Here is a 144,179-nt window from a genome sequence, read left to right on the forward strand (position 1 = left end):
TTAGAGAAGGAAACATTAATTTGGTTCATGGTTTCAAAGATTCAGTCCATGGTCAGCAGACTCCATTGCTCTGGGCCTAAGGGGAGGCAGAACCTCATGATGGAAGGGTGGGCAGAGGACAGCTGCTCTGCTCATGGCCCCCAGGAAGCAGAGAGTGACGGAGAGGGGCAGTAGAGAAAACACACTTTTCCAGGATGTGCCCTCAGTGACACTGCTCTTCCAGCCACACCCACCTGCCTGTAGTTACTGCCCAGTTAGTCCATTCCAACTGCAATGAACCAATATAATTATCATCATCTTATAATTTCACTTCTATTACTGCACGAACACAGGAGCTTTGGGTGAACACTTCCTATCCAAACCATAACAGCTCCCTGTGTTTCTCTTCAGATGTCATTAATTTGTCTCCTTTTAGGAAGATCATATGGACTGCAGAGAGGGAAGGGTCTGGGGAGATCCACAGGGTGCAGGGAGACCCATCAGGAAGCCTCAGATGTGTCCCATCCTCATCTCCTCGGTGTCATCAGTCCTGACATGTCTGATGAGGAGGAGACACAGAACTTAAAGATGATGGACAAAGAAGCAAAGATGTTACTTTCTACATGGGCCTACCAAGAGGGGTCACTTTGGGACTGGAAATCTGCCTTCAGTGATCTAAGTAACATCAGCAATGTTAATAATGGATAAGGTGACAGTATCACGTAAGCAGTGTATCCAGTTCAAATGTCACTCAATATGCAGCGAAGTTCAATAATCGTTTGTGGTTCTTTCCACAAACTGCAGATTTTGGATTTTAGTCACCATATTCAAAAGTTTCACTGGGAATCATGGATATTGACGACAAAAGAATGTATTGCTTCACCACTAGAATTTATTAGCAGTAAGGTTCAATGGCATATGTCAACCTCCTCCTAACACGGGGTGAGGGTGAGCAGAACATCCTCCCTCACAGTGTCGGAACTGCAGAAGTTGAACCTGTGGAGAGAAAACAATAGGTCAGGTCTTCCTGGCACCAGCTGGAGTGCTGAGCGTGAGGACAGCCACTATTCTCCCCCTGCGTCTGGGTGGGGGGCACACCCTGTGCCCGAGGGTGGACATGGAGGGAAGACTTTTCTTGAAGGACTGAATTCTCCTTTCTGATTTTGTTATGCCTTTGTACAAGCAGCAGAGAAAGGAGCTGTCAAGGAATATTCCAAAGAACAGGAAGAGCTCCTTTGTCCTGTCATGCAGCTGCTGAACAGCTGGTACTTATCAACCAAGGCAACTAAGCAAGAGCAGAGCCAACAGTACAAGAAATCAGCCCTGCCTGAAACTCTGAAGGTCCTCGCGCTGGCTCGCGGTTCTTATTTTAATTCAACAATTGAAGTGAAATGATCCATTTTTCTCATTAGACTAAACAATGTTTAAGATATTTGGAGCTAATTTTCTCTAATAAAATACATTAGCATATGCAAAGTAAAAAGTGTTCAGAAAAATTTTTTCTCTTTATTGTAATTTCCCTCCCTGTGGTGTGATGGCTACTCTTGTGTTTGGAGGTTTTAAGTAAAATAAGAAGAACTTAAAACCAAGCACAGTAATATATCAACAGTCAGTTTGATAACTCAAAGAGCTACCTAGTGGCTAATGGTGGTGTTTCCTTCATTTTTTGATTCATTGGCTTATAGTTTTCACAAGTTTGATAATTATGGAGCCTTTATTACTTAAAGTGTATTTTTTTCTGTCCCTTCTCCTTTGTGGTCTTCAAAGATAAATACATAGTGTCATTGAAATTTCCCATAGGTCATTGATGTTCTCTGCATATATTTTCTTTCTGTGTTTGGTTTTTGATGCTTTCTTTATATTTTCAACTTGACTCATCTTTACTTCTTCAATGTCTAATTCTTGTTAATTGTCTTCAGGGTATTTTTCCAGTGAAATATTATTTGTCATCCCTAGAAGTTCAATTTAGATCTTTTTCTATATATACAATGTTTCCTTTGATTTTTTTTAATAAAATGGAATAGATGTTTACTAACTGCTTTACTTTTGCCTGCTGATCCTAACATTCTAACTGTGTCAATGCTGGCTTGGTACCAATTCATTGATTACTTTCCTCATTATAGGTGTCTTGTTCTGCTTTTTTAACTGGAATCTTTGAATTAATTTCATATAGTGTGACTTTTATCTTGCTAGTGCTGGATAATTATGTATCTCTATAAATCCTCTGTTCTGAGATGCAGTTATTTGGAAACAGTTTGATCACGTCAAGTGCTGCTGAATCTAGACCAACCATTTTCCATAGGAAAGAAGACTGTCCGACATATTCTACCCATGACTCTTGCATTATAACTTTTCCCAGGCTGGGTGGAAACAAGCACTATTAACCCTGAAGGTCACTGGCTCTGTTCTCTCTAATCCTTTCAAATGACTATTTCCCTGGCCATGGCAACTTTGCCAATACACATGAGCTGACCAGTACAGTGCTGAATACTCAAGGGATTTTTCTAGAACTCGAGGATTTTCTCTCTCAAGTTCTCTACTGTCTGGTAGGCTGTGCCATAATGTCCGGTTGCCTGAGATTCACTGATTCTTAACATTGTCTTTTTGATGTAGAGGGTCCACTGAACTTTGCCTGTACTACTCCTGCCTATTTCACATCCTGGAAATTCAAGACAGAGGCAGTTTTAACCAGTTTTAAGGTTTCATCTTTGTTGTTTATTTGTTTTTTTCTATCAGGCATCACTCCCTCTTATTGATTAAAATTCAGTGTCTCAACTATTGTCATATCTTTTGCCTGAATTCTTGGTTGCTTCATTTGTGAAGGTGAACGTGGGGCCTTTACTCCACCTTTGCCAGAAGCAGAAGTCCCTTCATTGGGTTTTTATGAAGACAATGGCCTGATTACAGAAGCACCAGAGTTTGGCTGAAACTCACATCCTCTTGAGTTTAAATTGGTACTACTGTGACCATCATCAGTTCACCCTTCCTGGTAGTTCCCTTGGTAAACACCCTCTGTCTCGCACACAGTCCAGTCATGGTCAGGGTGAAGGACTCATCTCCTGGATGTCTGTCTTCACCTACGGGACCAGTGATATGGAGCACATACCTCTGTTCCCTGATAAGTTTAATGAGTTCCTAACAATTTAAATGACAGTTTACTGAACCCATGAAGTTTCGGGGAGACACACACATTGATGACAAATACAGCAAAAGGTTCATTTGCCCAACATATTTTTTTCTCCATAGGAAAGCCAGATTCTCATTGTAACACTTAATTTGTATCATATAACAACTCTGACTACAAATCTATCAAAGTTGATTTTCCTTAAGTACTGTACTTTCTCCTAAAGACACAGAAGATATTAGAAAGCAGGTGTGGCTGGAATACAGGTGAATCACGGTAGGAAGTTTAACTTAAAGGAGAATTTTAGTGGGGATAGAATTGTGAACAATAATACTCAATCCTTCTCAGCCCTTTGGATTTTATTACTTACACTCTTCCATCGTTTCTTTCCACTCTGATGCTAGATGCTCCTACTTTGGGTAGTGTTGGGTTGATCACATTGTTATACCAAATAAATTTAACCTTCTGCACATCTCCAACATCCACATCGGAATCAAACTCACTAGTATGAGTCTTTCCTGGTTGGAGGTAGCCCCTGGGGAGTTAAGAAAAGAACAAAAATATACTGAAACACACCAAAACATATACATAAAAACATACATTAAATACATAAATACACATATATATTTCTAGAGCCAGTGTACAATGCAAGCCAAGATGATTAATAGAATACTTATCATCATAATGCATTAAATAAATTTACACATACACATTAACTCAGTGTTATGTATTGACCCGTGTTTCTTTTAGGTTATCTTTATTATTAAAACTGCACACCTAATACAGTTATCTCATACTAGGCAAAGTCACCAAAAACACATGTTGGAGAAATGATAGCCTTTTCAACAAATGGTACTGGGAAAACTGGAAATTTATATGCAGAAAGATGAAATTAAGCCCTTATCTCTCATCATGCACAAAACTCAAAGTAGATCAAGGACGTAGGAATTAGACTAGAGACCCTGCACTTAATAGAAGAAAAAGTAATCCTTAATCTTCATCATGTCAGATTAGGCCCCAATTTCCTTAACAAGACTCCTAAAGTGCAAGATAAAATCAAGAATCAATAAATGGGATGGATTCAAACTACAAAGCTTCTTCTCAGCAAAAGAAATAATCAATGAGGTGAAGAGAGAGCCTATATTTTGGGAGCAAATTTTTACCAGATGCACATCAGATAGAGCACTAATCTCCAGGATATATAAAAAACTCAAAAAACTTAACACCAAAAACCAAATAACCCAATCAATAAATGGACTAAAGAACTGAACAGACATTTCTCAGAATAAGATATACAATAAATCAACAAATACATGAAAAAATGTTCAACATCTCTAGTAATTAGAGAAATGCAAATCAAAACTACTCTTAAGATTTCCTCTCACTTCAGTCAGAATGGAATATAAGAATACAATCAACAATAAGTGTTGTTGAGGATGTGGGGGAAAAGGCACATTCTTACATTGCTAGTGGGACTGCAAAGTGGTGCAGCCAATATGGAAAGCAGTATGGAGATTCCTTGGAAAACTGGGAATAGAACCACCATTTGACCCAGCTATCCCCCACTCCTCAGCCTATACCCAAGGACTTAAAATCAGCATAGTATAGTGATGCATCCACAACAATGTTTATAGCAGCACAATTCATAATACTAATGTGACAGATGCCCTTCAACAGATGAATGTATAAAGAAACTGTGGTATGTATACACAATGGAATATTACTCAGCTTTAAAAGAGAAAAAAAATCATGGCATTTTCAGGTAAATGGATGGAGCTGGAGAATATCATGCTAAGTGAAGTAAGCCAATCCCAAAAATCCAAAGGCTGAATGTTTTCACTGATAAGTGGATACTGATTCATAATTGGGTGACGGTGCGGGGGCATGGAAGGAATGGAGAAATTTTGGATAGGGCAAGGGGGAGGCAGAGGATGGGAAGGGGCATGGGGGTAGGAAAGATGGTGGAATGAGACAGACATCATTACTTGGGTACATGTATGAAGACATGAAGAGTATGACTCTACTTCATGTACAACCAGAGAAATAAAAAATTGTTCTCCATTTGTGTACTATGAATTGAAATGCATTCTGCTGTCATATATAACTAATTAGAACAAATAAATAAATAATTTTTAAAAAACCTACAAACATGTTTTAGTTACTATCTTCTCACAATTATGGTGAGATCATTATATTACCATTCTCACATTTTTGCAGGGAGAATAATTATTTACTGTTGACAATTCAGATATCTGACATCAAAGCAAACATTAATGATTTTCTCAGGAAATAGAGAAAAAATTTAGAAACATAATTCTGAAATGTATTAAGGTACCAATGTGAAAGAATATATTTCTTTTTATTATATGTGACAGCACTCTACTCCCACAGAGTAAAGAATTAACAAACTCTTCTGCCAATAGCATACGTTATACAGACACAGTATTTCAACACTTAAGATTGAAGCTTAAAGTGATATTTTACTCACTTGTAAACTTCATACTGCTTAGAGTTTCCTCCACTTCCATACAAGGAAACTAAGACATGTCCTGTAACTTTCTTTCCAGAAAGTGTGACAGCTACCTGGTACCGCCAACCTTGATGGGGGAGAAATTTGGCAAAATGTCAACTTGTAGAGAAGACTCACTTAAAACAGGTTAATAAGGACCCCACTACCACAGAATTTGGAGTAATTTATATATGGCATTGGTAATTTTATGTAATAGTTATACACATTCCTTTATGTAAGTGCTCAGAGGATAGGTATTGAGGAGTGGGGCAGGGGAGTGGTGGCCAAAACCAACAAGGTTAAATTCTTTTAAGCCAAAGAACCAAGTAGTATATTTTACTTTCAACTTATTAACATAATAACTTGCTCTTAAATATTCTAAGAACTTAAAGTTAAAAGATCGTGGAAAAATAACAGAATGTAACATTTTCATTAATTTTATTTTCATCCATCACCAAATTTTAGAGTATTGTCATGCTTTTGTCTAAACACTCTATATCTATTTTTAAAATTCTATATTTCAGTTTTTCATTGACCTTGGAAATGAACCAATTTAGGCAGCCAAAAGATTGCCTTGGTATGATCAACAGTAAACTAAAAGGTTTTGCTCTTTAGTGCTAATATAGGAGATGGGAAAACATTTGTCTTGATTTTACAATATTCCTAACTCCACTCATTTCAATTTAAGTATTTTTCTTCCTCTTTACCCAGAAAGAAACCCAGGAGTCTGACCTCAAGTATCACTATTCCTGCACCCTCCACTTCCCCTCCCCCCATGACGTTCTCGATCCTAAATATCTCTTGAATCTATCAAACTGTCAATTTTTCTCTGGAATTACTTTTTTGTCTGTACAAAACCTCATAATTCTGCTGAATGAATTTTTGACTGAATTCAAAGTGATTGGAACATAGGAAGCCTTCTGAATTCAGCCAGAATCAACTGTGAAGAAATTCAATCTTGTCCCATTGAAGCCCCACACTGTGTTCTGCTACCCAAATGAGCCGTCATTACCTGGAGCACAGCACTGTGCATTTTCCCACACTGTGTAGAACATCAATTTCACACGTTACCAACGGAAATGATAAAATACATATACTTAGGATTTAAGGTAAATAAAATGGAAACTTACGTGCAAAATTACTGGCATCCCCAGTGTTCAGATAAAATGTGCGGCCCACTCCACTTGTTTTCCCAGCAAATCTATCAGCAAAGTGACCCATCTGTGGACATCCTCCACTTGGACAGGGGAAGCACTTGTTCTAGTAAAAACAAATGATGAATGAGAATGCTTTTTCTTTTAATAGTGCACTATCTTTCCCTCTAGGTGACAGATTCAAATATTCTAAAGTGAATACTATTATGATGGTAAAAGGAATTCCAAACTATGTCTCAGCAAAGGTTAACAGTGCATCTCGAGATCTGCAAGGATAAATCAACAATTTCACTATTGGATAACATAATAATAATAACCAGACAAGTGGGAGAATTTATGTGCATGTAGTTTCATTTCTCTTTTGCCTTTCTCAGTTGTCCTATTTGCCTGAAGGCATCCATCTGTCTGCAAGGTGTTTAGAATTTTCTTGCTTATTGATTGATCAATTGATTGTGATCCTTCGGCTAGAACCCAAAGCTTCAGGAATGCTAGGCAAGTCCTTTATCATTAAGTTACATTCCAACTCTTGGATTTATTTTGGAAAAATTGCATAAGAAAGAATATCAGAGCCAGTTATGGTGGTGCATGCTTGTAATCCCAGCAGCTTGGGAGACTGAAGCAGGAGGATCATGAGTTCAAAGCCAGCCTCAGCAAAATCGAGGCGCTAAGCTAGTGAGACCCTGTCTCTAAAATAAAATACAAAATAGGACTAGGAATGTGGCTCAGTGGTCGGGTAGTCGAGTTCAATACCTGGTACCCACCCAACTCACCCCCCCCAAAAAAAAGAAAGAATATCAGAATATTAGCTTCTGATGCCCACAGGACTATTAAGAGAACAATGGACCCCAAAGTCAGGCTTTTCTCAAAAAACAGAACATTTTCCATTTTTTAAAGCTTCTGTTTAGCATATCAAGAACTGCATGTTCACATCTCTGAATCTCCCCACCTGAAGAGAGAACACTCCAGTTGGCCATTAAGGCTAACCATGAGGCCCGAGTCTCAAGAACACAGATATTATGGGAAAATATCCTCTCTTCCTGGGCCAAGGGTTGGTTTTAGAAGGGATGAAGAGGGAGGAATAGAGTTGGGAAGACAAGCAATCCCCATGCCAGACGGGAAAGCTGCTGCCACATAAGGGCAGGTGGTGGATTCCTGAATCAGTGGACCAGATGACCCACGGTAGGCCTCAGACCCAGCATCCTGCAAAAGCCAAGGAGAGACTGAGCTGCAAGGAAGAAGGCCAAAGCTGAGTGGGGAAAAAAAGGTGATAGAAGTGTGGCCTAGACTCCATGGGGTTGTGGTGATTACTTTCTGAACTTGCTGACATGACAAAAGAAAGTTATTTGCTGAGAAGGAATAACTGGGGATTGTAGGAACTGAAAAAGAACCGTGTTCTTTTTTCTAGAACTATGGTTTGAACTAAGTTAGTCCACATTAGTACAATGAATTATAGAAGTTAATTTATTCTCCAATCAACCTATGTAACTCACTTAGACTTCCTTTTTCCCCAGCTTTAAAAGGACCCTTGAAACCCGTCCCTCTAGTGGACACATTTTGGTTTCTACTGGATTCTGTGTTCCTCAAATTGCAGTTTAATACCCCAAATAAATGCCCACCCCATTTCTTAACAGATCATCTGTGTCTCTTTGGGTGACATTTTTTGGAGGGCTTTGCCTAACCCAGACTTCATCTCTATGCCATGAGTGTGCCCATCAATAAGGCAGACGAGGACATGGGTCAGAATCCAAAGGAGCCAAGAGACATGCGCCAGTGGACCCCCACATCATTTCCTCTGTGATACACAGGTTGACCACTAGCACCACCACTACCAGGATTAGCTGCCCACTGCCTCTCGGAGAGAATTTTAGGAAGGGAGTCCAAAGGCAGAGAGATCTATAAGACTGAGAACTTATTTTTACTAAAGTGTTGAGTATTACCTAAAAGAATTGTTGATAGTCTTGAAAATGACTTTGTTTTAACTGAATGAGTCCTAAAGGTTTTTTGTTTGCTTCTTTGTGTTCTTTATTATCCATATTTGGACATTGAGAGGGACAGAAATAAGAAGTTAAAACAAAGAAAGACAGGGAGTTCCTTGTCAAACTGTGTGCACATTATTATTAATAAAACATGTGATCCCTTTCTCATCATATGCTTCCCATTTCAGAATGACAATTAGTATGTTTTTCAGCTCTGGGTTAAGTAATTAGCATACGTTAGAGTGTTAACTCCTCCTACCGAATATGTTGAGTCTATCATTATTATTTACATTTATAGATGAAGAAACTGCTTTAAAGAAGTGAAGTATTTTGTGTAGAATCATTCAGTTATTACTGGTGAAACCTGGGTTTTGGTCCTCTCTTAATTGCTAGGTTTGTCTCCTTGGTAATGAGGATGCCACTTGAAATTTTCTTTATTGAATGGCATATGTTAGAAATACTATTTTGGAAAAAAAATTGTAGTGAGAAGAAAATCCAAGTTTATGAAAAAAATGCACAATAGATATGTCATTTTCAAGAACACACATGAGAATCCAAGTTAGAGATCAAGAGAATCCCAAACATGTTGAAAACTCAAAGAAATAATGAATATTATGAGAATGCACAGAAATAGTCACATGCTAATAACTATAATTTAAAAGGTCAGCATTTAAGCAAAATTTCCACATAAGGAGAATGTATAGTTCAACAGTTTCCTATAAACACAACTCAGCTGTCCATAGCCTAGATTTTTGTTGTTGCTATAGTTGTTTAGGATTACTTTCATAACAAATTGGAGCATATTTCAGATACATAGGGAAGTGATAGGCAACAGGGTTACTGTGATTAAAATAAATTTCTATGATTAAAGGAATTAAGGATTAGAGTATAAACATTCATTGAATGCTGTCATGTATGGTGAACCATGTCAGTCATGAGAAGGACAGTCACAAATTTCTTTAATAGAAATGTGGGTACTTACTGCATTGAAATCACTGTAAGAGGCACAAGAAAATCCAGCAAAGCCGGTGGGGTTGACAATACTATCAGCATAGTACTTGTAGCTTCTTAAGTGATTACAGGCCACAAAGTCACGACTTCCTGTGAAATCAGACATGATTACACATCAGTGACAGATTTTATTTTTCCACGTAAATGTCCTGAGTAGAACATAATTGTTGAATAGGTTTCTCTAATTAGTGTGAACTCATGGAGGTCATCACACAAAATCATTTATGAAGTGTATTTATGATTTGTGAAGCATTCGGAAATTAAATACTGTTTAAGGTTATAATAGTTAGTGCCTCATTGTTAAATGAAATGGAAAAAATTGCTTGAGAAGAAAAAGATTGGTCCACTCAGTAATATATTCCCTGAATTAGATCCTTACAAATTTGACTGCAAATGTACTTTCTTTCCCACAGTCTCCTCATGCCCATGTGTCCAAATGTGAGCCTGTACCTTGGGGATGCAGTTCAAAACCCTTTGTCATATAAAATGTACGACCTGTACAATTCCAAAGCAAGACAAAATGTAAACTTTCCCCAATGAAAACCCCCCTGAACACTTAATGGTTTACCTTCCCAGATCCCATCTATGTCAACAATCTGAGAGATAACATTCTTCTGACATCCGGGCATTTCTTTTCCTCCGTTTGGAAAGAAATCGAGGTGACCCACGGTTTGGCTCATTCCTAATCCTGAAGAATTTTAAAATTAGGGAATATTTAGTTTACCGTATAGAAACTATAACATGCTCTAATGTGTAGACTTAAAACCTTCTAGAAGAACAAGTGGCACTCACCCATGTTGGGAACCATGGGAGCAGAATCTGTGTGAATTACATCTACAAATTGGGCATCACTGGGGTCCAATCGAACTACTTCAGGTGTATCCTGAAAATAAGGTTCTGCTGGATCCAGCCCTAAAGCAAATAAAATATGTTATTAATTATGACATTATTCATGTGTATTATTCACTTTTCTTCACTAGTTACAGACCATGAGTCATGCATGGAAAGAGATAAATAAATTCTTTGTTTTTATTTTGTTTGTTTTTCCCTACATTTTTATTGGTGCATTATAGTTGTACATAATGATGGAATTTGCTGTTACATATCCTTACATGCATATAATACAACAGTATAATAAACAAGTTCTTTCTTGCCTTAGTATTTTTAGAAGGGAATCTTGCTTCTAGTTTGCTATTTATGTTAAAGAGAATTTCCCCAAACTATAGACATTGCCACTACTTATGGGTGCTTAGTCCCTGGGAGAATCTTGGTCACTAGCACAGTTACCATAAAAGAGGCAGACCTGGGAGACATGGAACTAAAAGCTGTTCAGGCTGAGTTGCCACTAGATTGTTTCTCCCATAGGGCAAGGATCATTTTTGTGGTCATGGGACCCATAATCTGCCATGGCACAGTGCCTGGCTGAGTAGGCTGTGGTAAGCATTTACAAATGATGGGAAAGACTATTCTGGAAGATCCTCTTTTCAGAAAATTAACAGATAGAAATTCCAAACACCCTCATTAACCCAAATGTAACCAACTTATCCACAGTATTAAAAAGAGAATCAGCAGGTCAACACAGAAGTTGGGAGGTTAAGAGGAAAGTGGCCTTTCCTCAGGGAATTTCAGAATAATCATATCCTGGTTGTTTTAGGACTTGGGTATCCGACATGAGACCCACTGGCTAAGTGCAGCCAGTCTGGGGTTTGCAAAATAGTATTTGAAATATGTTAGCAGCACCAGAACTGGAAGCTCAGGACAGCTTGACCCCGTGTCCCAGTTCCCCCAGCTCTGTAGTTGATGAGATTTGGGCTTATTAACTATTGGTATTGAAATGGAATACAATTAATTTTATACATTTGAATTCTGTGGCTCTTATTTCCATATTGTTTAATATTTTATGGTATCTATATAATTCAAGAGACTTGTCTTGGGTAAACACAGGTGAATAAGGTTTCTAGATGTTCTCAATACTCATTTTAGGCATATAAAATGTATTTACATTTTAAAGAGGGTACTATAGATCAAGAGTTGATAACAAATTGCAAGGCCTAATTTCTGATCATGTGGGCCAATTCAGAAAGTATGACAAGGTAAAAAGCAAGCTGCACCAGATTTCCCTCCTGTATTTCCTTTTAAATCCCAATAGACTACATAATCTCATTTAGAAGCTTTTGCTTTTATGACCAACCTGTGATTCGTGCAATTGCTCCATTGGTCCTCCTTCCAGCCTCCCCAGCAGCGTGGGAACCCAGACTATGGCCAATAACGTGGACATCGGAAAGGGAGTATCCAAACTGAGACTGTTGGAAAGTGGAGGAAACCAGACTATGTCATCCCAAAATATGTCTCTTTGACATAAAGATTTTTAAGCTAAAGGCATCTGAGAATCAACAGTTGCAGAAAGGACTATACGAACTGTCTTGTCTTACCTGTAGCAAGTCATAAAAGTCCCTATAAAAAGATGCTTTTCCTGTACCAACACAAGATGACCCTTGTCACCAGTAAGTGAGAATTGGTGCTACAATAGAAGTGTGTAAATAAACTTATGAAAATAAACCACAATCTCTACTAGTTTGGCACTGCTTTACCTACCTCTTAGTGACTCCTCTGGATCTTACCATCCCTAGCCCATACTCTCTTATGTGTCATTTTTTTCTCAAAATTTATCTTTTTCTGTGTGTCTAAAGTATAAAGAGTTTCTGTTTTGCCCATTTCTTTCAGTCTTCACTCTCTTGTCTCACCAAGGATATGTAAAAGTTAACAAACATTGTATTATTGTATTATTTTCTCCTGTTAACCATTCTTTTGTTAATTATTCTCCTAGGTCTAGACAAAATTCAAAAATTCCAAATGATAGCTAAGATGGGAAGAGATGATCGACAACTTCTATAATTTTTGGTGAGCCAGCCAGGAGGTTCTGGGACTCTTCACTCATTCCAGAGTCTGTAGATGGGATCCTGGGGGGTTAGCAAAAGTATCAGAAAAAGATAAGAATTCTTACTGAGTCAGCTCTCCCTGACATCTGTAGGTAGTGCCTGGCCAAGAAAGGATACTAAATTTTTATTTGTTCCTTGCTTTCAAAGTTCAGATTGGCAGAAGAACACATGTGAGAACACACTATTTTATAGAGGTTGTTTTTGTGGAGGGAGGGAGGACGTAGAATAAGAATCTTATTGATTTTAGTTGCTTTTTTAATAAACTGGCTATATTTAAAAAGAAATATGTACACCTGTAGGAAAATCAAATTAAAAATGGAAACAAAGGAGTACAATGGACAGCCTTAGGGTTTCCCTTAGCAAGATTAAAAAGGAGAAATCAGTTTAAAGCAAAGTTAAAGAATTTTAAATCCACCATAAATTCCTTTCCTCCATGAATTCTTTTAGCTCAGGAGAGAAATTTTTCTAAGAAATTGATTGCTTTAAATTTATATTGGTATGGCTATTGATTTTTTAATGATTACTTTCCTCCTATGGACAGCTTGTTTTTCTTACTTTGATTTGCCTTTCTGTGTATAGGGGAAACACCAGTAAGACAGCCTTAGTTTGGAATATGGCCAGAAAGAAATGTGAGTTGCATCCCATTTGCAGCTAAGTATACTAATTGTGTTTACATTTTCTAGTCTTTTTTGCTTGTCTTTTGGGAATCCCTGAACCTTAGAAGGACTGCATCTTTTTGTTCTTCTTCTAGAGATCCTAATTATAGCCACAAAGTACTTATTAGTTTTCACCTTGAGTCACTTGTGAAATATACCATTGATTTAAGATTTTGATTTATATTCAGAGTGTGATAGAAATTTTTTAAAAGTTTAAACTTTCTCTCCTGAGCCAAAATATACTCAGAAAGACAGATGCTGTCTTACTAAAACATTCTAAAGATAAACAACTCTAAATTTGGAACAAGAAATCTTTTGCTTTCTACCTTAGTTGGAAATTTGCTATGGATAGAAAGGAACAGACTGAAGATAATGCAATTAGGTGAATAAACAATCCCTGATGTCCCTCAGACTGTAACACAAATTTTTGAGGAATTAAAAACAATTGACCTTATCTTGTAAATTAATAAGTCTTCAAAAAATTAGGAATGTATTTCTAGAAAAAGTGATTCTAGTTTTACCATTGCTCAAACCTCATCTGTTCATCTCAGGCTGCTTGCTGATATTGTGAAAAGTCAGGACATTGGAAATGGGGCTGTCCTGCATTAAAAGAGGGCAAAAATTTAAATAGTTGTTCCCTTGGACTTCTAATAGGCAAATATAGAGAAGAAAAGGGATATTTCAAAAGAGCTCCATAGTCAGAAGTCAATTGAAAGTTGATTTTCTGGCTGTAATTTTCTTTATTAAATCCTGCTTCTCTCATGGAAACTTCAGGGGACTGAAACTCCTCTTCTCCAGTTGCTGCTAACTCTATGTTCTGCCTCCTCTACTTGCTTCTTTTCCTGTTGGCCTGAATCTTGACTATTTGAATAACAGGCAAATGAAAGATCTTGTATTTTCATTAATATTAGTTAAAGCCTTAGCCATGTCAACAGGTAAGCTTAACTTGTCCCATTTTCAAAAAGAAAAAAAATTAACATAAAGGAAAGAAAAAATTAAAAACATGGTTTGGATCCAACATTCCTTTTCACAAAACAGTGAGGTTTATATTATTATACCTGTTGCATGGCTAAAAATGTTAAATGAAAGTTATGATGTCTTCATTTTGCCTGTAGATTTATGTTTGTGCATGTTTATGGTTGTTTACATGATATGAAATCCTCCAAAGAAACTATATTCAAATGGGTTTACAGATAAATGAATGCTCATAAATTAAATATACCTAAAACTGCCAGATATAGGAATTTACCCAAATATTTTTTCAAGCTCATGTGACTTTAGTAATATTGGATAAATAAAGCTAGTTTAATGTTGTTTGAAAACAGAGTGACTTCTGAGGTGTTAGCAAAGTACCCATGTATTTAATTTCAGGGCTCTCAATTTTGTGATACTCACCTGATATGTCCTTGTGATAAAAATGGTTGATGAAAAATAGCTTGAGGGTATAACTCACTTTATGTAATGCCTCACTTAATTTCCAGGAGCTAATTGTTGAATAAAATTAAATTAAATTAAATATCAGTAGGATAAAAGTTTAAAAATGATCTTTTAAACAATATATTCAGTGACCATACCCTTAAAGTTTTGTTAAATTAAATATGGATGTTCATTAAATATTTAGATTATTTTTGACAAAGATGAAATATTAAAACATTAGTTACTGATTATGTGGTTTAATTTTATCTACTTTTGGCTTATTATTACAAAGAAATTAAAGATATTTGGTTCTGTTAAGCTTAAAAATTGCACTTGGAGGAAGCACAATATCTAGAAATTATAAAATAGTGGCAGTCTACAGCAGTTGTTTCAAAACTGCTAGGAATTAAAATTCTATCTACTAATAAAAGCTACAAAAAGGAAATATCTGTATGCAAAGCTTACATGTAAAAGAAGATGTGTGTTCCTTATAGGAATATTATAGATAGAACTGAATGACTATAAAAAATTGAGAAAAGAGGGAGAGAGAATCTTGTGTGGCCAGACTGACTAAACTTGAGTGAATTTATCCTAAAGATTTTTGAAACAAGCCTTAATATCAAAAATACATCAATACAAAACTGAGAATTTAACCAAAACTTTCTTGTTGTAGTAATATGAGACAATAGTAAAAAAATTTCTTAAACTCATCTGAGGGACGAAGAAGAGAAAGATTCTATATTTTATCAAAATAATTTCCTGTGCTTTTTTTTTCATTAGTAGATCTTTGATTACTTAAGAAAACTGAAAAAAGGTAAAGTTTTTTTTTTTCTATAACAATGTACCTTCTTGTATTTGCCTTCTAAGTATTTTGTTATCATTTTGGTTAAATGAATGGCTATTGTTTCATAATGACTTCTGATCCCGTTTTTTTTTTCAAGTATTATCAGACTTTTGAAAGTTTTTGCAAACTTCTCCAAATAAAACTCTAAATCAAGTCTTTTTGACCTGAAACTAACTTTGGGATGTTCCAGAGTCCTCTGCAATACCCAAAGAGAGATAGTAAGTAACCCAACTAGGTTTATTTGGCATTAAATTACCAGAGAAACATTGGCATATAAGAAATAATGTTTACCTTTCTTTGAGTTAAATATGTATGGATATATATATATATATATATATATATCCATACATATATATAATACACATATATTATATATATGTGTGTATAAAAAATATATATATATATATATATATATATATATATATATATATATATGGGTCTGGGGTTGTGGCTCAGTGGTAGAGCTATTTCCAAGCACCTATGAGGCACTGAGTTCAATCCTCAGCACCACATAAAAATAAATAAATAAAATAAAGGTATCATGTCCATCTACAACTAAAAATATTTTTAAAAATATGTATGGATATATTATTGATATGTGCCCCAGAAGCTGTATGAAATGCCTAGAATCTGATATGTTTTGGTGTAATGTTATCAATCACAATGTTGTTATTAAGTTAAAATGTCACATATCACAACACTAGGAAATAACCAGATTTACATGTGAATTATTACTATGAACTATCACCAGATTTTTAAACCATGGATCATTTTAAGTATTTGGTTGTCCACAGACAGTTGCTTTTTAGAATGGTTCTTCTCTAAAGGCATTTGCAATCAGCAACAATCTCAAATATATTTTCTTCAAAAAAATTCATGAAAGATTCTGAAAATTACTCTTGACAAAGAACACAGCTTAAAGAACCATTAGGATGGGTAAAAATTCCAAAAACTCTAATGAAGAAATTAATAGGTTCATGAAACCAGTAGGCTAATTCAACACTAAGCAGAACAACAATTAATCATGTGGGACTAAACTTATGAAGGATTATGATTTTTCAATGAATTTTTTTGTTTAAAACATTACTGATTCTTTTTATATTTTGTTTTTCAAATTGATAAAAGAGAATAAAACCTCAAAAAGAGAAAAAATATTTTAAGCTATCTAAAGCTTACAGTAATTTGGTAAGATATACTTATATGAACAATTGAAAGATTTACTTTTGCTCCCTACCTGATCTCTCCATGATTCAGAGGCTATTCATGTATTTTTGTATTCTCATGGCAACATGGTTCTTGGCACAAGTCCACTAAGAATCTCTTCACTGTAGTGGGGCACACTTGGAAACTCTAGTTACATTACCAAGGCTTTGACTGGAATGTCATATTTTCTAATATGACCAAACAGCTTTAAGTGACTGAGGTTGACTTTATGGAGCTAATAAAAAAACCCTGGAAATACTGCACTGGTTCCTTACACAGTTCCTTTACAGTGTTTCTAGCTGAGTGATGAGTAAAAACCACCTCTTCCTAGCCAGCCCAGGCACTTCTAGCTATTTGGGGGAACTTGAGAAGAAAAGAATCCATCCGTCACAGTATGGATGGCTTGGATTGGCTTTGTAGACTCAAGAGACTTTTAAGTGCCTGATCTGAGATTCTTTATCAGATTTTAAGTGTCAACAGATCAAACTTAACAGAGTCAATCACTATTCTTGTTGCACTTAGGTAAATAATCAGGCCAAGTTCAAGGAGACTAAACTTATTTTGCAAACAAATCATTGTAATTATCTTTGGTAAACATGATAAATATGATTATATAGAGAAATTAAAACCCTATAGTACATATGTTATTAGATTCTGGCTCATTGTTCTGTTTTGTTTTTAAGATTTTATTATTTGCCTGCAAATTGGACTAAATCCTGATTGTTTTAGTTTCCTCCAGCATCTGGCTACAAATCTCCAAACTAACATTTCCAATTTTCTCCTGCCTTTCTGATTTGGAATCACTAAGATCAAAACAAAACAAAACAAAAAAAATGGTTTTTTTTGTTTGTCTTCCTGAAGAAGAAACTGGTTGACATTCAAACTTTAAACAAATAAAAAAATTGTCATATTGCTACTATCTGCCTTGTTCTATCGAAGACAATTCAAGCTCAATATCTAAAAACATCCTCATCTGGCTTTCCTCCAAGCTCAGAAACCAGTTGATAGACTACTCTAATCACTAGCCTTTATTTTTGTTCTGTTTTTGTAGAAATGCCTCTTATTCATGACCTTGTATGATTGTACCACATGGAGAACTAATGTTAAAAAGATCCTACCTTCAACCCCACCTCCTAAAAATGAAATACAAGTCTTTCATATTTAATCGAACTGGTCTGTTTTTTTAGGACTAAGAGACTGATTCAGTTAGATATGGGATGATGTACTCAAATTTGGTCTTTTCTGCTTATTCCAAACTATAAAAAATAACAACAACTTTGCTGATCTTTGATACAAGAACCTCTCATCCAAATCTCTGAAGAGCTGCCAAGTTGGCTCTTACTATGGGAAACCTTCTGAAAATGAAGCCTCAAATGGGGGACTAGGAAAAACCAGAATGGTACCCCAGAACAAGCCTCCTGGGCATAAATATTTTTGAGCTGAAGGTACTAGAGGAGCAGTTGCAGGAAGTGCTATCTGAACTGCTTCGTCTTACCTTTAGGAAACCATAAAAGTTTCTGGAAGAGAGATGCCTTCCCTGTACCCACATAAGAAGTTCTCTTGTCACAGTGTCTGGGAATTGATGCTGCAATGGATGGGTACAAACACACTTACAGAAAGAACCCTGTCCTCCACTGGTTTGGGCTCCTTCGTGTACCTCATACTGACTCCGCTGGAATTCACCAGCCCTCACCCACACGCCTTTGTCTTGTCATTTCTTTCAAAAACATTGTCACTCTCTGTCCAAAACATATAAATATTTCTACTTTGTCCATTTCCCTGGGTTGTCACCATTTTGTGAATGTCCAGAGATACATATTAAAAATTAACAAAAATTGTTTGCTTTTCTCCTGTTAATCTTTTTTCATGTTAACTTGGTTCCTAGACCCAACCTAAGATCCCAAATAAGAGCAAAGATGGGCAGAGCTGGTCCTCAGTCTCAAAAAAAAAAAAAAAAAAAAGAAAGAAAAAGAAAAAGAAAAAAATGTATGAATGTTCTGAAGTATTGCAGAATTTGAGGTAGGTACCAAAGGAGCAAACTCCAAAGTCTAGAGGGTTTTTGTTTTGTTTTGTTTTGTTTTTGATACCAGGAATTGAACTCAGGAGCACTTGACCACTGAGCCACATCCCCAGCCCTATTTTGTATTTTATTTAGAGACAGGGTCTCACTGAGTTGCTTAGTGCCTCGCTGTTGCTGAGGCTGGCTTTGAACTCATGATCCTCCTGTCTCAGCCTCTGGAGCCGCTGGGATTATAGGCATGCACCACTGTGCCCAGCTCAAAGTCCGGGGTTTTAATAAGAAGTAATGCTCCTTCAGAGTAAAAGATTTTATGGATTTTGCCCACAACTATATGAAATATAAAAATGATTTTAAACTTTTAAGCTAATGGGAAAAGGCCTCTATTCATTCTATTGGTATGTAGACAGAACCTTGAAAGGAATGGATTGTTACCCGAGGTGATGAAGCAAGGATTTAAAACAGAAAATCATGAAAGCAGCTACTTAAATATATTCACATTTAACATTTTATATGCTTTAGGCTACCTAATCAGGTTAGGTTGTTACCATATTATACCTCTCTTTTAAAAAACAAGCAAACTAGTTTAATATTAAAGGTAACATTATCATGTATATTTAGTAATGACCAATAAAACTAAAACAAATACTGGTAGAATTCATTAGAAATAATCTGCATAATTGCCTAAATAAGTTTGCTAAAAATAAAAAAAAAACTAGTTTATGGACCTAAAAAGGTTTTTTGATAGATCCAAATCTAGATTTCTTTGCATTTTTCATCAACGGGAAGGCCATATTTCAACAATAAATGTCTGTCAATTATCATATTTGATTTAGATTGGAATGAGAAAGGGCTTTTTGGACATGTCCCCAGAAGCACAGGAATCAAAAGCAGAAATGTCCAAATGGGATTGCATCAAACTACAATAGCAGAATGAAGAGACAGCCTAAGTAGTAGGAGAAAATGTTTGCAAAGCATATATCTGACAAAGGTTCACTATCCAGAAGGACTCAAGCAACTCAACAGACAAAAAAAGGAAAAAAATCTTATTTAAAAATGGGCAATAGACTTAAAATAGACATTTCTCAAAAGAAGACACACAAATGGTCAAGAAGAATATTTTTGAAAAATGCTCAACATCATTAATCATCAGGGTGATGCAAATCAAAGCAACAATGGGATTCCAGTAAGAATGGACAGTACCAGGAAAACAAGAGATAACAAATGCCTGCAAGGATGTGGAGAAAAGGGTGCCCCTGCATGCTGTGGGTGGAAAGGTAAATTAGTACAGCCATCATGGAAAACAGCAAAGAGGCTTCATATGATCCAGTAACCCCGTCCCTCAGCACATACGCAAAGGAGATGACACTGAAATTGGTATAATTAAGAGATATCTGCACTACCTGTTCATTCCAGCACTATTCACAATAGCCAAAAAATGAAAGCAACCCTAGTGTCCATCAACTGATGAATGGATTAAGAGACAATCACAATGGAATATTATTCAGTAATAAAATGATGAGATCCTGTCATTTGCAGTAACATGGATGAAACTATTAAATGAAATAAACCAGGCACAGAAAAACCAGTATCACATGACTTCACTCAGATGTGGAATATAGAGAAGTTGGTCTCAGAAGTTGAAAGGAGAATGGTGATTACTAAAGGACAGAGTAATGGTGGAGAGAGAGGGAAATGATGATCAACAGGCTCTAAGCAATAGAAAGGTCTCAGACATTCTGGTGCTATTGCACAGTAGGGTGAATATGCATAATAGTGTGCTCATAAATTTTAAAAAGCTAGAAGAAATTATTTAGAACCATAAAAGAATGAAATACTTGATGAGATATATGTTTGCTCTGGTTTGAACACAACATAATGTATACATATATCAAAACATCACATGATGATCTGTAGATACTGTACAATTTTTTTTAATGTATCACTTAAAAAATAAATTTAAAGTATGGAACCATCCTAGGTGTCCTTCAGTAGATGATCGGATAAAGAAATGTGGTATATATATTTAATGAAATATTACTCAGCTTTAAAGAAGAATGAAATTACGGTATTTGCTAGTAAATGGATGGAGTTGGAGAATATTATGCTAAGTGAAATAAGCCAATCCCCCCAAACCAAAGACCAAATATTTTTTCTAATATGCAGATACTAATTTATAATAAGGTGGGGAGTCACTAGGGAAGAAGAGAGTTACCTTAGATTAGGTAGAGAGAGTACAGGAAGGAGAGGGGATGGTATTGGGGATAGGAAGGACAGTAGAAGGAAACAGACATTATATATATATATGACCAAGGTGATTCTACAACATGTACAATCAGAAAAATGAGAAATTTTACCCCATCTGTGTAGGATATATCAAAGTGCATAAAGGCATTCTACTGTCATGTATAACTAATTAAAACAAAACAAAAAATTAAAAAAAAAATTTAAACAAGAAAATTAGAATATCAACAACTTTCTTTTGGAAGGAGAACCCAGAAAGCAATAGGTATGAGTGTTTTCAATAACCTGGATGTAGTTACCTGAAGGGTATTGATGAAGTAGGCCACTTCTGCCCCCACAACCCGGATGTTCTGGGTGGCCTGGGTGTATCCGGTCCGGGAGCCACCTTTCCAGTCCACACAGATGCAGTTCACACTTTCTACTTGGATCATGTTCTGATGCAAGAGGTACAAGAAACAGGCACATAATTCAAGACCATTATTAATTGCTTATTAACACATTTGAGCACAGGACAAATCCTCTCCCTGATCTGTACATTTTTTATCATGTCACTTTTAACCTTAAAGTTAAGAGCAAAAGGTCAAGTCTGTAATGGATAAATAATCCCTCCTAAAGTTTAAAATTGACTCCAGCCTGGAAGTGTGGCCATCTCAGGAACTGGGTTCTTGGGATTTCTACTATAACAGATGTATAGGTTGACAACTGATTCAGACAATAGTATCAGACAAGGCAGATTGGGTGGTCTCATTAGAACATCTTGAATGCCATAATATTACATTGTCCCTTGCCCCCGAGGACATTGTCTGTCTCTCACTGCTGCATTCTCAGGGTCTAGAACAGTTCCTGGCACAGAGCAGGTGCTCAATTAGTAAACAGTGAATGAGTGGGAGTCAGCCAGGACCTCCCTACCCCTTAAATACATAAATACACTGAAGGTAAGGGAGTAGGCTTTTTCATAATGAAAATGCTAATCAGAGTTTTGGATGAGACGATTTCTTTGCACATCACTGAAGTTACCTCCCCTAAAACATAGCCTGCCAGGTATCTATTGGAGAATCCGATAGAGCATAATTATGGTTTCATGAAAAGTAGTTCTGGTAGAAATCGTTTGAATGTTTGTACATAATCCCAACTTCCCCTCTGCCGAAGTCTGGCTTGGCACAAATCAGGAGCCACTTGTCAAAAAGAAACTAACTTTATTTTTAGAACTACAAACGCCAAACAAAACAGCTCCAGGGAAAAACCCTCAGAGCCCAACTGCCACCACCGGCTTCCACCAGCCTCTCTCTCCCACACCACCCTTTCAACCTCCCACAATCCTCCTCTCTTGAGGCCGATTGGCTGGGTTGCGTGGGCAGAGCCAAAGAAGTCACCCAATGAGCAGCTCCGTGGAGGAGCCAATCAGCTAGATGTTGCTGGGGCCGCTGTGAGCCAATCATCAGCTGGCAGTCTGAAGGGCAGGGAAACAGCCCAATGAACATCACCGCAGAGGAGCCAATCAGCTAGATGTTGCTGGGGCAGTCTGAAGCTTGCTGGCAGCTGGAAGTTTGCTGGGGCCCCTTTGGCTGTGGCTCTCAACATCTCCCCCTCTCTGTTTAAACAACAAGCATGTGGCTTAGGGACCGTGCCTGCCTTAGGTTGTCCAATACATATGGTCCTTACCCGTCTTCGGATGAGCTGACCTCAGGGCGTCAGCCTCCTGTCTTAGGTTGGTACCATTGTAATTGGATCTTACCCGTCATTGACTACCGGTCCAGTATACAGCCACACCTGTGGAGAGGTCTCAGCGGGGGGGGGGGTGTGAGGTTCTTTGCCTCACCTCTGTTGACCCCCAAATTTTAGCTGAATGATCATGACAAGCAGAAGGGAGGAAGATATACCAAGTCAATTGACGGCTCCTTTTGGGAAAATTGTACCACCGATGATATCATCAGCAAAAATACCCCAACACTACCACAAGTCGCTGCACCAACAGATAGTTCACAATGCATACAAGTGACACATAGTTCTGTAAGCAGTTCAGTGAAAGTTCTGTAAGCAGTTCAGTGATGGCTATTGCAGAAACTGTAGATTAGTTTTATCTTTGTCTTCACCGGTACAGGGATGAAGATAGGAATTCTGGCAATAATGACTAAAGAAAAAATTAGGTAACATTCCAGAAGACACTAAAAGAAAACAATTTTCTTAACAATTTATATTATCTTCATTGGCACTGGGATGAAGATAGAAATTCTGGCAATAATGGCTAAAGAAAAAATTAGGTAACATTCCAGAAGATACTAAAAGAAAACAATTTTCTTAACATTATTCTGGCAATAATGGCTAAAGAAAAAATTAGGTAACATTCCAGAAGGCACTAAAAGAAAACAATTTTCTTAACAATTTACATTATAGTGAAGAGAATTATTAAATATAATGAAAATGAAAGGTGACAGTAAACAAACAGATCTGTTAACCTCCTTTTTTGTTTACATATTAAAACAATTCTTAACAGTTATTTACCCAATTTAAATTAAACCATTTAAATCACGTGAATAAAAAAAAAAATATTTGGATCCATCTTTTCATGAGCGCTCATCATATATGATATATGGAAATACGTACATTGGACATACGTACATTCAAACATATAACACAAAACACAAGTGTGCACACATAATATAATACATACAACACATAACATAATAGTAAAGGCCTTATAACTTTTTACAGGTAAAATCTCTATTGCAATGTTTAAAAACTCTATAGTCAAAAAAAAATAGAACTGATCAGCAAAACATTAACCTAGGTCTGTATGAGCTCAAAAAAATAAAATAGAACTTCATGATATGGGAAAGGGCAATAATAAAATAGATATTGAAAAAAGCATCCTGGTTCTGTCGCAGATGTAAGGATAGCCAAATTGGAGTTTTGGATATCAGCTATTATGGATTTGAGCTAAATCATCTTCTTTTTGGTCTGCAGAAATCGCTTTAGTTAATCTCTCTGGAATCCAAATCGGCTGCTGTTCTCCCTGTGGAAACACAAAAACAGGCCCCCGACTCCAGACAATCACTGGGTCAGAACCTTGGTTAATCTCTCTGAAATCCAAATCGGCTGCTGTTCTGGGTCAGAACCTTGGTTAATCTCTCTGGAATCCAAATCGGCTGCTGTTCTTCCTGTGGAAACACACAAACAGACCCCCGATTCCAGACAATTACTGGGTCAGGACCTTTCCATTGTCCTGTTAGAATATCTTTCCAAAGTACCTTGGGCTTATGTACATTTTTTGGACACATATGCCTTTCTGCAGCACTAAGTCCTGATGAATCCAAATTTAAAAAGTTTAGAGTAAAAAGGGTTATTTTAAGTTTATCTTTGGGGAATATATACCCCTTCCCAATTCCATCTTTTTGCTTTAATAAGTACATTTTAATAGTTTGATGAGCTCTTTCAACTATGCCTTGACCCTGTGGATTGTATGGGATTCCTGTTATATGAGTAATGCCAAATGATGAGCAAAATTGTTTAAAAGAAGTAGACGTATAACCAGGGGCATTATCTGTTTTTAACTGTTTTGGAATGCCCACAGTGGCAAAATTTTGTAAGCAATGAGCTATAACATCTTTAGTTTTTTCGCCGGCATGAAGGGAGCCCATCAAAAATCCAGAAGAAGTATCAACTGTAACATGCAAATATTTTAATTTTCCAAATTCTGGCAAGTGTGTGACGTCCATCTGCCAAATATGGTTAGGCATCAATCCTCTAGGATTGACTCCAAGATTAACTTGTGGTAAAAAGGTCACACAATTTTGACATTGTTTTATTATTTGTCTAGCTTGTTCCTTAGTTATTTTAAAACGCTTTTGTAAAGTATTAGCATTGACATGGAATCTTTCATGAAAATTTATAGCTTCTTCTAGTACAGAGAAAATATGTATGTCACGTGTAGTTTTATCTGCTAAATCATTGCCTAAACTAAGGGCTCCAGGCAATCCTGTATGTGCCCTGATATGTCCTATAAAGAATGGATCTTTTCTGTCCCAGATTAAACTTTGTATAGTGGAAAACAAAGAGAAAACAGTAGAAGAAGGGGAAATTCTACCAGCATCTTCAAGGGATACTATAGCATTAACTATATACTGGCTATCAGAAAATAAATTAAATACAGAATCTTTAAACATCACAAAAGTTTGTAATACTGCATTAAGCTCTACCTTTTGAGCTGATTGTTTGGGTACTAAAAATGTAAAAGTTTGATCAGGTGTAACTATTGCTGCTGTACCATTATTTGACCCATCAGTGAATATATTTGGAGCATTCATGATAGGTGTTTTTCTTGTCATTTTTGGAAAAATTACAGGATGCAATGACCAAAAAGACAATAAAGGATTAGATGGTAAGTGGTTATCAAATGAAACATTAGATTTGCACATTATTATTGCCCAAGTATTTAACTCATTAGCTAATTCATCAATTTGATTCATAGTATATGGAGTAATAATTTTATGGGGAGAAATTCCAAACACTGCCTTTGCTGTTTTTATTCCTTTGAGTATTAATTGTCCTACAGCCTCAGGATATCTAGTAAGAATAGTGTTAGGAGAATAAGATAAATGTATCCATAATAATGGACCTTCTTGCCAAAATACTCCTGTAGGAATATTTTTTGTTGGTAATACAATAAATAATAAAGGCAAACTTATATCAATTCTATCCAAATGCATATTTTCCATATATGTTTCAATGATTTTTAATGCCTTTCTTGCTTCAGGCGTTAACATTCGGGGTGAATTTGGATCTGATGGACCTTTTAGGATATCAAATAAAGGTCCCAATTCTCCTGTTGGAATACCTAGATAAGGCCTTATCCAATTTATGTCTCCTAATAACTTTTGAAAGTCATTAAGTGATTTGAGTTGATCTACTCGTATTTGAATTTTTGGTGGACGGACCATGGTTGAGGATAATAGAACTCCTAAATAATTAATTGGAAAATTTAATTGTACTTTATCTATTGCTATCTCTAGATTATAATTTTTTAATAAGTTTGTAAGTGTGGCATAACATTCTAGCAATGTGTTTTTAGCTTTGTGTGCTAATAATACATCATCCATATAATGAAATATTTGTAGTTCAGGATTTTGATTTCTAAGTGGCTGGATTACTTTGTTAACATAAATTTGACACATAGTTGGACTGTTAGCCATCCCTTGAGGGAGTACTTTCCATTCATATCTCTGATCAGGACCTTCATGATTTAGTGCAGGGATAGTAAATGCAAAACGTGGACTATCCTCAGGATGAATTGGAATTGAAAAAAAACAATCTTTAATATCTATAACTAAAACATACCAGGTTTTTGGCAAAGCAGACAATTGAGGAATCCCCGATTGAGCAGGTCCCATAATGACCATTTCATTGTTAATGGCTCTTAAATCTTGCAGTAATCTCCATTTACCAGATTTCTTTTTGATGACAAAAATGGGAGTATTATGGGGAGATACAGAAGGTTGTATATGTCCTTCCGCTAATTGTTGTTTGACCAGATCATGGGCTACTTGTGTCTTTTCTTTAGTCAAGGGCCACTGAGGAACCCATACTGGCCTTTCTGATTTCCATGTAATTTTTATTGTCTCAGTGGCCCTTTGTGAAAATCCAACCCATGTCTGTCTGTTCCTTGATCTATTTGTATTGGTGCTGCTATACATTGTTCTTGTCTTTCTAATCTTTTTCCTTTCCTAAAACCTTGTTTAGCCATAATAGTGGGTGCATTTTGATTGATATTATTTGTTAATGTCAAACCTAATTGATCTAAGACATCTCGTCCCCATAAATTTACGGGAAGATGATCCAATACATATGGCTGTATAGTTCCTTCACATCCTTCAGGATCCTTCCAATCTAATAGCATTGCACTTCTATCGGGATTAGTCGCCACTCCTAGGCCTCGAAGCGATTGAGTGGCTTGTTGTAATGGCCAATGTTTTGGCCATTCTTGACGAGAGATGATGCTAAGATCTGCACCTGTATCCAGTAGCCCATTAAATTCATGTCCTTGAATATTTAGTTTTAGCATGGGGCGAGAATCTAAATTTAAAGAAAGCATAGCCCAATCTACACCTGTGGAGCCTAATCCCTTGGAACCTCTTTCTACAACATGACTGGAAAATTTATCATGTAGGCTTGGTATTATTAGTAACTGTGCTATTCTATCTCCTGGTGAAATTACTGATATACCCTTTGGAGAACTGGCTATAATTTTTATTTCACCTTCATAATTGGAATCAATTACCCCAGGACTTATCAAAAGTCCTTTTAGAGTAGAAGAGCTGCGTCCCAATAATAAGCCTACTGTTCCTTTGGGAAGAGGTCCTTTTACCCCTGTGGGAATGATTTGAACTCCCATCTCTGGAGTTAGTACTGATTTGGTGGAGGCGCAGATGTCCAACCCTGCGCTCCCTCTGGTTTGTCTGATGAGGGATCTGATGTGCTGGGCACTACCCTGATGGGGTTGCTGGGGTTGCTGGGTTCCTCCAGTGCTCCGTATATTTGTGGTTTGGGGCCCCGGAGCATTGGGGCCCCCTGTCCATTTTTTGGCAACGGAGCCCGATGCCTTTGTCCACGATATTGTGGATAAACACCTTGTCCTTGTTCGTTTTTTGATAATGGAGTACCCTCTATGGTGGTTTGAGGACGGTATTCATTAGCCCAATATAATGGAGTACCCTCTATGGTGGTTTGAGAACGGCATTCATTAGCCCAATGTCTCCCTCTACGGCATCGTGGGCAAATACCCGGTATTCTACTTGTTTGATACCTAGTTTTGTTAAACCCTCCTCCTATGGGGCAATTCCTTTTAAAATGTCCTGTTTGTTGACAATTGTAGCATGTTCTTGGCCTGGCATCTAAAGCCTGTTTTACTGCAGCTGCCACAATTTGCCCTTGTTCATTAATGTCTCTGGCATCTAAAACCTGTTTTACTGCAGCTGCCACAATTTGCCCTTGTTCATTAATGTCTCTGGCATCTAAAGCCTGTTTTACTGCAGCTGCCACAATTTGCCCTTGTTCATTAATGTCTCTGGCATCTAAAGCTTGTTTTACTGCAGCTGCCACAATTTGCCCTTGTTCATTAATGTCTCTACATAATTTAATATATGTGTTTAAATCTTCATGTTTCCATGGTCTAATGATATCTCTACACCAACGATTCGCTTGGTCATAAGCCAGTTGTTTTATAAATGGCATTGCTTGTTCTGTATTCCCAAAAACTCTGGTAGCTGTTTGAATAAGCCTATCTACAAATTCAGCGTAAGGTTCATTAGCTCCTTGTATTATCTTAGATAATTGACCTTGTAAACCTCCAGGTTCTTGTAAAGACTTCCATGCCCTAACTGCATCTACAGCAATTTGTAAATATACACCAGGATCATATGCAAGTTGTTGCTGCCGATCCTCATAAGGTCCCTTTCCTAACAACATATCTAGATTTCTCTGAGGATAACCAGCTGCTGCATTTCGACTAGCCGTCTCCTTGCAAAATTCCTCATTGGCAACCTTCCATAACAGGTATTGTCCTCCATTTAGCACAGCTTTACACAAACTAGCCCAATCTGCTGGCGTCATGCTTAAGTTGGTAATGGATTCGACCAAGCTTACAGTGAAGGGTGCTTGAGGACCATAGGTTGCTACAGCCTCTTTTAGCTCCTTCACTGATTTGAAATTTAAACCCTGGTAAGTTCGCTGCCCTCCTACCTCAAATACAGGGCATACTTGAGATCCTGTCTCAGGATCCAAACTATCAACTGCGGGGGTTGGGAGTCTCTTAGCATATGGAGGTGGTGCTGTTGATTGGACACTTATGCCCTCTGGTGATAGAGTGCTGTTAGTAGCAGTCTCCTGTAGAGGCGGTGCTGTTGGTTGGACACTTACGCTCTCTAACAAAAGGGTCTTATTAGCAGTCACCTGTTTTAACTTTTCCCCTGATAGATTTTTCTGCTCTAAACTTCCTTCCTCTGTCTCACTATCTCGAAAGACCTTCTCTTTTACTTGAATCTTTTCCTCTTTCTGACTAGCTCGAGCTTTTACTTGAATCTTTTCCTCTGTCTGACTAACTTGAGAGACTTCCTCTTCTACTTGAATCAATATGTCTTCTTCTTCCTCTACCTCTGTCTGAACTGAAGGCTTTGGACTAAGCAAACTAGATACCAACGTCCACAATGACAATGTGCCAACTGGCAGAGTCCCTGGGTTGTTCTTTTCTATTCTTTTTAAATCTTCACCATGATGGTTCCATTGTGATATATCTAACAACTCCTCCTTAAAAAGCCATGGGCTATATTCTTGTATTATATCAACGTATGCCCTGACTGCTCTTGATTTTACTGGGAAGCTTCCTTCCTTTAACAATTTACTTAACAGTCTTTCGGTTTGTTTTTTACTAATTGCTGATCCCGTATTTCTACTATAATACAACCCAGCAAGATAACAGCAAATAAAACCGAGACAGAATCCAATAAAAATGGAACCACACAAAATCATTATATCAGCCTTTCTATCCTCCTGACGTGTGCATCCGTCCTTTCTCCCTATCTGTTCCTCAGACGCAAATAGTTTTTCCTCAGATGTGAGTGGTTTTTCTTCCCTCTTACTCATCTCCAGGGACAGGAAAGTTAAAACAAAAACGAAGCAAAACAAAAGAGGAGACTTAGAATGGCTCCCCATCCTCTCGCCCTGCCCTCAGGGGCGAGCAGTTTACTTACCCTCAGTTGCTCCCCGTGCGAGCCACCAAATGCCGAAGTCTGGCTTGGCACAAATCAGGAGCCACTTGTCAAAAAGAAACTAACTTTATTTTTAGAACTACAAACGCCAAACAAAACAGCTCCAGGGAAAAACCCTCAGAGCCCAACTGCCACCACCGGCTTCCACCAGCCTCTCTCTCCCACACCACCCTTTCAACCTCCCACAATCCTCCTCTCTTGAGGCCGATTGGCTGGGTTGCGTGGGCAGAGCCAAAGAAGTCACCCAATGAGCAGCTCCGTGGAGGAGCCAATCAGCTAGATGTTGCTGGGGCCGCTGTGAGCCAATCATCAGCTGGCAGTCTGAAGGGCAGGGAAACAGCCCAATGAACATCACCGCAGAGGAGCCAATCAGCTAGATGTTGCTGGGGCAGTCTGAAGCTTGCTGGCAGCTGGAAGTTTGCTGGGGCCCCTTTGGCTGTGGCTCTCAACACCCCTCCAAAAGAATTTAAGAATAGGGGCTGGTAGCTCAGTGGTAGAGCACCTGACTTGCATGTGTGAAGCACTGAGTTCGATCCTCAGCACCACAATAAATAAATAAATATATTGTATCTATCTACAACTAAAAAAAAACTATTAAAAAAGAATTTAAGAATAATGAAGCAATTTTTGAAATCATCCCCCAACTCTTGTGTTGCAGAAGGAAAAAAAAATCTAAAGAAGGAAACTGGTTTACTAATGCCATGGTAAAGTAGGATAGAGTCAGGGCTGGAATCCAGGGCCTTTACCATCAATTTTAATCCACTAATTTTTTTATCATAATGCAGCGTTATTGCCAAATACAAAGCAAATGAAAGAAAACAATAATTTGCTCTTGGAATCTTAGAAAAAAATGTATTGCAATATCTTAAATTATATTCCCTGCAGTTAAGAATCACATATTTTGTCCTATACTGTTTAAAGTGTTTTAGAAAGTAGGCTGTGGTTTTACAGATTATTTCTAAGTGAATGGACTCCAGTGTGCTCATCTAAACAGACTAGCTAAATGCTCTGAGTGAACTCTGTTCTGCCTTCGGCTGGGGTCAGAGACAGGTGGGAAATCAAATGGGCTTAGGAAGGCCTTTGAGTCTTCTTGACACTTTGGAGGAAATGACGACAGCTTTGTGTCATTGCTGCAATAGATACTTGGTAAAGAAAAAGAATAAATATGCAAATAAATGCATCAATGTTTCTCAGACACTAGCCATTAATAGGAAAGCTTTTTCTATTTGTCTTTAAAATCTTCATTAACACAGCCAAAGGCAAAGTAAAGGAAACAGGATCACTTCTGCTGAAATAACAGAAGCCAAAAATGAAAACTCACTGTGCTTTTCCTAAGTACTGCTGCCAGAGATGAGAGGAACCAGTGAAAATGGAAGGGAAAGTGTTAGTTTGGGTAAAAACGAGTTCTTTAGCTCTTCATGTGAAGGTTAAAAGCCAGTGAGCACACAGCAGGGATGCATCTGCTAGGCAGCTCTGTAGCTTGAGTTCTGAAGCCCCCCTGGAATTGATATTAAATAATCACTTCCTGGAGCCACCAAATGCCTGCCCACCTCACTGCCCTGACTGTCCCAGGTGCCTCCACCCCACCTTCTCCTGCACCTCCCCTGGGAACTCAGGGTCTGCAAGAGTCACAGGATCCTCCAGGGTGGTGGGGACCAGCATTTGTCCTCCACGGATGGGGCCAGTGCCTTACTTGCCCCTGAGACAAGGTTCCTGTACAAGTTCACCAGGCCTCACCTTGCACATGTTGGCCAGCCAGTTTTCATCTCCCTTGTCTGTGAATCCATGAATGATGAAGCGGGTTTTTCTATTTGTTTTGAAATTGGAACTTCTGATGCTTGATGAATCTGCAGTGATTTGCTGTTTGGGGAAGAAAAGTGTTTCAGGTCAAGTTTCTTATAGCCCCCTCTAGCACCATTCAGATGAGGGATCCTTGTGAGTATAGGTTATCCAATGCAGCCACACTATTCACAGTCATCTCCAAGTTGTTACTGTAAAGGCATCATAAATTTTTTTGGTTGTTTAATTGGGATAAAATGTCTGCTATAATGTCAGTGCTAAGGTTTATCTCCACATAATGGAGGGTCTTTTCTATGTGCATGAGTGTCAATGTGTGTGTGTGTGTGTGCTTTTGTATGAATATACATGTGTACATACATACATATGTGATATATATAATCTTCCTATTTGTATATATATCGTGTATATATGTGCATTATATATAATATACTTGGAAATTTCATAGATAAATGCAATAATACGATATTATATATATGTGTAATATGAGATTTTTAATCATATATAATGATTTGTATATATGGTATATATGTAAGATATATATGATATTTATGTATATATGTGCACATATATATACATATATATTATATGTAAATAATATATATGTATTTTTTGTCCATTGTTTTTGTCCGTTTCTTGGTGCTATGATAATTTGATAAAAAAGAAATTTATTTGTCTCATGGTTATATAGACCAGGATTTTCCAGGAGCATGACATGGGACTTGGTATTGTCTTCCCTTGTTGGAATTTGAATTGGCAAGTGAACACATAAGACAGAGAGTCAGTCTGCTTTACCTGGAATCTACTACCAGATAACTATATTAATCCATTTTTGCAGATAAAGCTTTCATGGTCTAATCACTTCTTAATGGTCCCTCTTCTTGATGGCAAACAAATTTTGACATGAGTTTTGGTGGGACCATTCAAACCATAGTATCCTCCATTACTTAGAATATGTGTTAAGGTGTCCTAGAAGTAATACAAAGCCATGATGAAGTTAATGGGCCATTTATAAAATTAAATAAAATAATACTTATGCTTATCTTCCCCAAAATCAACAGAGATGCAAATTCCACTATCTGATTAATTCTCCTTAGGGGGCTTGAATATTTAGTATCTGTTGTGGTTTGGATATCCCCTTCAAAATGTTGATATTTAATTGCCATTGTGATGATGGTAACAAGTGGGACTTTTAAGAGATGTCATGAGGGTTCTACTCTTAGAAATAGATTAATGCCATTATTGTGGAAATGGTTATTGTGGGAGTAGGCTCCTCATAAAAGGGGAAGTTCAGCCTGCACCATTCTGTCTCTCTTTAAACATGTGATACTCTAGCCATGTGATACCTTCTTCTATCTCATGATGCAACAATAGTAACTTCTCAAGATGTAAATCCAAGGGAGGGGATCTGGGTAATTAATGATGGTGGGATGAGATGATCATTGTTATCCAAAGTACAGGTATGAAGATATGAATTGGTGTGAATATACTATGTATACAACCAGAGATATGAAAAGTTGTGCTCTATATATGTAATAAGAATTGTAATGTATTCTGCTGTCATATATAAGTAAAAAAAATGTAGATCCTTTATCTGGGAATTCCTTCTATTTTGTAATTTTTACCCATTCTGTGGTATCCTGTTACAGTACCAGGAATTGAACTAAAACAGGAAATTGGCCCCAGGAGTAGGGCTGTTGCTATAAAAATGCCTGAAAATGTGTAGGATGGTTTGGAAGTTAGTAATGGGTAGAGGCTGAAATAATTGGAAGGAACAGTCTAGAAAAATCTTGTTCTAGATTAATGGAGCATTAGAATGGTACAGGTGAAAGGTCTTCAGAAGAGAACAGCTACAGGGGAAGTCAGAGTCTTAGCTATTATGTGGTCATGACCAGACTATTGAGAGAAATATGGACAGTAAAGCTCATTCTGATCAAGTCTCAGGTAGAAATGAGGGTCATGCATTAGAAACTGGTGTTAAGGCCATCCTCATTATATAGCTCAAAAAAACTTGTCGGAATTGTATCCATATCCTAAGACTTTATGGAATACAGAACTTAAGACCAGTAAATGGCATATTTGGCAGATGAGATATCTAAGAAGGAAAACCATCAGGCTGCTACATGACTGCTATTAACTGCTATATAGGATGAAGAGCAAGATGAAATAAATGACTTAAAGATGAAATTCATAGTTAAAAAGGAAGTTGAACAGACAGATTTAGAAAATTTGCATCCTGGGTACCAGAGAGTGAAAAGGGGTCATTATGAAGAGCAAAACAAGTATGTAATCAAGTGACCTTTTGTTTTTTTCCTAAGAAGATTATGGATAGAGGAAAGCCAGGTGGGATTCTTTGGGACAATGGGAAATGATGCCCAAGGCATTTCTTCAAACATTTGAAGCTGTTTCTACCACCGTAATTCTATAGGGGCAAAATGGTTTAGGGTGGGCCAGGGGTGCCCTCCATGGGCTGGCTGCCCAGTGCTGCCTCAGTCTCTGTCCCCGCATTCTACCCCATGCTCCTCAGCCTTCCCAGCTATGGTTCAAGCAGGCCTAGGTGTGGTTCAAGCCACCTCTATGGAGGGCACACGCAATAAAACGATGGCGGTGTCCATGTGGTATTGAGTCTTCAGACTTATAGAACACAAGTTCTGGGAGCGATGTGCCTCCACCTAGCATTGGGTGGCCTGGGGGCCCATGCAAAGATGGTGACGTGGGGTGGAACCACCACAGAGAAACCCCACGAGGCAATGCCCAGTGGAGCTGTGGGAGTGGGGAAGTCCCAGAGACCTCAGCACTGCAGAGCTCCCAGAATGCATCACCAGCTTGTAAGGATAGTAGTCCGAAGACTCCAACCTCTGAGAGCTACCAGGTGAATGGAGCTCTGAAAAGTCGTGGGGTGGAAGTCCAAGGCTTTGGAGGCCCAACTCATATACCTGTGTCCAGGAGGAGGCACTCAGAGTGAAAGGCTAGAGTTTCAAGACAATGTTATTATCACTATAGGGTTTGGGACTTATCTGGGGGCCTTTCGCTCCTTTTTCTTGCATATTTTTCTGACTTGGAATGGGGATGTCTCTCTTAGGCCTGTCTTACAATGTATTTTGGAAATAGATAAGTTTGGATTTCACAGGCTCATAGCTTAAGGGATGAATCATGCCTTGAGTCTTACCCGTATTTATTTAGTCTGAACTTTGGAGGTTTGAGTTGAATCAGGAACAAGCTAAGACATTTAGGACTACTGGGATGGAATGAATGTATTTTGCATGGGAGAAGAACATGAACTTGGGAGGAACCAGGGCAGAGCAGTATGGTTTGAATGTCCCTTCTAAAATGTATGTTGAAATTTAATTCTGCTTGTGATTATACTGAGAGGTGGATAGGACAGGAGGACTCCGCTGTCATGAAGGCATTACTGTTGTTGTGGCAAGAGTGGGAAACTGCAGGAGCGCCCTTCGCAAAAAAGCACAACTGCATCCCACACTCGTCCTCCGTTCTAACCTCTTCCCACTCTCTCACCAGGTGATGCCTTTTGCTACCTTATGATGCACCAAGAAAGCCTTCTGCAGTTTCCACGCTCCACCTGACTTCCCTGCCTCTAATACTGAAGTAGACCCCCACCAAAAGACCCTTACCATAATTAAGCCGAAACCCCCACCATATTTGTAACATATAAGTTCCTCTTCTTGTCAGAAAGCTTTTTACACAGAATAACAGGAAACAAAAACAAAAACAAAAACTCCTGCAGAGGGCATTGTGTTTTGTAAATGCCAGGTTGGGAGAGAAAACAAACAAACTTGTAAAATCTCTGTCTAGTCTAAAAGAAAGAAAAAAAAGTAAGAAAAAGAAAGAAAGAAAGAAAGAGAAAGAGAGAAAGAAAGAAAGAAAGAAAGAAAGAAAGAAAGAAAGAAAGAAAGAAAGAAAATGGAACAAAAAGCATTTGTAATATAAATCTTTAAGCTCCTCCTCCCATTGGGTATAAAGTTCAAAGAATTTCCATGTTCTTGGTCCAGAGAATGTTTTAGGCAATAGCCCTCTGGACCTTGCAGTCAACAAACCTGCTTTCTGACTTCCTTGGATACCCAGCTTCTTCTATCCTACATCAGTACTGGGAATCAAATAAATACTGATTTTGTAACACAGTTTACCCAACCTGTTAACCTGTTCTGTCACAGAAGCATGAAATAGATGAAGAGATAGCCTCATAACATTAAAAAATGGAAGAGAGTGCTGCAAATAAGAGGATTCTTACTTGATAGCTGTTTGGATTCTCGTTTGTGTAGAGGAGGAAGCGGGTGTTGACAGTTCTCGGAGCCCAGGGCAACATTTTCAGGGGTCTTATCAAGGTCCCTCCCCATGGGGAGTCATCACTGAAGCAGCCGAGTCTGTCATAGCAGACTTCTCTTCCTGAAACCACCCAGAAGAGTTTCAAGGATATTAGTTTAACCAGAATGCTCTTTAATGGCGTCGCAGGCAAAATACGTGTCAAATTGCATTTCATGGCAGATCTCCTTCCTCACTCTCCCAAGCACCCTCTCACTCATACTCTCACAAAGCAGCTTCAAAGGACTGTGCCTCTGTGGCAGAAAAGCTGTCGCTCCTCCTGTACCCCAGGGGACCCCCTCACTGCCCTGTGTCTCTGCTCAGTCCCAAGCAGGGACTCACTTTAGCTTCTCCACCCAGATGTCATCCTCAGGCCACTGGTGCCCAGGAATGGAGCGGCCCGTGTCCTAACTGTGGTGGGGGTGGGCATGTGTTGAGGCTCCTGGCTCCCAGGGGTAGCCCTGTGGCTTTGCACTTTGGGTGGAGAGGTCAAGTTTCATGCAAGGGCCAGAACTCCACATCTCCACCTTGACTCTGCATGTAGGTTTCTGACCTAAATTTGAGCCCCATTGTGGATTCCTGTGATGAAGAAGGTAGGCAGAAACAATCAAACACGTGGGATTTGACACACTGTGGGCTGGCATGCTCCTGCATAGAGGGACAACTCCAGGAGGGCTCTGGGGAGAAGGCCACATTAATAGCACTAGTAAGAGTAGTAGCTGTCTCAGGGCTGCATCCCTCCACATCTTTTATGTGCCAGCTGCTGGCCACCATGAGCCACTCCTCTTACCTAAGAGTCTCAGTTAGCCCAGGAGATGGGTGATGTCATTTCCCCACTTCACAGACAAGGCCCTGAAGCAAGGAGGGGCCTGGGATTTTGCTCAGGGTCATGGAGTTGTAGGTGACTCAACCAAGGTTCAAACCCTTCCCTTGACTCCATGCTAGGGCTGCTAGACTCAGAAATTACATTTACAAGTCAAGGGGCTGGGGTTGTGGTTCAGCAGTAGAGCACTTGCCTAGCATGTGTGACGCCCTAGGTTCGATTCTTGGCACCACATACAAATAAGTTAAAAAAATTCATCAACAACTAATAAAAATATTTTTTTAAAAAAATTACAAGTCAACTTTGAGCTTCAGTTAAACAGGGAATTTTTTTTGTCTAAATATGTCACCTGTTTGCTCTTTGAATTATTTCCTGCTTATCTCAAATTCAGCATTAACTGGGCATTGTAGATTTTACCCGGCAATCCTGCTTAGATCTTGAGCTCTCCATCCTGCACCTCTCTGTTTTCCTCCTGACCCCCCTCGTGGCTTGAATCCAGCCCCCAAGGCCTTCTGGAGCAGACCGAGCAGTGAGACTCTCAAGTCCAGCTCAGCGCCTCTTCTTACCTGCTACTGCTCCCAGCAGCAGTGCCAGCGACCAGACCAGCAGCATCTGCATGAAGACAAAAACAAGGCTGAGTGTGGCCTAGCGAGGCTTGGAAAGTCGGCTTGCCCCCCACCACTGAGGTCTGTGGAGAAAACGGGTGAAGTCTAACAAGTCAGCCTGGGAAGCTCGTGCCCCACTCACCATGGCAGATCCGTCAGGCTCCACGGACAGCTGGACAACACCGAAAGGCCCTTTTATAGGCAGCCTTATCTTTTCGAGCCATGGCATGGAAAAGTGGCATGAAAAGAGAGAAGGCTCCAAGGTCATATTTCTAATTTTAATCGCAGATAAGCCTGTATTGACAGGGGAGCTGGTAGCCACAGTGCCCATGGGAAGACGAGGAAGTGGCAGGTAGGAAAGTTCTCTTCCGATGTGGCGAGGTGGTGCTCAGAATCACTGTCCTGTCATTTTGGGGAAGGATCTGAGTGCTCCTTATCTTGGTGTGTGCTTCTCTGTGCAGACAGGGGAGGGCTGGGATGAGCGTGAAGCCTGACTCTTTGCAGGGACTGGACAGTAGCCTCCTGGAAAGCCAACCCTGAGACTCCCCAGCTCCTGCAGCTTTCCTGTCCCCTCACCTTCCTCTCAAACAGCTTAATAAGAGAGTCCTGCAAGAGAGTGTCCCTTCTAGAAAGGCACTTGGTGACCCATGTTAATACTCCATAAAACTACTGAAGACAGGAGGAAGAGATAAGGCAGGGAAGATAGGGAAATGGACCCCTGGAGAACTTTCTGGGCTGGGCAGCAGAGCAGCAGCATAAGTGACTTGGAGTCCATCGCCTCTTCAAAAAAGGAAAGATGCCTGGTCAATATTTTGATTGGAGTAAAGGCTACATAAATACCTTGTGGACCCGAGTGCCTTACCCAGGATTGGGCAGGGGCCTGACTTTCTTAAACCTGTACATCCAACAGCCGGGCACGGTGGTGGTACACGCCTGTAATCCCAGCGGTTCAGGAGGCTGAGGCAGGAAGATCATGAGTTCAAAGGCAGCCCCAGCAACAGCGAGGCACTAAGCAACACAGTGAGACCCTGTCTCTAAATAAAGTACAAAATAGGGCTGGAGATGTGATTCAGTGGTTAAGTGCCCCTGAGTTCAATCCTGCGTACAAAAACAAAACAAAACAAAACAAACAAAAAAACCTATACATCCATATAAACCCTTAGGCAATAGCCATCCATGGGCATATGGGCATCCCTCTCTTGGGACCCCCTCCCTCCTTTTCAGGACCTCTGCTTTCTTTCCATTACTCTAATAAATCCTGTTACTTTGCTCTCCTCACCCTTGTTTTCGTGGATTTTATTCTTTGAATTCATGAGACAAAGAACCTATCTGATATCCATGTTACACTACTTTATTTCTCAAAAGCATGTAGGAAAGGTAACAAAAGGAGTTGGGGCCATTGCTGAGAGAACAGAGGTCTGGTCAGTGACCCCAACATTAGATGAAACTATGAGCAAGAGAGGAAAATAGAAATTAACCTGGAAAACAAAGCGATCTGGGAAAATTACTCTGAAAGAACGGTGTTTGATAGAAAAGAACTGAGACTTTTTAGTTAGTGATAGATTGGTTAAACGGCATTTTTTTTTTTTTTGAGACTGCCTGGGACATCGTAATGTTAAGATACAGAATCATTCAGCCTTAGGCAGTCCCAGATTTAGATTCAGACATATGAAATTGCCCCTTGTGTAGGTCCAAGGTGAGCAGATAATAATTCAGTCTTCTGTCCAAATTTATAGGTACAAAAAAAGCAACAATTTTTTTTTTTTACAAGGATAGTTCAAGAATGTTTGGTAAAGAAAATGTTAAACTAGGAGCAGAAGATGGGGAAGGAATGCATGGCTGGGTGCCCTGGGAAATTCCTGCAAAGTCCTCCCAATGCCATGAGAGTTCTTCAGGAAGTGCTGTCTAGCCCTTCTTTTGATATGAAAGCTTGGTCCTTGTTCCCATGCAATAACAAGGAAGAGGTTTTGAGAAAGAAGAAAGGAGCTAGTGGTGGGTCGTAAACTGAGGGGGGCTGAAATTCTCTGGGCCCTGCTGTCATGGCTGAGCACTCAGCCCAGGGCTTGTTTCACGGCAGGCCACCAGCACTCTCTTGTTGAATGAATGAACAAATAAAAAGGAAATGAAATTGGAAAGCCATTTATTTTCTACAATTGCAACAATCAAATCTGCCAACACAATCTCACAGTAAAGGACTTTGAAGCCTCCTTTACTCAATTAAGCAAAAACTAACCAACCAACCCCAAAACAAAACACAACAAACAAAATTGAAACATCTCTCCACAAACTTCCAAGAACCAAAGTCTTGCATCTCTGCAGTATTCATGCATGGTATTGCTACACTGATGTTACAGTCATATCTGTGTCATTCAAGTGTATCATGAAGGATTTTATACTTGGGGAGAATTACTATGTCATACGATATTTGTAAAGTGCCATTTTAAATAAAGCAAAATTTAACCCATATGGAGGGTGACCTTTCTTTATATATGACAACAGATTTAAGACCAAATTCACCAAATTTTAATCACAGTTAAGCCCATACCGATAGAGGAGGTGAAGTTTTCCACAGTGCTCCTGAGATGAGAAAACAGCAGGTGTGAAAAGTTCTCTTTCGTGTTGTTATACAATGCTCAGGAGCACCGCCACTGTACAGACTAGCGGCTATGGGGAGTCATTCTGTAAACTGAAATAGGTTCCTATTTTAGAACATTTGGAAAAGATTCAATTTTCTACATCCACAAAAGCTGGGAAGGGAATGGGACACGAGCAGCAGTCGGTCATGTCAGCTGCACATGAGTGACTTCCCCTCAATCCGGTCCTGCTGAACTCAGTGAGTCATGAAATGTTATCAGCCATGCTGTTGTATGCAGACCTCCGTGCCGCTGTCTTGGGGTGTCCATGTAGGTAGTCTGGGGGTGTCTGTGTAGGTAGTCTGGGGTGTCTGTGTAGGTAGTCTGGGGTGTCTGGGTAGGTAGTCTGGGGGTGTCTGGGTAGGTAGTCTGGGGGTGTCTGTGTAGGTAGTCTGGGGTGTCTGGGTAGGTAGTCTGGGGGTGTCTGTGTAGGTAGTCTGGTGGTGTCCGTGTAGGTAGTCTGGGGGTGTCCGTGTAGGTAGTCTGGGGGTGTCTGTGTAGGTAATCTGAGGGTGTCTGTGTAGGTAGTCTGGGAGTATCCATGTAGGTAGTCTGGGGTGTCTGTGTAGGTAGTCTGGGGTGTCTGTGTAGGTAGTCTGGGGTGTCTGGGTAGGTAGTCTGGGGATGTCTGGGTAGGTAGTCTGGGGGTGTCTGTGTAGGTAGTCTGGGGGTGTCTGTGTAGGTAGTCTGGGGTGTCCGTGTAGGTAGTCTGGGGTGTCTGGATAGGTAGTCTGGGGTGTCTGTGTAGGTAGTCTAGGGGTGTCTGTGTAGGTAGTCTGGGGGTGTCTGTGTAGGTATCTGAGGGATGTCTGTGTAGGTAGTGTGGGGTGTCTGGGTAGGTAGTCTGGGGTGTCTGGGTAGGTAGTCTGAGGCAGAGCCTGCTGACAGCTTCCTACTGGGAGCAGAACTAGACGCTCCTTCCCCGCCCACCTTGCAGGGAGATGGGGCCACGTGGCCACTTCTGGTGAGTCATGGGAGTGCATGGATGCCCCCCAGTTCCAGTTCTACTCCTAAAATCCCACACATGGTCCTCCGTGCTTTGACGTCTTGAGGCAGACAAGTACCACTACCCTGCAGACCATGTTGAAGCTAGCAGAACCCCAAGATGGAAGGGGCCTGCTAGAGGAAAGCCTCTCACCAACTAAAACACAAATTTTGGATTTTATCAGAGCAAGAAATAAACTTTAATTATTTTAATCCACTGAGATTCAAGGCCATAACAGTTAGTATTGTTAACAAATAGAGATTACTTACTGCATCTCTTAAAGTCATCGTGGTTCTCTGACTTCCATGAACTATTTGGGTACCAAACATCCCATCCTTGACTAAAATTTCAACATGAGATTTGGATGTTATTTATATACAAGAGTCACACTTGGAAATAATTTTTCCTGTAACACTTGGTTTTCAAAATCCCCTTTCCTGCCACTTGCCAAATTTAAAAAATCTGGCTCCTCCCACCATATTACTAGAATTTTAATTATAATATTCATTTTCTAGTTCATCACTTGATGGGGACCATTTGCCTCACAGGCTGCCTGAGGTCATAGGATAGCACAGAATTTAGTGAAAACTCACCCCCTGTTGCCTGGTGCCTTTGCAGCGATTGACAGGAAGGTGCAGCAGCTCGGTGCTCTGGATGCACAGGAGGCTCTCAAATACCAGAGGGTGCTGAAGGTACCTCCTAAACCTTGCTTTCCACCAGCCTCAGACACTCACCCTAAAGGTCTTGGGGTTGCAGATTCAAAGGTCAGACTAGAGTAGGGCGACAGACTGGGGCGGCGCCCCCTCAGACACCCACCCCATGGCATTGCAAGCTGAAAGAGCTCCCACTGAAAAAGAATTCCGTGTTTCCTGGGTTCAATAACACAGACTCAACTTTGACACAGAGACCCTAGACACCTAAAAATAATAATGCCAGACTTGGAAGTTCCTAGTCAAATTTGCCTCGCAGAGGAGGTAAACTTGCAGAGGAGGTAAATTTTCATTTAAGTAATATTCTGATTCTGGCAACATTGTGATAGCAATCTCCAGAGGGAAAGAAAGGCCCTGGAACACCTGTGTGGCCAGATAACCACACGTTACACAAACTGGGTCTCATTTACTTAGCCTTCAAGGGCCTGTCCTGTCCTCCCCTTATCTAGCTCAGCTGCTGCCAGGGCTCTCCATGGGAAGGAGGACATGTTTTCCTGAAGATCCCAAGGTTCCCTGAGCAGAAAAATGCTGTGATGACAGGGATTGGTATTGCTTCACACCTTCCAGAACAACCATGTTGCCAAATGTGAGGGTCTAGCTCACTCAGACCTGAGGAGTACAACAGAATTATAATGAGCCCTCCAAAATTTACTTACATTTTTTTGCATCTAATCTGTCCTCAAACTTGTGGAAGGTTTAGCTACTTTTCTTATGAAGACAGTGAAACTCAAAAGAGAGTGTAAGCAATGTGCCTGGGGACACACAACTGGTAAGAAGCGAGCTCATTTGGAAGCACAAATTTTTTTCACCGGCTCTGAATGACTTGTTTTTGTCAAGACATAGAAAGTCACATTCTCCCAGGGTGTTAGTCTAGAGTTGATCTAACAAGTGGTCAAGAATGAGTGCAGTGGAAGGTGTTCATATGGGTGTGTGGACATCTGTTCAAGACTCAGTATCTGATTTGTAAAATAAATTGACACTCATAATTTATTATTATTATTATTACTTTTAATTAATTTATTAATTAATTTTTTGAGACAGGTGCTCACTAAGTTGTTTAGGGCCTCACTAAGTTGCTGAGGCTGGTCTTGAACTTGCAATCTTCCTGCCTTTACCTCCCAAATCTCTGGGATTACAGGCATGGGCCATAATGTTCAGCACCCACAAATATTTTGGATAATCTATTTTTAGATTTAGTTGTGTTTCCTTCCCTGCCACTAACATAGTAAATGGAAATTTCATCAGTAAAAATTAAACTTTTGAGATTTTGAATATGACAATCATTTCTTACCTGGGCCATCACAGTAGTCTCCTACCTGTTCTTCTTGTCCTCAGATAGTTCTCTCTGTGTCTACCCTGTATACACACTGCCAGACAGTTCTAAGATCCTTCTTCCCTGCCCTCCTCCCCACTCCCTACCTTCCTCCTTTCCTCCCTCCCTCCCTTCCTTCCTTCTTTCCCACCACCTCACCCCTTTATCTCTACTCATCTGGTATCAGGCTAATGCTCATCTTATAGGATGAAATTGAAAGTCGTCTCCCCTCTTAAATTTTCTTTAACAGTTTGAGAAGAATTAATGTAAGTTCTTATTTAAATAGGTGGTAGAATTCAACAGTGAAACTATGAAGCCATGGTTTTTCTTTGTTGGAAAGGTTTTAATACTGATTCGTTTTCCTCATTCATGGATATTTAGATGTTCTGTTTCTTCCTTTTTCAGTCTTGGTAGGCTGTATGTGTCCAGGGATTTCTCATCCATTCCTGATGACCAATTTATTGGTATGTAATTTTTAATGGTAGTCCCTGTGATGCTCATTATTTCTGTGGCATCAGTTTTCACCTGTGATTTTATCTATTTCAATATTTTCTCTTTTTCTCTGGTCTACTTGCTTGTTGGTTGCTTTCGCTTTTCTTTTAAAAAATCAATTATCACATAATTGATCCTGTGTATTTTTTGTTATTTCATTTATTACTCCCCTGATATTTACATTTCCATCCTTCTACTAATTTGGGGTTTTGCTCTTGTTTTTCTAGTTCCTTGGAGTACATCATTAGGTGGTTTATTGGTGATATTTCTTCTTTTTTGATGTAGGTGATTATTACCATGAACTTCCTTCTAAGAATGACTTTGGCTGTATCCAGTAGGTTTTGAAATGCTGTACTTCCATGTCATTTGTCTGAAGAAATTTTTAAGTTCCCCTTCATTAAACCACTGGCTGTTCCGGAGGAGATTGTTTAATTTCCATGTATGTATAAAGTAACCAAATTTCCTCCTGTTGTCGATTTCTACTTTTATGCCATTGTGGTTAGAAAACATAATTGAAATTTAAGGACTGAGGCTTTCTGGTGACCTAAAATATGATCTGTTCTGGAGAATGTTTCATGTCCTGTTGAGAAGACCAGAGAAGACAAACCCACAGCTAACATCATGCTGATTGAAGAAACGTTCCTGTGAAGTCTGAGACAAGAGAATGATGCCCAATTTCCCCACTTCTATTCACCTAGGGGAAGCCCTAGCCAGGGTAATTAGGCAATAGAAGGAAATAATAGAAATCTAATTTGGAAAAGAAGAAGTCCAGCTCTCCCTGTTTGCAGACAACACAATCTTATATTTCAAAAACCCCAAAGACAACACCCCAAACTGTTCAATCTAATAATTAATTCAGTAAAGTTGCAGGATACAAGTTGACATACAAAATTAGCAGCACTTTTATAAACTAATAGTTCACTAAAAAAAATATCATTAATCCCGTTCACAATAATTTTTTTTATTTAGGAATTAATTTGACCATGGAAGAGAATGATCTCTACAAATCTTGAATCTAGTTAACCAGTCAGTGTAATACGGACGTACCTTCTGTTTTAACTCTATAAGGAAAGTAATTTTGAAATAATTTTTTGTTCTCTTTTCCTGCCTTTTTTTTTTCCTTTTGGCCTGTTACTATTTACAAAGTCAAACCCCCTCTTCAATTCATTGGGACTCTTATTTCAAGTAATAAGATATTATTCAAGAATAGCAAATAGAAGCTATTTAGGTATTTAAATTGTTGTCATATTTTTCTTTTTATGCTATATAAATGATGGGCAAAAATGTTCATTATTTACTTGCTAGCATTTGAGAAGTCCACTTTCATATTTCTCCCAGCTAACCTTTGGGTATTGAGTGTGTGTCATGTATGTATGTACATGTATACGTATCTATGTAAGTGCTATGGGAGTTTGGGGAGAAAAGAAAGTAACTTTGCATAGACTTGTTACATGAAACAAGGCTGAATTCAAGCATCCTGGGTCAGGAATAGAAAGGCTGCCAGAAGGCTGCGGAGTAGTGCGGTAGATCAAAAGTAAGCCCTGGAAGGTGGGTGTGGTGCTGGGCACCTACAGTCCCAGCGACCTGAAAGGTGGGAGTGTGAGGAGACTAATAGAGGAGGATGGTGGGAACACAAGGTTAAGAGAATAATTCTATAAATGAGCCCATTGTTCTGACTCTCCACAAGGTTTGTTTGCCAAAAAGCAATCTGCCTGAAGCACTGCCTGGCCTGAGGGGACAGGAAATGTCACATTCCTCAACAAACTAAGGCAGGGTCGGAAGGTCTGGCAGTCAGTGTAGGTAATGGATGATGGGGGTTGACCAGACCAGGGGCAATGGGTTGCTAACAGCTAACCTCTGATCATGCTTCCCTGGAGTTACTAAGGATTACCCCCTGTGCTGGTCCTTCCTGCCCTTAGACACACAGACACATGGGGAGGAAACAGAAGGTGAGGGGTATATTGGGGTCTTTAGAAAAGCAAGACACACCCACTTCCATGGGCACGCAGACTTGGGCCCCCTTCCTTCCAGAGAAGTCTGCTACCTCTGTCCTCTGTCTCTTTTTAAATAAAACTTGTTTTCTACGCTTGCCTCAGTGTTTCTCAAGAATTTAATCTTCAAGAACCTGTTCCTTATTTCTATCATTGGTATCAGGAGGATCACTTGAGCCTCAGAGTCTGAGGCCAGCCTAGGCAGCACAGTGAGATCATGTCTTAAAGAAATAAAAACAAAAAGCAAAAGGAAGAGAGGAAAAATTTGATTGCTAAAGTGTTGTTGGAAGGGAAAACCTAGATCCACCACTTAGTAGCCTGGGACCTGAAGCAAGTTATGTAACCTTTTTGTGTTTCAGTTGCTTCATCTGAAAATGGGAACAATAAAAGTAGCTAGATGAGAGGGTATAGTCAGAATTAAGTGAGTAAATGTGTATGAAGCACTTAGAATAGTGCCTGGAATGCTTTAAGCACAATGTAAGTGTTGGAAAAAACAAAAACATGGAGTTGGCAGCCAGTTTCCTTCCAAAAGTCCCCTTTTACAGAAGTAGCCTGAACCATAGAGTCTAATTCAATTGGTTCTTTACACCTAATCTTAGAGAAAAGAAATATGGTGCAGTAAGAAACATTCTGGATATTACATACTGAAAGTATATCATTTAAATATGGACTTGTCCTTCTTTTCAAATTGACATAGAGTTCCTATATTAAGAGGAGTTTTAAAAACTTGATTTAGGGCTTTAAAAATAGGATTTTTAAAAAATGTATTATGTTCAGAAATAGGTAAACAACTTGAGTAAAAATTTCATTTAAGTAAAGCCACATGCAAACACTTTATTATAATGAAAATGATTATACTTCTTAACAAGGGTATTTTTAATGGATGTATTTTAAATTAAATGATTTTAGATTCCTTTTTCCATCTTCTACTCAAGTAAACCTGCAGGTAACACTGTTATTCATTGATTTTGTTATTCAAATTCATCATTATAATGAGATACTCGCAGCAACTATAATTGTAAATATTTGTTAAGTACTAGAGCACTCACAGTGTCAAAACTCTTTGCAGAGAAACTCAGGGATTTAAAAAATCCCACCTGTACACTGAAGATGCCAAAGTTTACATGCCTCACGCAGGCCTCTATCCTTGAATCTGTGTTCATGTACCAATCTGCCCACTTGCTGTGGCCCATTGCAAGATGATGAACACCTCAGCTGTGACGTGACTAAAACTAACCATGTGATTCTCCTTCCAAACTCATTTCTCCCCAAACATTCCCTCTTTCAGCCAATGGAGCTCCATCTTTCCCACCAGAAGGAGGACCAGGAGGACAACTCCTTCTCATGGAGGCATCCATTTCTCCTTCACCTGGTCCAGGCACTGAGCATGCTGACCGCCTCCTATGCCCAGGTGTGGGTCCTTATTGACTTGCAATCTGCATGTTCCACTTTACTCATAACAGGCCAATCAGAGGGTATTTCAGGAGTTTTATCAGGGAAGATGGAAAAGGAGATGCACTTTCTCTCTCTTACTAGCTCCCTCTAAGTGGGAAGTAACCAGCCTTGATATAAAAACATCACCAGACATAGAAGAGCATGGAAAGAGAAAGAGGTCATTGGGCTGCTGCATCAATAAAAATCATTCCGATGTCTGGACTTCCCAGTTGCATGAGCCAGTACATTTCTTTGTTGTTGAAGCTAGTGTGGGTTGGTGCTTTGGTTTGTGAAAGAGAAAGCATCCTATTTGACTCAGACTGATGGCTCTTCATGCTCAATCTGAATGTATTTTGGTAAAACATGAAATGAAAGACCTTTTCAATTTCTCATCTTTTCATACTGCCGTGTCGTGTCTTTGCCTATCTTGTTCCCTCTCTCTGGAGTGCCTTTGCCTCTGTGTCTTATTGGCAACTCCCTACCTATCTTGTAAGACCTAGAACAGGTATTCTTTTCTCTTATAGGATTTTATTTTTTCTGACATAGCCTAATTTTAAAAATCTGACATTAGTGGATTCCATTAATGTGATGTTTACCAATGTAACCCCTTTAAAGAGTTTAAGAATGGGATAAACAGAGAAGAGAATCTGTAATTACAATATGTATATACAAGCATCAAGAAGGGGAAGATTCTAGGTGAAGTGGGAAAGTGGAGAGTAAGAACTTAATTTAATCTACGGGTTGTGACTAAAGGAGATGAAGAAAGTCTTCCTGGACAAAATGATATCTACACAGAGGTTTAACAACAAGTAGGAGTTAAACAGATGGAAAGACAGTAAAGAAAATTCTAGAAAGAGAAAGTTTTTACAAATGTCCAGCAGCATCTGAGATCAAAGCCCTATTTGGGGACAAGGCTGGAATATGGAGTTCCTGAAGGAATGTTCTGAGATGAGACTAGAGTCCTGTGTGACAGTCAGACCAAGGGCACCCTTGCAAGACTCACTAAAAACTGTGGATTCTTCCCTGGGAATCACTGGGGGAAGCTTTGATTTGTGCTTTAGGAAGATTATATAAACTGAAGAGAGGCAAAGGGTCTGGGGAGACCCACGGTGAACAGGGAGACCAGTCAAGAAGCCTCAGATGTGTCCCATCCTCATCTCCTCATGTCATCAGTCCTGACATGTCTGATGAGGAGGAGACACAGAACTTAAAGATGATGGACACAGAGGCAAAGGTGATACTTTCCACATGGGCCTAATGTGAGGGTTCACTTTGGGCCTGGAAATCTGTCTACAGTGATCAGAATGACATCAGTAATATTCATAATGGACATGATGACAGTGTTGTGTAAACAATATTCCTAGGCTCCAGTGCCCCACAGAATATAGCAACATTCAACAGTCATTTGTGGTTCTTCAGACTAATTGCCAATTTGGATTTTAATCACAATATCCAAAAGTTTCCCTGGACACACGGACATTGACGTCAGCAGACAGAGTGTATTGCTTCACTACTAGATTTATTAGCAGTAAGATGGAGTGACACATGTCAGCTGCCTTCTAACATGCGTTGAGGGTGAGCAGAACATCCTCCCTCACAGTCTCTGCACTACAGAATTTGAACCTGTGGAGAGAAAACAGCAATAGGTCATGTCTTCCTGGCACCAGCTGGAGGGCTGAGCATGAGGACAGCCACTTCTCCCTCCACTAAACCCAACGCAGTCTGAGAGGGGGCATGCCCTGTGCCCAAGGCCAGACATTGACTGGGAGAGACCTCTCCTGTGAAGGACTGAACCACCTTTCCAATCTTGTAATGTGGTTGTGCAAATAGCATACAGTGGAGCTGTTAATCACATCCCAAAGGACTGGTAGGACTCATTTTCCATTTAACATTTTCAGACTATGATTGACTATGAGTAACTGAAACCACCCAAAGAAAAACTAGAATGGGAGAAAGTATTGTACCCAAGAGCCATATGGTTGAATTGTAGTTAGGTGTATGTTTGGCTCTTTAAGAAACTGGTAAAGTGCTTTCCAAAGTGACTTCATCATTTTATGTTACCATCAGCAGTGCATAAATTAAAGATTGTTTTTATCCTCAACACTGCTTGATGTTATCCATCTTTTAAAATTTGAACCATTTAAATAGGTTTATGATGGTGCCTCATTATGGTTTTAACTTACATTTTTTCAATCAATGGAGCGCTCTTTTTGGACCTTGCATCTTGTAGAATCTACTTGTGATTTTATATTTAAAGTGCATTTCATGTGGGCATAGTACAGTTGACATTTTTTTTTAAATCCAGCATAAATTCTCTGTCTTCTAATTGTAGTATTTAGTCCATTTTTGTTTAATATAATTATTGACATGGCTAGGTCTAAGTCCATTGCCCTTCCATTTGCTTTCTATTTGTCTCCCTGGTTCTCTTTTGCTTTTTTATTCCCTCTTTTAGATTATTTTTTATTTCATTTTGTCCCTTTGTTTGTTCACTGTAGTTCTTTATCATTTTAGCAAATGCTCTAGAATTAACAGCATATATTTTTAACTTAAATATTTTACTTCCAAGTAGTATTATACCAATTCATATATGGTGTCTGGGAATAATTGGATCATTTCGAGTCTTGCAAAACCTAGATGAATAATTCCCTATAGGAGAGAAGACTGTCCTAAACCTTCTACCCAATGTCTCTTGAATTATAAGCAGGTGGAAACAAGCACGGTTACCAGTCTGGGCACTGTTCTCTCCAATCCTTCAAATGCCTGTTTTCCTGACCCTGCCTAGTTTGCTCACAGTCATGCACTGATTGGTACTGTGCTAAATATTTAAGGGATGTTTCCAAAGCTCTAAATTCTCCCTCTCAAAGTCTCTACTGTCTGGTAGGCTGTGCCACGATATCTGATTCCTTAGATTCTCAGATTCTTGGTTCCATCTCTTCAACCTAGAGATGATTTCTTCCACTGGATTCTGCCTGCATTCCTCCCACCCATGCCACATCCTGGAGACTCAGGCAACAAGCTGGAGGAGGTTTAAGGCTCCTCCAGGTCTGTTTTTTGTCTGCCAGGCCATCACTGTCCTTTTTTGCTTGAAGATCAGTGCCTTGAAAACTGTTGTTTTGTATCTTGTCTGAATTCTTGGTGGCTTCATTTGTGAAGGTGGGTGTGGGGTCTTTATGAGGACAATGGCCTGACAAAAGAAGCCCCAATGCTCTGTCTTTGGGTTTGGCTTAACACTCAAAAATAGCTGAGGTTGCTCTTACGATGATGATCATCAGTTCACCTTTTCTGGTAGTTGAGCTTGGTAAACACCCTTCAGCTCAGAAAATTCTTACTTAGAATCAAGGATTGACCTATGGAACGTTGTCTTCATTAAGTTCAGTGCTACGGAACAGCCTATTTCAGTTCCCTGATAAATTAAATGAGTTAAGCAACAATTTGGTGAACCCATGAAGTTTGGGGGAGACACAGACATTGAGGACAGCAAAAGGTTCATCTGCCCAATGAAGCGTTCCTCAGGATGGTGAAGCCAGCTTCCCATTCTAATACTTAACTTGTATCAGATAACACAACTCTGACTACAAACCTATCAAAGTTGCTTTTCCTAAAGTACTGCACTGTCTCCTAAAGACACAGAAGGTATTAGAAAGCAGGTGTGGCTGGGGTGCAGGTGAACCACTGTAGGAAGTTTAACTTAAAGGAGAATTTTAGTGGGGATAGAATTGTAATCACTACTTGATCCTTCTCAGCCCTTTGGATTTTTATTACTTACACTCTTCCATCGTTTCTTTCCACCGAGATGCTAGATGCTCCCACTCTGGGTAGTGATGGGTTAATCACATTGTTATACCAAATAAATTTGACCCTCTGCAAGTCCCCAACGTCCACATCAGAGTCAAACTCATTGGAATGAGTATAGCCCGGATGAAGAGAGCCCCTGGGAATGAAGAAATTGACAAAAATGTATAGCATATACATAAAATAATCATATGTATAAATACATATGTACATATATATTTTAAAACCAGTTTATAAATTGACTCTAGCAAAATGATCCATAGGCATTGGTCATTCTAATATATAAAATAAGTTCACATATGTAGTGTTTAATCCGTGGTAGGTTTTATAATCAGTAACTCAGAGACTTTGAGTCACATCTTTGTTTTAATAACTTATAACATCTTTTAGTCACAATGCCATCCCTCCCATGATTCAACAAATGATGGCATCATTGTATCAATCTTCTCCCCACTGCTTTGTGGGGAATAGTTATTTATTGATTATAAAATCTAGTGCTAGGCATCATAGTAAACTTTAATGATTTTCTTAGGAAAAAAATGGGGAAAATTCAGAACTAGAATTCTGAAATGTATTAAGGTGCAAATGTGAAAGAATATCTTTCTTCTTATTACAGGTGACAGCACTCTATTCCCATATAGTAAAGAATAAATAAGCTCTTCTGTTGTTGACATACATTACACAGGCACAGTATTTCAACATTCAAGCTTAGGGTGATATTTTTACTCACTTGTAAATTTCATACTGCTTAGAGTTTCCTGCATTTCCAAACAGAGAAACCAGTATATGTCCTGTAACCTTCTGCCCAGACAGTGTGACAGACACCTTGTACCTCCAACCTGCATAGGAGGTTAAATTACCAAATGTTAGCTTATGAAAAAAGAGACACTGATAATGGGTTAATTTCCATTTCACTACTGCAGAATGTTAAAAAACTTATACACGATGTTGGTGGTAATTCTTCAAATGAAACAGTCATAGTCATTCCTTTATCACAGTGTTCAGGGAATAGTTATTGGTTAGTTAGGAATTTCCAAAGTTAATAAATATATTTTCAAGCCAAGAGACTAAGGAGTACAATTTGCTTAAAAAATTTTTCAATCTGACAATGTGTTCTTTAATATTCTAAGAACTTTATATTAAAAGGTTGTGGAAAAGTAGTAGAGTGGACATTTTCATAAGTTTTTTTTAAATTCTCTTTGATCACCAAATTTTAGAGTATTGCCATACTTTTGTCTAAATGGTTTGAATTTATTTTAAAAATTCTATACTTCAACTTCCTCTTGCCTTTGGAAATGAACCAATTTAGGCAACCAAAAGACAGTTCCCTTGACACTAGTCAAAAGCAAACTAAGAGGTGTTGCCCTTTTAGCCTAACATGGGACACATTGGGGATGGGATAACATTTGTCTTTATTTTTACAATATTCTTAACCCTATTCATTGCTATCTAAGTCTGTCCTAGAGTCTGTCCTCAAGCCTCACAATTGACACACCCTCCACTTCCCATCCTCCCTAGTTTATGATCCTAAACATCTCTTGAATCTGTCAACTACTTTCCACCCCACCACCCCTGCCATCTTTCTCTAGAATTACTTTTATGCTTGTACAAAACCTCACAGTTCTGCTGAATGAACTTATGATTGAATAAAAAAGAGTGGAACATAGGAAGACTTCTGAATTCAGCCAGAATCAATTGTGAAGAAATTTATGTCTGGGGTCATTACTAGTTGAGGCCCCACATTCTACTCTGCTACCCAAATCAGTCATCATTACCTGGAGCACAGCACTGTACATTTTTCTGCACTGGGGAGAGGTGTTTATAGCTTTTGAATGGAAAAACAATTTTACCTATTATCAGTGGACAGGATAAAATATATAGCACTGAGAATCTAATGTAAATAATATAGAAACTTACGTGAGAAATTACTCTTATCCCCAGTGTTCAGATAAAATTTCTGGCCCACTCCATTTGTTTTTCCAGAATATCTATCAGCATAATGACCCATCTGTGGGCATCCTCCACTTGGACAGGGGAAGCACTTGTTCTAGTGAAAACAAATGATGAATGAGAATGCTTTTTCTTTTAATGGTGCACCATCTTTTCCAATACGTTACAATTAAAATATTCTAAAACAAATTCTTTTCTAATGGTAAAAGGGATTTTAATAGTGTCTCAGCAAAGGTTAGCAGGGCATCTGATGATTCACAAGGATAAACCAGCAATTTCACTGTTAGATAACACAATAGTATAAAAATTGCATAATGGGAGAATGTGTGTGTGTGTGTGTGTGTGTGTGTGTGTGTGTGTGTGTGTGTATGTGTTTCTTTTCTCTTCTGTCTCTTTAAATGGCCCCAGTTACTTCCTGCTTAGTCATTAAAATTTATTCTGAAAAAATTGCATAAGAAAGAACAGGAGGTGGTAATCAGTTTCTGATATGCAAAAACGGGACCATTAGCAGAACAATATGCTCAAAAGTCAGCCTTTTCTTAATTCGCTTTCATTTAGCATATCAAGAACCAAAGGATTCAAATCTCAGAATTCTCCCAATTTGGAGAAAAATGTTCCAGTTAGCCTCTGTCTGGAGAAGGCTTTTTTTTTTTTTTTTTTTTTTAAGAAAATCTCTCTTTCTGTTCTAGTAAAAGGGAAAAAGAGGGAAGATAGACTATGGAAGACAAACGTCCATATTCCCACTCTGAGGGGAAAGCTACTCCACAGAAAAGGCACATGGCAGACTCCTGAATTGGTGGACAGATGACAGACATGGCAGAGTCTCAGGGCTAGCATCCATTACATTAATGGGCAACTGAACTAGTCATGAAGAAATAGCCAAAGTTCTTTAATGACATTGCCCAAACCAAAAAAAAAAAAAAGACAAGTCAGAGCCTGCATCTCTAAATGCCTACCATCAATAAAGCAGACGGATATGACCTAGAGTCCAAAGGTACCAAGAGACCTAGCACCAGTGGACCCCAAAGTTATTCCCTCTGGCCCTTTGAAAGAAGTTTAGAAAAAGGATAACTGGTGAACTACATCACTCATGAAAAGTGATAGTCACAAAATTCAGATGGTGGGGCTTAGAATATAGCTCAGCGATCCAGTGCATGTTTAGCATGTGCAAGGCCTTGGGTTTAATCCCTAGCATCAATAAAAATGAATAAAATTTAATAAATAAATAAAATTCAAACAGAAGGTAGAGTCTACTTACTGCAGAGAAAACACTATAAGAGGCACAAGAGAATGCAGCAAAGCCAGTGGGGTTGACAATACTATCAGTATAATACTTGTAGCTTCTTAGGTGATTACATGCTGCAAAGTCACGAGTACCTGTGAAATCAGACGTGATTACACATCAGTGACAGATTTTACTTTTATAATTTATCATCATGATCAGAATATAGTTATTGAGTAGATTTCATTAATTAGTGCAAACCCATGGAGATCACAGTACAAAGTCTTTATGTAGTGTATTTATGATTTGTGAAGCAATCAGAAGTTAAGTACTGTTTTAGGTTATAATAATTTATGCCATTGTTAAGTGAAATGGAAAACTAACTTGAGAAGGAAGATTAGTCCACATGGCTATCAGTGCCACTTAGTATTCTCTGAATTAGATCCTTTCAAATTTGACTGCAAATGTACTTTCTTTCCCACAGTCTCATCATGCCCTCTTGTCCAAATGGGATCCTATAACTTGAAGACACAGTTCAAAGCCCTTTGTCATGTAAAATGTGATACCTGTTCAATGTCAAAGCAAAACAAAATGAAAACTTTCTCCAGTGAAAATCCCCATGTAGATATAATGGTCTCACCTTCCCAAATTCCATCTATGTCAACAATCTGAGAGAGAATATTCTTCTGACATCCCGGCATTTCTATTCCTCCATTTGGAAAGAAATCTAGGTGACCCACAGTTTGGCTCATTCCAAACCCTGGAGAATTTTTAAAATAAGGGAATGTTTACATTACTGTATAGACTCAAGACACTAGAAAACACTCTGACGTGTAGACTTAAAACGTTCTAGAAGAACAAGTTGTGGAACTTACCTAAGTTGGGGACTATTGGGGCACCATCAGTGTGAATCGCATCCACAAACTGAGCATCACTGGGGTCCAATCGGACAAGTTCAGGTGTACCCTCAAAGCAAGGTTCAGCTGGATCCAATCCTGAAGCAAATAGGATTTGTCATTAATTATGTCAGGGTTCACATTGCTTCATCAGTTACAGACCTGAGTGCAAGTATTGGCTGTAATGGTGAGTTTCGAGTTCTTTTCTATCTTATCATTTTCTGAAGAGATTATATATTTCTAGTTTGTTATTTGCCTGAATGAGAATTTTCCCCAAATTATAGACATTGCCATTACTTATGGGTGCTTAGTCCCTGGGAGAATCTTGGTCACTAGCACAGTTACCATACAAGAGGCAGACCTGGGAGAGACACAGAACTAAATGCTGTCCAGGCTGAGTCCCTACTAGACTGTATCTCCCACAGGGCAAGGATCTTGACTTTCCAGGTCATGGAGTCCGGTAGTCTGCTTTAGCACAGTGCCTGGCTGAGTAGGTTGTGGTAAACATTTACAAATGATGGGAAAGAATGTTCTGGAAGAACATCTTTTCAGAAAATTAAAGATAGAAATTCCAAATGCCCCCATCAGTCCAAATGTAACCAACTTACCACAGTATTAAAGAAAGAATCATCTGGTCAACACAGAAGTTGGGAGAAGAAGAGGAAAGTGGTCTTTTCTTAGGGAATTTTGAAATAGTCACATCAGAGTTGTTTTAGGACCTGGGTATCCAATATGTGACCCACTGGCCAAATGCAGCCAGTCTCAGGTTTGTGAAATAGTATTTGAAAAGTGTTAGCAGCACCAGAACTGGCAGCCCAGGGGAGCCTGATCTTCTACCTCAGTCCCCCCAACTCTGAGATAGTGGTTGATGAAGTTTGAGCTTGTTAATTACTGCTATCGAAGTAAAATACAATTAATTATACACATTTGAGCTCTGTGGATTAAATTTCATTTATTCTATTATTTATGGCATTTATTCATGATATATTTTTGTGAATACCTAAAAAATGGGAAATAGATATAAATAATGTTTCTGAATGTTCTTAACTCACATGTTAGTCACCTATAAAATATTTAAATGGTAAATAGTGTACTGAACACAAATGATTGACAGCAATAAGAAGCCTTGGGTCAAAGAACATCCTAATTTCTGATCATGAGGCCTATTCAAACAAGGTACTAAGCAGGCTGCACCAAATCTTCCTCCTGTATTTCTTTTGAAACTTATAGAGGTACATGAAATCTAATTTTGCAGTTTTTGCTGTTGTGACCAACCTGTGATTCGTCCAATGGCCCCATTGGTCCTTCTTCCAGCCTCCCCAGCAGCATGGGAACCCAGACTGTGGCCAATGACATGGACATTGGAAGGCGAGTATCCTAATTGAGTCTGTTGGAAAGAAAACCTCTTCAAAATGTTTCCAAGTATGGCAGAATTCCTGGTCAGCACAATAAGTGTCTACAAAACCTTGATTTTTAAGAAGGTACATATGATTCCTTCAAAGCAATTGACCCTTATGGGTTTATTTTTTCACAGATATAAAGTAGAAAACAATTTAATTTTAAACTAGTGCACATAGAGCTGTATTTTGTTTTATTATGATGAAGAGAAAATTCTTGAAGGAATGTGAAATTGTTATTCTAGAGAAGATGAATCAAGTGTTTGGATTAGGAAACTAAAATGAAAACAACTATTTAAGCACATTCAAGTTTAACATTTTCTAATTTTTTGGTCACCAAGCAGGTTAGCTTGTTACCATTGTGCTTCTCTCCAAAAAGATGAACAAAAGCAAAAAAAAAAAAAAATAGTTTAACCTGAGGTTAATATTGTCAACTTGGTAATGAGTAGTAAAATTGTAATAAGTACTGGAAGAATTCAGTAGATACCATCCACTTAGTTTACTTAGTTAAAAACAAAAACTATACTGAATTAAGTTATTGATGAAACCCAAATCTAGATTTTTCTGTCTTTTGTTTAAGCACAAAGCAATATTTTAGTAGAGAAATGTCTTTATCAAAATTATCATACTGCCAGCTTTCATTTTAGAAAGAGAATTCAGAGAGAAATGTTCATGGACTTTTTTTGTAACCAAAGGTAGTTACCCGAAGGAAATCAACAAAGTAGGCCACTTCTGCACCCACGATCCGGATGTTCTGGGAGGCCTGGGTGTATCCGGTCCGGGAGCCGCCCTTCCAGTCCACACAGATGCAGTTCACACTTTCCACCTGGAACATTTTCTGAAGGAAGAGATATAATAAATAAGTTAGTAATTCAGGATCATTATTGGTAACTAATTAACAGATTTGAGGATCAGGGTTAAAAATCCAACCTTGACCTGAAAAGTAGCATGTCACTTTTAACCCCAAAGATATGAACAAAACACCTAGTCTGTAATGTATGAAGAATCCCTCCTAAAGTTTACGTGATTGGTTCCAAACTTGAGGCATGACCATCATGGGACCTGGATTCTTGGGATTTCTACTGAAACAGATGTGTAGTAGACATTTGATTTAGACAAAAAAAAAAAAAAATGATCAGTTGTGGTACAATGGGTTGTCTCATTAGAACATCCTAAATAACATAAGACTACATTGTCCCTTGCTAGGGAGCCCCCTGAGGACATTGCCTAGACTAGCTCAATGCCTAGACTAGTTCCTGGCACAGAGTGGGTGCTCAATAAACATTTACTCCATGAGTGGAAGACAGGCAGGACCCCTTAAATACATAAATATATGGAAGGTAAAGGAGTAGGCTTTTCCATGATGGAAAGACTGCACCAGGCCCCTCCACCCACATCTCCTCCTGCACCTCCCTTGGGAACTCAGGCCCAGTAGGGGTCACAGGAACCTCCAGGGTGGTAGGAACAAGCATTTTTCCTCTATGGTTGGGTCCAGTGTCTTACTTGCTCCTGAGACAAGCTTCCCTTAGAGTTCACCAGGCCTTACCTTGCACATGTTGGCCAGCCAGCTTTCTTCTCCCTTGTCTATGAATCCGTGAATAATGAAGCGGGTTTTCCTATTTGTTTTGAAATTGGAGCTCTGAATTCTTGATGAATCCGCAGTGATTTGCTGTTTGGGGAAGAAACCATTCAGATGTGGAGGGAGGCAATAGGTAAGGGAAGACAACTGGGATTTGGGGTTCTTATGGGTAGAGATCACTCCATGACAGCCACGCTGTCCACAATCCTCCCCAAGTTGCCACCTTCCAGGCATCGTGGTATTGTTGCCGTTGTTGAACTTGGGCTAAGATGTCTGCTATGCTATTTGTCATTCAGATCTAATTCCACACAATGTAAGCCTTCTTATGTGTGTGGATCTCTGTGCATCTGTGATCTATCTATCCATCCAACACTGTGAGATACATCTATGTATAGATGTCCCCCCATTATGTTTGGATTATGCGCCAATATCTATCGTAAATTGAAAGTGTTGTAAGTTGATAACACATTGAGAACCCCTAAGCTGCCAAACATCAGAACTTAGCAACAGCCCTTGTGGAGAATCAGTTGTTTACACTGGTGATCTGACTTGTGAGTGAGTATTGTTGGCGTATCACTAGACAAGAAAGGATCAAGATTCAAAATTCAAAGGATGGTTTCAACTGAATGCATATTGCTTTTCCACCATAGTAAGTTCAAAAAATTATTAAGTTGAGCCATCGTAGTTGGGAACTATCTGTGTGTGTGTGTGTGTGCGTGCACGTGTGTATAAAATATTGGATATTTTATGTTTTTTATATGTATTGAATATGTATTTTTTCTACATTTATATATTTAAATGGTGTTAGAGAGTTAGGACAATTTAATTAATTATTAACTTAACATGAAGTTAATTGATCTTTTATAAACAAATTACATGAAATAATACTTAAACTCATCACCCTAAAAGTCTACAAAGATACAAACTCCACTGTCTGATTAGTTCCCCCAGGTCATGGGATGTGCAGTATACTAATTACACAAAGCAGATGGAACTAAGGGCTGAAAACATGAGGATTTTTACTTGATAGTTGTCTTGGTTCTCGTTAGTGTACAGGAGGAAGCGGGTGTTGACATCTGCTGGACTCCAGGGCAATACTTTCAGGGGTCTTTCCACGATTCCTGACCATGGGGAGTCATCACTGAAGCAGCCGAGTCTGTCATAGCAGACTTCTTTTCCTGAAATCACCCAGAAGAGTTTCAAGGATATTAGTTTAACCAGAATGCTCTTTAATGGTGTCGCAGGCAAAATATGTGTCAAATTGCATTTCATGGCAGATCTCCTTCCTCACTCTCCCAAGCACCTCCCCTCCCACTCATACTCTCACAAAGCAGCTTCAAAGGACTGTGCCTCTGTGGTGGAGAGGCTGTTGCTCCTCCCTGCTACATCAGGGGACCCCCTCACTGCCCTGTATCTCTGCTCAGTCCCAAGCAGGGACTCACTTTAGCTTCTCCACCCAGATGTCATCCTCAGGCCACTGGTGCCCAGGAATGGAGCGGCCTGTGTCCTAACTGTGGTGGGGGTGGGCATGTGTTGAGGCTCCTGGCTCCCAGGGGCAGCCCTGTGGCTTTGCACTTTGGGTGGAGAGGTCAAGTTTCATGCAAGGGCCAGAACTCCACATCTCCACCTTGACTCTGCATGTAGGTTTCTGACCTAAATTTGAGCCCCATTGTGGATTCCTGTGATGAAGAAGGTAGGCAGAAACAATCAAACATGTGGGATTTGACACACTGTGGGCTGGTGTGCTCCTGCATAGAGGGACAACTCCAGGAGGGCTCTGGGGAGAAGGCAACATAATAGCACTAGTAAGAGTAGTAGCTGTCTCAGGGCTGCATCCCTCCACATCTTTTATGTGCCAGCTGCTGGCCACCATGAGCCACTCCTCTTACCTAAGAGTCTCAGTTAGCCCAGGAGATGGGTGATGTCATTTCCCCACTTCACAGACAAGACCCTGAAGCAAGGAGGGGCCTGGGATTTTGCTCAGGGTCATGGAGTTGTAGGTGACTCAACCAAGGTTCAAACCCTTCCTTTGACTCTATGCTAGGGCTGCTAGACTCAGAAATTAAAATTACAAGTCAAATTTGAGCGTCAGTTAAACAGGGAATTTTTTTGTGTGTCTAAATATGTCACCTATTTGCTCTTTGAATTATTTCCTGCTTATCTCAAATTCAGCATTAACTGGGCATTGTAGATTTTACCCGGCAATCCTGCTTAGATCTTGAGCTCTCCATCCTGCACCTCTCTGTTTTCCTCCTGACCCCCCTCGTGGCTTGAATCCAGCCCCCAAGGCCTTCTGGAGCAGACCGAGCAGTGAGACTCTCAAGTCCAGCTCAGCGCCTCTTCTTACCTGCTACTGCTCCCAGCAGCAGTGCCAGCGACCAGACCAGCAGCATCTGCATGAAGACAAAAACAAGGCTGAGTGTGGCCTAGCGAGGCTTGGAAAGTCGGCTTGCCCCCCACCACTGAGGTCTGTGGAGAAAACGGGTGAAGTCTAACAAGTCAGCCTGGGAAGCTCGTGCCCCACTCACCATGGCAGATCCGTCAGGCTCCACGGACAGCTGGACAACACCGAAAGGCCCTTTTATAGGCAGCCTTATCTTTTTGAGCCATGGCATGGAAAAGTGGCATGAAAAGAGAGAAGGCTCCAAGGTCATATTTCTAATTTTAATCGCAGATAAGCCTGTATTGACAGGGGAGCTGGTAGCCACAGTGCCCATGGGAAGACGAGGAAGTGGCAGGTAGGAAAGTTCTCTTCCCATGTGGCGAGGTGGTGCTCAGAATTGTAAGGGTATGGCGAAACGTCGGAGTAGAGACCACAAGAGACTCTCTTATGCAAAAGCAGAAGGGTGGGTTTATTTGGAGACCAGCATGCTAGGGCTCTCTCTATAGCAATGAGAGATAGAGCCCTGAGAACCGCTTGAGCAGAGCTTATATACTTTTCTTGGAGAGGGCAGGGAGGGAAGTTCATTGATGGGTCAGGGTGAGTGGGCAGTTTGCCTGCAACCGAGTGAGGGAGTGCATCCTGCAGTTTGGCAGTTGGGGACAGCACATTCTGGGAACAAGATTAGCAAAGAGTTCACAGTTGGGGACAACACATCCTGGGAACAAGATTTCAACAGTGTTTTGTTAAGCATATAGAAAAACAGAGTGACAAGTACCTATTTTATTAACCTTTCATTTTTCACTTTTTCTTCTGGTTACTTTTAATCATAAAAGTGATCATTGCGGGGTGTCACATTCTGTGTCTGCTAGTGGGGTATATTGTTGTCTGATTACCATAAGTTTGACTTGTCCAATTTGGGATTGGAGAAAGGAAACTACATGATTGAGCAAACAGGGTCCTAGAGTTAGCAACAATATAAGAATTATTAGAGGGCCAGCCAGGGCTGATAAAAGTGTAGTTAACCAGGGGGACTGTGTGAACCAAGACTCATACCACCCTTTTTGGGCCTCTCTCTCTCTCTGACGCTCTTCAAGGCGTTTTTTAGTTTACTCATAGATTTTTTTATAACTCCAGTATGGTCGGCATAAAAATAACATTCTTCCCTCAATGCAGCACAAAGGCCCTTTTCTCTCATGAAGAGGAGGTCCAACCCTTGCCTGTTCTGTAAAACAACTTTAGAGAGAGAGGTTAAAGATTCCTGCAAAGCTGTGATGGAGGTTTCTAATATCTTTAAGTTTTGGTCCATTGTTGTTTCTAATTGGGTCATTTGTCGTGTCCCATGGACCAGGGCAGTGGTCCCTGTGCCCACCCCTGCAGCAATTCCCATTCCTAATAAGATGGCTAAAGTGAGGGATACAGGTTCCCGGCGAAACCGGGTTGTATGCCCCCCTATTTGATCTTCAAATGAATCTGCATCATGATAGAGCACTCTGGGAAATATCTGCACCATTACACAATAATTTACAGAGTTGTTAAATATCTGGGCTGAAATGCAAGGAGTCAACCCTGTGTCACAGGCCCACAAAGTTCCATTATCAGGAGTAAGGAAGCCCTGTGTGATGTCAATATTTTTTGTCTGGATACATAAGTGTTGTTTACTTTTAGGTGGAGACCCTATACATAAGCCTGCCCCAGTTACTTCTGGGAGGGTTAGTTTAGGATTTTCACCCCAATTACAGGAGGAACTCTGCGCTTTTATTACATAAGTCCCATCAATTGCTATCCCTTCATAGTAAGGAGGAGCAGAGGAGAGACAGAGCCAGCAGGACTGAGTGAGGTCTGGCTGTGTGAAATTCAGCACCGCAAAGGCTCCTTCAATTAGCCTCCAGGGAAAGGGGTTGACTTCACTCTGGATTGGAGAAGTAAATAAAGGTGAAACTTGAGGAGTATGGGAAAGTGAAAGATCCCTAGTAGGTTTAGGTTCGGATGGTCTATGAGGCCTAATTACTGGCTTGAGGGGATTGGGCCCTATGGTCAAGGGAATTTCTTTTTTTTCTAACCTGATAGTGAACCATAGGCCAAAATCATATCCTGTGGTGTAAAATCGCATTCCATAGGTTTTTCCTGAAAGCCATGCCCAGATATTTTGGTTTCTTCCTTTGGAGGTGAAAGTTATATTTAGGGGATTGCATAGGCTATTTGTGTCACATGGAGTAGGGTCAACTAGTCCAGAAGTCCCCGCTTGGGGGCTCCATTTAAATGGGAGACATTGTTTGGGATTTAACTTAGTATTATTTCTTCTTACCCGAATCAGACTATCAGGAGAGTTTGGGTTCCACCAGACAGCCCCTGTATGCTCACATCCCCATGACTTACAGAAGAAGTCGGCTTTTCCCCCACACAGCTGTGACTGTTTGTGGCTTTGATAGTCTGCCAAGCAAACATAGTAATCTAGATTAGCCAACCTGCATCTGGCTCTCGTGTCCCTACATCCATAATGTTTGTTTCTATTATCTATGGTACGGAAGGGATTTAATGGAATTTTAGTGGGATTTTCTTCATCAGGGATGTCCCAATAGGAAAGACCTATAGCCAGCTGACAAATATCTGGGTGGAGAGATGGCCACCAGGTCCCTAAGGGGGCTGTATGCGAGATAGACCATACTTCCTGTCCAGTAGGATTTATGATTAGCCATTGCTGCTGAATGGGCTGATGAGGGTTAGGACTGCTGGTGGTCAGGGGGAGAATCCATAGCCCTATCCACATGGCGAATACGCAATTTGAGAGGGTTACCAGTCTTTTCCAATTTCCAGCCAGAGTCTGGACAAGGCGCAGGCTTGAGATGAGAGGCATGGATCCAGGAAGTGATTCCATCTACTTTTACCGCTGTAGGTGTGATAAGTAGCACCTGGTATGGTCCTTTCCAGCGGGGTTCTAGGGTTGACACCTGATGTCGTCTTACATAGATGAAGTTTCCCACTTGATATCGGTGTGGAGTCCCTTCGTCCCCAGGTTGGTAGGCAGTGGTCAGCTGTTTCCACAGGTATCACTGAGTTTTTTCAAAAGCTTTAAGTCTGTCAAGCAAGAGGGTGTGAAAGGAATTGTTAGGTCTTAGAGTTGGGGTCTGGTCCCTTATTGGAGGAGGGGCATCATAGAGAATTTCATAGGGGGTAAGGTTACACAAAGAAACAGAGGGAGTATTTCTTGCATGAAACAATGCATAAGGCAGGAGCATAGTCCAGTCTTTTATGCCGGTCTCTAAGCTTAATTTTGTCAAGGTCTCTTTAATGGTTCTATTCATTCTTTCTACCTGTCCTGAGCTCTGGGGTCTATAAGTGCAATGCAACTTTCAATTAATCCCCAGGGTCCTGGTTAACCCCTGACTTACCTGGGCCATGAACGCCGGTCCATTATCGGACCCTATTACCTTAGGCAGGCAGTATCTTGGAAAAATATCTTTCAGGATCTTCTTGACTACCATTTGCGCCGTTTCTTTTTTTTTTTTTTTTTGCGGGGAAGGCTTCAATCCATCCTGAAAATGTATCTACAAAGATTAGGAGATATTTAAGTCCATACCTTGCTGGCTTAATTTCAGTAAAGTCCACTTCCCAAAATTGTCCTGGTCTGGTCCCTCGAAGGCGTCTTCCTACAGGAAGCTTGGAGGGGTATGCATTAACCAATTGACAGGCCCGACAGGCTTTTGTTACTTGTTCAGCTATTTTCCTTCGCTGTGAGCCAGTTAGTGGAAAACTCTGTTCCTGATCCTTTAGGAATGCCTGCAGTTTCTTTGAACCAAGGTGAGTGAGTTGGTGTACATTTTTAACGTAGTGTAGGGCTTTCTGAAATTGCAAGCTGGGTTCAGTGTAGTCAAGGAGTTCAGTGTCACTGTCCTTTGTTAAGTTGTCGGGATGCTCTGATGTAGTTAAATCTCCTGACTTATATTTCTCCCGTGTGGAAAGTGTTAACATAGTTATTCCGTTTAGGGCTGCCAATTTAGCCTCTTCATCCGCCCTTCTGTTCCCGACCGCTACGGGATCATTTCCTTTCTGGTGTCCTGGACAATGCACTATAGCTAGTTCTTTAGGGCTTTGCATTGTTGAGAGGAGGCGGAGGATCTCATCTTTATTTTTTATTTCTTTTCCCGCCGAGGTTAATAGTCCCCTTTGCTGGTAGATAGCCCCGTGTATATGAGCAGTAGCAAAGGCATAGCGGCTATCTGTATATATGGTGGCCTTTTTGCCTGCCGCAAGCTCTAATGCCTTCGTGAGGGCGATTAGCTCTGCCTTTTGAGCCGATGTTCCCTCTGGGAGGCTAGAGGACCAGATGACTTTAGTTCTGCTAACTATTGCTGCCTCAGCCCATCGCTTATCGTCCTGGAGAAAGCTGCTGCCGTCAGTGAACCATATGACCTCAGGGTGGGGCAGTGGCTGATCCTTTAAATCCCGTCGTACACTGGTTTCTTCTGCCAGTATATGTTGACAGTCATGAGTGACAGGTTCTGATGATTGTTCAGGTAGTAGTGTAGCTGGGTTAAGCGGGGCGGGGGGTCCCAGTATTATTCTGTCCTTGTCAAGCAACAGGCTCTGATAGTGTGTTATTCTAGAGTTTGATAACCATCTGTCTGGTGGCTGGCGGATGATGCTCTCTAGGGCATGGGGGGCTATAACGGTTAGCTTCTGCCCCAGCGTTAACTTATCAGCATCTTTGATTAATAGGGCTGCTGCTGCTATAGCTTTTAGGCAATGGGGCCATCCACTAGCCACTGGGTCCAGCTTTTTAGATAAGTAGGCTACAGGCCTTCTCCAAGGTCCTAGAGTTTGAGTAAGCACTCCTCGCGCTATTCCTTTTTTTTCCTCAATGTAGAGAGTAAAGGGTTTTTCTACATCCGGGAGTGCTAAGGCCGGAGCAGATAGCAGTGCCCTTTTAATGTTATCAAAAGCTTGTTGGTGCTCAGGGTTCCATTGGAATTGGGCATTTCCCTTTAACAACGGGTATAAAGGAGCAGCTAAGGATGCAAACCCAGGTATCCATAACCTGCAAAAGCCAGCAGTTCCGAGGAACTCTCTGAGTTGCCTCTTATTAGATGGGGGTGGTATCTGCACAACAGTTTGTTTTCTGGGCTCAGTAAGCCATCGTTTACCGCCCCTAAGGGAATAGCCCAGGAAGATTACTTCTTGCTGGCATATTTGGGCTTTTTTGACAGAAGCTCTATACCCGAGTTGAGCAAGCTCAGATAGTAGTGCTTGGGTCCCAGACTCACAGTTTTCCTTGGTGTTTGCTGCCAGTAGCAGGTCATCCACATATTGGAGTAGGGTGACTTCAGGGTGCATGGTTCTGAAGTTATTGAGATCTCTGTGGAGGGCTTCATCAAAAAGAGTGGGGGAGTTTTTGAACCCCTGTGGGAGTCTGGTCCAAGTTAGTTGATCAGACGTTTCAGTTTCTGGGTTTACCCATTTGAAAGCAAACAGTAATTGACTTTTTTATGCAGAGGCAAGCAAAAGAAAGCATCTTTTAAGTCCAGGACAGTATACCATTTTCGTTCAGGGTTAAGGGTGCTAAGCAGATTGTACGGATTAGGTACTGTGGGGTGAATGTCCTGCACTCTGTTGTTGATCTCTCTTAAGTCTTGAACACGGCGATAGTACCTGGTTCCTGGCTTTTTTACTGGTAGCAGGGGAGTGTTCCAGGCTGATTGATAGGGCCTTAGGACCCTTAAGACCAGATATTTTTGAATATGGGGCCTTATCCCATCTTTAGCTTCTTTGCTCAGAGGATATTGTTTAATATTAATTGGGGAGGCTGAGGTTTTTAACTCCACCATTATTGGAGGTTGTTTTACAGCTAGGCCTAACCCAGCAGTTTCTGCCCAGGCATCTGGGTAATCTGTTATCCATTTCTGGGATAGCTTGCCTGTTTGATCAGTCTTGGGGGGTGTGAAGAGTTGATGTTCATCTTCTACTGACATAGTTAAGGCCATGACTATAGGAGTTTTTACTGAAGGATTTAGAAATTCCATTTGGGGGCCTTCAGGGTTAAAAGTTATTCTGGCCCGGAGTTTGGTGAGCAGATCTCTGCCCATTAATGGGGCTGGGCATTCTGGGATCACTAGGAAGGAGTGATGGACTTTTCTTTTTCCCAGGTCCATGGTCCTTTTAGTTGTCCAAGCCCGATATTTACTGCCGTTAGCCCCTTGAACTAGAGACCTTTTAGTTGATAGAGGGCCCAATGGGGCCTTGAGGGCTGAGTATACTGCCCCTGTGTCCACTTCAAAGTTTACTGGGGTCCCTTCCACTTCAAAAGTTACCCTGAGCTCGGGGAGGGGATCCGAGCCCCGACCTTCCTAATCATCCTCCAGAGTTAGAATGGCTGACTGGCGTGGCTGTTTCTTTCTAGGGCAGTCTTTGGCCCAGTGTCCTTTTTCTTTACAGTAGGCACATTGATCTGAGGCCAGATGTGGCTTCTGGCGTGGACCCAGGTATCCCTTTCTGTCTCCCTGTCTCTTAACTTCTGGCCTATTTGTTGTTGTGACCAGGACCTTAGTCAATGCCTCAGTCTGTCTTTTGCTTCTTTCATCCTCCCTTTGCTCCCTTTCTTTCTCCCTTTCTTTCTCTCTTTCTTCCCTTTCTTTCTCCCTCCTTTGTTCCTTCTCCTCCTCAGTTTCTCTTTTATAGTATACCTTCTCAGCTTCTCTGACTAAATCTCTCAAAGTCATATCTTGTAATCCATCTAAGCGTTGTAACTTTTTTTTAATATCCAGGGCAGCTTGCCCAATAAAGGCCATCGTGACAGATGCCTTTTGATCCTCTGCCTGAGGATCAAAAGGAGTATATCTCCTATGTGCCTCCATAATTCTCTCCAGAAACATAGAGGGTGATTCATTAGGCCCTTGAATAATTTCTCTTACCTTGGCCAAATTAGTTGGCCGTCTAGCGGCTGCTCGGAGACCCGCTATTAGAGCCCGGCGATAAGTGGACAGATGCTCCCTACCTTCAATGGTGTTGGGGTCCCAGTTGGGTCGGTTCAAGGGGAAGTCAGCTTCGATTATGTTGGGAAGTTGTGTCGGTCGCCCATCTGGTCCGAGGATATTTTTTCTTGCTTCCAGGAGGATTCTCTTTTGTTCCTCTGTCATGAAGAGAATGCCTAAGAATTGTTGGCAGTCATCCCAAGTAGGCTGGTGTGAAAACATCAATGACTCAATCAGACCTGTGAGCCGGGTGGGGTCCTCGGAAAAAGGGGGATTGTTATTTTTCCAATTATATAGATCTGAAGAGGAGAAAGGCCAATACTGGTAGGTTTGCATTTCTCCACCATGGCCATCCTCTATCATTGGCCCATAAGGACAGAGGGGAAGTATCACGGGGGCTTCAGGGTTTTTAATCATTCGCTGCCGGCGAGTTCCTTTAGCCGGGCCAGCTTCCTCCAGGGGAGGAGGGGCTATGTGTGCCTTGGGGAAGTCATTTGAAGGGTGCTGGGCTTGCTTAACCTCCTTCAATGGTGGAGAAGCTGAGTCAGCAGCAGGGGAATCATTTAGAGGGTGTTGGGGGTTGGGGAATGGAGGCAGGGGATAAGGAAAGGGAGGAGGGTCCAGCAGAGTCAAATCTTGAGACTCAGGGAGAACAAAGGGTGGAGAAGGAGCAGAGGGTTTGAGAGATAGAATCGTGGGAGGAGGAGTAGGAACGGGGATAAGAAAAGTCTTCACCCACGGAGGAGGAGATTCACAGAGGTCCTGCCAAGTTAAGATATACGGCTGTTGATCTGGATGGCTATGTGGCCCCGGCTGAAAAACAATATCTCTAATTTTTCGAATTAGTGGGGAGTAGAAAGATCCTTCTGGAGGCCATCCAATTCCAAAGGCAGGCCATTCTGAGGCACAAAGAGTCTGCCAGGTCCGACGTTTTACTGAAAAAGAAAGATTCTGAGCCCTTATGCGGACTTCAGCCCAGTGATCAAGGGTCAGGGACAGAGGCGTGGAATGACTCTGTCCCATAATGAAAGTTACTTGAACAAAGACAGGGACAATACAAATGTGACACCAACACGGACACACAATGAACAGTAAACGTGTAACACAAATCCAGAGGCAAAGATTAAAACAGACAGTGAATTCAACCTGAGAGAAAGAATAGTTGCCGGCAAAACCAGACGGGTTGGCAGCAGAATACAGATGAGGGCACCTCCGTCCCTCCCAGATGGGGGCACCTCCGTCCCCCCCAGAGTCTCCCAAAGCGTCCCTTGAGGAGACATGGTCTGTGGCTTCAGGGACACGTCTATCCACCATCGCCAGGGAGAACTTACGCTCTCCGCTGACAACCATACTCTGCCAACCCAAAACCAGAAAACCAGAAGCTCTGAGAGCTTTCGCTCTTCTCTGAGCCAGAAACCAGAAGCTCTGAGAGCTTTCGCTCTTCTCTGAGCCAAAAACCAGAAGCCAGAAACCAGAAGCCAGACAATCACAAAGGAAAAACAAGGAGGAGAAGAAGAAGGAGATAAGGCGCCTTACTTACCCCCCTAAAGGAGTCTTGTTGAGGTCTCCCTGTCCGGCGATGCGCAGTTCCCGGCCAATGCACCAAATGTAAGGGTATAGCGAAACGTCGGAGTAGAGACCACAAGAGACTCTCTTATGCAAAAGCAGAAGGGTGGGTTTATTTGGAGACCAGCATGCTAGGGCTCTCTCTATAGCAATGAGAGATAGAGCCCTGAGAACCGCTTGAGCAGAGCTTATATACTTTTCTTGGAGAGGGCAGGGAGGGAAGTTCATTGATGGGTCAGGGTGAGTGGGCAGTTTGCCTGCAACCGAGTGAGGGAGTGCATCCTGCAGTTTGGCAGTTGGGAACAGCACATTCTGGGAACAAGATTAGCAAAGAGTTCACAGTTGGGGACAACACATCCTGGGAACAAGATTTCAACAGTGTTTTGTTAAGCATATAGAAAAACAGAATGACAAGTACCTATTTTATTAACCTTTCAGAATCACTGTCATGGCACTCTCGTGAAGGTTCTGGTTGAAACTGGAACTTTTTACTTTGTGGTAGATTGCTTTAAATGGCATTTTAAAAAGACTGGAAGGAGACACCATAGTATTAGGCTACCGGAACCATTCAGCCTAGGGAGTCACAGATTTATATCAAGATGTATGAAATTGTCACCTCTGTTGGTCAAAAATGGCCAAATAATAATTCACTTCCCTGACAAAATTCATAGGTAAATATTTCAGAGAAAAAGCAGTAGACATTTTTGTGTGTGAAAAAAAGTTCAAGAATATTTGGCAAGGGAAATATTAAAATAAAAACAGATGGCACGAGAAAGGAATCTATGGACAGGAGCTCTCAAACTCCTGAGAACTTCTTTCTATGTGAGCCTTGATCCCTGCTCAGGGAGGCCTCTCCAGCCCTCCTTTGATTGGTTCCCGGTCCAGCTGAGAAGCCCTCCCTTAGTTCTTCCCTCACTTGAGACCTGTCACAATCACTGGTGGGTCATGAACTGAGGGGGCTGGAATTCCCTGGGCCCCGTATTTGTGACTGAGCATCCAGCCCAGGGCTTGTTTCATGGCAGGCCACCAACACCCCCTTGTTGAATGAATGAACAAACAAAAAGGGAATTGTGTTAGTGAGCTTCTCATTGCTTTCACAAAATACCTCAGGAAAACCCCTTAAAGGAGGGATTATTTGGCTTATGATTTCATAGGTTTCCTTCTATGGGCCAGCTTCTTTTCTTTGGGCCTATGGTGAGGCAGTCCATCATGATGGCAGGGTGTGGTGGAGCCCAGCTGCCCGCCCCATGGTAGTGGGGAAAGGGACAGGGGAGAGGGAGGATGGTGCCATAGTCTCCAAGGGACACTCCCATGGACCCACTGCCTTCAGCTAGGTCCCACCTCCTACCATTTCTGCCACTTCCCAGGAGTTCAGTTCTGAATCCCATAATGGATTAAATCACTTCATGATCCAATCACTTCCCCAAACTCCATCTCTGAGGGTTGCTGTATTGGGAACCAAGCCTTTAACACAGGAGCCTTCTGGGAACGTTCCAGATCTAAACCATGACAGGAATAAATATGAAAAGTAATATATTTTCCAATAACTGCCACAATTGACTCTTTCTACACAATCTCACAGTAAGGAACTTGAAGTCTCTTACTCAATCAGGGGGAAAAAAGGTAGAAACAAAAACCCTTCAAAAACTTCTAAGGTCTGAAGTTTTACATCTCTTTAATGCATACTCATGATAATGCTATAATGATCCTGAAGTCATATACTATAGGAGCCAATGTTCATTCTGGGCATATAATGAAGTAATTTATATTTAATTTATATTTTGTGAAAATTATCAAATCATTCACACAGTATTTATAAGTTGGCATTTTAGATGGTAAAAATTTTTACCCATAATTAGGAGAACCTTTATTTTGTATAGGCTCTAAAAGTAGAATCCAAAGATACCAAGTTGTAAAACAAAGACTAGCGGCTATAGGGAGTCATTCTGTAAACTGAAATAGGTTCCTATTTTAGAACATTTGGGAAAGATTCAATTTTCTACATCCACAAAAGCTGGGAAGGGAATGGGACACGAGCAGCAGTCGGTCATGTCAGCTGCACATGAGTGACTTCCCCTCAATCCGGTCCTGCTGAACTCAGTGAGTCATGAAATGTTATCAGCCATGCTGTGGTATGCAGACCTCTGTGCCGCTGTCTGGGGGTGTTCGTGTAGGTAGTCTGAGGCAGAGACTGCTGACGGCTTCCTACTGGGAGCAGAACAAGACTCTGCTCCCCTACCCACCTTGCAGGGAGATGGGGGCACGTGGCCACTTCTGGTGATGTCATGGGAGTGCATGGATGCCCCCCAGTTCCAGTTCTACTCCTAAAGTCCCACACATGGTCCTCCGTGGCTTATGCTTTGACGTCTTGAGGCAGAGAAGCACCACAACCCTGAAGACCATGTGTGAAGCTGGCAGAACCCCAAGATGGAAGGGGCCTGGGTCCCCTTCTTGAAGGGAATCCACTCAACAGTCATAAGCATCACTTTTGTATTTTATATGGGCAAGAAATAAATTCCTATTATTTTAAACCACTGAAGTGTAGGGGCATAGCAGTTAGTATTATCATAACGATTATAAATTGTTTATTATATAGCTTCTTTGACTTCCACAGCAGTTCTGGTACCAAACAACCATTCCTGGACAACATATTTTACCATGATACTTGGATGGTACTTAGGCAGAGTACTAATTCTTTCATAGGATTTTTTCCCTTAACATCTTGTTTTTTTAAATTCCACTGCTTGACAATTTTCAAATTAAAAAAAAAAAGCAATACAGAATAAAAAAAAACAAGCAATAACAAGAGCAAACTATCCAATTCTTCACCCCATTGTGGTGGAATTTTAATTTCATGTACACTTTTTCAGATGGGGACCATTATTTCATAGGAAATAGAGGCCATATAATACCCTAGGATTTTGTAAAAATCTATCCCATGTTGTCTAGTTGCCCAGACAAAATTAACATGAAGTTGAAGCAGCTGAATTTGATGTTCTGCTTATGTAGGAGGTTCTCAAGTAACAGCAGGGACTGGAGTCTCTACCCAAACCCTACTTTCTACCAGTCTCTGGCACTTGCTCTTCAGTTTTGGGGATTGTGGGCTTGAAGGTCAGCCTTATAAAGGACAATGGAGCCTTAGAAGCTCCTTCCTCAAGTACCCCATACCACAGAAAGCCTAGGAATCCCACTGAAAATTAATTGCCTGTATCCCAGATTCACCAGAGCATTACATAACACACATTCAACTTTGGCACAGAGACTCTAGACACTTAAAAATAATAATGCCAGACTTGGAAGTGCCTGATCAAATAGCTCTATCTATAGTGTAAATATTCACTTGTAATATTCTGATTCTGGCAACATTGTGATACTGACCTCCAGATGAGGGAAAGAAAGGCCACGGAACACCTGCGTGGCCAGATAACCACACGTTAAATAAACTGGGTCTCATTTACTTAGCCTTCAGAGGGCTTGTCCTGTCCTCCCCTTATCTAGCTCAACCACTGCCAGGGCTCTACCTGGGAAGGAGGACATGTTTTCATGAAGATCCCAAACTTCCCTGAGCAGAAAAATACTGTGATGACAGAGGTTGGTATTGCCTCACACCTTCCAGAACAACCATGTTGCCAAATTTGAGGGTCTAGCTCACCCAGACCTGGCAAGTCTAGACCAGGCCTCCACTGAGATGCATTATTTAACTTGTGTAAGCATACCTAACATTTATAGCATTAATTATTCAGTTGTCATGCTTTTTTATTTTTTTGCATCTATCTGTCTCCCAATCTGTGAAAGATTTAGCTATTTTTCCTATGAAGACAGAGAATCTCAGAGAGTTTAAGTGATATGTCCAGGGACAAAGTTGGTAAGAAACAGAGCTCATTCTGGAGCCTCCACGTCTGTCCTTCACACACTGTGAGACCAGTGGTTCTAGAATGTAGACTGGTCATGCTACTGTACTTCCTAAAATCCAGTCCCCCTCCTCCTGGCCTTTGCTTTCTTGCTCAGTACTGATCAAAGGCAATATAATGCAAGCCTTATTAAAAATGTAATAAGGAATAAGTGAAATTGATTTTAATAATTTATGTAACTAATATATCCAAAATGTTTGTTTTTCACGTGTGACTCTTGCCACATTGAAATGGCTAATGGTCCCATGAGGCTTGTTGCTCCTGTATCAGATAACAATTCAGGTGACATTTACTCTTCTTGATATCACAAACAAGACTTTGTAGTTCTAGTTGTCTTTTATTAGGTTTCTAACCTGATTGACCCAGTTATATATCTATTTGGCCAATTTTCAAGCTACTGTGAACTCCTTTAGAAATATGAATTCTCAGGGAGTTTTGAATGGGAGCCATTTATAGGTACTTAACAGAATAACAGGAGCTTCTGGATGAAATTGATGATGTAGAGAGAAACAGAACCTGAGATCCCAGTGTGGCTATTGGGAGATGTAATATAAAAGGAAAATGAAAGAGAAAGAACAAAGGATAGAAGAAAGAAAATGTCTTAACCAATATGTTCCCCCAATTCTTTTTTTTTATTCCTACTAATGAATAATTTTGGTTGCCAACTTGACTTGGTTTGGGAATGCCTAGAAAATTGGCGAAGTACACTTCTGAGTCTCTTTAAGTATATTTCCAGAGAAAATAGGCTTTTGACTCAGCAAACTGAGTTGGGAAGCACATCCCCTAATGTGGGCAGCACCATCAATAATCCCGTGGATGGAAGGAAAAAGCAAAAGGGAATGCTAGCTCGTGCTTGCTTGACCTTTTTTGAGGGGGTATGCTTTTCTGTTGCTGTCATACATGGACATAGATTCCAGTTTTTTAGCCTTTGAATGTGGACTTATACCAGTGACTCTCCAGGGATTTTTCAGAACTTCGGCTTCACCTGGATCTACAACATTGGCTTCTCTCTCCTTTCAAGGTTTCTGGCTTCTTGGACTGAGCAGATAGCAGCTTCACTGCCTCTTCAGATTTTGCTTCTCTGGGAATCATACCCAGGTCCCCATTCATGCTGGGCGAGCACTGTACCACTGAACTACACCCCTGCCCCTTGATTCTGTTTCTTTGGAGAACACTAACTAAAATGCTTACCTAAGATATCTTGAAACCAACAGTTAGAAATGATTTCAGAATTCTCATAGAGCAGCAGCCTAAGCCAGAGGTGTTATATCATGTGCATTTCACAATCAACCTTGTAAGGCAAGTAGCAGAATCTATTTCAAAAACAATAAGCTAAGGATTTCCATTTCTAGCCTTGATGGAACAACTGATATCAGACTTTCCTCTTTACCATAAATAATTAAAAGAATGGACAAAATATATGAAGCAGTGGTTTTTAGAAACAAACTAATAAATGAAACTAATTGAGTGAGATATTCAATCAAATTAGCTACATGCCTAGAGGAATTCCCTAGAGTCTAGTAGAGTTGGGGAATCCAACCAGAGCAAGGTAGACTCACTGAGCTGAGGAGATAGGGAACTGGTATGGGATCCACTTAAATTTTTGGGCAGATACTCTGTGCATTCAAAGAGTAATAGTCCATGAGGATGGTAAAATAACACATATCAGGGAAATAAAAATTACTGAGGGAATTTATAGTCTGGATGATTTCTAGAGCTCACACATGATTGGGAGACATTAAGTCCAACAGAATAACTTTTACTAAATGAGCAGAGCATTCAGTAGACATAAGGAGGAAATCAATAAATCTATTAAGAATGGATTTAATGAAATTAAATTAAAATGAAGAGAAGGTAGAAACATGAAGAAACTATCCATACAGAAGTACTGAAAGAAAAAAAATTGAAAAATTGAATGGAGTCTTGGTGACCTATAAATAATAATAATCAGCTATGAGCTCTGGGGCAAGTATTAAATACAATATTTAAAGGAATAATGGCTGAAAATGTCCAATATTGATTTTTAAGAATGAATCTGCATGTGCATGAAGCACTATAATCCCAAGCAGGATAAATTCAATGAAAACCACACAAAGACCTACAACATAGTAAAATTGCTGAAACCCAATGATAAAGAAAAATAAATCTTAATGGCAGAAATAAGAGGGTGAAAAATATATCACATTTAGGGAAAATAAAAGTAAGAATGACTGAAGACTTCTCAATGGAAACAAGCGAGTCAGAAGACAATGAAATGGCTTAAAGTATTGAAAGTCATAGGCCAAAAGGTAAGCTAAAATTAAACATTCAAATAGAAAAGTAGGAGAAACTCTTCAATCTTAAAGTAGACAAAGATTTCATAAAAAGCATTCCATAAAAAATAGATAAACTGGACTTCATGAAAATTAAAAACTCTACTTTTCAAATGTATTTTTAAGAAAATGAAAAGGCAAAGCAGACTGGGAAAATATATCTGTAATATGTTTTAACAATGGACTTGATTCCAGAATATGAGAAGTCTTATTATAACTTGATAATAACAAAAAACATGTAAATAAAATACCCAAGGAATTTTGTTAATCATTTCACAAGTAAGATATATGAATGTCTAATAAGCATGCAAAATGACACTCAACATCTGTAGGTATCAGAGAAATGCAGAATAAAATTACGATGAAATACAATCATAATTCAGAAAAATTACAAAAATGTGAGCATACCAAAGATGTGGAACAATTAGAATTTTCATATACTGCTGGTGAAAGTATGAAATTTACAAACACTTGAGTTTGTGAGTTTCTAATAAACATCACGTATGCATGAACCAGCAATTTCATATCTCAGTATTTGTCCAAGAGATATAAGCATATATCCACAAAAAAGACTTACACAAGTGTTCATGGCAGCTTTATTCACAGCCCCACAAGGGAAACAATGTGAATGTCCATCAACTGAATGGATAAGAAAAATCACGCTGTATTCATACAATGGAATATTACTCAGTTAATAAAGAATGAAATGCTGTGTGCAGAAACATGGATAAATCACAAAGATCTTAAACCAAATAAAAGAAACCCAAGGAAAAATGAACAACATTGCTAAATGATTATGCTTACATGAATTCTTACAGGCAAAAGCTAACCTTATGCTTACAGGCAAAGCTAATATTTTGTAACCTGTTTGTTTATATGGACATATACATTTGTAAAACTGTGTTCTTAAATTGAGTACTTTTTTTTTGATTATCTAAAAGAGTTGACAACTTCATTTTCACATTTTACAATACAAATGAAAACTGTACATGCTCCTTCCCGCTTCTCCTTTCCAAAACAATTTTCTCTTTGAATGGGATGCAAGTCTTCCTTGTCATGCTGTCAGAAAACACCCGGGGTCACAGCACCATGATCTCCTGGTAAAGTAGAACCATTAGTATAAAATGGAAATAAAGAGGCCTCTCTCTCTGGGTTGGGGTTATGGCTCTGTGGCAGAGCGCTTGCCTGGCACATGTGAGTCACTGGGTTCGATCCTTGACACCACACAAAAATAAATAAAATAAAGATATTGTGTCCATGTATAACTAAAAATAATTTAAAAAGAGGCCTCCCTCTGTCCTTTTTACCTGAGGTGAATCATCTCTGGCTGAGTGGACATCATCATGAAACTGGGGGCGGGGGGAGATCTCATCACTAGAGGCTCAGGCATCATTAGCAGGAGGCCTCAGTCTGGGAGCAGGTCCCATTGGCATCATTCCTGGAGGAGAGGTTCCACCACTGGCCTCAAGGGAGGACTTCCCATATGTAGTGTTTGGCATTATAACAAGGTGAGGAGGACCTGGGAGGCTGGAGGAAAGTAGGTTCATCACCCCTGCATGGAGGAGCAGAGGATGAAACAGGAAGTATGCTTCCTTGTTGAAATGCAACCTTTGGTACACTCATACATTGGTGATGGGACTGCAAATTGGTATAACCACTCTGAAAAGCAGTATGGAGATTCTTCAGAAAATTTGGAATGGAATGGTCATTTGACCCAGTTATTCCACTCCTCAGTATATGCCTAAAGGACTTAAAATCAGCATACTTGAGTGATGCAGCCACATCAATGTTTATTGCAGCTCAATTCACAGTAGCTGAGCTATAGAACCAACCTAGGTGCCCTTCAACAGATGAATGGATAAAGAAAATGTGATATATATATATATACATCATGGAATATTAATCAGCCAGAAAAAGGAATGACTATGACTTTTGCCAGTAAATGAATGAAGCTGGAGACTATCATGCTAAGTAAAATAAGTCAGTTCCAAAAAACCAAAGACTGAATGTTCTTTCTGATATGTGGTTGCTAACACACAATTAGGGGAAGGAGGAAAGAATAGAAGTTCATTGGCTTCAAGGGGGAATGAAGGGAGGAAAGAAGGGATGGGAATGGGAAAGACAGTAGAATGAATTGGATATAACTTTACTATGTTCATATATGAATATACTACTAGTGAAACTCCACATCATATACAACCACAAGAAGGGGATCCTAATTGGAGTAAATTACACTCCATGTATGTATAATATGTCAAAATACCTTCTACTGTCATGTATATCTAAAAAAGAACAAATAAAGTAAAAAATTTAAAAATAAATGCAACCTTTGTTTTGTAAATTGGACTTTGAACTTGCTCTTCTATCCATTTCTGATAGTAGTCTTTGATATTCTTTTTGTGTTTCCTACCACTATACTATATCTTTCTCACTGGTGGAGAGTCAAGAATGAGGAGCATGTTATAGTAGTCACAATAAAACTTGGACATGTTGCTTTGCAGGCTATTGGCCACTCTGCTCTATGTTGCCTGGAAAAGATCTTGTGCCGTTTTTGTATGTAAATTATATTTCAATAATGTTGAAAAAATATATGCCTAGTTCATAATAAAAGTTCAATAACTATTTGTTGATTTGAATCTTTTTGGGGGTGCTTGACAACTGGACAATTCTAACAATTATCTTACTCTTTATATTTTGATCTTAGTAATTCACTGATTCACTCATGCATTCTTCCAATTAGTCAGGTAGCTGTTTTCTGCATGCTCCCAAAGTGTGCATACCTCCTAGTTACTGTCAAATGTCCTCGGGCTGATTAAGACTCAGAATTTTCTCATGTTAGCAGCCCAAAATGCTGAGGCTTATCTAGATTCTAGATACATTTTGAAGATAAGACTAATAGGATTTGAATGGGAGTATGGGAATGGAGAAGACTCCATTCAAGATGACACCCAAATTTTAGCTTGAGCAAATGGAGATCTGGAGTTGCATTAACTAGAATGGGGAAGTTTGCATTACAACGGAATAAGTTTAGGGTTAAAGGTTCAGAGGTCAGTTTGGGGCATGCTGAGAATGAATGTCTTAGTAGAGTGTAAGTAGCAGTTATGCATGAATTCAGGGGTAAAATCCAGATTAGAAATATAAATTTGGTATTCATCAATTTTCCTGAAGCCATTAGTCTAGATGAGGCCACTTAGAATACTAAGACTTGAAGCACTACAATGTTAAAAGCTCAGCCCAATGAGAAAAGGCAGGAGGAGCAGGCAGTGAGGATGGAGGAGGACCAAGAGAAAGTGAAGTCAAGGGAGATGGAGAAGAAGAAGTCACAGGATGTGATGCCATCAAAAGCCTTTTGGGTAAGCATGAGAACCAAGCATAAGAAGGAAGATCGTGGTGAAAACCATGCTTTTCTAGGTAGAAGCAGATTGAGAAAGATTTCCCTTGTAGTTATAAGTTTCACTTTGTCCTTCAACACTCCAGACACGAAGTTGACTACCAGTTGCTCTCTGAGCTCTAGAATTCTTTGCCACCTTTTATAGTTTGAGAACCACACCCTTCTGTTTTCTGTCCCTACTGATCTCAGTGCATAATTTTTGGTCTGTAATTTGGCTCACTAATCATTAATTGAAAATTTAATTAGCAATTAGACAAAAATTGTTCTTCCTTGTGCCATGTGTGCTAGGAAACAATTGTTGCTTGAACATGAATGGGGGAATCCTTGTAATGTGAAGCATCTCCCTGGCACACTCCAGATAATAATTTAACACAGTATGCCAATGATACTATATCACATTCAACAATGTCATCTGATAAGGGAATTTGTCTGATAGTTCATTCTTTGTTTTCCTTCCAAAAAAATACATATATCATCATTGTGACTAACAATATAGGCTCCTCTATAAAGATATGATTTGTAATAGTTTTCACTAAAAGATATATAACTTTGAATTATGCCAATATGTACTTGTGGGTTGATTTCCACCTCTAGTCATGAAATTAATTGATTTCATCTCGTAAAGTATTTATTTGTCACTTCTACTGGAAAAAAAACACTTTATTTATCCGAATAGACTGATGTATTATTTAGAAATATTTTGAAAACATCAACATCATCAACTCCATCTTGGACAAACATGCAAACTAATGCAGACTGAGGGCAGTGTGTAGGACACTGTACATGACATAGAAATATGAATCTAGTGTATCTAAGTTTAGATGCTCATCATATTTTCCACTTGTTCCAAGACATAAAGATTCATATGCAGGATTCTCACTGGAGTCCTGTGCACCATTTGGGCTCTTGAATTTATTCTGTGTTATAGTATTTGTGTTACCACAATTATTTTCATTGCTGCTTTTTCACAACAATGACAAATGTTAAGCCATTGATCCTTTCTTTTATTTATTTATCTCCCCCAAATGAGAATGTAATCTAATAGAATATGATCAATATAAAATGCAAATTTAATACACATAAATGAACCACTACACACAAATGATGTCAAAGTACTTTAGCCCACAGAACTATTCCTTAGACAGGAAGTGGAGTAGAGACAAAACATTGGGTACCATCTGTAGCACTTATGTCCATCATTGTTAAGAATGGAAGGGGGTCTGTGGAAATCTCATAAATTTTGCATCTCAAATGTGTCAAATGTAGGTGAGCAAAATTTTGCTCACATTTTGTACTAGAACAGACAAACCACTTTCTACATATGCCTTTGGCAATACAACTCCTATCAAGTGGTAAAGTCCACCCTTGAATTTGGCCTTACCCTGTGATTTGCTGTGTGTAATAGATATTGTAGTGAAAATTATATGTTGCTGGTTCTGAACCCAGGAGTTGGTAGGTCTTTCTGGAATATGTTTGTTTATTTGGACCCTGGGAGCCCAAGGTCAACAGGTCAGGCCAGCCTGCTGATAAAGATTGTTTTAGGAGAGCCAAACCAGACAAGGTCACCCTAAGGCAGCCAGCCCTCTGGCCAAACTGCCAGCTTCCCAGAGCCACATGAATGCGATCAAGCAAGGTCAGCAACTTGGCCCAGATTAGCAGAATAGTCCATCTGACCCATAGGACAATCAAAAGTGCTTATTGTTTTAAGTCACTAAATTTTGGGATGATCTGTTATGCAGTGTTAACTGACTCATCACCTGATAGACCACACTTTGAGAAACATCAAATTAGAGAAAAAAAACTCCATGATTGTCATATTTCCAACTTTAGTTTTCTAATATCTAGACTAAGGTTTGTCCCATCTTACCCCTCTCTAAGTACTTATTGAATCAATGGATTTATCAATTCCCCACCATCACTCCAAGAACATTTAGATTCATGTATTAGTGAACATGATGAGCATCTGTCATAAAACTTCCATGCAAATAGCAGGAGAAATGCATACCACTTTTAATGTTACCCGATCAACATAAACTCCATTAGATATGATAGTAACAACAGTTATTAAACTCAAAGAAAGCAAATAGGTTTTTTAAGCAAGGCTATTTTTATTTATTTTTGCAGTACCGGAGATTGAACCTAGAGTTTTGTACTTATTAGGCAAATACTCTATCACTGAGCTATAGCCTGAGCCCAGTAAAAAGGTTTTAACTGATAAGTCCATTACTCTCATTTGGTAGCAACTTCCTGGATCTCTGGGATGAGGAAGACAATAGGATTATGTCTTTGGTTGCAGGGGAGAGAATTGAGATAAATGAGTAATGTGAGATATGGGCTGGGATGAAGGAAAGGCAGCAAGTCTGTTCTGCATTTCCCAATCCTACCTTAAGGTATTTGTGAAAATAAGAGACACACAAATCAGTGGTTTCTCATCCTGGAAACCCTACACAATTTTGGATTCTAGGATGTACCCTAGATCTAGAGTATTAGACTCATCAGGTTGACTCATAGGAACTGTGTGTCCAGGAAGCTTGCCTGGTGATTCTGATGCATGCATACAGATGCCAAAGTTCTGGATTGGGGAGTTGATTGAAATCTTAGTCCATCAGGCACGATACCCAGGGAACTGTGGAGCTGCCACCAGGGACTTCACAAAGTAATGCTGAGTTGCATTTTTCCTGAGGGACACTCACCCCTGCCTGCACAGACATCTGAACATTCTCAGGTATTTCAAAATCTGTTCCAAAAAGCAAGGCCTAGAACCTTACCAAACTCACTTTTAACACAAAGCATTCATTTTCTTATCATCTAGTAGTTTAGGGCAAATTCAAATTCCTAAATGGATTACACCACTTTGAAGGATATCTATAGATAAAATCATGATACCAAAGAAGATATCTTTTATCTTTACATAGAACTTCATCATTAAAGGAAGTGCACTAGAACTTGTGAGCAAAATGACCAGTGTCTCTTGTGGTTTGGCACCAACCTGACCCACTTTAAGGCCTTCCCAGCCAAAGTGTCAGCACAGCCACCTACCTGGGCAGCCACACCCATGTGGGGAAGTTCTCAGTCTCATGAAAATGAATACATCTTTGTGATTTCACCTTTCAGGAACTGGAGTCGCTTCCAGTAATCTCTATTTGGAAGGTAAATGATCTTAATAATAGTTTAAAAAACAATCCCTTGAAAGGCCATTTTCCAGGAAGGACATATAACAAATAGCTTTCAGCAAATATGGCCACTCTGTAACAAGGGCCCATGCGATTGTTCCTCATCTGAGGCTCAGAGGGGCTTCCCTGCCTTCCTCCCATGGTGCCACCCAAGCTCATCTGCAGATCCTCAGTCCCAGCCAGCCCTAACCTGGAAGACGCATGCTGCTCTCCAGTCCACAATCCCTTGCAGGCAGTGATGACAGCATGTAGAAGAGATGAGATCCTCTTTCCTGATGTAGTAGCTCTGAATTTTACCAGATCAGTGGGGGAAATAGCAGGTATGTCCTCTGTCCAGAAGCTTAGGCACCATTCTGCTCTTATCCTTTCCTGTTGCTCAAACCCCCTCCCAGACTCCATCCAGCACTTTCCTCTAGGAAGAGCTAGCAAGGCACCATTTCTTTGATTGCTATTTACTTAACTACCTGTGGCTTTTCTTATGGCTAGACACCCATTTCTCTGATTGCATGTGGTTTTTCTTATTATAGGAGAGGCCACATTGCTGAATAACCTTGCACGACTCACACTGAGGCCATTTTGATTGGACTCTCTGTTGTACTTTCTTAAATTCATATTGTTTTTCATTCCCTTAACTCCTGAGATCTATAGCAGGAGTTGGTAAATTGTTCCTATAATGGGCCAGGTAGTAAATCTCTTAGGCTTTGTGGGTCGTATGGTCTTGGTTGTTACTACTCAGCCTGGCTAATGTAACACGAATGTAGCCACAGGCAGTGTAAGACAAATGAGTGTGGCTGTATGCTGATAAAACTTGATTTATGGGGCACTGAAATTTTAATTTCAGATAATTTTTATGTGTCACAAAAATGTAGTTTTTCTTTCAATTAAAAAAATGCAAGCACCATTCTTAGCTTGCAGACTTAAGGTGGCAGACCTGTGGATTATTATTTGCAGACCCCTCCTCTAAAGAATGCAAAACTTTCTACAGTTCTGGGTGAAGTATGTAGGCTTAGAAACCAATTTCTTGGGTGTGAATCCCAACTCCATCATATCTAATGTGATGTTAGACTTGTTGCTTATGATTTTTATATCTCAGTTTCTTGTGTTAAATGAGAATATTATAGAACTGACTTTACTGGGTTCTTGTAAAGAACAAATGAGATAGGAAAAGCATGTAGTGCAAGGTCAGACACATAATAAGCCTTTAATAAATATTACTATTATTGTTACTCTGGTTAACTTTTTCTATTGTATTTGTGTTTCTAAAGGCCTTGCATAATTTATTCACATAACCTAATTACTTCCTGTAGTTAAACTCAATGTCTTCCCCTCTTCTAAGTTAATGGATCTTACCTCTGATTAACACACACTTAATACATAATGTGATATTCTAATTGTAAAATGACGTACATCACCAAGTCTCAGTTAAATACATATTTAAAAATCATGATTATAAGGAATAACTGATAATTAACATAACTGCATAACAAAAATCACAATTAACACACTGTGAAATAATGAAGCCAATGACATTTTCCCTCTTACACAGTGATGACAACTTTCTCTAGAGAATATCCACTAAGTGGATGAAAAGTAAATATTTCAGATGAGGCAGTCATTTAGATAATTGAGGTTAAATTAAATTTAGTTTAAAGTTAAATTCGATTTTCTTTAAAATATCTTTTCTTGGATAAGTAGTTAGGTAAAGTACTTCTTAAATGCATAATGTGCAGAAAATTGCATGAGTCATAAAAATTACTGGAAATAATATGATATTTCCTACTTTTCCCCTCTAAGACTTTATGGGTGATATTGCTCCCTGGTCATTGCTAGGACATGCCAAATATTTTACCTGATTAAACATTACAGGAAAAGCCTGGAGACCCTGCAGAGCTATCTGTTGTAGGTTACTACCAGAAAAACCATTTCTTAAGACTTGACACACCATAAGTTCTCTTATGAAGTCAGACTTGATTACACATTAATAACAGTTGTTTTTGTTTAGTGAGTATTCTGTTCAGTATATAACAATGAAGTAGATTATTGTCCATTGAGTAAGAATTGTAATGAAAAACATTACAACCATGAAGGATAATTTGGTCTTATGGCCCATTCTGTAAATTCCCAGGAACTATTTCAAATAGATTACAGAGAAAAGTGAGAAACAAATTTAGAAAAAAAAAAGAATGATTCATTTAGATGAGTCTAATTCATTAATGGATAACCTAGATTAGTTCAATGAAATATTTATAATAAGCATACTTTCTCTAACAGTTTTCTTATTTTCCCTTGCCTGAGGAGAATCCTCACAGACCACTGGCAGTCTTTGAAGGAATGTTTCAGTTCCTTTTACATTAAAGCAAATAAGAACTAGATAATATCAAATATTTAGTGAGTTTGGCAAAACAATGTTTTCCTGGAGAAATCTTTCTATACACATAATGATTTTACAGTTTCAGACTCAGACTCTGTCTACAGAGTAAAATAATTCTTTTTATATATGATGTTTCTCTTTTTCTACTTGGAAAAAAAACCTAGATTACTGCTACTCAAAGTGTGGTCCGTGGACCAGCAGTCTCAGCATCACTTGGGAGCTAACTAGTTAGGAATGTCAAAACCACTTGGATCTGTCGCTGAATTCAGCACCTGCATTTTGACAGAATCTCCAGGGGACTTTGCACATTGAAGTTTGAGAGATGATTTGGATGCCATCAATTTTACTCATTCCAAACCTGATACACTTTAAGAGGGAGAAGGTGAAGTTGTTAAAATTGTTATCCAAAGAATAATGAACAATAGCCCTTGAAAACTTGGGTGGAGGAGCCCATCCATCTGGGGATTATGGGAATAGCATCTGCATAACTTGCATTGACTACAAATATAGCTCCTATAGGCTTCTCTAACATGGAAAGATCCAATCCTAAAACAATATTTACACCACTGAGGAACCTGTCAATGTGAGAGTACCCACCTTCTCTGAGTTTGCCCGTCAGTACACTGAGTGTGGAACATTCCTCTATCATGTAGCTGGGTGCTGAGCTGTCACTTGGCCCCAGATACTTCTTACTAGAAGAAAACTTTCCCCATTCTGAGTATGCAGAGAACCTCCATGAATTACTTAAATGTTTGTTAACAATTGGTCTTTGACTGCTCCACCAGTGTATCATCCTTCTCTCTTCCACCAAGGGAATAGGAGTCTTTGCCAGCAGAACCATCACCCTGAGTGGGATATGGGGGCAGACTTTCCAGCCATGGGAGACTTGGGCACACAGCACAGTGCTAATCATGCTGGTCTCTTCTTCTGTGAATAGTGTTGCTTCAACCAATTCTTTGCATAGTGAATCCTTCCTGGGGGCTCCAAACTGTTAGAGTCTGTAAACAAGTCAGGATGGCGCCTGGCATATTGCCAGAGGGAGTGGTTTGTGAAGTAACGCCAGCGAGCCATTAAGTGTGGTGATTCCTTACTGGTTGACTGCTGTATCTAGTTTATGTTAATTAAGATAAGCTGTGTAGAATGTATAAATACCTCTGTTGTCCTTCAATAAATGGCTCCTACTCCTGCTGTATCAATCTACACAAGTTGTTTGTCACCCCCCCCCCCCCCCCGGTTATTTTGCTGCAGCCATACTGCGGCACCAAACCCATAGAAGAAGTAGCAGACCCAAGTCTGTAGGCTTCTACTTCTAGTGGCTAGAGTCATTTGGTCTTTGCTGTCCTCACACAGGATTTGTAGCTGGATCTCCCTTCCTGAAACATGCTTCTTGTTGATAGCACAGATGTAAATATAGAGGGGCATTGCCTTTGTAGTATGAATATCCCTACCACTCCAGCTGTATGATTGGATCTATGTATGGGACAAGACTCCCCTATCATTTTCTGAAGTAAAACCTCCTAGATTTCCACTTATGTTACAGAGGAAATTCCATACGAATTGCCCCAATTTTACTACTCCTTTTTTTTCTCTGTAAATGGGAACAATAATGATAACTTCATCGCATTATGTGGAGAATGTATGATATAATTCATATAAAGGCAAAGCATGGTCTCTGGCATGTAATAAGCAGTTGTTGCAAATAGAGAAGGATGTCTGGTTCTGAAGACCAGCTGCTTCTCAGGGAATTACCAAAATGCTGCCAAGGTTGAGAGAAATGGCTGATTCCATAAAAGCAGCTCAACTGTGATGAGAAACTTCTCTCTAGTGAATAAACCTATTGGAAATTCCAAATGCCAAATTACTTATAGAATACCTGAGAACAATCTAATTTCCTAAAGAACTGGCAATTTTCAAGGAAGCCACAGTAGAAAGGAGAGACTCACATTAGCACAGAGAAGAAGTAATGAAGGGATGGTTTCTGGTTTTTAAAATGCCCTAATCCACTTGGGTATTATAAGAGTAGCATCCTTGTGATTTGAATCTACAATGCCAATGCTTTTAGCCAAGGTAATAGGTGACAGATAGTTTCTTGTAGCCTACAGATGGTCCATAGGTTCTGTACCCTACTACAGGTTTAACTGATTATCCAACAAATATGAATTAGAAGGTCTGACCTCCTTCTCTGCTACTCTTCAGTATTTGACACTACCTGGAGAATAGCTCTGCATTAATTTGTGACTGAGATTGAAGCTGACTGTAATTAATTATGCATTTGGGGGTTTCCATATTTTACTGGTGTAATTATACATTTTGAGCTCTACAAGTTTAATTTCACTTAAATTACATCATGGGACTAGAACACTGGGAATGGCTGAGTGAATGGAAATATAAATGAGGTCTCCAAAGTATTTCTGAGTCTTGGGTAGTATTTATGTGTGAACCATGTGCTCTGCCAATACCTATACTGGTATCAATAAAAAACAAGCATTCTTAGCACCAAGCTTTCCACCCTGAATTTCTGATCATGTGGTCCATTACTGAAGATATTTGGAAACCACTGTTCTAGGCTAATGCATAACTACTGGAAGTTCCCTCTTGTATGTACTGCCTGTCATATCTGGGCTGCAGGTTGGACAGATTGGTATTTACCTGATGGCCCCAATCTGCTCTCTTTCCTGTCTCCCCAGGAGAACAAGAGCCCAGGGGTCCACAATGATTCAAATCTCAGAATACAAGTGCCCCTTTGTGCCAGGATGAGCCAGAAATCAAATATTTGTATGAATGAGGGTCCACTCAAGATTATGTATGAGAGCACTCCAAACATTTACTGCCCAGAATTTTTTTCTCATACCTATATAAGAAAATAAAGAGTATATCTGACTATGAAGGGAGTTGCCATGAGTCATTATCTTGTCCCTCTACTATGAAAAGGAAGTTAAATTTAATTGTGAGTCATTACAGGAACTTTCTTTCAAAAGAATTTCTTTAAAAAAATAATAATGAAAGTAATAACTTAATTCCATGAAATTCAAGCATTTCTCTTTCTGATAGGTAAGTTTGGCTTTTCATTTACTCCATTAGGTTTCCTATAACACAACCAATTTAATGTTTTGGATGAATTATGTCCATTTATTAAAACTGAAACTAATAATGCATGAAATTCAGATTAAAGACCATATTAATTGCTTAATTAAATTGATATACATATTTTTTTAAACAGAAAGGTCTGGAAAATGAGGTTAAAGTAGCTTTGGGATGAAGCTTAAAAATAGCCATCGTTTCAGTGCTTTTCTGTTAAGAGAAAGTCAATGCTGAGGAGAGGAAGGTCTTTATCAATGATCAGAACTACAGCATTGTGTTAGATCAAGCCACAAAGATGAGAGCCAGTGGGCTCCCAGATGGCCTGGAGAGAGCTACTGACAAATGTCCATAAGAAATTCCACGTCGGTTCTCTTATACTTTGGAACTTGAATGTCCCCTAAAGGTCCCCAGAGTGGCATTATTGAGAGTTGGAAGAACTCTTGAGATATGAGGCCTATTGGTAACTGGGGACATGCTCCTGAAAGGGATCGTGGGACCTGGGCCATTCATCCTCCTTCTTGCTTCCTGGTACGAGGTGAGTGGTTTTGTCCCACCACACACACCTGCCATGATGTGCAGCCTCACCAGAGACCCAAAGCAACAGGACCAACTGATCATGGACTGGAATCTGCAAAACTGTGAGCCAAAACAAACCTTTTGCTTTATAAGTTGATTATTCTAGGTATTTTGCTATAGCATTGGAAAGCTGACAAGCACAATTTTCTCACCACTCATTTCTCCAGTCCACACAGGTATGTGTATTTCAGATACCTGAAAAATAGAGGAACCATCTATCTGTGAAAGAGATAAATCATTCAGGATTCAAGTGTCTTCCATTTTAATATATTTAAGGGAAATAAAATAAAGTTGAGTGTATTTTAGACATTCTCATCCACATGGTTAATCTAACAGCAATAAACAATAATTGGGATAGAAAAATGTAAATGCTATAGTCCTACATTAATAGTCTCTTATAATTTTAATATTGAATTCAAAATAGAAGTTTAAGTTGAGTGAGATATTTAATCTTGAATACTTTACTGTAATATGGACATTATATTTTTTTTATGAATGAAATGCAGTATCACAGGCTTTTAAATCCGGAAGCAGCTGTTGTCATGCTGTATGCAGATTTTTCCACTAGAGGGCCCCTCAACTAAATATATTGAACAAGCAAAAGTTATCCAATGATGAAAACATCAGTATCTTTTTATCAAAAGTTTTTGAATCTCTATAATTATTGTATAACAGTAAAAAGTAATTTCAAACAAAAATGCATATTTCAATTATGGCTTTTTAAAGATATTTATTTATTTATTTGGTCCTGGGGATTAAACCCAGGGGTGCTTAACCACTGAGCCATGTCCCCAGCCTTTTTTATTTTTTATTTTGAGACAGGCTGCTTAGCGCCTTGCCAAACTGAGGCTGAAGAAGGTGAAATAGTTTGCCCAGGGCAAGAGTACCAGTTGCCACAGTCAGGGCTCATAATCCCAGTTCCATGTATTTTTTACCGATATAACCATATTCTTTCTTACTAGGTCTGTCTATCTATCTATCCATCCATCCATCTATCCACCCATCTAAGTTGTCTGCCTATCATATATAATTATGCCTCAGATTCTCAAGTCCTGGGAAAGTCCCCACACTACCTGACACTTGGGTTGAGCATAAGGTAACACTTTCTACTGTTAGGTGGAAGTGTGCTTCTGTTGCCACTCACCTCTGACCTCCAATTATGTCCCAGACTTCTCCAAATGTTCATCAGCAGATGAACAGATTAATGAAATGTGACATATCTACACCTGGAATAATACCGCTCTAAGAGAGCAGTGCACTGATGAACGCGAAAGTGTAGATAAGTCTCAGAATCATCATGCTGAATGAAAGAAGTCTGGCATACAGGAATACATTCTGCCTGAGTTCACTTATCTAAAATTCTAAAATGTAAACTAAACTTTTTACACAAAAAGAAAATCTGTAGTTGTCTAGGACCAAGGCAGAGGGGCAAGAGGAAAGTTCCAGGGGTATGCCTTGATTATGGTGGTGGATTCATAAGCTTATACCCTGTCAGAACTCATCAGATCATACAGGGTTGATGTGTGCAATTTATTTTAAATAATACAGTTGATAACAAAGTGAATTTTAAAAATAACCCAATGAGGCACATATTATCTAAATTACCATTTCATAGAAAAAAGCAATTAATAATGGACTATATTTATTAAACAGAAGAACAAGAATACTTGACAATATGTATCAATTAAAATTAGATTACATGATATTTGAGTTTCTTGAATTTAATGGTCTCCAAATATACATATTTCACTATGCAAAGCTATGTTCAGTAAAGCAAGTAAATATTAAGTGCACACAACATATATATGTATATATATATATGTGTGTTTCTGCTTCCACACACCTCTGACCTCCAATTATGTCCCAGACTTCTCCAAATGTTCAGCAGATGTGTGTATATATATATATATATATATATATATATATATATATATATATATATACCCAAAGTAGGGCCATACTGTTCATGTATATAAATATACATATGTGTGTGTGTGTATTTATATACTCACACCCATATATACATCACTCAGATCAAGTTATAGACTATTTCAGTAGCCACATGGCTTCCCGAGGACCACTCCTGGTCAGTAAGAACTTCCAGGACTGTTCTGTCCTGTATCATTTTTTATTATTAGTTCTGTTTTTGAACTTCCTATTAGTAGAATCATCTGATGTACTCTTTTGTATCTGACAGTTTTATTCGATATGATGCCTATGAGAATTATTTATGTTGTTGCCTGTATCAATAGTTTCTTCTCAGTGCTGTGCAGTATTTAATTTATTTAACCATCCTGCTGCTGATAATTGGGTTGTTCCTGGCTTGGGGCTATTATAATAAAGCTACTATGAGCAATTTTGAACACATCTTTTGGTGAGAACAGGCAATAATTTCTGGTGACTCCATATAAAGAGTAGAACTGCAAGGTCATAAATTAAAAACAAATATTACATTAGTTTTCTTTGGGTTAGATAAAAATACAAGCAATAATAATAAGGAGGCTTATGTGAAAGTTGCCTTTTTTATCATTACAAATTTCATACAGATTCTTCTAGAATTGCTGCCTATGGAAAATACATGGAAGCCTTCCAAAATTGGTTTCAAGGATAGCAGTTTATCTGGAATATGAATTGAGAATCTCTGTCTGTCCAATGGTTCATGATAAGCTAAAATAAAGTTCGTAGCAGGTATTTCTTCTCCACCTTTTCTCCCAGCAACTCACATACGAACCTCCAAACAAATGCTTCAACAATTGTCTTCCTTATCAGTGGCAGGGGTCCTTTTTTCCTAAGGAAGTAAGCGGTCTTCCTGCCATTTCTCAGGTCAGTCATACTTCTAAACTTATCTTCCCCACTCAAGGCAGGAGGCTGTGACCATTTTTCAATCAGTACTGGGTTTTTTTATCATTATACATTTTATACATCTGTGAATACACAGTACCCCATAAATATGAACAATTAATATTCATCAATTAAAAATAGAAAGTATATGTGATTAGTTCTGTTTTAGTCAGCTTTCTGTTGCTGTAACCAAAAGACCTGATCAGAGCAACTTAGAGGAGAAAGAGTTCATTTTGGCTCATGGTTTCAGATATTCAGTACTTGCTGCCTGACTCTGGGCTTGACCTGAGGCAGAACATTATGGTGGAAGGGCTTGGTGAGGAGAACTGCTCAATTCAAAAGAGCCAGGAGGCAGCGAGAACATGAGTGCAAGGAGCCAGGGATAACACAAATCCCCAAGGGGCCATGTCCCCAGAGACTGACTTCCTCCCGCCACACCCTGCCTGCCTACAGCTACCACACGTTAATCCATTCAAACTATTAATCCACCAAATGATGAGCCCACTGATTAGGTTCAGCTCTCATAATCTAGTCGTCTCACCTGTTCATTCCTGCTTTGTCTTACCTGTGAGCTTTCAGGGGACACATCACATCCAAATCATCACAAGTTCATTAAGTTACAGGCTTTACATGGAGAGTTTAAGGTTCCCGTTGTGACCCAATATTTTTCTTCCCAACATGTCTGAGCTTTTCTATTTGTAACCTGAGTCTGAGGCAGTTCCAGGAGTTTCCATATATCATGCCAGAATATAAATGCCTTTTTTTAAATAGCAAATGATTCCTTTTTCCTGTAATACCATTGAATACAAGCAAGAAAAGAAGGAAGGTTCCAAGAATATGTCCCCAATTTTAACCACTGAAAAAGCTTATATCAATAAGAATAGAGGGAAGTTCATAAATGCACACATAAAACTTATCTTTGAATCTGGGTAATAAATGTTTAAATAAGGTAACTTTTCAGAGTGATTCTCTTTTATTCCACAGTTCTGGGTGTGCACATGCTTACGGTTGAAAGCTTTGTTACCACGGAGCCTATTAGGGGAACCTGGCAAAGAAACACAAGAAATATTACCTGCCCACATACTTTTTCTATGAACAGCTTGTCTAACCCACAGGAGAGCAAGAAACAGATAATTAACCATAAGTCTTTACTGCTAATCCAACAAGGCCATTCAGTCATTCTACAAAAGTGGGTGTTATTTGGGCTTAGAATAAAGTCTGACTGACTTTATTTACCTCTTAGCAGTAATATAGCGCAAAAGTGAGCTAACAGAGGAGATGTGGATGAAGCATCAAGGAGGATGAAGTTATAAGCCACCAGAGAAAACGAGGGGAAGGAGAGGAAGCTCAGAATCACCTTAGAAAATTCCAACTAGGGGAAAGTCAGAAAAAATCAACTTGAGGGAACTAGGGCTTGCTTGTATGGTAATTGGTCCACTAATTTGTCAGCCCCATGAGGACAGGAACAGGGCCCTGTGGTGCATTATCACACAGTGCCATTAGGGCCCACCTGTGTGTCCCTAGAGGAGATACTCAGAGCCTGGATAAGATAGCAGGTACACAAGCAAGCAAGCGAGACAAGCGAAGGGGCAGAGACCTTTGTGCGTAATGATGGATCAAGAGGTTTGCTGAGTGATGTGCCTGTAATGCCACAACGTGGAGAAAAGAACTTGTCCCACCATAAATCAGATTAGTTATGGATACAGTAAATTATCTTGTCCAGGCCCTGTCACATCAGCTGCCTGTAAAACCTTACACTAGGATTTTAATGAGCTCTCATTAACTCAAAACTGGGCAAAAACATCAGAGGACAGAAAACTCGAAGAACCGGAGTCCTTGTTTTTCAAGGTATTTGGTCCAGTAAGTGTCAAGTCAACCTTTTGGTCACAGCCAGAGGCTAATTCTGTTTGACAGCCCCTGGCCACCACGTAGTCGAGACAACGCTGAAGCCCTAATTACTGCAGTCTTTGCTATTTATAGCTGTGTTCCCAGCTTGTTTACTAATCAAAACATTCAAGTTGTATGTTCACTCACTCCTCTTCTATAAACACATGGGAATGAAGCAGAGGGTGGTGGGTTTGAGGAGGAAACTCACTTTGGTCTTTAAATAGAGTTTTTTAAAAATACTAGGTTGCCAGAAAAGAATGCCTGTTTTAGTCTGTTTAGGCTGGCATAACAAAATATCATAAACTGTGTGGCTTAGAAAAAACAGATATTTACTACTCACAGTTCTGGTGCCTGAGAAGTTCAAGATCAAGGTGCCAGCAGATTTTGGTTCCATACATGGCATCTTCTCCAGGTGTCCTCACATTGTAGAGACCAGGGGTCTATCGGCGGCCTCTTTTACAAGAGACTAATCCCATTGATGAGGGTTCTACCAAAGGCCCCCCCTCCTAGTGCCAATACCTTAGGTGTTGGGGTTTCAACATATGGATTTTGCAGGGACACAAATGCAGAGTCCACAGCAAATACAAAATAAGTGTAAAGTGAAAGTATGGTATGAGAATCACAGAGCAGTGACTGTCACTCTTCTGCTCAAAACCTCCCAGAAGTATTATAACTTCCTTAGAGTAGACACCATCATTGTCTGCTCCCCCACCCAGTACCTCTGATCTGGCCCCTGCTCCCCACTCCCCAGGTTCTACCCCTTTCCTCTCCCCTTTGCTAGAGCAGAACCTGCCCTTGCCTGTGCCCTTCCTCTGTCTGACAAGTTCTGCCCCACACCCCCGGGGCAAAGCCTTGCTTCCTCCAGGGCTTCCCCAAATGCCATCTCCACAGTGAGCCCTCCCCTGGTCACTCCACTTACAATTTCAACACCGATCCCAGCCTACACTTCTCCTCCATTTGTACTCCATTGAAACAATCGTCAACATTTATCACTATAGAATGCACACCACTTATGAGTTAGACTTGTTGTCCATCTCTCAGCATCAGGAGTTAGCTCCAGCAGGCAGAGTATCTGCTATCCTTCTGGATGTGGGGGCCTCTGAATCCATGTGCTAAATGCAGGTCTCAACAGGCACCCACACATTGACACCCAGTTGAAGGATAGGGACAGATACCCTGTGTGACCCTCTTCCTTTCCATCCTCTTCCCTCCCAACTAGAGGTGGCCATGAATCTCAGCATGTTCCCTCTACCCTGTTTTCTTTATACTTTGTATGTTTGATATATAATATGTATTTGTATCCCTAAAAAAACACTGTTGGGTTTTGTACATTTTTGACTATCAGTGGAGCATACTGTGTGCTTTCTCCTGCGATTTGGCTTTTTTCACTCACTGTTGCTTCTGAAATTCATCCATGTCTTGTGTAGCTTCCATTTGGTGTTCACTGAACTACAGTTCCTGTATACATACAATAGTCTCCTTGTTTCTAGTTTTCAGTATTACAAAATTTGTTGCCATGAACATTCTTGTACATGACCCTATGCAACTGTGTATTTTTTTCAGATGATCTGTTCAGAGTATTGTCATAGGGTATAGGGTCTCCATAATTGACCTTCGTCTTTACTTAATAATGTCGAATTATTTCCAAAGACTCTTGCAGTTTAAATTCCTTTCAGCACTACACAACCTCAGTTGTTCTACATCTTCACAATAACATTATCAGACTTTTAAATTGTTTTGCTAATCTGTTGACAGTGAAACAGCTGGTTGTTTCAATTAGAACTTCCGTGGTTGCCAAAGACATCGGGCTTCTTTTATTTAGCTATTTGGGTCTCTTCTTCTGTAAAGTGCCCCATTTTTCTGTTGGGTTGTTTTTTCTCTTTCTTGTTAGTTTGCAAGCATCCCTTACAAATTCTAGTTATAATTTTCCAGTTATACATGTTGCAGGATATTCTCCCAAGTTGTGGGATAAATTTTTCATCCTTCTTAAGTTTTCTTTTCTTGCACAGAAGTTCTTAATATTAATGTAACCAAAGATATTATTTTTGTCATTTACGGTGACGTGTGTGTGTGTGTGTGTGTGTTTGTGTGTGCGTGTATTTAAGTCCTTCTCAAGTCAGAAATTTTAAAGATATTTGATGCTGTCTTCTAATTGTTCTATAGGTCTTTCTTTTGTACTTAAGTCCTAATCTACCTAGAAATTTTTTCAGTATATGGCATTATGTTGAGGGCCCAACTTCAGATGTATAACTGGTTTTCTAAACAGTATTTGTTGAAAAGTCCACTCTATTCCCATCTATCTGCATTTGCCAGTTCCACGATGCATCATTTCTGTATTTGTATGGGTCATGCTTACCTCAGCTTTGTTTCATTTGTCTCTTTGCCCTTTTACATAATATTTTAAAATTATTTTCTGTGGTAAGAACACTTAGCATGAGATCCTCCCTCTTACAAACTTGGAAGAATACAACACAGTGTTGTTATCCACGTGCACAATGCGGTGCTGCAGACTTCTAGAACATGCATGGCTGATCCTTCGTGCCCAGTGATGAGCAACTGCCATTTTTCCCTCCCCCAATCCCTGGGAACTGCTGTATGTCAATATTTATTCTTGATTAAAAGCCAGACAAACAAAACTTTGTGAAGCAGGACTAGAAAGCTACCTCTTCAGCATAACAGTAATACTTCTCAGGAACCAGCACTCAATGGTGAAAGGCTAGACACATTTTCATTCCCACCAGGAGAAACAAGAATGCTCATTATTTTTTTTTTAAAGAGAGAGTGAGAGAGGAGAGAGAGAGAATTTTTTAATATTTATTTTTTAGTTCTCGGCGGACACAACATCTTTGTTGGTATGTGCTGAGGATTGAACCCGGGCCGCACGCATGCCAGGCGAGCGCTACCACTTGAGCCACATCCCCAGCCCAAGAATGCTCATTATTTATGGTAATTTAAATTGTTCTTAAATACTGTACTGCAACAATACAGTTGTAAGTGGTACGTCATCTGGGAAGAAGGAGGCAATGTTACCTATTTCCAGATGTTCTTGCTATATTTATGAAGAAACATTGAAAACAGTAAGAAAATTCTGTAAGGTGGTTAGTTTTAAAATCTGTGTGCAAAAATCAAGATTTCTTTCTATGGAAACAATATCATGAAAGAAAAGCCTTTACTCAAAAAAATTACAAAGTTTATAAGAATTTATGTAACAGCCAACAACAAACACAGCACAGTCAGGATTTGAACCTATGTGCAAGGTCTTGATCCAAGAAAACCACTGGATTCCACCACTCGACTCCATGGAGATCATGTGGAAACAGTGGCTCTGTGCCATATTGTTCTTCTCCAACTATGTGTGAATTAAAATCAAACCCAATAAAATTCTGATGAAATATATATATATATATATATATATATATATATAACAATTTTATTGATGTATAGCTCACATCAGATTCTTTCTTCTTATTTCCCTAGATGATCCTAAATTATGGAAGTATAAATATGAAAATTCTGGAAAAAGAAATTGCCCTGCCTGATATTAAAATATACTAGAAAGCCACAGACATTAAAATAATGATGGATTGGAATGGAAATAGACCAGCATTCTCAACTAGGACATTTTGCCCCTCAGAGACACTAGGCCATATCCAGAGACACTCTGTTATCACCAGGGACTGTGTGTCACTGGCATCTAATGGGTAGAGGCCAGGCATACTGCTGAACAGGAGACTCCCTGCTCCTACCTTGACAACAAAAAGCTATCTGGCCCCCAAAATCAAAAGTGCCAAAGACAAGAAGCTAAAGTAGACAAATGAACAGAATCTAGCATTAGATCTAAGTATCTACAGAAATACAATCAAAGGTATTAATAAATCAATGGAAAAATTATGAATTAGACTAATGAAGAAGGAAGTAAAGTTAATCTTAACTTCATCTCTTACACCAGAGCATAAAAATTAAAAACATCTTCACAGCATAAAGACAAAGACAAATTATAAACTACAACCTGGGGAAAATATTTGCAATATATATATATTTTAGAGAAAAATTAATATCCCTGATATACAAAGAGTTTTTACAAATCAATAAGGAAAAGACAAGCCATTCATATGAAGTAGGTAAATAACATGAATAGGAAATTCAGACATTTAAAATATGTATATATAATAATGAAAAATCAAAATTATATTAAAATGTAATTAGATTTAGTAACTAAAATGAGATATCATTTTGGTGAGAAATAAAACCAAAGGCCTTCAATGACTGGAGACATAGACTTCAGATACAAATGGCCCTGAACAAATCCTGTAATGCTCTCTTACCAGCAGTAATAAGTATTACTAGCAACCTCACATAAGCCTTTCATTCTTCGGTCTCACAGGAAAACTGCAAAGGGCATGCACAGCAGGTGTGGTTACATAAGGAAGAGTCTAAATTTATGTTGCCCAAATGCTGGATAAACAGCTTTCCCATATATAGACTGACCTTGTTTGACTGTATAAATCTGTACAAATTCAATCTTCCTGGTGAAAATTCACTAGAGGCAATATCAGGAAATTTTATTAGCTGAAATGATTTATTCAGGCCTCTAGAGTGCCATTTATTTCCCAGTAGAAAAATAGTTTAGAGTATTTCAGTATTTCATTATTCACTGATTTCCCCCTAAAGTCCATTAAAAGTTCAAGTAAAAAACATCTCCTACTGGGTTGCAAACATCCATAATGGCTTGGGCAGCACTTATGAATATTTCTGAAGAAACAGTATTTATGCATAATCCTAATATACTGAAAGGAGATTTCCTGTACTGGGAAAAAAAGTCCTTTTTTATTTGTTACCCCTGAACTGCCCAAAATTATGACTCAGCAGAGGACTAAAATATTAGAGTTGTTATTTATCACACTTACGGGAATTGTGATTCCCAGCCTAAGGTCCAGTGAAGCCCAGAGTCCCAGGGCAGACCTCCCTGCATTGCTGCCTGGGTCCCAGACCATCTACTAAAGTCAAAGTTGCCCCATGGGCCAGTACACAGAGGTTGCTAGTTCACTACAGGTGGGCTGCTTGGACTTGCCACCAAAACACACTCTCCTCCAGTCTCTGTTGCACATCACATCTCAGGTTAGTCTGATTAGGTCACCCTTGCCCACTCAAGTCCCTGCCAGTCACAGGTGCCAACAGGAGGGAAGACAAGTCTCAGGACCATCTTTTCTGAGCCACTGGAATCTTGCTGAGCTACTGGCTGTCTAAAACCATAACTGAGAAACAAAATCCAGGAAAGAAAAGAAGATATTTCCTTACTAAAAGTTACAAGGAAGTCATTCCTTAGAAGAACTGGCTTGTTAAATAAAACACCCAACAACTATTTCCAAGAACCATGAAATATCACCAAAGCCATCTGATTTATGTTAGCCTTTGGATGGTGACCATATTCACAAAAATAGGACAATCCCCTCTCCTCTTTTTTTTTTTTTTTTGATAGTACTGGGGATTGAACCCAGAGCCTTATACATGCTAGGCAAGCACTCTACGACTGAGCTACATCCCCAGCCCCACAAAGACTGGAACACATCTTTAGTTAACAACTCTGAAAAAGTTAAGGGTGAGGTTGTTTATCGTGGGAAACTGACTTACAGGAAATGCTTCAAATCTTCCAGTTTCCCATCTTCCTTGGAACAGGGTAAATCCTTAGTACTGTGGTTTCTCCACGCGTCTTACAAGGCTGGTCTCTTTGCTCCCTGACGTCATTTCCTCTCCCTTTTCTGCCTTGTGCTGTGGCTCCAACCATTGACTGTTCTTCAAACAAGCCTAGCATGCTCCTACCACAGGTAAATATTTTTTTTTAATGAATAAATGAGCATGCATTTGAAATTCTGCAAATTAAGAATTCCAGAGAAGCAGTTCCTGTGTGTTCCCATCTGCACTGCAGCGGCAGCAGTGAGATTCTAAGATATTGTTCAGTTTAGAAGTCCCCAAGGACCCTGGGACTCAGGGCTGTCAGTCTTTCTGCCCTCCTCTCACCTCTTTTTTGTTCAAGGGAAGGATTATTTTCTGTCTCCCTGCACACTGGGCAGCAGAGGGATAAGTGGTTGTCTATCTGTATAGTAAGACCCTCGTGGGCATGGAATCTTGCCCACTGGTACTGCCCTCAAGCCCAGCTCCCTGTGCTAATTGTCCCCTGTCAGCCTTCTCTTCAATAGTTTCTGTGTTTACTGGGCCATGAGGATATCTGACTTTGCCTGTATACTCAGGACACCATTGGTACAGGGGGTGACAAAGGGAAGGGGCGTCCCTTCTCATTATGTAAATGTAGGCTACATCAAGAGCCCTAGATGGTAATAACAAGACTTCTTTAATGCCACTATTTGGAAAAAAGGATCAAAAGGGAAAAGAAGTAAAATTTCTCAGACCCAGTAAAGACAGCTTGGTTGTTGTGAGCTTTGATAAAAAAGAAGAAAAAGTCTGAGCTAATGATTTGTGCCAAATAGTAGTTTCTTTGTTCCATACTGGAGAGAGCTTTGCGATCAATCTTTATTTCTCAACCTTGGCTGCACATTGGAATCACTTGGGGGAAAAAAAATTTAAATTCTGATGCCAGGGGCCATTCGCAGGGATGCTGATGGAATTCTGCAAGGAGATGGCCTGATTGTCAGGATTTTTAAAGCTTCCTAGGAGAATCTGGTGCATTTCTTTATACCAGGAGCTGACGTGATGAAATTACACACCTATATTAACAAGTACAACTGGCAAATATGATTAGGAAAGGACAGACACTCTGAGTCATTGCTGAATCATTGTGCTGTGGGCATCAGCTGGTGTGTTTTATAGAGCGAATGAAGAATATCTGAGAATCCAGTCATTCTTAACATCCCAAATTGAGGATGTTAAGGAGGATATTTCTTTATTCTTAAAAATGTGTCTATTTGGTTGTGGAGGGGCAGGAGGTAAAGGGGAGAATTATGATGTGATGGGAAAGAATAAAATCTTGGGGATGGAACAGTTTTCCATCACAGTTTGCTCTTCCTAGAATTTAAAAAAAAAATGTAATCATCAGCATTAAAAATGGTGATATTTCTTCCAGGAAGTGAAAAGTTCAGGCTCTTCAAGAAATGGAATACATTGCTGAGGCGCCTCACTTGAAATCCTGGCATAGATGTCATCAAGGGTACTGAGAATGGACATGGAAATGCTTCTGTCTCCTTCACCACGGACACACTGCCCTCCAAATGGGAGTGTTTTCCCTCATTCAGCATGCTGGACACACCATACTGTCACATTCAAAATGTCACCGTTTTTTCTTAGCACAGTGTCAGGATCAGAAGGCATTTTGTGGACCAACTGTTCTTTCCGAATTCAGCCATGCATTAAGTGGCATTCTGGCGCCACATTGTTCAGTGTGTCCTCGCAGGCTCTTTGCTGCAAACACAGCTGGTGTTGTCTGTACTGATCCCAGTACACCTTTTCCACTTTATCTAATGACTCACAGACTCATCATTTAGCTGGATGCAAATCTTTGCTCCTGCATCAGGGGCTTTCAGTGATAAAGAGGACAAAAAAGTCGTCAGGCCCTTCTCCCTCACACAGCTTACATATCCCAGGTTTGACACAGCTGGATGAGCTTGCTGCCACATATAAGTGATGGGACTCCACGTGGGAGGTGGCTACACCACCACATCCAGCAGTTTCATCTGATAAAGGAACTTAACTGAGAACTTATTTTATGTTTTCTTAAAACAACTTGTCACTGGCTTCAAAGCTAACTGTCCATGTTCCTCTGTGGCACTGTGACTTGCACCTGTTTCTGCCAGGGACACAGGGCGATGCCTATGTGCTCTTGGGCTCACCTCCCATTCACAAACTCCATACTAGAAAGTATTACTTTTGCTTGCTTGAAAAAATATTCAATATACTTAACCAAGTCACTACATTTTTTCTTTAAAATGTCATGAGAATGTCAAAAATTTTGTGCCACTTCTGGAAAATGATGTTTATGCACTAGGGACTTGAAGGGAGATGGAAAAAGTTTTGCAGTTCAATTTCTCTCTTACTTCCAGATCCATTTGACTCAGGGCTGGCTTTGGGTTTATTATATTACTCTGTGCTATCGTATTTATGCTGCTATTGTCATCTCCGATTTCCCAGCTCAGTGAACAACTTTGGAAACATTGATCTCTTTGGGTGACACTAGGGATATGACAATCACAGGAGTAACAATAAAATTATGCAAATTAACAAAGCTCAATTGAAGAATAAATGCACAAATGGTGTGAAAATGCTTCAGCAGAGAAGAATCACTCCTGTTCACTGCAATGGTCACTGAGGACAAAGGACCAGTTCCCTTCTCACTGCACGTGCTGCTGTTGTTTAAGAAGGGAACAAGCGTCCTGGAAATTGTTCCCATTACATTTCGTATTTGTCAAGTGCATGTGAATAACATTGTTTCATCCCTGAAACTGCCAACTACATGCTCACTTCTTGACAGAAGCTCCTCCAAGAACAGAAAATTCCAGAAGGACAAGGGTCATCTTACTGTCTCCTTTTAAGCCCTGCTGCCTGACCTGGAGCCTGGACTTGGGTGACTCTAGAAACACATGGAAGGAATAAGCACATCCACCTGGTGGCCTGGGATACAGGCAGATTCCTGGCTTCACACACCTCATTACCCTCCTCCACCCTCAGCTCCCCGTGCTTGTTAAGAGGAAGATACACACACATCATATTTTCCTCCCTACCCAAAGTGTACAAGGGCTAGCAGTCATGCCAGAGCCAAGGAAGACAAATTGTTTTTGATTTGTGTGTCAACAATAATTAACTGGTAGTGACTGCCTGGAGCACTGGAGTGAGAAGGATTCTGAGGTCACATCTGATTTCAGTGGGCAAGAGGATGGTGATCAATTAGCAGTGGGGCAGCGGTCTGGGAGTGAAAAATGGCATTGCATTGGCTTTGTGATTTCCATTCCCATCTTAGTTAGTTATTTTGACAGTAAAAAGCTAAATGCTTTAAGTGCAGATGGTGCAATTGTAGGTGCCAGCAACAAGGTGGAGGAGTGATTGAGGATATCAACCTTTTGATAGATTCTCCAAAAAATCCCAAGGCTTCACCTGCCTGTAGTCTGCTCTGCCTGGCTGAGCATCATGAATGTCTCTGGGATTTTATAAAATCAATTCCTCAACTGAGACCTACTGGATCATATGCTCAGGGATAGTATTTTGGGTTCAGTATTTTTAAAAAATTATGCATCCTTTTATGACTTGGATGCACATACAAATTTGAGAGATAGTGATAAAGTCTACGAGGGCACTGAAATTTGAATGCTTCCCTGCAGAATGAGCAGGCAGCTGTCTGTCAAAGCTGATCCTTGGGGATTCTACACAGCAGTGTTCTGTAGTATTTCTAGAGTCTCATGACCAGATAAATATCTGGTTGTCCCTGTTTTGTGATGCTATCAGTCATTGATATCATTGCCTAGATCCTTTTATTCTTGAGGGTTTGAAAATAATGGCATTCTAATCATATCATTCCTTTTCATACATTAGCTGCACTATTTCTATAAAGAAAATTTGTCTCTAATTAATATCACATGCCTCTGTAATAACTAATTACCTTTAGTTACAATTCATATTAGAAACCCAGGATCAATGATTGATCTCCCATCTATTTGTCAAGTTTCAAAGTACTGAGTTTGGCATCCTTCAAACGTGATCAATGAGGTTTTTGCTTTGAATTAGTATCATTTTGAACTCACGGATAAACACATAACTACTTCAGTCCATTGCTGTACAACTACCGTTCATTGATGCTCAGAGAGTCCCACATGCAAACAGTAGGCGCCCTTTCAAGTCAGCGCCTTAGTCCTTTTGATATGACCCTAGTAATCCTTGGTAGTTTCCTTGCTTTCAGGTGTGACAAGATGTGCCAGCCCCCTCTTTGACCTGTAATCCTCGGCTACTTCTCGAAGGAGCTTTGGTTCTTTTTTAAGGGAAAATGACATTTGGAGGTCACATTCTGGGTGCTAGGTTGCTCATCTCTACTGACTTGGTCATTATTTCTAGGCCTTTTAGAAAATGTCCTTGAAAGTCTTAAAAAGAAACAAAGAAGGATTAAAAAATGACAATGTAAAACACACATCACCAAATTCAAGAACCAAGTACATTCAGGAAAGTCAAGGTTAGTCTCTATCATTGCCACTCTATTTTCTTTCTCACCATTGTTCATCATTAATAAATAAATAACATATCTATCTGTATGTAGTACCTCCCTTTAGAGTTGTTTTAGGAATATTAACCCACAAACTGAAAATATTAAAGGCATTCTTTTAGCTAAACACACACACACACACACACACACACACACACACGTTGATTTATTTTTTTCTCAGCAAATACCACTGTGTCAGCAGGAGCCCTTAGTGCCAGTGCGGGGAAGCCACCGGAGCAGCAGGCTCCTTGCCCGAGTCCCAAGCCAGTCTGTTCAGGCACCTAGAGAAGGAGTTCTGCAATCATCCCTTCCAGATCTAAGTGATGACAAGTAGAAACATATGAGACGCAGTGAGTTTCTATTTCTGAATCACTGACTCTGTGTTGACCAAATTGTGAGGGAAAGCAGAGGGTGACGATTTGGAGCATGGCAGTTGGTTTCAGCCTCAGTCTTTGGAACCAGATGCTTCTCTATATGTTGCTGTGCATGCCCCTGGCACTCCTTCCCAAATGGCTCCAGGTACCTCCCCCAGGTGGAGCTGTACTCCCCCAGTTCCTCAGCCTCATTACTATTACTTCATTTGCACACCTCCCCGCCTCCATTTTGCCTTCATTGTCATTAAAGTGGCTCATTGCCAAGGCAACGGTAAATAGTGAGCCTTCATTTCACAACTGTAAATAGTGAGCCTTCAGTGTGACTCTGGGCTCTATTTAGTCAAGTGCCAAATGTTTTCTTGGTTCCCATAACTCCATGGTCCAAAATGGGTAAAGTATTTACCTTTCTGTGGGGCTGCTGACTCTGGGGTCAGACTGTGTAGATCTGAACCCCATTTCTCCATCATGACCAACTGTGTGTTGTTGGTAAATTACAGAACCTCTCTGTGCCTCATCTGTACCTAGTACCTACTTCATAGGGTTGTTGTGAAAACTGATTTAGGAAATGTGTGGCTCTCTTAGAATTCACCTGACATACATTGTGCATCCAATAGAATTTAGTTTTTCTTATTATTCTTTGGATTTCTGATTTAAAAGGTTTCTGATGAGATAATGTCAACCTGTTTAGTCTTCCTTAAATTTCCTAAAAGGATTTATTTTACTTCTATTAACCAAGCCTAATAATTTTTCTTCCTTCAAAGTGACATATCTAACCAATATTACCCACTCAACAAATAATCCAGTGAATTGTTTGTTAAATGGACATATTGCCAAGCTTAAGCTTAAAAATATTTAAAAATGAGTGACACATAATTAATGTTTCATTTGATATTATTATAGTTAATGATCCTAAATTAAACAAAAGCCAATTACATTTATTATTTATGTAGATACTGCAATTCTATCTCTAGCCTTGAAGATTCATACATAGAATTTAAGATAAAGCAGTTTTCAAGTTAATTACATTTAAAAGAGAAGTTTGCCTACAATAGGCTAATTCTAGTTAGTCATACAAGACATTTTTAGTGCATTGGGTGATTAGTGAATAAGTAATTATGGAATTAAGGTAATTACATAATTAGTAATTAAAGTAATTGTTAAAATGTTCAACAAGGTAAATAAAGAAATGAAATATTTCATGAGAAAACTGACATTTATGAAGAGGAACTAAACAGAAAAACCAAGAACAGAAATATAGTTACCAAAATTAAAAATTCAATAGATAGATTTAATAGATCAGAAACAGTAAAAGAGAAGATTAATACACTGGAAGATAGGTGAAAAATGTGCCCCGGTGAAAGGACATAGAGAATATAGGCTGGAAAATACGGAAACGAACATAAGCAATTTATGAGACACAAAGATCAAGTCTAATATATGTGTGTTTGATGTCCCAGATGGATGAAAAGAAAGAACGAAGCGAATGCAATGCTTGAAGAGGCACTGAGAAGGTTTAAAAACTGATGAAAAACTTTAAGGAACAGGTCAAAAATTCTACGAAAATCTTGAAAGGAATTTTAAAAAAGACTAACTCACCAGGTGAGGTGACACATGCCTATAATCCCAGTGACTCAGGAGGCCAAAACAGGAGGATCACAGTTCAAAGCCAGCCTCAGCAACTTAGTTACGTCCTGAAGCAACTTAGCAAGACCCTGTCTCAAAAAATTTAAAAAGGGCTAAGGATATGGCTCAGTGGTTAAGTGCCCCTGGGTTCAATCCCTGGTACCCCTTCCCCCGAAGGAAGAGACTAACTCAATGGAGGGATGTACCATGATCATGGATTAAAGGATCAATATTACAAACATGTTAAGTTGCCCCAAACAAGCTGTATGGAAATAAGAAAGGGAGATAAGAGTAACAACAAACTCAAACTATGTTTTTCAAAATTGAGAAGACTTGATGCTAACTCACATCAAAGGGGGTGGGGGTAGGAAAAAATAGAAGTACTTTGGATTGAACAAAGAGGAATGAAGGGAAGGGAGGGTGAATGGGAATAGGAAAGATAGTAGAATGAATCAGACACTAATTTCCTATGTTACATATGAATGCATGACCACTGTAATTCCACATCATGTACAACCAGAAGAATAAGAAGTTATACTCCATGTATGTACAATATGTTAAAATACATTCTATTGTCATGTATAACGAAAAAGAACAAATTTTTTTTAAAATTAAAAAAGTTGAAAGAATTTGAACCGCCAAATCTCAGTGTTGATTATAACGTTATAATACCTAGAACAGTATGGTACTGGCATAAGATAGACAAAAAAAAAAAAAAAATGAATTAAACAGAAGAGACCAGCAGAAACAGACCAACATAAAAACCATTTTATTTATGATAACAGTATTAATGCAATCCAGTGGGGGAAAGGATGATTTTTTTTCAGTAAGTGAATCTACTAGACATCCTTATAGAAATGGGTCTTTACTCTACCTTATACCATATACAAAAATTAATTCTTGGGCTGGGGTTGTAGCTCAGTGGAAAAGCACTTGCCTAGCATGTGTGAGGCACTGGGTTCAATTCTCAGCACTGCACATAAATAAATAAAAATAAAGGTCCATCGACAACAACAAATTTTAATTCATAATTCCTTGGTTCAAGAACTGAAACAAATGTTGGTGGGAATATAAATTAGTATAGCCATTATGGAAACAGTACAGAGGTTTCTCAATAAAATTAGAAATAGAACTACCCTATGATCTAGCAATCCTACTACAGGGTAAATATCCAAAAGAAATGAATTCAGGATACAGAAGAGTCATCTGTACTTCCATGTTTAGTGAAGTACTGTTTACAATGGCCAAAATATGGAATCAATCTATGTGTCCAGAGATGGGTGAATGGATAAAGAAAATGTCACACACACACACACACACACACACACACACACACACACGAATATTATTCAGCCATAAAGAATGAAATTCTATCATTTGTGACCACGTGGATAAGCCTGGAGGAATTTTTGTTAAGTAAAATAAGTCAGGCACATATTCTCACTTGTAAAAAGTAGATTTCATAGACCTATGGAATAAAATAGAATAGTGGTCACCAGGGTCTGGGAAGGTAAGAGGGTGGAGAGAGGATGGTAAATGGGTGCAGGGTGCCCATAGGAGGAATGACTCTGGAGTTCCGTAGTGCAGCAGGGTAACTATGATTGACACAGTTATTTCAAAATAGCCATCAGAGAGGATTTTTAATATTCCCAACACAAAGAAATGCTGTCTGCAAACATCTGAGGTAATGTATAATGCCAATTATCTTGATGCAATCATTGCATGTTATAAACATGGATTGAAATATCACACTGTATTGCATTAAGAGGAACAACTCTGTGTCAATAAGAAATAAAAGTTACAACGTAGACTTGAAAGTGCATCTTATTTTTAGAAGGGTTGGCATAGAATTCTCTATTATCCTTTGCTGTGAGGAATGACCTAAATTTAATATGAAGAGTTGTCATAGAAACTTACCAAGGCAAATGTGTCCTATATATTACTAATAAAAGTAATTATTTAACCCTATAACATTGCCACATTCCTTTCTGTCCCTCTGTTTATTCCATAACAGGCTCTGTACACACAACCAATGTGATATTTTATATGCACTGGTATATTGATATATCAAAATTGAAATCAATATGCAGTCAGATTCTGTTCCAAAAAAAAATCAGCTCTAGTCTTTGACTAAAACACCTTTGTCACTTTAAAAAAACAATAATGATCAGTTAATCGTGTGAGATTGGTTTGCAGACAGCACTTAAATGTTGCCCTCATGTGCTTTCAGTTGCTGTTCAACCAAGGGGAAAGTTCAATCTCTAGAGAGAAACGTCTTTATCGATTGCCACAACAGCAGCAATTATGTTGATTCAGAAGCCAGTGGGCAAGAGACGCTGGATGGCAAGTTCTCCCAGTGCCAGGTACCTGGGAAACGACCACAGCATGTGCCCCTTCTGCTGCCATGCCCCGGATACCCTGGGAGCCAGTGCATCTCTATGAGAGTTAATGTTCCCCTTCTCTGTTATCCAGCGCTGTCTCTGTCCCAAACACATGCTGGGAAAATTTACAGAAAACTAGTAAAGATTCAGGACCCCAGGGTCTTCTCTTTCTTTATGGAGCATAATTCAGGAATGTTGTGAGCACAATAAGCTGTCGTTCTTGTTTTACGAAGCCCAATGCACATCGTCACTCCATCAGTCAGGAGAGGTTGGTTTGTTGGTTTGTTGAATGATATTCTATTTTTATATTATTCTTACACTTCAAGATTGGTTCCAAGCCAGAATTTTAACCAGAGGGATACCTCGATAATGGAAAAATTTGCTGCATGAAGCATAAAGTTTGAATACATTAAAAATATGATCAGTGTACAATGACTTGATTATCAATCACTAGACAACACAATACATTCATTTTCCACTAGAGGGCACCTTCATATATTAAATTCAAGCAAAGCAAAAGACAAATCACACTTTTGGAAAACACGAATTTATCTAGTTCAGTCAGTCAGTGAATGTCACAAAAACATAGAAATACTAATTAATGGTGTATGGTTGGGAGCCACAAAAGAAAACACAAAGCTTACTTTTGTATTAATTGATTGATTCATTCATCTATTTACCCCATTGTACACATACCCTCATCTCATTTGGAATAAGCAAGTAACCCCAGAAATTAGGAATACTACCTTGCTTTTACAGACAAACATTGAGGCTCAAAGAGGAAATTAGATTTGCCTGAGTTCACCTCATTAATTGATGCTGGAGTCAGAATGGACACCAGAGCTTCAAATTCCCAGTTCCAAGCTCCAATCCCTGAATTAAATTTGAAGATATATTAAGTTCATATAAAATACTTTTCTGTTTCTGAGGTTTCATAAAACAACATCAGCATTGGTACAAAATCATATATGCCCCACATTGTATTTGTCTTCTATATTTTTCTTTTTCCAAGTTTAGCATTCTGGACTCCTTGAGCCTGGATCTTCCTCTCTGTGCTATCTAATGGAAGTTTAGTTTTGGGTCTTGAAAATCCACAGATCTTTGTAAGTGCTGGTGAAACTAAGTTTTATAAATAAGGCAGAAAATGTTGCATTCTTCCCCAGCAGCTTTAAGGAAAAAGAAAATGTCAGTGTGCATAATACAACAATATTGCAAGTGCTATTTGTAAACCCTAAAGGGAAACACTTGGACTTTAGATATTGATGACTTTCTACATTTTCATTTTTTAAGCTAGAAGAGATCCCTTAGTACCTTCTTCTTCTCACCCTGTTACACAGCATAGTGATCTGGACAGAGTTCTTAAACTGGGAGTGTCAGAGTTCTGTCTTCCACAATGAATCAAATCCAGAAGCCTGGCCCAGTGCGCTCTCTGAGCTGAGTCAGGGAATAATGACGTTTTCTTTACATTTAAGAGTCATTCCTGTTTTCCACACACTCACATCTATAGCCTTGTTGATTCATGTTAGGTTTGCTGTGGTTATTCCTAAATGATGGATTGAAGGTTGGTAATTGCATCTGACTTCCTGCTCAATGGTCATTGTTCTGCCATTGACTTGGTTAAAGCTACTGGCTTGTCAGAGGAGCTGAGGATGAGTGGATTAGTCATGCTCTGCTTGGCTTCATCCTGAATCTATTGGGTATGGTCTTTGCTCCTTGGTCCAGGACTCTCAAGGAAATTACTGCTACTCCAGGTACAAATGATAGTCAATACATCCTTGATGGATCCATGTATGTCTGTATGGATGGAGGAAATGTCAGCCCTATTCTTCTAGGACTGTGGTTCCTACAAAAATAAAGTATATCAAATTCCAAAATGGGATTTCATTTGACAACAAATATGTGGCAACCACAGAATTCAGAAATAAAAACATACTGGTTTCTCTGTAGTTAGTTAGGAGATCAATGAGTTGGGGGCAAAGGTCTTAAAAGTAGTCAAGAAGGTTGGTTCTTTTCTCTGTTCTTCTTGCCCTGTACCTGTTTCCGTTACAATTCTTGTCATGCTATATGTAACCAATGATTTCCTCTATTTTTCCACCTCACACACACCTCAAGAGTAGGTACAGTATCTTATTCTTCATGTAACCTATTTACTTAGCACAATGCCTGACACATAAGGAAAAGTCAATGTTTGTAAAATGAATTTTCAAAAGCCTACAAAAGAAAAGAAAAAAATGACTAGATGAAATTCTAAGTATCTGTAAAACTTTAATTGTATAAGGAAGAAAACATTTGCCAAAACTGTTTGGCCAGTCAATAAAGATGCTGAGCGTCCTTCATTAGAATGAAGTCTAGAAGACTCCACTCTCCCAGGTTTAATGCTTCAATCTTCAGGGAAGAACTAGAAAGCCATGCATGAAATAAAGAACCCATCTGGTGTTAAAACATAAGTATGTATTTTTTTGGGGGAGGAGAAGCAACATAAAACCACAAAACCAAACCTATCATTTTTATTACACCATCTACAGAAAGTAAAGATTTACAAAATCTTCTTGGCCAGAGGGTCTCTGAAAAAAAAAAAAAAGATTGATTTCCCAGGCACAGGAGTGAAGACCCCAGGGGGAACATGTGAGCTTAGGCTTTAAAAGACTGGGAAACAATAACTTGGTAAATTACTCTTTCGATTCCATTCCTGAGGCCTTGCCTTGCTCTGGAGAGTTGCAGAGTCAACCAAACGGGGGCTGCATTAGGCAGGGGAATTTCCATGATTCACTCCAACCTGAGGAGCTCCAGGAGGCATGCAGCTCAACCAGTGTCTAAATCGCCCTTTACCTTTCACAAGGGAGATGTTCTTTACCCCTCCCGCCAGAGGCAGTGCGTGAAGGCCAGTGCTTCTTAAACAAATGCGCCTTCACCCAACTTTCACCCAACTCCTGCACAGGCCCTGGTGAACCGCCTTCCAGGCTTCTCTTTTCTCCTGGTCGGCCAGTTATCAGCCAGATTCTAAGCCATCCATACTGTCTTTACCTATGGCTGTAGTTGGGTCAGCTCTTTCAGATTTATAAAATGCTATTACAGCCATAATCTTTTAAGGGAAAAGTTAACTTGAGAGCTCTAAATTGGAATTGTCCATGTCCTAGGCTGTCACCTACGTGAAGAACCTGAATCTCAAGTCTCCCCACTTAACTGCTAGTTACAGTGAATACCTGAGACAGAGAGATGGTAAATGAAACCAAGGGCATGTCAGAAGCTGAATACAAGCACTTTTACAGGACAAATGACCTGATATATTTACCAATTGGTATGGAAGAAAAGGAAAGGCTAACTAGTATAGATTAAAAGAGATTTAGGGTCCTGGCAATCAAATACCAGGTGTGAACTTTGCTTGGCTCTAATTCAAAAGAACTCCCCAAAGACATTTTTTTTGAGGCAATCTAAGCACTTTAAATATAATTTAAATATAAGAAGATATTAAGAAATGATTGTTAATTTTAAGTTATATTTTATTTTAAAGAAAGAGATCATTTTATAAAATTGATTTTGTAGTTATGCCAATATGTTTGTTCAGACATATTAAAGTATAAAAATGGAAAATATAATTATTTGTCTAGAATTTGGTTTAAAATACTTTAGCAAGAACAAACAACAAACAAAAAACATAGGGAGCGTGTGTATGTGTGTACATGAATAAAATAGAATTAGCAAAATTTAAAGTTATTAAGCTGGCTGATAGGTACCCAAGGGTGCTCTTTTACTACTTTCTCTACTGTTATGACTATCTGAAAATTTCTACACATAAAAAGTAAAATGAGAACTTTTTAAAATTTTAAAAGAGTGAGGGAGTGGGTGGGAGTTGTCCGTGTGGACCTCTGCTGAGGGGTGGAGTGAGTGAATTTCCCATTGAACCCAGGGCTAATAGTCATTAGGAATCTTGGTGAGCACTGTTCTGAGGACAGACGGAAGTAGAGGGGAATTTAAGATTGAGACATAGAACTTTCAATTGCAGATGCAATGAGAGGTTGAATATACAAAGAAAGAAAAAGTAACCAGTAGAGTAGGACTCTCAAGAAAACAGAAGAGAGTGAGGCCCAAGAAACACACAGGGATTGGGTCCTGGGAGGAAGGAGCAGCTTCTGTTCTAAAAAAAGGAAGGCAATGATGTAGATTTAGGTAGTTGAGGTTAGATCAAAAAAAGGAGAGATTTACTATCTGATGGTTTCTGTTTTCTATAAAAAGGAGAGAGCATGGGCTAGGATGTGGAAAAAAGAAAAGAAAGGTAGTATTTCAGGATGGTGTTGATCACAATTTACAGTTCCATCAACCCTCACTGCTGTGTGAATGCCCTAGTAGCACTTGACTATTCAGGTGCTGGCCCAATCCCAGGGAAAGAGGAAATACAGTACCCTCAAGGTTGGATTTTTGTCTAACAGGGTATAAAAGGGGAAAAAAGGGGGAATTTAGGAGGTTGATGCAAGTGTTCCTGAACTCAGTTATTGCTCATCCTCAGCTGGGTAAGAAAGGAAATGGGTTGGTAGGTTGGGGCATTTCAGGATAGTAGAAGGGAAACAGATCAGAAATCATAAGAATGTCTGAGCATGTCACTCAGCAAGCCAGAAGGGAAAGCAGCTGTGGTCAGAGAGGGGGATGCCACTCCAGTTGCTATTGTGGAGGTGGGCACTTGTGGGTGCTATGATAAAGTCTGAATTGAGTTAGTGGCAATGGGTGCAGAGGAAGTAGAGGGACAGTTGCATTGAAGTCACCTTTCACCATTAATGACAGTCCATTTACAAAGCAGAAGAATTTCCTAACAGTCCTTTCCCCAGCAGCTGCAGGCCCAAAATATCATGCTACAATAATGCAGAGCAATCGCAGGGAATAACACACACAGAAAATAATTGTGTCATCTTGAACTTTTGGAATTCCTTTCCCTAAATAGCTCATGCACCATTTTTCATCCTTACTACATTCTTATAAAGCAAAAGGAGGATAGATATTAAGAACTATGGGACAGCAAGTCTATACTTTATTAAAGTAGGGTTCTTAGTTGATCTCCTCCCACTTATCATGTCAAGTCTAGGAATAGCCGGCCTCAAGACCTCTTGGACAAGAAGGTAGGCCAGGACTCAGAAGCCAAATGCTACCACCCCCTCCATAACTCTTCCACGCAGCTAGCTGTGCAGGCTCAGGATAGTACTCCTCACAGAAGACTTCCCTACCCCAAGACATAGGCTGGCTCCACCAACGGCTGCTGGTAAGCTCTGGGGCTGTGACAGTTCCTCAGTACAGTTCAATTTCCCTCTGCTGAGCTTGCTCACAGCCACAGTGCTCTAGACTGGCCTAGGTGCACGTCTAAGTTTTTCCAGCCCACGGGGGAGAGCAGGATGCTCAGCTGGATCATGCCAAGTGTGCCTGCATCTCCCTTCCTTCTTCACCTAGCTCCTTGCTCCAATCAACCTCCCACCTCAATGTTCATGATGAGAGAGTCACCCAACTGGCTCTCTGCTTTCTGCCACAGATCAGGTTTATTCATGTTCAGTCAGGGGTCTCTTCTTAGGGTCCAGTGGGCAGCAAGTTACCAAGATGAATCAAGAAACTCTCTGCAGAGTATCTATCATCATCTCTTTTCAGCAATATCTATAGCATAGTGCCATAGGCTAAATACTGAGCCTAGTGATAGAAAACAGAGCAAACAAAAACAATCACCTTTCCCTTTCACTGAATAAGGATGAATGAATTGAAGCAAATAAAAGAAAAAACATAATTGACATATTTAAATATCATAATGCCGTAATTGCAAAAACAAAGAGTTATTCAAGGGCTTTACAGATGATATGCTCTCTTTAGGCTAAACACAAATTAGCAATGGAGCCTTTCAGACCCCAGGATATGAGTAATTCTCCTGTGGTGGGGACCATTGGAGAAAGGGGGCTACACTGTGGGCTGATGATTCTCAGGGCCCATTGCCAACTGATGTAAACAAAACAGATAAGACCCAGAATCTCTCTTACTTCACACATACCCTGAAGACCATGAAACTCAGATGCAATGAGAGGTTGACTAATGCTCTCATTAGTTCTCATTATTAATAGGTAGACACATCCTATGAGGTCGTCATCTACTATAGCCATGAATTGTCTCTGTGGAATACTTAACAACATAATAAACACCCTTTAGATCATTTTAAAATAATGGTCTTTCCATCTGGAAATACTCTAAATGAACTTCAAAGTCTCAGCCAAACACAGGCTTGCTTTTGTGCAGTGATTTTAAACAACCAATTTTTCACTACCACCTTCTCTTATCCAGAAAATTTTCAACACAGCTCTATTTTGTCACTGATGTCCAGATTTCCGTAGATCACAGGTCTTTACTCAGTCTGTCTTAGAGGCACCTGTGAAAGTTAATCAATGAGAAAAGATTTTATACAGATACAACAACAACAAACTTGTACTTTTTCTGTCTCATTTTATAAGGGCCATGTTTAGTTTGGATACTAGGTAGAAAGAGACTCTTCTTCATTGCTCCTACTACATAAATCCATCAGGATTGCATCTGGGATTAGAATGCTTTCAGAATCTAAGCAGTATTAAGTCCTACAATGTCCTAGTTACAGAAGGTAGATCTAAACATTTTAAAGGAGAAAAGGTATTTTAATATGATTCTGAGGTGGGGAGGGTTGGTTGACCTTTTGATTCAATGAGGAGTTATTTTCTAAACACAAAGTTATTTTGCAAATATAGTACAGATTTCTTGAATAATTTTCCTTTAACTGCAAAATTTCAAGTCATATACGTTTTTATGCTAGTTGCAAATTTCAAATTATATAAGTGTTTAAATATTTACAAAATTAAAAATTTGTTTGGAAATAAAAAGAAAAAGTAATGCTTACTTATATCCATATTTTCAAGATATATTGCCATTTTTGCTCCCAAATTTATTCTAAGAATGTCCAAATGTTTCTCCCAAACTCATTGTGTTTTCCAATGTTAATGTACATCAATTGATTTTGCCTAAGTCATGCTTAAGTTTTCCACTGAAAACCAACAAGAAAAAAAAAGACTCATAGCAGATCCTGGGTATCCACAATGGTGTATGAAAGAAAACACATCCATGTGAGTACTATGGAAAAAACTTTCGTTTGTTGGAATTCGCTTTTAGGAGATTTATTCTTTCCAAGCACATTGCTCAGCACCTCAGAATAGCATGGTTCTGAACTTTGCAAGAAGAGCAACATAAATGGGAAACTTGGCTAGCTGATTTTTAGGGGATGCTCAAAAAGACATTATCTTGATGAACTCTCCAGAGTGAAAGATGTGGTCTTGGCTTTGTGGTATCAGAAACCAGATTTTACTGACACTGGGAATGAAGAAATCAGATGGACTAAATTCACACACAACTGATCTATAAACCAGAAGCCTGTTTATCAATTCACACTGGAGAAATACTTCCTTTTTATTAACCAGAGTGCTCTCCTACATATAGATGTTTTGTTGAGTAGACCATAAAGAAGAGAAAGGTGGATTATCTTCAGGTACAAGGTGTAGCCCACCCAAACCAAAATGAAACTGGTTGAAACATTTTTCCCCCCACAGTGCAAAACTCTTTTCTCTGGCCCAGTTTGCTTGAGGCAATCAAACTAATATTCCTTACCTCCAAGAGGGGCTCCCGACTTCCACTTTCTATGATCATTGATAATCATCCTCCCTTACTGGTTGTGTCTGTAACATATATTAAGCTATAATTAGTAATTGTTTGGGCTACGGTCCAATCTAAACCTTACCCTTCTTGCTCCCTCCCACAACCCCATGCCTTATTTTCTTCATAATATATCACTTTCCTTTGTTAATTTATTATTTGTCTCCTCAAACTGGAATATAAGCTTCCTATGAGAAGGACTGTGTTTGTGTCCCCATCAATTAGAATAGTTCCTGGCCCAGTGGAGGCATTAAGATGTTGGATGAATATTGCTATTACTAAGGCCTGTCTTATTCCATGAAAAATAGAATTAATTGATTTAATTACCAGAGGGCAACTTTTCTTCTAAGTTCTTAAGGGTAATCTTCTGTTCATTTCATGAACTCTGTCCATTCAGAACTGGTATAATGCAGCCCTTTATGAATGTATAATTGGAGTCCAATTAACTAACATACAGCCTATGGTAAAGCTTGGATGAAGAATAGGAAGAGGTTACCATACAAATTCATTTAGTTGACTTCATTTCAAGATAAAAAATCTGCTCTAAACCTTAAATGCTTAATTATTCTTAAAAGAAGATTGGGTAACTATGCAACATTACAAACTGCTTCTTTAGACATTACCAAGGGAAGGACAGAGATATGGAAACATTACCACAAATCTTAAAAGGGCTAGAAACTGAATATTCATGACCACCTGTCCTAGAACAGGTGCCTTTGTTTAGGACCGAAACCACACAGCTTTACCCAGTGTCCCTTTGAGACTCAGAGCCATGGGCAAGCCATTGCATTGAACTTCACTGAGATGTTTACTGCAGCCCTAAAGAACAGCTAGAAATGACATATGCTCAGAGGGAAGAGTATTTCAGAAAAAGGAAGAGCATGGGTAAAGACAGGAAGAGAGGGAAGAGTAGGATCTCTTCCACCTCATGGGATGCAAGCAGTGTAACCCCACAGAACTGAAGATGAAAAAGATGGTGGAGACAAGGCTAGAAAGGTGGGCCAGAGTCTGTGCACCACCCAGGATCCCGAGGATCACTGACTGAATTGATATTTACAGGGAGTTGCACTAAGGCACGGCTGTGTACAGGAACTCCGCCAGAGTGATTATACTGATGCAGCCTTCAACTGACAGAATAACCACAAAACAAAATCTCTGCTTTTCGTGCCTGTACTCACTATTTGAGGATGATGGAAATCACAGAGATAAAACACATAATCCATTCATCTGCTTACAAAAGGTAGCATCTAATTAGTGCATACAAGGTTAATTCTGAAATGAATTACAGTATAAACAACGGAAGTAAAATACGTAATACAAAAATGACAAGGCTGATCAAATAAAAGACTAAGGAAATTCAAGTTAAAAAGGAGACTTTATCAAAAGACACACAGTGAACATCTGTACTGAATTATTCCTATCTTCAATTTTGTAAGAATTAGTGACTTACACAAATAAAAATAGATGCTCATATTTGTATAATGTTCTATGGCTTGGATTAGAAATAGCCCTGTGTACTCTACTTCCAATTTTTTTAACCTATTTTATTATCTAGATCTATATTTTCATGTCATCATTTTCTTGTATTTACTATTTCTAGTTGTAACAATGGAGAAAAAAGAGATTATGGTTTCTCCTTTACATCTAGGAAACATGCCCGCAAAGAAAAGTGAAAACAAAACATAGTGTCATAGGAAGAGAAAAGTCTGAACAGAGCAATAAGCCAGTCCAACAGAGCATAACGGAGCCCCCAGCACTGTGCCAAGGGGCCTGTGCTTGGCTCAGCAACCAGGTGACTGTAGACTACGCTGTTTCCCCAATTGTCCCATCTACATGGAGAAATCCACTTCCTTGAGTGACTTTGTTTCCACTGACTGTGTCAGATCATTTGTGTCTTATGGATCAAAAGGAAGCAAGAAAAGAAAAGGGTAAAGACATACAAGAAGTGCAGCATCCTGGGCATGTCAATGTTGATACAATGTTCAGAGCTGTATTTGGACAGTGCTGTCTATGTTCATGAAAAACACAACTTTAGTTCCAGTGAATTTGGTTAAAAAAAAAAAAAGGCAGCAACAACAACAAAATACTACATTACTACATTAAAAATTATGTATAAACAATGTGTATAAATGCTCACCTTTTAACCTTCCAAAAGTAAATGGTTGAGTGATATCTTACAAAGAAAATTCTTTTATCTTCTGGGCCTTCTTAATTAACTTTTTCAGTGGAAGTTGAGTGTCTTCCTTCCCTCATGCCATTGTATTTGGAGGTATGCTTACTTTCTTTAACCAGGTTTTTATTTGCCATGGTTTGATGACTAATTCAGAAAAAAGTTCTAGAAAATGAACTGAATGAGAAGGTGTTTGCTTTTTAAAATCACTTAGAAGCAAAGTGAGCTGTCCTTTCTTCTCCTGCAAGGGTACTTGCTAAGAATGACCAGTCCATACAGATACAGGTCAACACAATGTCTGTCAATGGGGTAATTCCTTTGCAAATGATCCTGTTTAAACAAACAAACAAGCAAAAGAAACACACAAAAATAGAACGAAACAGATTTTTCATTCTGAATTTCAATAAATTTTTAAAAAGTCTTTCTCTATAACATTATTTGAAAAAAAATTAAAGGGAAAGACAACCTATCAGAGAATATTTTTTAATTAAAGGATTAATTGCCAAAGAGCTCCCCTTCCCCCCCTCAGGCTATTCCACTGGAAAATGGCTCCTCACCAGCCCACCAGTGCTTGAATGGTTTCTTCATCCAATGAGCAGCTTTGGCCCGAGTCTCACTTGACCTCTGGGTGTATTTGATGCAGTTCTGGCATTCTCCCTCCCCTCCTCATTGTCCTTCCCTTGGATATTTTAAATGCAACCCAGCTGATTTTTCTTTTTATTCTCTCTCTGCCCATTCCTATCTCCTTCACAGTGGCTTCTTTCTCTTCTCTTTTCTTCTCAACTGACAAATTCTCTGAGGATGATCACATCATCACTTTCATCACTGTAAACCCTGATTACAGTCTGAGTGACTCCACAATCTGTGTGTTGTCCACACCTATTCCTAGAGCTGAGACCCAATCTCTACCTTCCTGGGGGAGGGCGTGCAGTCTCTCAAGCCCTAAGGCACCTAAAGCTGGAAACCTGTCCCATCATCTTACTCCCAGATACTTTAGCAAGCTCAGCCAACTGCATGTCATCCCCAATTAGAATTGTCCTTGATTCCTTGTTTTTCTGCATCCTTCAAATTCACTGAGTTCTGTTTTGTTCCTACTCTAACTATCTGTGCAATCTCTCTCTTCTTTACTTTTCTTCCTGGGTTATTACAACAATAGTCTAACATGCACTCTGCCTCCATTTTACCTTGCTCTAATCCAGCTCTAATGCAGCTAGGGTGATTTTTCCATAAAAAGCAATTGATATACTTACAACTCTTCAATGACTTCCCATTCTGTGGAAGAAAGCCCCAACTCTCCACGGGGCACACAAGGTTCTTTCTTCACCCTGGGACCCAATGTATCTCCCTCAGCTCATCCCATATTTATTCCTCTCCTCCGGGTCTCTACAAACCTGACTTCTTTCAGTGTCTGCTCTCTCTTGCTCCCAGTCCTTTGAACATGTGGTTCCTTCTGCCTAGAACACCCCCTTTCCTTCTTCTTCTAACTCAGATTCCAAGATTCAGCTTAGAAATCACTTGCCCTGAAAAGACTCCTAGTCTGGCTATGGAAGTTCTTCCTTTATGTACTGCATGCACCTTGAAAGTTTAACTAAAGTTTATTAATGAGGATCGAAGCTGAGATTTTATTTGCTGTCTTCCCTGCTGGCCTGAACTCAACGGAGGACCTCACTGTATTGTTCTTCACTGTGTCCCCAATCTGGCCCAGTGCCCAGTTATTCAGTAGACACTCAATAAAAACTGCTGAATTTTTAAAGATAAGTACTTTGAAGCATTACAATAAAACTTAGCTATAGGGCTGGGGATGTGGCTCAAGCCGTAGCGCACTCGCCTGGCATGCGTGCGGCCCAGGTTCGATCCTCAGCACCACGTACAAACAAAGATGTTGTGTCTGCCGAAAAACTAAAATAAATAAATTCTCTCTCTCTCTCTCTCTCTCTCTCTCTCTCTCTCTCTCTCTCTCTCTCTCTCTCTCTCTCCTCTCCTCTCTCTTTAAAAAAAAAAAAAAAAAAACTTAGCTATAGTAGTTATGGGCAAACTAGGAAAGAGACCCTGTGTTTAAAAAATAATATACTCCTTTAGTCCTCATTTTTTTTAGGGGAAATCTATTTGCAAAATGATCCATTGTCGGGAAATCTTTTTAGGAAAAATAGAAGCAATTTCCCTGGTGACAGAAAATAAGAGGCAGTTACTTACATAATTAGAAATACTCTCCTTTACTAAGTTCATGATAAATTACTAAATTATAGTCAAATTTCATAATTTAAATATTGTATAGACATTAAAAATGAAAAAGTTGCCTTACAGGTTTCCATGCCTGTTTTCAAAATGAAACAGAAAAACTAAAGCAACTCAGGGGAAAAAGCAAAACTTCCTATTAAAACATGAGTGGAGGATATGAATAGACAACTCACAGAAAAGGAAATCAAACAGTCATCAACTATGGGAAAAGATGCTCAATCTTCCTAATTAGGGATATGCTAATTAAAACAGAATACGACTTCCTACTCAGAAGATTTGCAAAATTTTAAAAAATTGGCAATATCTTGTATTGGTGAATTCTCATTGGCTTCTGATGACAACATAATTGTAACAAAACTAAAATCGGATCCAATTTTACAATTTAAAAAAGTTTATTGTGCATATAAAAGTTCAGGAACCAGGATAACTCCAACCAAGGTGGCAAGAAACCCCACTTAGGGCAGTTACAGAAGTTTGTAAAGCATGAAGGAGGAAGCATTTAGTTTAATTTTGCTGAATCAGATTAATAAAGAGGTAAAGCTCATGTTTGTGTGCTTTGTTTGTGAATGTTTGGGCTATAGGATTATGGTGGTTGGCCTTGGTTACATCTAAATGTGACTTTCATTTTTAATTTTTGTTAGAATTTGTAGACTAAATTTTAGACTGTGATTTGGCAATGTCTGGTAAAAGTGGAAAAGTCATATTCTTTGATAATATCTTTTATCTTATGTGCCATGAAGAAACTTCCACTGAATTGCTAATAACCAAACTGGAAACAACCAAAACTCGTGTCTATAGGGAAATGAATAAATAAATTTTGGCTGACTTTTACAAAATAAATACATTTGACTTATATTTACATCAATGTAGATCTCAAAGTTATAATATTTAATGAAAATAGAAAATCCAGAAACATAGTTACAACATGATATCTTTATTTGATATATATTAAATTTATTTAATACTGCTTTAGGGGAGGAAATGAAATGACTATGAGGTACTTCAATTTTTTAATTGAAACTATATTTTAAAGTCTAAGGTAGACCTTAAAAATGTTAACTTTGGGGGCTGGGGTTGTGGCTCAGTGGTAGAGCGCTTGCCTAGCATGTGTGAGGCACTGGGTTTGATCTCATCACTGCATATAAATAAATAAAATAAAGGTCTATTGACAATTAAACAATATATTTTAAAAAATATTAACTTAAAAAAATCCAGTAGCGATGCTTGAGTATTTGCTATTTTTATGTATTTGTTTTTTTGTTTTTGTTTTTGGTACTACAGATTGCACTTTACCACTGAGCCACATCCCCAGGTTTTTTTTATTTTTTATTTTGAAACAGTGTCTTGCTAAGTTGCTTAGGGCCTTGCTAAATTGCTGAGGCTGGGCTCAAACTTTTGATCCTCCTGCCTCAGCCTGCTGAATTGCTAGGATTACAAACATATGTCACCGAACCCTGTTTAAAAATTTTAAAGAAAGGGAATCTAATAAAAAGATAAAAGCACAGATTGAGTGCTTACCCTGTGCTAGGCCCTGTTCTAAGCACTTTATGTGCAACTAATTCCTCACAAACTCTCTCATTACTCTGCTTTTATTCTCCCATTTTCAGACAAAGGAACTGAACTACAGACAAGTCAAACACTTGTTCAGTATTGTTCACCTAGTAAGTGACAGAACAACAATGTGAACACAAGTGGCTTGCACTAGAACCTCTCCTAATTTAATTCTATTCAATTTAACAATGATTCAAGCAATAAACATGTACAATAAAACATGTCAAGGAAATTGACTTGTTCTCTAGTTTGTACCCAAAGTTAGCACCCATGTGGCTCAGGAGCCAGCTTCCACAGGTCCTCCAATCTGGCAGATTAACCCCCTTGTCACTGAATATACAATAACTTTGAGGGCCTGCCACCTGCCTTCATCATAGTAAATGCCAGGATCCTCTTGCCACTCAGAGCAGCATCTGTGGCAGGCAGAAGGGAGAGGCGGGAGAGAAGGAGGATGCACAGGAAATGCCAGGTTTGGGTTGTCAGGCTCTCTGAGATCCGTAGTTCACCAAGGCATGTAATGAGCAAGGACAGCTGGGTCAGGAAACTGAGAGGACGGTCTGAGTGCACCCACCTGCCCTACTCTGGGGCGAGGCGACTGGTTGTTGCTGCTCCACCGATGCTATATCCACAAAGTGCTGCTACAGTAAACTTCAGCTGGCAGGCCACGCCTCCTACCCTGATCAAACAGGGAACTAGCTCTCAAAGGCACAAGGATGGAAATCTTTGCCACTTCCCACTATAAAATAGATCTTCTTTTTCTTTTTATAGTGATAACCAAATGAAAAGTGCATTCAGCTCAGTATTGGTACCGCGTGCTTTATGACTGAAAAACAATCAGATTTAGTATTTTGTCACATATTGACCTGTGTGGAACTCCTGTGAGCTATCCATGCCTTAATTCAGCTCTGTATAAATAATTGTTTTTTTAAATATTTATTTTTTAGTTATAGGTGGACACAATATCTTTTTTTAATATTTATGTGGTGCTGAGTATCAAACCCAGTGTCTCGCATGTTAGGTGAGCGCTCTAACACAACCCCAGCCCCAAATAATTAAGTTTTAATAAAATAATTTCATGTTCCAAGTAAATAATAACATGTTTGGCTATAGCTATTGATTAGTTCAACCTTCTCAGGGCATCTTTGAAGATGACATTTAAAATATGTAAACAGAAACATTTTTTTTCCTAGTCTTATGCTTGTTACATGGCAGTATCTGATTACTGCATAACAAATGCCCAAGAAAGCAAAATTGGATGTAATCTTCAAAAGAGCTGAAACAACCAGAATACAGAGAGTTGTTTCAGTTACATGGCCCCTCAGCAATCCCAGCTACTGCTCAGTGCTCAGCACAGAAGCAATCCATTATTTCCCCAAATAGCAGCTGCATTTTTTTGCCATATACTCAAATCCCCAATTTTTAGCTGGCTGATCATGACTCAAAAAAGTTACTTTCTAATTAAATTTCACTGCAAAATACTTTACTTACTGCTTTAGAAGATTTGTAGAATCTATAATAATAAGCAATAAAGGCAACAGGACTGAGAAGGCTTTCAGCATAAACGCAATGATCTCCAGTACAGTTACATGCAAAGATGGAAGCCACATCTGTGAAAAGAATTGCTAATTAATTGGTAGCAATTAACTGATAACTGGCAGCATGAACCATCTCTTAGAGCCACATTAAATGACAGCTCCTTGACTTTTTCATCCAGATCTCATGTTAAGGCTTGGATGTTGCACAACATTTATCAATGTTACATATCATTTCCTTTGTGCCAAATAATTCTTTGTGTATATCTAAAGGGACATTCGAGCAGGGTTAAATAAGCAAAAGCAAGTGTAGATGACGTTGTGCCTTAATACTAACATCTCCAAATGCTTCCTGGGATCTCTGAAGTAAATATTTCTGTGCACACAGCATCTCCGCCTTAGACCACTTAATGCTCTGCTCCTCTGTTTCTGCAGGAAAGACTTGAGGTCTCTTGAACCACAAAACAGCCAGCAAATGTGAACCAGTGCTGAGCTTAAAGGTGTGACAGCTGGGGAGTATTACAAAGTATACTAAAGACAAATTAGTTTTGTCATTTTTCAGCATGACATTATTGCCACCAAGTTGGAATTATTACAATAATAAATAAGATAGATCAAAAGACATTTGTGCATTCTGAAGTTTTCATAGCTTTCTAATAATTTGTACTTACTTTATCTTATGTAGCAGCATCATTACTGAATGGCATGGACTATTCTTCCAATGACCTGCACAGCTTAGGTTGATCCTTGAGAAACTATATTTTGGTTTAGTATATATGGTAGATTATATTTTATAATTATGCCCACCAATGAATCACTCCTTCCTAGGTCCCTACTTCTTTGCAATATCATGTTACCATTTCTCCTATCAAGAGCCTATGGGACTAGGGATATGCTCATGGTAGAGTGTTTGCTGAGAAAGAGAGAGAGAGAGAGAGAGAGAGAGAGAGAGAGAGAGAGAGAGAGAGAGAGAGAGAGAGAGAGAGAGAGAGACTCTGACTGCTTTTTCACCTCTCCTGGATGACAGTCTGATCTTGACCAATGAGGAGGAACTGACACTGTGCAAATTCTAAGGCCTCAGTCCTAAGAGGCCTTTTCACATCTATCCATTCTTGCTATCTTGGAACCAACTGCCATGTTAAGAAATCCAGGCTAACTGGCTGAGCAGGAAGGCCCTGTAAGCTTATAGGTCATTCAGTGGGGATCACCAGTCCCAAGGCTCTGGGCATGTAAACTCTTGGAAGCTTAGCCAGCCCAGAGTCCAGCTAGATGCAAATGCGTGAGTGACCTTAACTGACACCAAATAGAGTTTCAATAGAGCTCTGCCTGAATCCAGAACCTCAAAACCATGGGTAATAAGATGATTGTTAGACCTCTAAGTCATGTGGCTTATTATGCAATAGTAGCATCATTTTAGAAATGTAAATACCAGAGATCAATAATTGGACTGTTTTTTTTTTCCTTAAAGAAGGACTACTCTTATATTAGGTCACTGTAGATATGTAGATTTATAGTCACAATTAGTTGTAATTTAGATAAGATAGTTTTTGGAATATAGTGAACTATTAATTTTAAAAGTAATGCCTTCTTAGTAATAAATGTAATATAAAATAGAATATATCTTGAAGTCTTAAAACGTACAAAAGGTTGTGGGTCCCAACTAAGGAGGGAGCATTTGTTAGAGTTTTTCATATTTTAGCAGTATTTATCTTCCTTATAAGCAGTGAAGTCACACTTACATAAAGGTGTAATTAAGTCTTCCCATTCCTGGTCTGTACTTCCCTCATGCCCAGGATGTGAAGACTGAGTTTATTTTAAAAGATGAAGATGTTTCAACTTGCAGAAATCAAAATGACCACAACCTTTGAAGTTCTAGTATCTGAAATAGATAAAAGCAGGATAACTGCTTCCAAAAATCTCCTCTGTGCTTTAGTAAATTCATTTCTGTTAAAAACTTACCAAACTCTAAGATGCATGTGGGGTTTGTGTGAATAACAACAACTAAGTTGGCATGGAGCATCTAGCCTGACTGCATTTGGAGTGTTGTAAAAAATGGCCCATCTGGGTCCAACCCTGGAGAAAGCTGGATGTCTATGAAACCAGGACATGTTCTCTAGAAGAGCAACACGTTGATTGTGTGTGCTGCTATTTTGGAAGCACAGATGGTGAAGGCAGAGTATCCTCGCCTATATTGGTCAAATATCAATTGGGACAAAATATAGTCATACAAACTGAGTCTATAAACATGAGGTATATATACATTGCAATGTCAGATTCCTGCAAATAAGCAAAGCTGTGTTGAGACCATCTCAAAGCAGCTAACAAAGTCATAAAAATTACAATAGCTATTTTAGGGTCTGTATGGAATATCACATATATAATAAGAATGTGGATTAAAGAGGATTTTGAAAAGCCATGTCTGAATGCAGGAAAAATTAATTAAAAAGATAAGGGCTTTTCAAAATGTAAAGATGAATCTACAAAGCAACACAGTTAAAATAATAGAATCAGTCTTCAGTTAAGGCTCACATAGTTCCACTTTATTATAATAAAGAAAAGCCTGAATCCCAGAGAAGTTACTGACCTGAGAGGGTCACTGCATGTTAATGGTACCTGACTTAGAGGCCAGGTGTCTAGACTCTCAGCCCATTGTCTCATGTTCAAATGTTTAGTAAAATAAAGGATAAAGTATCTAGCAATCTCTAAAATGGTACAGCCATTCACAAAGTCACTCATTTCTACATTCAACAATTATTTATTAAATCAGGAACCAGGTTCAGCTCTAGGATACAAAGAATAAGACTTATCCTTGTGTTCAAGGAGCTTTCCTTTGAGTGGGAAGGTACCTCAATCCAGTGTTTCAGTGCAGAGACAGAAGTAAGCAAAGGAGTGTACAAGCACAGATAAGTGACATGCAACCCACATTAGGGTTTGGATAGGAGGTGCACCACCCCCAAAGCTCCTGTATTAATGAAGAAATATCAACTGATTGGATTGTGATCTGTAGCCTAATTGGTCCATCCTAGTTTGAATAGACTGAGTGCACGGTAACTGTGGACAGGTGGGGGGTGGCTGGAGGAGATGGATCACTGGAGTGTGCCCTGGAAGGGTGTATCTTCCCTGTGGCCTCTTCCCCTCTCCCTCAGTCTGCTTCCTGAGCCTGCCATGAGCTGAGAAGCTTTCCTAAACTGGGCCCTTCCCGCATGATATACTGCTTCATCTTGAGCTCAGAGCAGTGGAGTTGGCCTTCTATGGACTGAGACCTCTGAAACCATGAGCCACAAATAAACTTTTCCTCTTTCAAGTTGGTCTTGTCAGGTATTTTGGTAACAGTGATGAAAAAGATAATGAAAACATACAGTCTTGGAGAATCAGGAGATGCTTCTTGACCTAATTGGAGATTACAAGTGGAGAACTTAGGGACCAAAAGAATCATCCAGGGTCAAGATGGGGTAGTAAGCATCCTAGAGGACATCCTGAGAATGGATGTGGATTCCAGGAGAGAAAGTGAAGCATATTTGGGAAATTCGAGAAACTGTATAGTCATCCCTCAGTATCCATGCGGGGCCAACTGGTTCCAGGAGCCCATGTGGATATCAAAATCAGAGACTGCTCAAGCCCCTTACACAAAATGATGTAATATTTGTATATCACCTATGCACATCCTCCTAGATACTTTAATCTCTAGATTATTTATAATACCTGATACAATGTAAATGCTATGTAAGTAGCTGTCATACTGTATTGTTTAGGAAATAACAAGGAAAAATAGTTTGTTCATGTTTAGTAGAAATACAACCACCATAGTCCTAACTACATACTACTTAAATGAGATATAAGATGAATAGCACTCAAACAGGTGCGAGAGACTGAGAGTCTATGTAAAGCGGCAGGAGGCCCTGACGGGGTATCCCCACACATAATTCATTTCTGACCTGGATTCTGCATAGTGCTTGGCATGCAGCAAATCCAAGCTTTGCTTTTTGGAACTTTATGGAATCTTTTCTCAATCTGCAGTTGGTTGAATCTGTGTATGTAAAACCGGCAGATTCAGAGGGCTGACTGTAACTAGTTTGCTAAGGCTGGTGTGTCAAGTTCTAGAACTGGTGAGCATGAAGACAGCATGAGTCAGATGTCATCAGAACTACATCAAGGAGTTTGGACACGATCTGCCTATCAATGAGAAGCTATTTCAAGTTTGCAAAGGGGAGAGCTATATGGTCAGATTTATATCTTAGCAAAGTCTTTTGCTGTGATGTGAAGATCGGTCCCAGAGTGAAGAGGACCCAGAGCAATGCTGCCATTGACCCCTCTGGAAATGTGGCACGAAATTATATTTGTACCACAGCTCTGGGTGTTTATTGCCTCAGACACTTGCTGTAGGATTTGTTTGTTTCATTTTTCTAATATAAAAGAGAAATTATAGATGGAGGAAAATAGAGGGGGCCTAGGATTAGAAACGTAAAGAATACCAACATGTGAAGGAACACAGAAGAAAAGAAACTGCTGAAGAAGCCTGGAGAGATACAGTCTGATAAACAAGGACAACCAGGAGGGGTAGGAACAAGGGGAGGGATTCGGATCTGAAGGAATGAGGCAGGCGAGGGCATCTGTTAGAAGGGAAGGTGAGGCTGGGTGGGGTGGGGTGGTGGGGAGACGGACAGGAGCCAGTGCTAACAGGCAGAGCTGGTGAGAAAGAGCTTGATGGGGCCAGAGAAAAATGAACAGATGACAAATGAACAGCCCAAAGAGGGAGGAGAATTAAATAACATACATCTGATCAAAGCATTCATGCTTAAAAAAGAAAGAGGAAAAAGCATTTATCTCACAACTAATCTTCAACTCAAGGAAGGATTTTGTTGTGTTGTTAAAATTCAACCACTGACTCATCCAACTTTTTGATGCAGACAGGATCCCCGGATAGATATATCCAAACACAGGCACATCTCAGACTATTTTTATTGAGTACAAGGCAATCAGATACCCTATGGGCTGGTGACTGGGATCAGCTCTCAGCCCTCATTCTCCTTCTCCATCAGCCTGGTAACCCATTCCCAGACACCAGCTTGCACCAGAACCAGTCCAGGTGGGAAATGTGGTAGCCTGGTTTCCTAGGATGAGATGTCAGAAAGGCAGAGAAGAGATAATTGTTTCTCTGGTTGCTCCTTCCTCAGCCTGTCCCCTGAATTATTTCTAGTCGGCACCAGGATACCCTTACTCTAAACCCTCTCCCTCTTTACCTTGGGCCTCCAAAGCAGCCTGTTCAGTTTAATGAGCATTCAATTGAACAAACAAGCTTCCCTTCAGTTCCCCGAACTTCTGCCAGCTTCTTATAAGCCACTACTGTTTATTTACTAGATGTAGAAGAGCCCACTGCTCAGGCTCCAGGACCCGGACAAGGGGTCTGTAAGTCTGTCCCATAGCAAGTGCAGATTGTCATGTTTTTTGAATGGATGAATAAATCCTCCCTAAAAATCTAAAAAGGTCATGCATCTTTATATTTCACTTCACTGCACTTTAGGGTAGGAAATTACTTTCTACAGTGGTGGAGCATTTGGAAATCATAAATGTCTTGTAATGTACTCCTCACAAATAGCAAGGTCTATTTTATTCTTTTAAAGAATATTTTATTCCTCTTTTAGGAAATGTGTAGGTTAAATAGTGTCTCAACAGACATATAGACCTGACTAATTCACTGTCATGCCACCCTCTTTCTGTGGGAAAATGCATTTCACTTTGTAAACAAACAGCATTTGTAAGATGGAAATGGCTCACGATCATTAAGGACATATTTATAATGTGCTCAAAACTAATGGAGGTGGTCCACAAACTGACCAAGGCAGTGACCTTGGGAGCTTTTGGTGATGAGCCCACGTAGACACACTGCCACCAAGTGGTGCTTCGTATAACCACAGGCTCTCTTGTAAGAAGAAACTGCTCTTCAGGCTACCATGCACATCTTCAGTACCTGTCTAGACTAATAAGGACAAAAATTATCAGAAACTCTAGGTGTTATATTTTAAAAAAAGATTATATATAATTTTTTAAAAATCAATTCATCCTACCTTGAGATCATCAGTAAGATAAGCCACTTCAGCACCATCAATGGGGAGACTGATTCTAACATGAATGCATTCCAGTAGACCCTTAGTCCAGTCAAAATTAATGCAGTTTATATCTTCCACTTGAAGAAAAACCTGGCACAAAGATTCATTATAACCATTAAATAAATAAGTGTTAAATAAAACCAAAGTGTTTCAACTTTTCACTTCATAATAAGAAATAATACTAGTCAGTATTGAGAACCCACAGCATGCTAGGCTCGGCCCTAATCCTTTATTTATGTATATATATCTGCATATATAAATAAGTTATATACATATATTTACTTCTGTTTCTAGTAAATAAACATACATACATACATACATATGTTATTTAATTCTTGATCTGAGATAGGTACTAATGTTATCTTCACTATATGGCTTTATAAATCATTAATTGCTATATTAGCAATCTACTAATCTTGAATATGAGAAAAATTAATTTCATAAAGTTAATATAGAAACTTTTTTCTTACATTAAATAAGTAGTTGACCATACCATCCAGTAGTTTGTCTAAGGTGAAAATTTACCCAAGATTGATTATAAAAATCTGCTACCATAATCTCTGTAGTTCATAATAAATAACAATAAATGGGAAATGGATAAGTCATTTGAGTCCACAGAATACGGATAATGTGGACAACCAGATGGAGGATCCCATGAATATGCATTAATACCCTGCAAAGTACATTCTCATTAGATAGAAAGTATTCATCTCAGTGTAAAGAGTTTATTTACATCATACATCACACGATTCTGCCAATTGCCGTTTGTTTTCCATCCCAGAATGTAGATATGGGTGATCTTGTCTGTTCTGAAATATGAGACTTGGATAGTTACACAATTAATTGAACTGAACTCATCTTTCAAGTAGAAGATTTTTATGTAAAATATTCCATATTATTCCAAAGTAGCTCAAAATTCTTTTGTTAAATTTCATATTTAACAACCTTTTCTAATACATTTTTGCTAAAGAAGTAGTTACTGCTACATATTGTAAAAGTACCAAAAACTTATGAATGCATTATAAAACATAACATATAAATTTAATCATAAAAAAGGAAATAAAAATCTTTGGTTTTCAAAACCAATTTGTAAGTCTATGTCGGGAAGTTTATATCAGAATTTCCATAACTTTACTTTTATATACCATTTTTTGGTTGTGATATAATTAATGAAAATTGTCTTATTTGGATTTAGAAGTATGTTACAAGAGTGGCAGAAATAGAGATTGTCCTTCTCACTTTATGAGTGAGGAATAGAGAGAAGATAGAGCCTCATTACATGAAATATAACAGCATAATAAAAATAATTTTATATGATCGTGCCAAATATTATTTTGTATTTCTTGAATTTTTATGGGTTGTTTTTATAACCAAACTCTCAGAGACTTTAGGATACTATGATTTTAAGTGATTTTTGTCATTAAAAGAATTAAAAGGCAGAAGTATTAGCAATTTTAGAATCCAGCTGTAATCTAAATCTTTTCTCAAGATTTCTTTGGCTATTCTGATTCTTTTTTAGTTCCTTATGAATTTTAGGATTGTTTTCTCTATTTCTGTGGGGGTAAAAAAAGGAATTTACACAACTCAATAGCAAAGAAGAAAATAATTCAATTTAAAATATAGGTAAGCTACACTGAACACACATTTTTCCAAATAGGATATGCAAATGGCCAACAAGATGTTCAACATCTCTGATAATCACGGAAATGTAAATCAAAACCACAGTGAGGTCAGAATGGTATTGGCCACCTCTCAGACCCGGCAAAACTCAGCCAAGAAGGGCAGGATTGAAGCCAGGAGACGACAGCTCAGTAACCTACATGTCCTAAGCTTCACTTTGTCTCACCTTCTTCTCCAAAATAGTCAACAGCACAATTTTTAGCTCACTCATTGGCATCCATTATAAATTTAAACAGTCATCTTCTATTTTGGATCCATATCACATAGCCCTTATAACTTGACTCCCATTTCTTCTGTATGAGGAAGTCTCCATCAATTCCACCCCTGTGTTTCCTTCCTTCTGCCTCCCAGGTCTGGCAGCTGCACTTCACTTTTGTAAGGTCCTTGCTTAGCATCTGGGTGGCCATCTTTAGTAACAGCGGCCATTTTTTCTTATTCTTTTTTTTTTAAATTGCTTGTTCAAAATATTACAAAGCTCTTGACATATCATATTTCATACATTAGATTCAAGTGTGTTATGAACTCCCATTTTTACCCCAAATACAGATTGCAGAATCACATCAGTTACTCATCCACATTTTTACATAATGCCCTATTAGTAACTGTTGTATTCTGCTACCTTTCCTATCCTCTACTATCCCCCCTCCCCTCCCATCCCCTCTTCTCTCTCTACCCCATCTATTGTAATTCATTTCTCTCCTTGTTTATTTTCCCATTCCCCTCACAACCTCTTTGTATAACAATGAGGGTCTAATTTGTATAACAATGAGGGTCTCCTTCCATTTCCATGAAATTTCCCTTTTCCCTCCCTTTCCCTCCCACCTCATGTCTCTGTTTAATGTTAATCATTTCCTCCTGCTCTTCTTCCCTGCTCTGTTCTTAGTTGCTCTCATTATATCAAAGAAGACATTTGGCATTTGTTTTTAGGGATTGGCGAGCTTCACTTAGCATAACCTGCTCTAGTGCCATCCATTTCCCTACAAATTCCATGATTTTGTCATTTTTTAGTGCTGCGTAATACTCCACGGTGTATAAATGCCACATTTTTAAATCCATTCATCTATTGAAGGGCATCTGGGTTGGTTCCACAGTCTAGCTATTGTGAATTGTGCTGCTATGAACATCCATGTGGCAGTATCCCTGTAGTACGCTCTTTTAAGGTCTTCAGGGAATAGTCCAAGAAGAGCAATAGCTGGGTCAAATGGTGGTTCCATTCCCAGCTTTCCCAGGAATCTCCATACTTCTTTCCAAATTGGCCGCACCAATTTGCAGTCCCACCAGCAATGTACAAGAGTACCCTTTTTCCCACATCCTCGCCAGCACTTGTTGTTGTTGGACTTCATAGTGGCTGCCAATCTTACTGGAGTAAGATGGTATCTTAGGGTGGTTTTGATTTGCATTTCTCTGGCTGCTAGAGATGGTGAGCATTTTTTCATGTACTTGTTGATCAATTGTATGTCCTCCTCTGAGAAGTGTCTGTTCAGGTCCTTGGCCCATTTGTTGATTGGGTTATTTGTTGTCTTATTGTCTAATTTTTTGAGTTCTTTGTATACTCTGGATATTAGGGCTCTATCTGAAGTGTGAGGAGTAAAAATTTGTTCCCATGATGTAGGCTCCTATTTACCTCTCTTATTGTTTCTCTTGCTGAGAAAAAGCTTTTCAGCTTAAGTAAGTCCCATTTGTTGATTCTTGCTATTAACTCTTGTGCTATGGGCGTCCTAAACAGCGGCCATTTTAAGGCTTTCCCACCCAAGGGCATTTCCAGGAAAGGTTCCCCACTCCCTCATACCAACCCCACCCTTAATCACCCACATTAGGACCCGCCTGGCTCTAATCCCTGAGCCCACCCCATAAAAGTCCTGAACCCCAAGCCTGTTTTGGAGAGATGGCCTTTATTTGTCAGCTCTGACAAACTCTCCTGTGTATCTCTGCCTGGTCTCCATCTTTCCTTTCTCACTCACCCCGGTTCCTCGATTTCCTTTCAACTTTCATACTGTCAAGACAGATAACATTCAGATTTGTTCTATAATCATAATGAAGTCTCCCATGTTTTGTCTGTAGGCTGACTCTGAAGAGTTAAAAATCAATAAACAGAAATTATATTATTATAACTAAACGTTTTCCCCTTCAAAGCCAACTAGTGTGCTAAAATCATGTTTCCTTCTCTACACTTTTATTGTTCAGACATCCATTCCCTTCAGAGAATATTCAAATGAATCACTTTTCTAATACTTGAAATGCTTGAGCTCAGTGGCATGTTAGTTTGATACCTCTTTGGATCATGCCCCTCTTGTGCTATTTTTATCTCCTGGGATTCTCCAGTTGCTTTTCTTTTCCTCTGTTGATGTAAACATGTGCCTTCTTGATGGGTCTCTAGTCTATTGAGTCCTCTTAACATTCCCCCTGCTTGACTCCAGTCTGCTTTTCCTCTGCTGTGCACCTTATCTCCAGTTCTAATTTGGACTGGGGATTTCATATTTGGATCATGGCTTTTGAATACAGCCTTCTGTTTTTCCTAGAATGTCCGACAGTCTTTAGTTTTTGCATCTGGTGGCTTCTTTTGATCCTGGTTCTGGACTATATTATTCAGAGTTTGGATTTTGAAAAGAAGATTTTTATAACTATTTCTAGTCCTCTATGTTTATAACTGACAAGAGTTATTTGCCATTTTGTGCTTTTCCATAAGGAAATACTCATAAAAAGAACATAAATATAGAGGAAACTAGATGTAATGAAGCAAACTGGGCAACATCATAAGGTATTAAAATCATTTCAGAGAAAATGGAAAGATTAAGAATCCTCTAAAAGCAATGTGTTTGCTATAAAATTAATAAATTGAAATTGGGTCAACAATTTAAATAGCCCATAATAAAATATATGGTTTTTCAATTATAAAATTGAAGAATATTATGCAGCCATTGAAAATGTCCATAGAGGATTTGTGATGATATTTGTACAGAGAAAAATAATTCAAAGGAAGTATACCAAAATATTAACAATGGTGATATTGCAAGCATTATTATTTTCTTCTTTTATGTTCATCCAGGGTCTCAGTTTTTCAATAATGATTATGAGTAACAAAAAAGTCACAAAAGGAAAAGACAGTGTACTTTTTTCCAAATAATGGCCAATCTGTCTTATTAATCATAATTAAAATAGCAAAAATTGATTATGTGTCATATATATATGTATATATGTAGAAATGAATAACTTAGAAAAAGCTACTATTAAAGTGAAATATTACTCTGCTATTAAGTGTCAGGAACAAATCCAGGTCACTCTATCACTAAATGGAATTGGTTCATTAGTTTTGCTAGGTTATGTTGTGGTAACAAATACCCTCAGATCTCATTGGGTTATAAAACTTAAGGTTTATTTCTTGTTCACTTTATAATTTGGCTGCAATGATTTAGGTTGACTCTGGCTCTGATCTGCCCCTCTTTTTCATTTGGGATCCAACTAAAGGAATAGCCCCAGTTCTGAAGGTGATGTTCTTGGGACAGATGAACAGGAAACAACTGATGAACCATGGGTAGGCTCCTCAAGGTGTCCAGGCTTGGCATCCTCTCTTCCCTGCAATGTGGCCAAAGATGAGTCTCAGAGGGAAGGACAGTAAATGACAGGGACAATGCTACAATCAACCATGGAAGGGTTTGCAAACATACATTTTTATATGTACCATTAAAAGAAACCTTTTTTTGTGTTTTAAGTTTCATTTCTTTAATATTCAGAAAGTTTGAATACCTTTTTGTGCATTTCCAGTCATTTGTACATTTTCTGTGAGTGAGAGTTTTGTGTCCTCTGAGCATCTTTCTCAAGTTTTTTTTTTTTTTTAATTGTAAAAATTTTTTGAATAGTGGAGAAATTTGTTTCCTTTTACTCAAACATATCTGGTAAAAATATTTAGTTTTTTGTTTTATTTATTTTTGTTTTGTTTATTTCACTTTGTCATATAAAAGTTTTGCATTTTTTAAAAAATATTTATTTTTTAAGGTGTAGATGGAACAACACAATGCCTTTATTTTTATGTGGTGCTGAGGATCAAACCCCGGTCTCGCCTGTGCTACTGCTGAGCCACAATCCCAGCCCTGCATTTTTTTAAAATTGATTTTTAAAAAATGACAGCGGAATGCACTGCAATTCTTATTACACATATATACCACAATTTTTCAACTCTGTTTGTATATAAAGTATGCTGACACCCAATTTGTGTTTTCATACATGTACTTTGGATAATGATGTCTATCAGATTCCACCATCCTTGCTAATTTCCCTGCCCCCTCCCTTTCCCTCCCACCTCTCTGCCCTATCTAGAGTTCATCTGTTCCTCCCATGCTCCCCCTCCCTACCCCACTATGAATCATCCTCCTTATATCAGAGAAAACATTTGGCATTTGTTTTTTTGGGATTGGTTAACTTCACTTAGCATTATCTTCTCCAATGTCATCCATCTACCTGCAAATGCCGTAATTTTATTTTCTTTTATAATCAAAATTGTCTGTCTTATTCTTACTTATTCTTACAAATTCTTTTGGGGATTTGTCTTATTAATAATCAATCCAAGATTATTAATAATTTCACTTTCTATGCTTTTCATACTTCTGATGTTTCATTTTTTACTTTTGAATGTTCACCCATCTGGGATTTATTTTGGCACAAGGAATAGGTTTTTCATCTGGAATTTCAAGGCTTTTATCATGAATTCATGCGAAGTATAATTTTCTTCACATCTGAGGTTATTCCCCTTGTTTATTTAAATTTTCCATCATGGTTTTCTATTTTATTGTTTTATTAAGCAACTGCCACATAGATTTATTCTCTTTTCATAATGTTCTAACCTCTACTTTTATTTTTATTAAATTCTTCAAGTTTATTTGTTCTTTTCCTAGTTTCTTCAATTCTTGAGTCATTATCTTTTAATATATTCTGTAACTGAAATGTTTTGTTTCCTCTTTGACCTAAGTGTCCTTAAGGAAACATTTGAAATACAGCACATTACATGATGCTAGTTTTGATTTGGTAAGAACTCATAAATTGGCATGTCATTTCATATTTTCCTAATTTCTAAATGAGTCATTCCTCTATGTAACTGTGAGCCTTTTCCAATGACATAGAAAAGTGGGGAAACAGATTCAATACTTTATTCAAGAGATATTTATTTGAGTACCTATAATTTGCCACACACTGTTGGCACTGGGATTCAGCAGTGAAAAAAATAATCCTAGCCCTCATGAAGCATATCATCTAGCAGTGGGAACAGGGCCAGACAGTAGAAGAACCAATCAACAGCATGTGGTGTATGGTAAGTAGTGACAGATGCTGGGAGAAACACACAGCCTAGAAGGGATGAAGGTGTCCATGTGTTTAGAGGAAAAGGGGTTTGCAATTCAAATTGGTGTCCAGGGCCAGGGCAGGCCTCGCTATAAAGGTGGCACTTGAATTAAGGCCTGAGAGGGAGAGGAGTAAATCACATGAACATCTTGGGGGACCAAAGTTCCAGGCAGAGGGAAGAGAAAGTACAAGATGTTGCAAGGAAGCAGGGAACCATTGTGGTTTCAGCAGATACATTCAGTATAAGAAAATGAGGCATTTTCCTCAGATGATCTCATGACAAATAAATAAAAATAAAAACAGACCCAATATTTCCAACATATTCATAAACTAGGATACTTTTTTTTAAGAGTGAGAATTTTTAATATTTATTTTTTAGTTATTGGCGGACACAACATCTTTGGGCCTCAAGCATGCCAGGCGAGCATGCTACCGCTTCAGCCACATCCCCAGCCCTAGGATACTTTAAGAATAAAATTAATAATGGTAATTTCTAGTGAATAAAGTCAATGTAAATCACATTTTGTATGTGAATATCCCCATTATTTTTAAAGAACTGATTATAAATTATGAGTCTTACCTCTTGATGTGCCAAAGAACAAGAGGGTAGCAATCCACATTCCAAGCACCTAAGGTGATTTAAAAAGTCACATAAAAATCCTCCCGAAATCTTTACTTGTAAAGTCACCTCCCTAAAAAATACTAAGTGGTTTTCTTCAAAATGACATCAGCTAATATTTAAAATCTAGGTCCAGAAGAACATGTAGGTCACCCTAGATTGCATTCTACGCCCTGCAAATTAAATAACATCACTAGGGCGTGCCTTACATCTTGTGATTAGAGATGAAGAATCCCAAGGCTTTATTATTTCACTATGAGTTTATATTTTGATTAAATACAAACTGAATCACTCTTGAAAATTAAATTAAGGATTTGAGATATTAGGTAATAAACAATTAAAAGGTCTCATTTTTCCAAATAATTTCTGAGTGTAAGCATGCACTTAAAATAAATAGACTCTGATCAAAGATGTTCTGAGTTCAATAGCTTCTCTTTCCTGTGTGACAGTATGACACTGTAATTATCAGCACTGACTCTATAGCCTAATCCCAGGGTCCAAATTCTGGCTTGCTGCTTCTTAGCAATGTGTCCTTGGGCTAAAAAGTATCACTGTTCTTTTGTTCACCTGAAAAATGGGGATAATTGTGATTCCTAACCCATGGGGTCATTTAGATACTTTAATTACTTATTACATGTTTAGCACCTAATACAAAGAATTATATTAAATGCCAACTTTTATTCTTGTGATTTTTCAATTATGTTAATTATGTTAAAATAATATGATTATTTTAGTCAGCTTTTTTATTGCTGTGACCAAAAGACCTGAGAAGAACAATTTTAGAGCAGGAAAAGCTTATTTGGGGTTGCACTGCAGTATGTAGGTGGCCAGTTCTATTGCTCTGGACCGAATAAGAGGCAGGACATCATGGTAGAAGAGTGTGAGAGAGGAAAGCAGGCCAGGACATGGCCGGTAAAAAGCAGAGAGAGACTGCTCTCCTCACCATGGGCAAAATATAAACCCCAAGACCACACCCCCAGAGACCCACCTCCTCCATCCACACCCCACCTACCTATAGTCACCACCCAGTTAATCCCTATCAGGAGATTAATGCACTGACTAGTTAAGACTCTCATAACTCAATCACTTCACCTCTAAACTTTCTTGCATTGCCTCACACATGAGGTTTTGGGAGAGACCTCATATCTTAACCATAACAGTGGGCAAATTTATGCTCACATATAGCTAACTACACCCTTATTTGATTATCCATGATAATTATTATATAATTAATTATCCATGATAATTATTCATGATCTACTTTAATGTAATGCAAACTTGCCTTTTTGACTACTACATTAAAGTAAGGAACAATTGAATCCACAGATAGTCTTAGTTTCTCAAGTTTTAAATGCATAGAAGATGACTGAAATCTTTCCTTTTTTCCATTTTTTTCCTCTTACCACAATAGTATTAAAATTTTAATGATTTATGAGGCACTCTGCCTTTCATACAAACCTTGTTATGTTTGGCAAGAATTAGAATAAGAATAATTCCAAGTCCTCAGTGTTTTATTTGGTTGAAACATTTCCTGGCTCTTGGCAGCCAGTCCACATTGGCTTGCAGTCTTGCAGTCAGTTGAGAAGTGGTCAGGCGGCAGCATCAACCTTGGTGCCTGGTATGTCGTGGGTTCCCAGGCCACGGAAAAGGCACACTCTAAAACCTTCACCAGTGACTACCACATATTATCTCCAAGGGCACTTGAGGAATCAGTGCTGTCAGTCACAACTACAGAGTAAGAATGAACAATGTAGGGACTGGGATTGTGGCTCAATGTAGGGACTGGGATTGTGGCTCAGCGGTAGAGCGCTTGCCTAGCACATGCATAGGTCCTGGGTTCGATCTTCAGCACCACATAAAAAATACAAATAAAATAAAGGCATTGTGTTCATCTACAACTTAAAAATAAGTATTTAAAAGAAAGAATGAACAATATATTCATGAACAGCATCAAGAGATGGCATCCTGTTCATGCCTGCACCTAAGTGACAAGCATAAAGTCTGCAACATACTAGGTACTTAAAACATATTTTTTAAGTGAAAAAATAGAAAGAACTACAATGATAATATAGGACTCTTTTAAAAATCACCCTCTCCTCCATGTTTTCAGACACTTTATAGTGAATCTGCTATAGCACTTACAATGTTATAGAATCATTAGGCATGTACCTGTTAGTCTCCTATCCGTGACTAAACTGTTCTGGGGCAAGGACTGGTGTTTATTTATGTCTGGGCCCCCAGCACCTAGTAATAGGTTTATAAAGGAGGCCCTTGGTCAATATTTGTTGAAAGAAAAAAACCGGCATTCGATTTTATTGATCTCTACATCATTCAAGGAAATTCTTACTCTAGAGAGATTTTCATTCTTAAGAGTTGAAGACTCATACTTTAACAATTGCACTCAACAAGGATCAGACACTGGTGAAGCCGTGGATACTTGCTGAAATCATGGCACTTCTCCTTGAAAACTGTCAAATAAAGGAGTTAACAATGGCTTTTAAAAGCCTATCACAAAATCCATATTTTCCAAAGCTTCAGTTCAACATCACTGTCTTTTGAGCTTCTTTAACTGGGTGTTTTATCCAAATCATAAAACCATCATGTCCAAGCCCTTAGAAACCGTTTCTCCAGAGTTCCTCCTCCTGCCTTCCCTATTGGAACTGCTCTTCTATCAATCACAACCTGGAAGGGTTCACATCATCTTTGACAGTCTCAAGGTCCCTGCCTCTCACCTTCAGTGAGTTGTGCAGGCACTGTTGGTTCTGCCTCAATGTGGCCCTCATCCATTTCCTCCTGGCAGACCGTCACGATCCTTACTTGGAACTTCATCTCTTGCATGAAGTATTGCTGCGGAGCCAGGCTTCTGTTTCCTGGTCATGCATCCTGGGTATTATTTGTTAGAGTCTGTAAACAAGTCAAGATGGTGCCTGGCATTTTGCCAGGAGTGGTTTGTGAAGTAACACCAGCGAGCCATTAAGTGTGGAGATTCCTTATTGGTTGCCTGCTGTATCTAGTTTGTTAATTAAGATAAGCTGTGTGTAATGTATATATACCCCTCCGGTCCTACAAGAAATGGCTCCCACTCCTGCTGTATCAATCTACACAAGTTCCTCGTCACCCCCGACTGCTCCGGACTGCGGCAGATGGTGGCCCGTACGGGGAGCCCCGGGACATTGGGGGGGGGGGGTAAGTGACAGAAAAAAAAAAAAGCTGCCCGTCCATAGATAGGACGGGAGCAAATCTGCTCATCCCTAGGCAGATAGGGCGAGAGGAAAAATGGCCATTTTGAGAAAATGGAGAAGATTGATACAGTATGTTTGTGTCTTATTTTGTCTCAGTGTATTGTATTGTCTTTGTGATGAAAATACGGAAGGGGTGTTAAGTAAATTGATAAGGGAAAGAGGCACCCCATTGGAACGAAGAATAGTTAGGGCATGTGTTGATGGAAGCCCCGGAACTCTAGTCAGAAAGAAGAAAGTTCAGAGGAGGAAGGATTATCAGGAAAAAAATTGCAGCAAAAGGCTATTACTGAATACTTTTCATTACCGGAGGTGCGTTACCGTGAGGGTGCGTGAATCAGTGTGGCGGCTGCCACCTGTGCAAGCCAGTTGTGGCGCAGCAAGGACTTTCCAAGGCAGCTGGCTCTTCCCCGCCCCCCACCCTGGGAGCAGGATGCCACTGGGAGAGCCCAAATCCAAACCTGACCCGGAGGCACAGTCTCACAGGCTCTTGCTCCCTGTGCCCAGTGGCAGTTTGAGTCTGGGACACTCCCCAGGGCCATCTGGGGCTGCCCAGGACACTATAGCCAGCAGAAGATGCTACCAGGTGTCCGTGATGTTTGGTCATTTTCAATGCCAATAACTAAGCTACAATGGTTCTCCCATACCTGGAGGCTGATAAATAATGAGCACCATTAAGACTTATTTCAAATGTAAAAAACCTTGAGATAATGTACTAAATTGTTCAGAAGGTTGTTTTCTTAGTGGAATACTACAGGATTTTCTTTAGCATCATTGCCGGAGTTCCTGCCTTCGTCCCAGTGCCGGTGAGGACTAGGGTGAAAGAATTTCCAGTGTTGCTGAGAACCGGACGAAACTTCGGATCAAGCTAGCTGCCTGCAGAACTTACCTGGACTGTGATTTAAACTAGCTGCCTGCAGAATTTACCTGGACTGTGAGTTAATCTATTGAGACACTGCTTTACCTGGACTGAGACAACAAACTGTAATCTACAACAAATTGTAACTCGGTATCTTTGCAAACGGTGTTATTGCTGGTATAATTTTTCCAAGGGCTTCTTGCATGGAGCCATCAATTGGCTTGGGATTGTGGCATTTTGTATCCTCCCCTTCTGCTTGTAGCAGATTATTTATGGTGTTTGTGTAAAAACCACTATGGTCATTATTTAAATTAAACAAATGGGGGAAATGTTAGAGTCTGTAAACAAGTCAAGATGGCGCCTGGCATTTTGCAGAGGGAGTGGTTTGTGAAGTAACGCCAGCGTGGAGATTCCTTATTGGTTGACTGCTGTATTTAGTTTTTGTTAATTAAGATAAGCTGTGTGTAATGTATATATACCCCTCCGGTCCTACAATAAACGGCTCCCACTCCTGCTGTATCAATGTACACAAGTTCCTCATCACCCCCCCCACCCCCGACTGCCCCGGACTGTGGCAGATGGTGGCCCCCCGGTTATTTTGCTGCAGCCAGACTGTGGCAATTATTTACAGATAAACTGTTTTGAATCACATATCTGATCATTCCCCTTAAATATCTCTATTGAATGAAGCTCAGATCATTTAACTTGGATCAAGGACTTCCTCCTCCTCTCCTCAGCCTACCTTCTGGGCCTTCAAGTTCATGTCCTTTCCCTCTGGTTGCTCCATCACCTCTTGAGTTGAGCACGCAGGTTATTTCTTCCAATTTGACAGTCCTTCTCTACTCCTCCCCACGCAGAACACCCAAATCCTCATCATAACTGAAAGCCCAGTCCAATGTAACAATCTCATTCATAAATATTTTTTTTGGATTACCCTCAGTTGTATTTCTCTAGTTTCTGAATATACAGTTTATTTTGTATTATTTTAAATCCTTTTTAAAACTTAAAAAATCTTGTATCATTAGTTTTTATATGCTTGTACTTATATGCTTGTTATGGTGTCTACTCAGAAAGGTTTTTCTCTAAAACACAGATCTGATCATTTGTCTATGATACCAAATCCAGACTCCTCAGCATTCATGCAAAGTGTCTCTACTCATCTCTCCCACCACTCCCCACTCTAAGCAACTTTCAGGCTGAACCACTTAGAACACCACTAACAAGCCAGCTGTGTCCATGCGTCTGTCTTCATTGGTGCTATTTCTGAATCTTTTCCTTCCTTTCTACTAGAAAAGATTCAGCTCAAGTCTTACCTACTCTTTGAAATCATCTTCCATACCTAAATGAGAAGCTATCACCTCCTCTGGGCTCCTGCACACATTGGACCTATCTCTAACTCTGATCACAGTTAGTCACCTGTTGGACTGTGCCACCCAGCCACCTCCTTGAGGTTAAGGAAACCAAAGCCTCATGCCTTTCACTCATCTTTATGTTTCTTAGAACCACATAAGGTGCCTGTCACTTGGTAGACACTCAGTACTGCTTGAACATATATTTTATCAAGTAAATGAATGCATGAGAGAGAAAATAAATACTAAACAGAAAATTAATAAATTCAATAAATTGATCCATTTTGACTTGGTTACATATATTAAAATATGAAAATTCTAGGGCAAGGGATGGAGCTCAAGGATAGAGACATTGTATAGTATGCACAAGGCTCTGGGTTTGATTCCCAGCACAGAAAGAGAAGAAAAAGCAAAATAAAAATTTTGTCTCTGGGCCAAAATTTCTATAATTATAATCTTTATTGACTTACAATCCCATAATTCATTCATTCCATTCTTCCATGTTTTCTAGCATATCTTTGAAATCCAAGGATTACTAAGTATTGTTCTTTTTGATATACTAAGATATCCAGGTGCACTCTAATATATATATAAAACAAATATATATTACCAACACAAATAATGCCAAGGCTCCAGTATATATTTCTTTCTCTATAGTGGGGCTTGAATCCACGGGTGCTCTACCACTGAGCTATATCCCCAACCCTTTTTATTTTTTATTTTCAGACAGGATCTTGCTAAGTTGCCCAGGCAGGCCTCAAACTTGCAATCCTCCTGCCTTAGCCTCAGGAGTCACCATCACAAATGTGTACTACCACATTAGGTTCAAGGATTGAACACTGACATTAATGAGCATTTATCTTCAACAAGACCAAATGCAGGATTATTTCATGTACCAAATCAATATTATTTATTTATGCTTCCATATTTCCAAAATGGCTATGTCAATTTTAATGAACTTCATATACTTAGAAAAAGATGCCTTGGGGGTAACTTGAAAACAAATGAGTTTTCTCTTTTCACAAGAGAACAAGTACTTGGGCTGTCATAGCTATTGTCTATGGAGGTTTATTGAATATATATCCTTAATGTCTTTGTATGATAAATAACAAAACTCATTTTAACAAAAGCACATATTTCTTCTGGAATAATATATTTAAATCTTATATGACATCATGTGATGTAGAAAAGACAACCCAATTTGACATCTGAAGGGGGTAGTATGAGAAAGAACTATCTGGAAATAGAGATAAATGGAAATAAAGGGCCTTGGTATCTCCTTCTCATACTTCTACTAGCTAGCTACGATCTAAACCAATACACTCTTTCTGGGTCTTAATTCCCTTGTCTATAAAATGAAGATATTGAACTTTGTGACATAAGGTCCTTTGCAGTTCTTAAACAGTTTCTGCTTTGAATTTTAAGGATCACTTTCAGAGATAGTGAGTAGATTCTTCCAAGGGAAAAAAAATGACCAATTTTTCTTCTTTTCTCAAAATTATGAGTTATAAAGGCCCAACTTTGGCAGGCCCCAACAAATCAAGTGTGGCCACTTGCCCCAAAAAAAACAAACAGAAAAAGTAATGGCAAAGAGCAGGAAAAGAATTTTAATCAAGATGTTCATACTGGGAAGGCAAAGTGAGACTGAGTGTCACAGTCCTGTCTTGGAGGTTTTGACATGAACTTTAGGTTTAAGTAGAGGAAAAACTGGGACCAGGGAGAGGTCTGCATAATCAAGCACTCTTAGTCACACTGTGATCTGGTTGATCCTTCTCCTGAGGTGGCTCACGAGGAGTCCTTATTGCTTGAGGAGACTGTTTCCATTTGTTTCACAGATGTTCATCTATAGGACTTGCGATCCAGGAAGGCTGCAACTTGTTCCCATGAGATGATTTCTGCTGCTTAGGTGGGCAATCTCATCCTGGGTGATCTGCCTGCAGGGTTCCAGTTTCCAGAAAGTGCAGGGCAATGACTGGAGACTCTTAAGTGCTGCTCCAGGAAGTCTGGACAAGATACTATAAAAACTAGCAGTTGAATGTCCCTGTGTTATCCAAAGCTCCGTCCTTGCCAATCCAGTAATGAAAACACAATTTTAAGAAATAGGAAAAAGAAGTTTTATTGTTTTGCTAGCAAAGGAGAAGCGCAGGGACTCCTGTCCCAGAGGCTGTGATCAAGGGGGAAACAGAGGGTTTTTAAAGAGGTGATTCAAAGGTTTTCCAGGTGTTCCGTGTGTGTGTGTGTGTGTGTGTGTGTGTGTGTGTGTGTGTGTGTGTCTGTGTGTGTGATGGGTGGTTTGTAATTCATTTGTTAATTTGTGAAATAATTATTTCTTAGATCTTCTGGCTTCATACTTTTCGTTGCTCCCTGGTAGGTATGTGCTCAAGAACAGATAACTCTGCCTACGATGGGGAAGAAAGGTAATCCTCTTTCCCCAGAGAAGGGAGGGATCAGAGAGAGGAAGAGAAAAAAACAAATCCTTTTCAAAAATAAGTTGCAGTAGCAGAGAAGCAAGGGCTATATTTAAAACATGAAGTGGACCACTGTTTTATACCAGAAATTTGAAAATACCTTAGTGATTGGTGTCTTCAACCTTAAAGGGGGGCAGATTACTAGTTTTGAATGAATATTCTTTAAATGATCAACATACCTAGTGTTGATCATAGCTGAGTAGGAAGGAATCTGACTCTTAGTTTAAGGTAATAAAGGAGACAGAAAATGAGATGCCAAGCTCTTACCCACTGGGTATTTGCAGATCCAAGTGAAGAGCCAGTGCTTTTAGCAAAAACACCTGCTAATTCTATTATATAATCATAAAAAGTATCCTAAAGCATGATTATTTCTTGGCACCTGCACTGTCTCAGTATTGATCATATTCAGGCAGTGACTCTTGGTACTATTCAGAAAAGAGTGCTTCTCTTGGAGCAGGATATCATTAAGAAACTTTAAGAATGGAGAATGACTTTAACTACAGTGAAAATAAACAAAGACCCATGCATCTTGATGAGTAAACAAA

General features: G+C 39.2%; 3 protein-coding genes across 8 annotated transcripts; all 3 read right to left on the reverse strand.

Annotated features, from left to right (window-relative positions):
- Positions 1–851: 851 nt before the first annotated feature.
- Positions 852–40,734, reverse strand: LOC101954791 (pancreatic triacylglycerol lipase). 2 transcript variants are annotated; one of them, XM_078044234.1, is made up of 13 exons: positions 39,922–40,734; positions 37,338–37,383; positions 35,878–36,032; positions 31,569–31,691; positions 21,372–21,506; positions 11,945–12,056; positions 10,546–10,665; positions 10,322–10,441; positions 9,725–9,843; positions 6,743–6,872; positions 5,592–5,700; positions 3,474–3,638; positions 852–975 (listed from the first exon to the last, which is right to left on the reverse strand). In XM_078044234.1, exons 2-13 carry the CDS (start codon positions 37,381–37,383, stop codon positions 912–914), a joined length of 1,398 nt encoding a protein of 465 aa, XP_077900360.1. In that variant the 5' UTR covers positions 39,922–40,734; the 3' UTR covers positions 852–911. The 2 variants fall into 2 exon arrangements, with proteins under 2 accessions (XP_077900360.1, XP_077900324.1); XM_078044198.1 differs by lacking the exon at positions 39,922–40,734 and adding an exon at positions 37,519–39,874.
- Positions 40,735–48,433: 7,699 nt separating this feature from the next.
- LOC101971467 (pancreatic triacylglycerol lipase) lies at positions 48,434–98,363 on the reverse strand. 3 transcript variants are annotated; one of them, XM_078044419.1, is made up of 13 exons: positions 97,858–98,363; positions 60,117–60,162; positions 58,793–58,947; positions 57,737–57,859; positions 56,894–57,028; positions 56,069–56,180; positions 54,773–54,892; positions 54,538–54,657; positions 53,934–54,052; positions 52,643–52,772; positions 51,456–51,564; positions 50,700–50,864; positions 48,434–48,556 (listed from the first exon to the last, which is right to left on the reverse strand). In XM_078044419.1, the coding sequence occupies exons 2-13, from the start codon at positions 60,160–60,162 to the stop codon at positions 48,493–48,495; spliced, it is 1,398 nt and encodes a 465-aa protein (XP_077900545.1). In that variant the 5' UTR covers positions 97,858–98,363; the 3' UTR covers positions 48,434–48,492. The 3 variants fall into 3 exon arrangements, with proteins under 3 accessions (XP_077900545.1, XP_005320757.2, XP_077900498.1); XM_005320700.5 differs by lacking the exon at positions 97,858–98,363 and adding an exon at positions 60,298–60,366; XM_078044372.1 differs by lacking the exon at positions 97,858–98,363 and having other exon boundaries at positions 60,117–60,168.
- Positions 62,952–68,651, reverse strand: LOC144376463 (uncharacterized). 3 transcript variants are annotated; one of them, XM_078044585.1, is made up of 3 exons: positions 67,853–68,651; positions 67,058–67,324; positions 62,952–63,227 (listed from the first exon to the last, which is right to left on the reverse strand). In XM_078044585.1, exons 1-3 carry the CDS (start codon positions 68,465–68,467, stop codon positions 63,222–63,224), a joined length of 888 nt encoding a protein of 295 aa, XP_077900711.1. In that variant the 5' UTR covers positions 68,468–68,651; the 3' UTR covers positions 62,952–63,221. The 3 variants fall into 3 exon arrangements, with proteins under 3 accessions (XP_077900711.1, XP_077900658.1, XP_077900617.1); XM_078044532.1 differs by having other exon boundaries at positions 67,141–68,651; XM_078044491.1 differs by having other exon boundaries at positions 67,058–68,651.
- Positions 98,364–144,179: the final 45,816 nt, after the last annotated feature.

The sequence above is a fragment of the Ictidomys tridecemlineatus genome, chromosome 1 (genome assembly GCF_052094955.1).
Source record: "Ictidomys tridecemlineatus isolate mIctTri1 chromosome 1, mIctTri1.hap1, whole genome shotgun sequence".
Lineage (NCBI taxonomy): Eukaryota > Metazoa > Chordata > Mammalia > Rodentia > Sciuridae > Ictidomys > Ictidomys tridecemlineatus.

Bases quoted from the DNA above. Each gene is read 5' to 3' on its own strand.
- LOC101954791 (XM_078044198.1), bottom strand. From the start codon at position 37,707: ATGGGCACTGTGGCTACCAGCTCCCCTGTCAATACAGGCTTATCTGCG. The intron at 10,666-11,944 runs GTTGGTCATAAA...TATTTGCTTTAG, and splicing joins AGCAATTGCACGAATCACAG to GGCTGGATCCAGCAGAACCT. The intron at 9,844-10,321 runs GTAAACCATTAA...CTGATTTCACAG, and splicing joins CATAGATGGGATCTGGGAAG to GAAGTCGTGACTTTGTGGCC.
- LOC101971467 (XM_078044372.1), bottom strand. From the start codon at position 60,168: ATGCAGATGCTGCTGGTCTGGTCGCTGGCACTGCTGCTGGGAGCAGTA. The intron at 57,860-58,792 runs GTAAAAATCCTC...TTCCCCAAACAG, and splicing joins AGAACCAAGACAACTATCAA to CAAATCACTGCGGATTCATC. The intron at 51,565-52,642 runs GTAAGTTTCTAT...CCTCCTATGCAG, and splicing joins GGATAAGAGTAATTTCTCAC to GTTGGAGGTACAAGGTGTCT.
- LOC144376463 (XM_078044491.1), bottom strand. From the start codon at position 68,467: ATGGTTGTCAGCGGAGAGCGTAAGTTCTCCCTGGCGATGGTGGATAGA.